This window comes from Stegastes partitus, unplaced genomic scaffold, assembly GCF_000690725.1.
Source record: "Stegastes partitus isolate 25-593 unplaced genomic scaffold, Stegastes_partitus-1.0.2 Scaffold741, whole genome shotgun sequence".
Taxonomy (NCBI): Eukaryota; Metazoa; Chordata; class Actinopteri; family Pomacentridae; genus Stegastes; species Stegastes partitus.
The window spans coordinates 178,129-319,306 of record NW_007578472.1 but is presented as its reverse complement, the minus strand read 5'-3'; the positions used below and the strand labels follow the sequence as shown (position 1 = coordinate 319,306).

At 41.5% G+C, this 141,178-nt stretch overlaps 8 protein-coding genes across 15 annotated transcripts; 2 read left to right on the top strand and 6 right to left on the bottom strand.

Moving 5' to 3' along the window:
• Positions 1-2,086: 2,086 nt before the first annotated feature.
• ptpn20 (protein tyrosine phosphatase non-receptor type 20) lies at positions 2,087-24,974 on the bottom strand. Its single transcript, XM_008291402.1, has 46 exons — positions 24,851-24,974; positions 24,497-24,660; positions 23,442-23,507; positions 23,166-23,345; positions 22,998-23,073; positions 22,361-22,441; positions 22,108-22,183; positions 21,692-21,845; positions 21,365-21,436; positions 20,984-21,158; positions 20,554-20,689; positions 20,300-20,438; positions 20,040-20,192; positions 19,041-19,226; positions 18,760-18,922; positions 18,383-18,653; positions 18,215-18,294; positions 17,677-17,754; positions 17,449-17,556; positions 17,197-17,313; positions 16,822-17,030; positions 15,823-15,924; positions 15,343-15,436; positions 14,559-14,644; positions 13,858-14,020; positions 13,217-13,428; positions 12,673-12,771; positions 12,054-12,595; positions 10,904-11,510; positions 10,157-10,327; positions 9,902-10,076; positions 9,600-9,810; positions 9,475-9,512; positions 9,112-9,198; positions 8,320-8,381; positions 7,842-8,003; positions 7,512-7,761; positions 6,464-6,570; positions 6,214-6,296; positions 5,709-5,815; positions 5,432-5,580; positions 5,057-5,147; positions 3,567-3,901; positions 3,249-3,464; positions 2,331-2,393; positions 2,087-2,235 (listed from the first exon to the last, which is right to left on the bottom strand). Exons 1-46 carry the CDS (start codon positions 24,972-24,974, stop codon positions 2,125-2,127), a joined length of 7,131 nt encoding a protein of 2,376 aa, XP_008289624.1. The 3' UTR covers positions 2,087-2,124.
• Positions 24,975-29,543: 4,569 nt separating this feature from the next.
• mapk8a (mitogen-activated protein kinase 8a) lies at positions 29,544-40,498 on the top strand. Of its 3 annotated transcripts, none has more exons than XM_008291396.1 (12): positions 29,544-29,691; positions 31,755-31,921; positions 32,190-32,319; positions 32,495-32,553; positions 32,655-32,793; positions 33,546-33,711; positions 34,441-34,512; positions 34,953-35,135; positions 35,245-35,369; positions 35,497-35,560; positions 36,682-36,759; positions 38,755-40,498. In XM_008291396.1, exons 1-12 carry the CDS (start codon positions 29,683-29,685, stop codon positions 38,928-38,930), a joined length of 1,368 nt encoding a protein of 455 aa, XP_008289618.1. In that variant the 5' UTR covers positions 29,544-29,682; the 3' UTR covers positions 38,931-40,498. The 3 variants fall into 3 exon arrangements, with proteins under 3 accessions (XP_008289618.1, XP_008289619.1, XP_008289620.1); XM_008291397.1 differs by lacking the exon at positions 34,441-34,512 and adding an exon at positions 33,980-34,051; XM_008291398.1 differs by having other exon boundaries at positions 38,750-38,846.
• Positions 40,048-54,551, bottom strand: arhgap22a (Rho GTPase activating protein 22a). Of its 2 annotated transcripts, XM_008291399.1 has the most exons (11): positions 54,390-54,551; positions 54,035-54,134; positions 47,311-47,507; positions 46,494-46,581; positions 43,844-43,972; positions 43,495-43,705; positions 43,264-43,396; positions 43,102-43,175; positions 42,626-42,747; positions 41,509-42,514; positions 40,048-41,417 (listed from the first exon to the last, which is right to left on the bottom strand). In XM_008291399.1, the coding sequence occupies exons 1-11, from the start codon at positions 54,390-54,392 to the stop codon at positions 41,198-41,200; spliced, it is 2,283 nt and encodes a 760-aa protein (XP_008289621.1). In that variant the 5' UTR covers positions 54,393-54,551; the 3' UTR covers positions 40,048-41,197. The 2 variants fall into 2 exon arrangements, with proteins under 2 accessions (XP_008289621.1, XP_008289623.1); XM_008291401.1 differs by lacking the exons at positions 54,035-54,134; positions 54,390-54,551 and adding an exon at positions 51,342-51,562.
• Positions 54,552-54,807: 256 nt separating this feature from the next.
• On the bottom strand, positions 54,808-61,788 carry LOC103364324 (putative ZDHHC-type palmitoyltransferase 6). 2 transcript variants are annotated; one of them, XM_008291394.1, is made up of 10 exons: positions 61,527-61,788; positions 60,801-60,936; positions 60,571-60,681; positions 60,350-60,482; positions 58,322-58,500; positions 58,077-58,150; positions 57,722-57,884; positions 57,536-57,618; positions 56,759-56,949; positions 54,808-56,418 (listed from the first exon to the last, which is right to left on the bottom strand). In XM_008291394.1, the coding sequence occupies exons 1-10, from the start codon at positions 61,639-61,641 to the stop codon at positions 55,930-55,932; spliced, it is 1,674 nt and encodes a 557-aa protein (XP_008289616.1). In that variant the 5' UTR covers positions 61,642-61,788; the 3' UTR covers positions 54,808-55,929. The 2 variants fall into 2 exon arrangements, with proteins under 2 accessions (XP_008289616.1, XP_008289617.1); XM_008291395.1 differs by having other exon boundaries at positions 60,801-61,248; positions 61,527-61,613.
• A 2,137-nt stretch (positions 61,789-63,925) lies between these two features.
• wdfy4 (WDFY family member 4) lies at positions 63,926-103,902 on the top strand. 4 transcript variants are annotated; one of them, XM_008291391.1, is made up of 65 exons: positions 63,926-64,129; positions 65,493-65,750; positions 67,647-67,758; positions 68,558-68,682; positions 69,051-69,179; positions 69,340-69,529; positions 70,104-70,293; positions 70,511-70,671; positions 71,829-72,061; positions 72,155-72,294; positions 72,567-72,697; positions 72,970-73,071; positions 73,185-73,375; positions 74,332-75,056; positions 75,204-75,297; positions 75,400-75,614; positions 75,713-75,816; positions 75,941-76,151; positions 76,255-76,331; positions 76,417-76,635; positions 76,816-76,994; positions 77,082-77,313; positions 77,785-77,936; positions 78,025-78,136; positions 78,226-78,416; positions 78,523-78,675; positions 78,797-78,870; positions 79,224-79,385; positions 79,474-79,568; positions 79,676-79,772; positions 79,905-80,104; positions 81,087-81,247; positions 81,328-81,447; positions 81,539-81,718; positions 81,803-81,961; positions 82,403-82,529; positions 82,621-82,766; positions 83,024-83,262; positions 83,344-83,447; positions 83,556-83,747; positions 83,851-83,960; positions 86,387-86,464; positions 86,570-86,761; positions 86,840-86,915; positions 87,002-87,216; positions 88,786-88,934; positions 89,055-89,169; positions 89,465-89,550; positions 89,637-89,699; positions 92,892-92,934; positions 93,129-93,248; positions 93,343-93,466; positions 93,559-93,665; positions 94,931-95,081; positions 96,642-96,733; positions 97,908-98,117; positions 98,249-98,369; positions 99,774-99,931; positions 100,954-101,112; positions 101,227-101,406; positions 101,638-101,820; positions 102,350-102,437; positions 103,141-103,270; positions 103,524-103,590; positions 103,688-103,902. In XM_008291391.1, exons 1-64 carry the CDS (start codon positions 64,109-64,111, stop codon positions 103,585-103,587), a joined length of 9,717 nt encoding a protein of 3,238 aa, XP_008289613.1. In that variant the 5' UTR covers positions 63,926-64,108; the 3' UTR covers positions 103,588-103,590; positions 103,688-103,902. The 4 variants fall into 4 exon arrangements, with proteins under 4 accessions (XP_008289613.1, XP_008289614.1, XP_008289615.1 ...); XM_008291392.1 differs by having other exon boundaries at positions 79,227-79,385; positions 103,524-103,902; XM_008291393.1 differs by having other exon boundaries at positions 81,539-81,709; positions 103,524-103,902.
• On the bottom strand, positions 89,706-92,371 carry lrrc18a (leucine rich repeat containing 18a). Its single transcript, XM_008291389.1, has one exon. The coding sequence runs from the start codon at positions 90,668-90,670 to the stop codon at positions 89,843-89,845; it is 828 nt and encodes a 275-aa protein (XP_008289611.1). The 5' UTR covers positions 90,671-92,371; the 3' UTR covers positions 89,706-89,842.
• Positions 103,903-105,673: 1,771 nt separating the features above from the next.
• vstm4a (V-set and transmembrane domain containing 4a) lies at positions 105,674-115,264 on the bottom strand. Its single transcript, XM_008291388.1, has 8 exons — positions 115,064-115,264; positions 113,305-113,757; positions 109,090-109,143; positions 108,878-108,985; positions 108,727-108,760; positions 108,053-108,201; positions 107,460-107,527; positions 105,674-106,692 (listed from the first exon to the last, which is right to left on the bottom strand). Exons 1-8 carry the CDS (start codon positions 115,110-115,112, stop codon positions 106,540-106,542), a joined length of 1,068 nt encoding a protein of 355 aa, XP_008289610.1. The 5' UTR covers positions 115,113-115,264; the 3' UTR covers positions 105,674-106,539.
• A 21,268-nt stretch (positions 115,265-136,532) lies between these two features.
• Positions 136,533-141,049, bottom strand: drgx (dorsal root ganglia homeobox). Its single transcript, XM_008291386.1, has 6 exons — positions 140,992-141,049; positions 140,032-140,132; positions 139,356-139,457; positions 137,523-137,695; positions 137,095-137,207; positions 136,533-136,906 (listed from the first exon to the last, which is right to left on the bottom strand). The coding sequence occupies exons 1-6, from the start codon at positions 141,047-141,049 to the stop codon at positions 136,533-136,535; spliced, it is 921 nt and encodes a 306-aa protein (XP_008289608.1).
• Between the last annotated feature and the right edge of the window lie 129 nt (positions 141,050-141,178).

Below are 141,178 nucleotides of genomic sequence, written 5' to 3'. Positions count from 1 at the left end.
TCTCTGTTCTGTGTGTGCCGTCAGGGAAAACCCTCTCTGCGAGCTCTTGTTCCGTTGTTCAAGTTGAATTATGTTGCGTTCGGAGTCAAGGGGTAAAATGTGTTGTATAACACACAAACAAGTTTCAGAATAGGTTTTAATTAAAGAGAGAGGTATTACATTGTTCTCAGTTATTGGTTACATAGTGGCTGGTACAGTGACAAGATATTAATTTAGCATAAATAAGCTGTTGTGCAATTAAGGGTTATTACATTTCACAATGCTACTGCATAAGCACTTGCTTGACTGTACAAGATGCATTTTCACAGATGAATGCAAAATGTGCTTTAGTTTGTTCTTTCAAGAATTATAATTTTCCAAGATCTGAGGAAGAAAAACATATCAACAGGATCTCAAAGAGAACATGAACTTGCACATAACAGAGGGTTAGCTGTCGCTGGAAACCAACTGACCAGCACTGAGTGAACAGATGTTGCATACACAGTACAGAGGCTGATGGCTCTGCATGGCCATCCACATGGCAAAGGTACAGTACAGCATATGTCTTACCAACATGCTCCAAACTGTTTGGAAGATGTTATCAGGTAAGAGAATGACATTCTGATCCCCTCTCCTCATGGAGAGTATTGCTTTGTTACATTCCACATTTTGATCAAGTCATTCGGTCAAACTCCAGGCTAAGACTTCTGTACTTTAAGAGTCTGCATGCAATAGGAGAGCTGGTGTGTGTTTGATAGCAGCTAAATGAACAAAGCTCACAAGCAGTGACATCCAAAGGTTGAGGTTCAAACCAGCAGCTATAAATCATCTTTGATCTGTAACTTGAAGATGTGTGCAGCTCTGTTGCTTTGTTCAGTTTTCTAAAGTGGCAAAATGGAAAGTTTGTAAACCTCATAATATTTTTTGCATTTTTGGCTGAGTTTGTATTAAAATAGCTATGGAATACAGATAAAGGATGTTGTCACATAACAAATTACACTTAAAAGCCCAGCGACTAATTAATTACATTACATTTAAATCAGTTTTGTACGTTTTACAAAAAAATCTGAACACTTAGTGTTAATGCCTAGTCCAAATTTTAGTAAAATAGTGAAAATTTATGAATTTATCCAAAACGTTTTTTTTTATTTATGTGGAATCATTCTTTATCTGTATTAGGATGTGCAAGTTGTGATTATGTGTAGTAAAACTTTCCTTGTGATAGTGTTTTGTATAAAATGAGCCCACAAACAAAAAAAGATTGACAGGCGGTGTGCAAACATCACACTGTTTCGAAGTTACAATTTACAGTAACTAACTAAAAGGTGAGATGTAATCCTCCTCTGGTTTGGATCAACCAAATGTCCACCTCAGACCACGAAGAGACTGAAAGCTGCACATTCAATCTAACCACCGTCAGGTGCTCTCAAATCAGTCTCTTGCTCTCCGTCCCTGACCGCTTGTGACAAGTGGCCTGGGGTCAATATGGAGCAAGTGGGGCGTGTCTTTCCAAGGCACTTGATTCTTTTCATTTCCTTAGATAATGAATTGAAAAATCAATAATGGTCTTTTGCCCCTTTCTCCAGGGTACAAATGCACTTAAATGAAATGATAACATAATGCTTAATCAATGCTAAACATGAAGGTTTTAAACGGACACTAACTTTGGTTTGATGATCTTGTACTTGTGCACTTTGACGACATCGCTGCCAGATAAAAGATGTGAATATTACCAGATTTTAGATTCCATGCAAATATGACTTAAAAATAAATGCAATTTGCAAATTAAAAGACATGGAGAAAAAATAAATGAGATACAATCAAATAGTGACACAAAATTTAAAAAAAAAAAAAGATGATTGAGACAGAAGGCAAATCACTAAACCTGAAAAGGCAAAACAACCTCAGTGATCTAAATTAAATTGACATAATCACAGCACCGAGAACACATACACAGACAAAAAAATTAAAGTTGAAGTCATTGTAGCAAAACAGAGAAGTACAGATTTCATATTATAGCAAACTAAACTAAGGACAGCCAAAGGAAAAGGTCTCACCAGTGGATCGCTATGCTGTGATAGACTGCACATGGTCAAACATACACAGCCTGTGCCTTACAGGTAGGTGAACTGGGGGTGGAAACATTCAAACAACTTTGTGGTCTCTGGGACTTTCTGGCTGCCATTGGTTGCCGTGAAGCTGTAAAATCCCCTGTAAAACTTCCAACCAGACTTTGTAGCAGAAGAGATACTGTTCCTGAAACGAGAGCGACAAAGAACACGTCTAGCTTTTGGGAACCGTCTCTGTTTAAAGCTTGAACTCTGAACTTAAACCTTTCCGTTGGCACTGACCTTGGTTTGAATCATCCCATGCCGCTGAAGTCTCATCTCTTTTACGATGTCGCTCACATTAATCTGAAGACAGAGACAGAAGGTAGTTAAGCACTACTCCAGCACGCATGTAATCTATGGCTATGTTTCACTTGTAATATCCATAATAAATTAACAAAACTGAGAGTCTATTGCCATGCTAGACACAGTGGTGTTTTGAGTTAAAAGCGACAGTATTCTGATGTTTATCAGGTATGTTTATCGTGGTCATCATCTTAATTTAGCGTGTCAACATACAACCATTTGCAAATAAGCAGTAAAGAAAGAATAGTACAGGCTATGCTTGAATTTTTTTTAGGTTTGATGACTGGACAAATTAAAAAGTGACCTGATGATGCCACGAGATAAAAAGTCAGGAGACACCAAAGTTATTACAATGCATCCTGAGTGGAATGTGAAGGTGATGTAAATATAAAAGCAATCTATTTAATAGTGATACGTGCATAAATATATGAAATATTGTTATTTTCCACAACCAGAAGATTTTTTTCTGTTCAATAACTGAATCTCCACACATGGAAGAGTCAGTACCTATGTCTAATTTTTATTTATTTCTGTTTTCTACTAATGTTCCCTGTGGGATTACTGTGGGATTAATAAAGGCATATCTTAAATCATCGTTGTCTGATATTTTACTAAGAATCTAGAATGTCAACCTGCTGGTGGTGTTCGAGGAAAAGTCAGAAGAACATTAACATCAGTAGGATTTATTCTATGTGACCTGGCTGTACAAAATCCATCTGATAAATGCTGAAACATTTCAGTCTGGACCAAAGTAGTGGAGGTCAACTGAAAGTACCATCTCTAGAACCACGGCTAAAACAAACAAAATGATTTGGTAAACTTATACGTAAACCCGTAAAACTGGTCTATACTCACAGGCAAATCTTTTTCAATGAGGCTAAGGATAATGTCGGTACAGATGAGAACTCCTGTGCGCCCGATGCCAGCACTGCAGTGCACGGTGACAGGCCCCTTGTGGTGCACCACCCTCAAGTAGCGGATGAAGCGAACCAGCTGCTCAGAGCAATGCGGCACGCCGTGGTCAGGCCAGTGTGTGAACTTCATGTGACGAACAAAGTGCGTCTCACCAGTCTGGAATGACAGAATTTCAGTAAAAGTCACATTTAAATTTTATAGTAAACCATAATATTGCATGTCATTAGAAAGGTAGGTGTTCCTGCTCCTCCGTCTCACCTCTGTCTCCACCATGCGGATGATCTTGATGTGGAAGTATTCCAGGTACTGTTGGTTGTCCAGGTGAAGCTGGTACCTGCCAGTGTTCATAGGCACACCCAGCCTCTCGGGCCAATACTTGTGACATTTGATCCTTCCCCGTTCCACTTCCTGGGTCATCATGGAAATGACGTCAGATTTGTTTTCCCAGATCATCTGCCAGAAGGCCTGCACTGTGGACGGCAGAGGGCCCTGGCAGGAGATGTAGAAGAACTCTTCAGCTCCGACTTGCATGCGGATGTAGCTGGCGTTGATGTAGTCCTGGTTCTCTCCGATAGCAACACGGGTTTTGTCATCTATGGGAGGAACGGGAAAAAATAACCTGGATTCTCTGCGTGTGAGTATACATCACATGAGTTCATAACTGAAATAAAAAGCTACACCTCTTTTAGTATCCTCCCACTAACTAATCAGCAGATATCCTTTATGTTTTCACATTTAATACATTTTTGTGAACAGCGAACAAGGCTATCTTGTATTGCCAAAAAGCGTGCAAACTAAGTGCACATTAAGTAAAGCCAAGCAAACATGTGTGAGGCAAACCAGAGCTGTGAAGATGTTTGTTGGTGATGAGAGGAGTGATAGACCAGAGTGAGGTAGGAATGTTTTCTGGGTTAGTCCTGCACCTCCTGCTTGTGAGGTTAAAAAAAGCCACAGACTGGAAATCTGGCTTTCTAAATAGAATAGTTAAAGGCTACAAGCTGTGGGATTGGATCGGTAAATAACTTTTTTCCGGGACTACTTGCACAAACAGCAGTTGTAACAAGCAACAAGGGATATGGTGAGGTGCAGTGCTATTCCATTGGGGGTCTCTGCTCTTTTCATCACCCTCATTCATCTCAACTCTGAGCTATTTCACCCCAGAACACCCGGCTTGAGAAGTAAATGCTTCTGTGCATGTTACACGTGTGCACATGTGTGTGCATGTTTTCCAGCTACTTTACATTAATTACATTCTTAGTATTAATCTCAGAGAGAATAGCACAAATACCTCCTGCCGCTCTGTATCTGCCAACTGAAATCCATAACGGTAATACAGCTGTAATATTATTACTCCTGATGCTGCTTCCTTTATTAAAAATATAAATCCTAGATAATTACAAGGATCTTCTTCATCTCTACTCTGCAGAAAATTACAAGTGTGCTACCAGTGAATTACTGGTGCTCATGAGGCGCATAATTTATTGAGCAGAAATTACTTAAGTGTTGTAAACAAATATCTCTTCTCCTTTCAGTAAAGACCTTAGATTCAGCTCAAACTAAGTGACGAAGGAAAGTGCCAACAAACAGACTCTCCTATAAATGCCAAGTCTGTGAGTATCCACCTTTTACAAGCTTTAGGCCGACCAATAAAAAAACTCAGAAAAGGGAACATAAAACGCACGGTTTGAACAAATGGAGAAAGTGAAAGTTTACATTCTAACCAGAGAAAGTAAAAGAAGTCATCTTACAAGGTAGGATGTCCCTGTAGCGGTTCTTGTCTCTGTTTTCAGGGGCTTTTCCCACCAGACAGTTGTCAGAGGGCTTCAGATGCTCCAGAGCCTGAAATGAACAACACGAACCCAATAACAAAAAGGACAAAAAGCTAAAATAGTTCATAAAAATAGCCTACGACTGCAAAGTTTAACGTTGATTGAGCGTCTGTGTATGTATTTTTGTTGCTTTTCTTTCAAGGTGTCTCAATGTCTTCTGTCAGGATCAGCTCAGGTGAAGTCAATGTCACATTAACTGGTCAATGTGTAATTTTACCCTTTGTTGAGGTAATATTTCAGCTATGCATTACACTGTTCGATAAATATGAATCTATTTTGTCCACATATACACACCATGAACTCTTTGACCAGTTCCTGCTGGTCCAATTGATGCTGCAGAATCTGGATGAGAGCTTTGACCCTGGAGCCTGAATACTGGCTGGTCTTTGCAGGAGTAATGAGAGCGAGACTGGCCAGCTCCTCCTCTGATACTATTGGTGGGCCTGAGGAGACAAAGGGACAAAAGTGTTGCTTTTATAGCTCTGCTCAGATAAAATCTTCACTCTGACACATCAACACAATAGAAGAGTAGAGGGATAGACACCTGTTTGGAGGGAGGTCAGTTCCTGACCTGCGGCGTCAAATACATCATCATCTTCTTCGCTGCTCCAGCCATCTGACTGGGTTTTCCGGATGTCTTTGCAGGACTGGTCCAAAAGTTTGGTCACAATTTGTTTCCTGGGGGAGTCAGGGGGCAGGGGTGAGACCAGACCATTTTTACTCTTCGGTAGGAGGGGATGAAATCATGCAAGGCTGAGCTTCCTTTCCCTGCGACTTTTCCACCTAAAATACAGTATAGACAAGAGGCTAAAATACCTTTTTACTGCTGCTGTACCTGTTGTTTTGAGGCTACAGGAAATGGTACTAAACACTTCCTAGCTGTTTCACTATTTTCTGTCTCATTGAAGTTCATAGCCCACAAGCCTTAATCCCAGAGTCTTGTTTTATTTATTGCTCTCTGCTGCCTCCTCATGGCTAAAAGTGGAACTCCAACAAAAGAAGAAGCAAGGAGGTGGACAAGGGTGAGAGGAAACACATAGACTATACAAAAGGTGAGTAGTTTGGGATGTTACTACCTGTCAGAAGCTCCATGCAACATGTCAGTGACATTGAGGGATGGGCAGCAAGCTTGATGAGAAGGGGTGCTGTTACAACTCTCCTGTTCCACAGACAAGCAGCCACAGGACGCAACAGACGGGAGGAGCAAGATGTTAGTAGTACATGTTAGTAAAGAGGTAAGTAGGGGTATGATTTCATTAAAAAAACATATATTCATGTTATAATTATTAAGCTGTGGTTAAAGAGTGAGTTAGTATCTATTATTACCTCTTTGATTGAAACCTCATCTGTTACAACAGTCAGTCGGTGAGGTGGAGGAGGTGGTGAAGTTAGGACAACATCTGCTTCATTAACCACAGGGTCTGAAGTTGCCTCTGAAACAGCAAATGAAGCACTGAATAAATACAAAGATTGAAAAAAAATAATCTAAATTTTATAAATGTTGCCCATGAAACCTCTAAACCCCAAAACCGGCCAGTAGGTTTGTAGATGTTCTTGTTTTTAAAAAAACTGTCAAAATGACACCATTTATCAGAGGCTGAAACTGTATAAACAGAAACAATCATTGGATGTTCAACTTTTCGGCGGTCATTGGACAATTCATAACGAGTAACGTGCCATTATACTGTGAAAATTAAACAAATCTAAACTTAAAACTGTGACATTTCATGAAAATCACATATTCTTCATGAGTCATTAAAAAAAAAAAAAAAGTAAAATTTGTGACAACAAGATTCTGTTAAAAACACAAAATTCCACACTACCTAGCACAACTAAGAAGCCATTAATGATTTAACTTGGATCAACAGTCATGTAACAAAAATTCAGGAACTTTTCAGCTGAACTGGGTTGAACTGCAGGCTGTACTTTCATAGATAAGAGACAAGTATGGGAACAAATTAAAAATATAAGTAGTCAAGTCTCTATAGTATGTACAGTCACCATTTTTCCAGTATTGGTAACACCTGTGGGCAGTTGGAAAAATGCTGTAAGGTTTTGTCAATTTTTGAAACATGTATACATAATTAAATAAATTAAATGTTTGCTTTTTTATGACACTATAACTTGTTTTGCTTCACAAAAGACATTTTTTTCGACTTCTCTCTACATCCAGCCATGGCTGTGTTGTTTTCATAAAGTTGCAGGTTTCTATATGGCAGTAAAAAATAAGGCCACAGTGAGAAACATGTGACATGAGAAAAAAAGAGAGCATTGTCTTACAAATGAAAAATTCCAAGTTTCACAGAATCTACAACACCATATTGACCTTCTACAAATGAATGAAAAATATAAAAACAGTTTTTAGAGATCGTACCAGGGGGGCATTCGACTGGCCTGTTCAGCATGACGTCTGGTGAGGTACAGGCATCTGGGCTGGATGCAGGAGCTGGCTGCTCAGCTAAGATAGCTTCAGTGTGGATGGACATGTTGGGTGGTGTCGGTGCCTCGGAGTAGGTCAGGGGCAGGATGTCTCTGCAGATGGTGAGCTGTACAGTGCCCTCAGCTTTACGCAGGATATCCACCACCTTGCTGTGGCTCAGTCCGGACACAATCACACCGTTCACCTAGCATACACACAGTGACAATCAAGGTCCTTCCCGCTGTGGAGGTAATAAAACAGTCAAGATGTATGATGTGTTGTTACCTCTAATAGAATATCTCCCACTCTCAGCCGACCGTCCTGCTCTGCTACTCCACCAGAGCATATTTCCTTCACTCTGAGCATGCTGCCATTTGTTCCCCCAATCAAAGCGAAGCCAAGGCCTCCTCCTTCTGGTTTAGTGAACTCCACCTGCATGATGCAACTCTAACGGGGTAAGAATTCAGAAATAGAGAATTAGGAGTGAGACAGGCAGTTGCTGTTATTTCTTTTTTTGTCAAAGTATTTACAGGATTATATTATCTTCACCAAACAAACTGCCATTATGCTTTGAATACACAAATCAGCTGTAGAGAACGCCTGGCAGGCACATGCATGCAGACATTAAACCCCCAGTAGAGAGTGCTTTCGCAGATTGACACGGAGTAGACTCATGTTACAGTGTTCATTTCAGCAGACAATTCAAAAGATCGTGTAGCTATAGAAACAGATACGGCAAAAACTAAAATGTTCAGAAACTTACATCCTGTTCTTGGGTGAGTGAGAGACATCTGAATTTTCCAGCAGTTCTACACACAGCTTCAACTGAAAAAAGAAGAGTTATTAATGAAGCAGCAGCCAAAAAAAAATCCAGTGATTGCACTCAGTGTTTTCAAAAAATATTAGTCGAGCCACTTAAAGCTAAATAAGTGGCGGCGTCTTGCCATAAGCTAACAGTGGAACTTCCTCTCTGTGCTAATTCTCATCCATGCGACCATTTCAGCCAATGAAATTTACAAAACAGACACACGGGGAAAAAAAGAACTACACACACCAACCTCCCACCTCTTCGGCCATTTTGAAAGAGAAGTGTTGATGGGTGCGTATCTTCTATGACAGGTGAACAAGGCTGATCTTTTCAGACTGACCCTCTCCACCGTCCCTTACCGCTGCACGTACTGTCACCAGGCAACTGAACTACCTGTCCTATAGACCACTGTCTGTATGGCTGCGACCGTGTGTGTGCGTGTACGTGATGCTTCTGGCCTTGCAGTCCAATACACCAGTGGAGGGCCAGAGGCTTGCTAATTATTAATCCTGCTGTGAGAGCCCAGGATCTGTCTGTCAGCATTCAGATCACACACACCCACACACACACACACACAGCTGCAAAGAGAACTATCTGTCAGCACCGAGCTCCGGCTTCACACACACAATGGGACAACAAGGAAAAGGGCGAAAGGGAACCAGTTATGGCTGCTGATAGAACATGCCGATGGAGAGGGCTCAGAAGAGATAGGCAGAGGAAAAAAAGATGAAAAAGAAAAAAACTCACCATCTTCAGTGGGAGATTCTTTCTCTGGAGAGACTGGCTCCTCAAAACGTGCAAAGAACTTTCTGTCTTTTTTCCAGTCAAACAGCCCTATTAAAGAAACACTTTAGAAATCATAGACTGCACAAGGAAATGATTCCTCTGCTTTACAAAAATGCAGAGACAAGTATTTTCCTTGTCTCACTTTAATGTATTCTGGTAATGATTGAACCAAAATCATCATTGTTTTGTTGAACACAAGCATATCTGGTTTCTAGGCAAGCCATCAGTGCATATAGTGCACAACAACCAAACTATGCTGCCTATGGGTCCTTGGATTTACTCAAGCAGGTGAAACCACATCATAAATCCTTCAGAAGCTCTTACCGTTCCACTTAGCCTTGGGGGTCACCGGCTGCTCTTCTCTGTGGCAAACACAAACAGTAGAGTCAATCACAAAAACAAACACCTAAACACCAATTTCAGCATCTATCTCTCTAAGTCTTTGATACCTGATGATTTTAAGCTTCACTTTACGAGGGGCGATCTCGCAGGCTTTGACTGCATCCTCCAGGGTCATTCCCAGGGTGCATCTGCCACTGATGTACAGGATCTTATCATTGGGTTGGACGCTGCCCTCCTCGCTGGCCGGGGAGCCTGGCACCACCTCCAGACAGTAGATGCCCTGCCATTTGCTGCCAATGCCACCCGTCAGCTTTATTCCTGCAGAGGACACACACACACAGATACTTTCAAATACTACTGACTGTTGTGTGACTGTTGTGTCGATGAAATGTGTGAAAATATGTCCCACCTAGTTGTCCTGAAGGTGTCTTGTAGAGAACGATATCAGGCAGACTGTCACAGGGAGGTGGAGCCACCAGGTTACTAACTGCCCTGCCCAGTGTCATACTCAGTCTTCTTGGAGATGACCTAAGAATCGTCATGGCAACATCATCTGCCACACTGGTAACATCATGCCCGTTTACCTGGAAGATAATGATAGAAAATAAAGTCCACACAAAGCAAGACTGTTTTTAAATGTTCAGGCGTGAGTGTTGGCGCTTACAGTGATGAGTCTGTCTCCTGCCCTGAGTCGTCCATCTGCCTTCGCTGGGTTGTCCAATATTTCCTGTATGTAGTAGCAGTTGTCGAGTTTGCTTCGAGTGATGGTAAACCCAAAGCTTCCGCTCCTGGACTTGGTCATAACTACTGTCAGCTCAAACTCTTTTACTTGTCCCTGTCAGACAAGAAACAATGGAAATTTGTCTGGCTCAAAGGTGCAAAAACTATACAAACTGATATGAATTAATACAAAAAAAATACCATTACATCAATTTTACATCACTTAATTTTCAAACTTAAACCACAGTGATAACAATTTTAATTCCTAAGCAACCTGTGTAGAATAACTGTGTTGTATAGTTTTATACAGTAAGTTGGGGAGTGAGAAGAAGAACAGTTCGGATGTGAATTCAAATACATGGAGACATCAGTATTAAAAATACATGCACATTAAATGACTTGTAAATGAAAACTGAAACTTTCATTGTATCTTTCACATAATATTTTGACTTTGCAGAACATACTGTACCCCTTTGATTTGACATTGATCTCAATCTGTGGTATTATCACTTTAAAGCAACATCATCTAATCACAGTTTCCTCGACACAAAGCCAAAACATTCGCCCAACTTCTTGACAATGTTTTCAATAATCATGTTATAAATGAGTAAACCTGCTGCGAACACACACTAATGATAATGTCTTTCTAAGCAAAGCTGAAAAAGTGAGGCTAAAACAGGAACTGACTTACCTTTCTTCGACTCTCTTCCTCCTCTTCATCCACGTCATCATCATCATCCTTGTATTCCTTTTCTTTCTTCTCCGGCTCTTCTCTGAGCTGTGTGTGGACCTGGGCAGGAGTGGGCAGCACTGTGGGGGGCAGCGTCAGGGCAGGTGGGCTGGTACAGGGAGGCACAGAGGAGATTATCTGAGCTGTGATGGGGGTCAGCGGTGGAGGCTGAGGAGGAGGCACCAGAGGTCGGACTTTCTTGGACATGGCTTTGTAGTGGCTCGGAAGAAGCCCCTGCTGGATGGGGTGGTGCTTGGTTTTCGGGGGCTGAGTGGTGAGCGGCTGAGACGGGTGGGCCAGGGAGCAAGTGGTTGGGCTGTCAGACGAGAGGTTGAGGGGCAAGACGGTGGGAGTGGAGACGTGAGAGCTGACGTTTGGATTCTGAAAGCTGCTGGGGGTTTGAGAGCCTTGTGCTGTGAGGTTGCTTGTTGGAGTGTTGTTGGTGGGAAGATTATGAGGAGGCTCCAGTGTGGAGCTGATAGTCAGGTACTCTTCATCTGCCACGATGGTCAGTCCGTTTCCCATGAGGCAGTAGGTCACACTGCCATCTGCCTCCTCTCTGACCCCACTGCGGATTAAAAAAAACACATCATATTGTAGATATTGCACTGAAAATAATACCTTACCCAAACTTTTAAAATGTCTAACCATAAAATTAAAGTGTCCTGATGAATGAGCAGCACACATGTTTGTATAAATCTACATCCATTTATAAGTACTTTTAAATGTATTTATTTGTTACACTGAATAATTTGATGGCACACTATAAAACTCTATGATCAAGCAGGACTCTGTTCCAGAGCTGTGGTACTAGTGAAGCAGTGCTGATGTGCTACTAAACACAAAGCTGAATTTGAGAGACTCAGATAATCATGCAGTAGTTGAGGAAGTTTTCATACACATTTTGCTATTCTTTTCTCTTGTTAAAGCAGTTCTGAAACCATGATGCACTTGCATGTTGCAGAGATGGCTACAACATTTATTGGCTCTTTTTTCTGTGAAACACTCAAACTTTGTTATTTGACACTCCCAGCTGTAAGAGAGGAATAATTGATGTCAATGATTGAGTAATGTAGTAATATATCATAGTTTTCTACATCTGGTACATTACCTGGCATATACAGAGCTTGAAGCAGTCTTAGGACAGACATCCATAAGCATCACAGTTGAGCTTGATGTCGTTGCCACCTCCTCTTCTCTGTCCTTGTTCTGCTTTTTTGCTTCTGCTTCTTTTAGTTCCTCTGGTATCCCAGCAGCTGGTTGTGGCTCTGTTGTTGCTGGTGGAGAGCCGGACACAGGTGATGCAGGCGAAGCGGGCGATGCGGGTGATGCGGGCGAGGCAGGTGAGGCTGGCGAGACCGGTGACGGAGGAGATGGAGGCGACGTGGGTGAGGGGGGTGAGCGAGGAGGAGACGGAGGAGCCTGGTTGGTCTGCGCTTTACCTTCCTGACTCTCTTGGTTTTCTGGGAATGGGGAAGCTGCAGGAGGTTCTGAGCTTTTCCCTGTTGTGTTGGTCAGATCTTCCTCCAGGTTGTGGGGCTGCTTCAGGATGCGTATGTTGTCATCATATTGAAACTTAAGGAGCTGGCTGTAGTCCTCTCCCAGTCGGATGTCCAGTGACCGAGATCGAACCTCACGGAACAGTGCAGGACTCTGCAGAGTCAGACAGAAAGTGAGGAAGTCTGTCTGGATCACTGACTGTACGGTGATTTATATAGACATTAGCTCACCAGCGTGTTATTATCTGCATCATACAGCACTCCGGGACCCGGTCGACAGATCAACAGATGAACTTCAGATGGAGCTCCACGTAGCAGAAACAAAACCCTCTGAGACAAAACGGAAAGGAGTGAGTCAGCAACAAAGTTTGGCCTGAACCTAGCTTTTCTCAAAATGTGCACATCTATCTGATTGTTTTCTGTTTAAATCCACCTGCGTTAATACAATTAAAACTCCTTGGCAGTACATAAAAGATTAAATGACACAGACACTATGACACAACCGGCTTGCTATTTTTGGTACCGTGAGCTTAAAGGATTAGTAAACCAATGACGCGTCCAAGTTCTTAAGAAAGAGCAGGGCCACTGGTGTTGCTCATACACTCAGCAGCCCATTCACAAGTATTTAACCAGGGACGAACTGACCTCATGTGCTGCCATTAGTGCACAGGTTTATATACTTTATTAGCAAACTACACCCACGTTTATATTCCCACATCAATTGAAAAAAATAAAAAATCAAACCAAACACTATTTTTGAAATTAAAAACCCTACCTGGTAGGAGAGATCCTTCACAGGCTCTTTGTTGACAGCCAGAATCACATCTCCCTCTCGCAGCAGGCCACTCTCTTGTGCCGGCTGACCCGGGAACAGACGTTTGATGCGAACCACGCTGCCTCTGTCTGGCCCCGAGTGCAGATGTGAGATGTAAAAGCTGAAGCCGAGGCCAGACAAACTCTTCTTCAGGACCACTTCATGTGTGTTTTCTAGGAAAAAGATGGGATGGAGGCAAATCTTGGAGCATTAATGCATGTTGTGTAATCTTTAATCTGCAAAGCAATTTTGTATATTGTGATCAAATCTTCCTAGAGGAAGTCTTGCAATATCACAAATGACAATCCCCTTTTATTGCTTTTTCTCTTACATTTACAGTAAAGAAAGGGAGGCTTTGTGCAGATGAGGAACTGTCCTTTTAGCTCAGCTCAGCCGCTGAACAGGCAGCTTCAAGGTTTCAGTGCATGCAGTCTCAGGGGACTGAGGCAGCATCAACCCTGGATGACTCTGACAGCAACCACAATGTAGCTGTCAGATGACTCACAGTCACCTCTGGGCCATGTGTGCAAGAGTGTGTGTGTGTGTTTGTGTGCCTTTTTTTTTTTTTGTGAGAGTAAACGCCCCTTCCTCTCCCCTCTCACCATCAGTTACAAAGCTGTAGTCCTTGGCTCGACCACTCAAGGTCGTTTCCATGGAGACCTCAGTCCTGGGGGGCTGTGTGTGTGATGTACTGTGGACCAAGGGAGAATCGGACTTGGGCTCCAAGATTACCGTGGGCTCCCTCTCCAACAGCAGGTTCACCACCTATGAGGAACAGATGGACACACATGCATCACGTGTATATGTTTAATAACATACACATTGGAGTTGGTGCAGGATCACAGTGAATACCTATAATCAGCTCTTGATAAAGTTAATTATGAAAGCTTTTCTAGATTACTGGAGATAAGGTGGAAAGGTCTTAAAGGTTCAGCAAGTCCTCATAGGTAAATGATGACATATTTAGGTTGTTTAGTCTCTCACCCCTTGATGGTTCAGTTTTGTTTTATGATATAACCAAGCATAGGTGACTGAAACTACTTCAGCAGGGTTAAGCAAGAGTTGTCAACATGCATCAAGAAGATCAGCATTTACTAATGTCAGGAAATAGGACTTGAAACCTTGAATCTGGTAAAAAAATAAAAAATAAAAATCCCTGTTATTATACTTCTTTAAAGCCATTATCTCTTTGTACTGTTTTTTTTTTTCTTATGGTTTTCATATCTCAGTTGTTTATTTGCGTGTGTGTAATTGTGTTTTACTGCATGTGTGCCTCCGTGTGTGAGCATGTCTGTATGTATACCTCCCCAGTCCTCTTCAGGCACTCGACAGCTTGTTGGTGAGTCACGCCCCTCAGGTTGGACCCATCAACCTCCAGCAGTCTGTCACCTGTCATATGCACAAACGCAAATCTCATCATCATTAGCAACATCAATACGTAAACGGTTTGTGCGAGTGTACATGCGTATGTGTACATGTATATGCGTGTACGTGTGTGTGCGTGTGTGTGTGTGTGCGGTTGACGGGCATGTCAACAAATCTAAGTTGTTCCTGTTCACTGAAGCAGAAACGAAGCAGAAACAGACACAGCACAGTGGCACCAGTGGCACACTCGTATACAAGCAACTGACAAAATAATAACACTAATACGAACAACAATTCTAACATTGTATCATATAGCAACTCAAAAACAGCTTTTCACATCATTTTCAGGTTTTACATTTTTCATATTAGAGGCCTGAGTAAGACTCTTCTTTCCACAGTCAATTATTTAATGTTTTGTAAAAGGAGGTAGAAGAATGTTGCACATTTGTGTGAGGTTTGTAATGAATGTGGCACATATTTTAGAGAATTTTCATCATATCATTTTAATTTTTAAAAAAATACTGATGCTAAGTTAATCGGACTGTCCTTCAAACTAACAAAAACCTCACAAATGAGTAATTGAAAATAAACTGTGGAATTTGCTAGTATTTGTCCTACTTACTCAGAAGCTGAATAAACACCCTCCACAAAATCAAACCTTTGCATAATATTTTGTGTTTTTGGCAGCTACATGATCTTGCAACAACAACCAAAAAGATTACCAGTCTGAATGCGTCTGTCCTGCTCAGCAGCCCCTCCAGGCACCAGACTCTTGATGTAAATGCCTCCATATCGCACGTTAGTGTTAATTCCTCCCTTTTGGCAAGAGAGATTGCAAAAAAAAACAAAAAAAAAACATTCATCAATGTCACCTTCCTCAAGTAACCAAAACAACTCACACTGAGTCAGCGTGTCGGGATCCTAGTTACGATGTAGAGTAGCTTGTTACATATTGACCTTTCCCATTAAGTCCTGTAAATCGGTTTGGCTGACAATACGGCAATGAGGTCACTAAGGTTTTGACACGACTTACTTGGATTTAACGGGGCGTAAAGCACAAGACTTTCTACTTAGACACAGTTGCACTTCTACGATTGCACCATTTGAAATGATTTAATGACAGCACTGAGTAAAGAAAATAAAATCTATGCTTCTTTAAAGTCAGAGAACATGCAAATACAGGGGAAAAGAAAGTCACTCACAGCAACACTGATACCCAGACTGCCACCACTTTTTTTCAGCTCCACAATAAACTGCTCCGCTGCTTTAAGGCTTAAGACAGAGGGTGACCTAGAACAAGCATCCTGAAGAAGAGAAACGTCTTAGATTGCAACCTGTAAGTTATTGCATAAATATTATATATATATGGGTAACCCAGAAAATGCTCGAAGAGAAGTTATTTGTGTTTAGAAGGAAAGTACACCCATTTTACCACTGATACAATACATATTGAATGATTAAACAAAGTTCCAGACAACTTAAACTTAACAACAGCAACAACAAAAAAAACTTTAGAACACTTAATGAACTTAAAATGGGAAAATTATGTTTTATTATTTTAACTAAATAATGTATTTTAGATTCATAGCTATAAAAGCACACTATTTTTTATTCCCCCCAGTATAATGTAAAATATCATTGAAAACAAGAAACCTTTTATATTGTGACTACACAATTTAAAAACAATAACTTTGCAAAACACTGCAATGACCCAAAGTTTGTTTTTTTTCTTATAAATGTAGCTACATTTCTTAATAAATGGTATTATAAATAATTTAATGTCAATATTAAGACTTGCATAGTGAAAATAGAATTGTAACCACTATTTTATACTTGCAGAGAAATTAACTTTAAGTTTTTCTGAAACATGAAACTTTTGTCTTCATTACCTGAATGTAGCACACTCACCAAGTCATTTAGTGACACCTCTACGAATAACCACTAAATAACAATAAATAATGGCACAATTACTTTCAGGCTATGATTTCAAGTTTCTAGCAAAAAACAGGTGAAGGTAGATTTGCATAATCAGAGAGGAGTAAATGTATAAAGGTGTATTTTCAGGACACTTCTTACGCTGTAGATGACAACATCTCATCTATGATCAGTATGCGCCGGTTAAACTCTTTCACCAACTTTGACAACATTGCTTCCATGGAAATAAAGTCACGTATCTGTAACCGTTGCCATGTAGCTCTCACCTGGGCGTCATGTATTCGCACAACAGGAATGTGAAGCTTCCTGCTCTGTTTCGGGGTTGCCATGCTGGACAGTGTGATGGCTTCCTCCAGCTCCTCCACAGCGGGACGATACTCGTTGCCACTCAGGGTGGTCTGTGACCCAAAGCTCCTCTCCAACGCCAAACCGAGAGTACTTTGACTCAAGGAACTGTTTCTGTCCTTCAGAGATTCTGATTGGAAAACAGCCAGATGGGATTAAAGACCTCCAGACACACATACATTCTATTAAAAGTCACTTTTAAACATAGTAATGGTCTGACAATGATTTACGAATATTTGCAGGATTGCACTTCTCAGACTGTGCATGCAGGGGAAGAAGCATTGAGCAGATCTTACGTTTAGGCTGCGACACGATGAGCTCGACCTCTTCAGGGCTGCTCTGCAGGATGGCAGCAGCATCACTGAATGTCACTCCTTCCAGACTGGTCTTGTTCAGGGAAATGAGGCGTCCACCTGGTAAAATCAATAAATCGTCAACAAATCCTTGATTAGGTTATCATGTGCAGTCTCAATTCGTCTCTCCCTCTAGCAATGTCATGTTGTACGTTAAACTGTCTGTTTCCAGGTTCCATTGTTGGTGCTTCATACCCGGTTTGATTCGTCCATCTTTGTCCGCAGGCCCATCAGGCACAATGGAAGCAATGAAGATCCCAAGGTCAAGTTTACCTGTATTGTCCTCTCCCACTATCACAAAGCCTGAAACAGGACCAGAGAGGATGTGAAGACAAAAGTCTCCTGCTAAAGAATCAGATAGGTGGCACTCTGCTCATTAATTATACATCAAGTTAACAGCTAAGTCCACCTTAATAAACTCACCAAAGCCCAGTTTGGAATCTTTCTTCAGGTTCACGCAGACTATCTCTCTCTCGGGTGGCGTCCGTGTTGGTGTATCAACTGCAAAGCACATGTTTTACATATAATAAAATGGTCACTGTAAATTTATATATATATATATCACATGTATTTGGACTGGGATATTCAACCCAATTCTCAAGACTCAACATAGAAAAGTCTCTGTAGGTGGGATGGTGGTCAAAATAAGGACAACTGTATTTGCAAGGGAAGCGTGTAAACCAGTGAACCACAGTGCAAACCCAATCCAAACATATAGATGGGTCACAAATGAAAAAAATTCAAATACAGATTATTCCGTATGGGAGTGAAGGGTACCCAGACAGGTTTGAGTATGAAAATGTGAGTAACTTCCATACCAAGGAGGATTAAAGCTGCTGAGGAGGAAAATGGTGACTGTTCACTTTACTCAACCACCTGATGTTTGTTTTTCCCTTTGATTTGACACCCATCTGCAGGTGTTTGCAAGAAAGAACTGAGTTTATAAAGTTGACATATTCACCTCGTATGGAGGATGAGGCGTCAGAATCCTGCTTCTGTAATGAGACGCTGGACATCATTCTGGGAATCGGCTCTGGAGTGCTACAACACAAGTGCACAGTTATGTTTATCCAAGTCAAAACAAGTTTACAGTGATTACAAGATGAATCTTATCATCATCAGTGGCTACCTCCAGCACTGTCGCTCTTTCCCTCCATCCCTGAAGTCTCCTGTTTCATTCAGCTCCCTGTTAAGCTCCCTGCTCATCTCCCTCCTCATCTCCCTCTGCTGCCGGAGCCGAGCCTCCAGCTTGGCAGTCAGGTCGTCACAGGACTTGGAGAGGGAGTCCGGGTGTCCGGGTGTCAGACCTACATGGTTCAACATGCTCTCCGAACAGGATATCCGCTTCAGGCTCAAGTTACGATTGCGGTAAGCAGACATGTACTTATCCATGTGTTCATCTGAAGAAATAGAGGAGAATCAGGAGTTTGTCAGATATTTTTATATGTGTAAGTATTGTTAAAGTCCAAAACAATACACTCTACACCATCACTAAAACTCTCCCACCTGGTATCATGGTGTGGTTCAGCTGTCTTGACGTCATCTCACTATGAAACTTGTGCTGTGCAGAGCAGAGGTTCAGGAGGTACTGTGCTATTTTTGAGCTTTCCGTGACAAAACTGTGCTTTTTCCCGCTGGGCCCACCGCACTCAATAATCAGCTTCCGCCGCTGAAAGACAGGCACAAGTCATTATATATTTACTCTGGGCTTCGTAATAATATGAGCTGCACAGAGCAATATCTCATACCGCATTGCACAATCTGACTGAAATGCCATTTATTTTTACCCCAGTGGATATGGAGTCAGTTTCCCTCCAGAGGAAGCGTCTAGTGACAGTACGAAGGTGGTTCTTCATCTCATACACGATGATTCCTTTGGCACAGACTCCTAAAACCAACTCTCCCACCACCGGCCTCTTCTCTCTCCCCACACGGTGGAACATAACCCCATACTCCGGTAGCTGCTGGGCAATCTGAGATGTAGACAAAACATTGTTTCTAAACCTAAATTTAGAAATGTAAGGATAAGGATATTTTGCTTCCATAACGTGTTCTCTTTCGGGTGTTTATGTTACTGTACTCTGTGTTTTTTTGTTTTTTTTTCTTATACTCTGAGCCAGAAATCTCCACTTCAGTATCCCTTAGATACGTCAAACATTTCAGTTTAATTCCTACCTATATCAAGGAGGTTTTGACAGAGCAGTCTGTATATATATCATTCCCAGCCTGATTTATAGAGCATTTTATTCCCAATATCATGGTGGAAATTGATTTTTTTTCTGGCTCTATTTTATGATTTATGGAGTGATAAAAAAAAAAAAAAAAGACATCCAAAATCCCCTCTGTGGCTCTAATGTGTCAACAAGATGAAACAAAACTTTGAAGCTGGCTTTATCTAATTTTCAGATTTCTGTTCAGGAAATGAATGCAAATTCTGGCATTTTTAGATATATAATACCTCATTTGCATGTTTAAAAATTACATATTTACCCTATTCACCTGTAGTGTCATCCCATAAAATTGTGACGGTGTTTGCGCGAGAGGGCATATGCATTAAATTTTATATTGCAGCAATTTATGTTAACACTTATTTAGACTTGCAGAAAGTACAACAGTAGAAGTATGATTAAATTTAAAGCAAATAGTAGTGACAACAATTCACAGTGCCTTATTATTTTAGCATATTGCAAGGTGAAAACAAATACAGAGCCAAAGAACAATGCGAGCTGCTGGATAACTGAGTCTGTGTTTTTGTGTGGGAGTGGATGCATTAGTAGTCTGGCTACCTTTAGGTATTCTGTTTCTGCCTCTTCTGGCAGCATCTGGGCGTGACTTGCATGTAGTCTTGGCAACTCCTCCTTGACACTGGGCAGGGCTAGCTTCTCCAGCATCCTCTTGGACACATAGTGCTCTGGCTGGTAATAATTCTTCCCATATAACTGAGAAGACAAAAAAAAGAACCAAATGCGCTGCTGTGACACACACTGACAGTGAATGCTTAGATTTAAAGGCATGATACAAATAGTTTTCTTTCACTCTACTGTACCTCTGGCATGTAATCACCAAACTCTGCCTGCAGAGCCAGAGCAGCCAAGAACAAGCCTGTCTCCTCATTACAGTAAAGTCTGTCCTCCATAATATCCTTACGTAGCTGTAAGTAGTACTGGTGACGAGTCAGTCTGTGCCTAGGAAGCAGGGGAAAAAATGGTTAACAAAAAAGCATCAGTGTTTCTCATCTATCCATTTCTACAGATGAGCTTCCTGCATATGGATAAATCATCAGACCACGGCTGCACTTACAGAACGAAGGAGATATCGTCAACAAAAAATTTGACTCGAAGAAACACCAAAAAGGAGAGTATCTGCCCTTTTTTCCAACTGTCAGGCGCAACTTTGGAGATTTTTGTTTCGTGATCCAAAAAGAAATATTCATCATCTGCAGAATGTCAAAGAAAAGCCTCTTTAGCCACAGACCACTGAAGTGACTAAAACAACAAAACATGCACAGAGGTGTAAATTCAACTTCATTTCAAGGTTTTTGTTTGAATAAACATTCAGACAAAAATTTTGTATTATCACAAGTTCAGCCATCAAGCCAATTGTGATGGAATGATATCACAAGTTGAACTATGGATGTTTTGAAATGAATTGTGTGTTTTGAATTTTTTTTTTTTTGTACAACAACTGCAGTCAAGACAGATTAGGTCCCATATATAATATGTCCGCTTACCATCTAGGAAGGCAAGACCAAAGTAAAAGTGTTCCACCAAGTTTGCGTGAGCCACCACCATGTCAAACACATCTCTTGCTCTGGACTTAATGTCACAGCGAACCACCACGTACTGTCCGTTAGGCAGCACTACAGTCACTTCTCTCTGAGACGAACATGAACGGCCCTTTCTGGACTGTGGTGCACACACACAAACACACAGACACACAAGGACATAAAAGAAAAACCTACAGACACACTCACGTACATAAATATAAAAAATACTGTACATGCGATTGTGCAAATAGACATAGTTCGGCATGCAAGAAAGGAAAAGAATGTGACAACAACGGAAATTTACATAGATATTGATCAGGAGGTGACCAGAAAGTATTGATTTACCACAATAGATCCTGGAAGCTCAAGAACAATGTGTTGCTCGTCCGGCATTCTGACGAATTCAGGACCCAATGCCTGAAAAAAAAGCATTTAGAAACAGTTTAAGCAGCAACACATGTGGTAGATTTTCTCTAAATGTCTGCTCTTAGAGTTCAATTTCACATGCACTAAACACTCCACATGATTCTCAAAAAGATAAGCATTCCTGTGAAGACATGGAGACTCTATTTCATGCACAGATTCCCACACAGAGCATGCACTTCTCCTTTATGTTCTGCAAAAACACTTCCCTTGCATTTATGTCACTGATGACAGATAAAATGATCCTACCTTTGCTTTTCTCTGGCTCAGGCTGAGCGAGGACTCACTAAAGGTGATGGAAGGACTGTGAGATCTGCCCGATGTCTTGGGAGAGATGTCATGGTGGGGGCTCCTACCAAGCCAACTGCAGTTGCTGTCCCTGTGACGAACCCCACGAGGGAGTCTGAGGAGAGAGAGAGAGAGAGAGAGAGCGGGTGTGGGTGGGGGAGGACGGATTGTGTAATAGTTGTGCAGACAAGTTGGAAAAGTCAAACAATGAGACAATGTCATGTCCCCTCAAAGTCAGTACGGACAATACGGGAGGTAAAAATGAGGAGTGGGCAGATTTATTTATGTTGACATGCATGCACATATGGCACATGAGTACTGGAGAATGTCCTTCTTCTACACTTCTATCAGTGTGCACCTATGCATATAATACATGCCTGTCCAGAGAAGACTGGTACAGCGGCGTAGGAGAGCTCCTCGGTCTTTGTCTCCAAGGTCTTTGAGGTAAACTCCCTATGAAAGAGAAATACAATATGCACTTCCACTGCAAAATACATTCAACAAAATTGATGACAAAGTTTCACCAGGTGGATGCACATGACAAATTATTTCAAAAGTAATTTAAATTTTTTCTTTACATCATCTTGTGTCTTTTTTGCAGTTGTGGCATCCTCTGCATCATTTGCGTACCTGACTTTGAATCCGAGTCCGTTGAGTATCTCCTCCCTTCAGCACTTCCTTCGCTCAAGTCTGAAAATGGCCCTCGCTTTCCTGTCAACCAGGTAAGAGATGGAAGATGACAGCAATGTTTGATTCCTGTCTGTCTCGGTTTCCCCCGGAGACGCTGATGTTTGGACAAAGCTGAGTCGGGTGGAGGGTTTAGCCTGGGGCATTCACATTCAGTATCTGATTATTGGCTCTCACAGAAGCCTAATCCTGGGCTTGCTTTAGGTTAAGATTTTAATCCTGTTGACCTGTATTCTGTCTTAAGTCAAAAGAATGATGACAGTATCTACTTTTTGTAAACATGTAGATGATAACTTGGATAAACTGCATATGTTGTGTCAAAATGAAGAGAAGCCTGATAGGAAACGTCTGAGCAAAAATATATATGTCAGGTTAATTTTATTAGGTTCCAAAATCCTCAGACTCAGAAATGAGAAATAATTCTGAATGTATTCCCCGCCCTCTGTCTTTTTGTTGCAAGGCATAGAAAGAAAAATATATATGCAAGATTTTGACTCAGCTTTCTCCTCTTTTATTGGCTGTTTCTTGCAGTAAAAAGCATTAAATAAAAGTTTATCAGGACTCTAACATGCATACTCACCATGAAGCCTCTCTCTGATCATCTGGCTCCTGCCACTCAAAGGGACGTTGCTGTCTGGCAGGGAGCCCTGGTCCATCTGATGTGAAAAATAAACCAACACATTTCCAACACATACAGAGAAGCTGAAATGCCAGCAGACAGGAACATACTGTATGTATCTGGACTCACTGATTCATGAAAAACCTCCTCCACCAGCTGTCTGATGACTTTGGCGGGGGGCAGCAAGATGGAGGCTTTGAGCTGAGATTCGCAGGCTTCCAGGATGGAGTTGAGATTTACCCTGCGGTGGGCCAGGTCCTCGCACATGCTGAGGAGGAGGCTGTTTAGATGGTCACTCAACTGGACTGGCTGAGGACCAGAGCGGAAAATAATTATTATCACCGAGATGTGGGACTATGCTGGTACTGAGGAAAGCAATTACAGCCATGTGTCGGCGGCGCCTACCTGATTTTGAGGTAGGCGAAAATCAACTGACCAGTAGAGAGTCATACCCAGTGAATACACCAGCATCTGGTTAAGGACAAGACAGACAGGATGTGTTGTTTTAATGAAACATTACCAACAAACTCTAAAACAAAATCAGGGGTACTTTTTCATGCACGAATAACTTGAGCTAAACAGTGGGTTGATGCTTTCCAAACAATAAATTATATTCAACCTTGAGCTGAGCATCAACAATATCATTATTGTTACAGCATGAGCAGAAATAATATGAGCTATGTGTGTAGTCATTTTAAGGTAATGTATGAGGCTGTGGGTTTAAAGTGTGGAAATATACTGACAGGAGAATTATGAATAAGACATCTAACAAACTGGGATGAAACTGACACAGTAGACTAATGATCAAAGCAAACTGCACAGATTGTATATAAAAACTAATGAAAAATATCATTCAAGCATGATTTAATAAATAACAATTACGTCAATTACTGTATGAACAGACTAGAAATGCCCTACACTTAAGTAATAGGCAGCAATGGTTGTGATTTCTATAAATGCATTGTCATTCATCAGGTGTTCATTTAAAGGCAAATTTCTTCAACATAGAGAACTATCCATGTATGTCTTATATACAGTAAACAGGAAATACTGTTATCAAGAATATACGGCACATGTCAACAAATGCCACTTAAAGGTTGTTTGTGAGACTAGTGCATACCTATCATAGCAAACTGACGTTCAAATATTTTTTTTAGGAGTTACTTTAGAGGTTTTTTTTAGCTTGTGTTTGTCAATTAGGAGCCTGAAGTGCAGGTTTCAGGGCAGTGGTTCCTTTGCTCAGCCACTAGATGGTGTTGTCACACCTTAGTCGACCTTCAGCTCCTCTCATCCTGAGATTTAGCACTCAAAGGAAAACAGACATCAATTTAGGACAGCAGTGATCAGCTCAATTCACTGCAGAGTAACTGATTAAAAGCAAAACTAAATGACTTCACACTGTGTAGTGTTCTGCCATCAGCTGTCATGTGATGCACTGGGACAGGTACGAGGATACTGACCCTCTCTGTGGCAGGTTTAGTTGAGCTGGCACGGCCCTGCAGCATCTCTGGAGCAGCGAAGGTGGATACCTCATCTGATAGGCCACAGTTCTTAAATGCTAAGGTACCAGTGGCTGACAGCAGCAAGGAGGTGGGGCTTATGATATTGCACATATTGTTGTGACCTGATAAAAAAAAGAGAGAGAGAGAGAGAGGAAGTCCATAATACACATGCTGCTACAGCTTTACTATAAAGTGGGTTTAGGTGACACAGTGCTTCTGCAAGGTATATTCAAATGTTTATGTAATATTCCAATAATATCATGGAGAGCATTAAGGCATGATGTGAGCCTACAGTGATCTGAAATGCTTTACCCTTATAAGAGACATCCACTAAAGATTCTGCAGTGCCCAGCAGCAGGGACCAGACCTCCTCCTCCAGCAGAGGTCCCCCTCGTGCCTCCAAGACTTCAGCTAATGTAACAAATGTGCTGCTCATTCTGCACACATTCCACGCACGCACCTGAGGACGTCACACATGGGAAACACATACAAACTTCAAAATACACACGGGCACAAAGCGTCACTCGTTAGAAGTTACATTCATGAAAATGGCATGAAGAGAAGTTCATTTTCCTGCACACAAATCAGACATATATGTGACTTTAACATTTCACCACACATGAAAACAATGTGCACTTTATATTGAGCTGTTCTTTGCTGAGTGCCAAACTTGTTGCCATCTGAATTCATCACCTCAGCTATACGTTTCTCCTTCATCTAGATCTCTTTGAGAAGATGTCACGGCCTGGGAACAGTATTTTGAGATGGGTATGAGGGATAATTCTGAGGAGCTTGGACTCTAATAAGGCTGTCGTAGTCCATTTGTCTGCCTCTTGCTTTCTCTGCTCCTCCCATTTAGTAACAGGCTTTCCTCTGACCTGAGGGCTTTTCCGAGGAAGCTGTGATTCTAACGCCAAAGGTGTCGTGATCCCATGTTTGTTGTTGCACAGTGTGCAGGTATTAACGCGACTATGCACAGCTTTCTTACCTTGGCTATTCTCTAAATGTTTGCTATGCATCAACTAAACAAGATCTATTTTACGCATTATAGAGCATATTATATATCCTGTTTTTTTTCTCCAATATGTATGTCAGATACTCAAATTGCACCCATTTAACCTTTAGACAGTCAGTTTTAATTAGGCAAATTTCTTGAGTTTGAGTGCAAACATACAAACTGAATCAATCACACAACAGAATGTCTATCTGGTTGAGATTAGTGCATCGTGTTCTCACTATTTTTTAAAGACTGTATGTTATTGAAAATCTGTGCAGATGTTTATTTTCTATCTAGATGAACATCCAGTTGGATTGTATCTGAAAATGCCATCATTTCTTTTAGTAGCTATCTCACAAGGGAACAATCACTGAAGCACAGTGATGTTGAACAAAATCTGAGAAATATTTGCCCATATGTCCAATTGATAATAAATAAAACTATAAGAATAATACTGTGATCACAAATGGACATGCTGTTTTGCCCCACGGGGCTAATAGTTTTGACTTTCTCACACAGTTACCAAGAGAAGACTCTTGACAACTGCTAAAGGCTGTGAAACCCAACAACCGTGTCTCTGTTTTTGTATTTGTATTGTGCCTCTCACAATCTGTCAGAGCAGTAGTATAATAGGCTTGTTCCCACTGATACAAACCAACCCAATTACTTCAGGCCTGATTAAATCCCTCTCTCAAACTGAACTTATCCTTGGCTTACAAGACTTGCAGTGTTGCAAAAAAAAGAAATGCGCCATTCAGATTGTGAGGTTTGAATCGCATAATTACACTGATAGGAAATATTAAATCATACACCGTAGCCTACATATTGGTTTGTTGTTATGATGTAGAAGAGATCGAAGAGGAAAGTACAGTAGGAAACCCGCCAGGTGCATCCACCCATCCAGTCCTGAGCAAAACTTTAGCAGCTGTGCTCCCTCAAAGTGGTCTGTCTACTAGTGTAAAGCTGCTGGAGTGAAGACATGCAGAGCTACAGGGACCAAAGCAAAGTATAGACACAACAAACTGTCATTTGTTGCAGAGCTGTGATTTAAAAAAGTGTGAAGGAGCTGCCTTGTACATGCAACAACATGACGCCTACATTTGGAAGTCTAACCTCTTCTGCTTTCTCTATCAAACTTTCAGTTTCGGTCACAGCATCTGCATTCTCTAAATGCACTCAATCTGCATTCTCTAAATGCAGATTGAGTGCTAATCATAGAGCACACAGAAATCCATTCAATCTCAGAGATGTCTAATGTGATTGCACGGTGTCTTTTGCTGTCTAGATCGAACTCTGTCTAGTGGCTAATAATCTGATAGCTTGTCCATTTTACTGCATAGGCAACACAATCTTTCCTCCTTGGCTCACATGAGTGCCTCTGTTCATTATGTTTGGACTAAAATGCACAATTTAATGAAACAGTCAACAACTATTTGTATTTTCCTGCTAGACAAAACCTTCTTGCTGATCCACGAAGCAGACAAGCACATGATGTGGAGCAGACAGTAAAGCTGTGATGTATTTTGGGGAATTGAGGACAACATGATTCTTCAGGATCTAGGTCTCTTACAGCCTCCTTTGTGACTATAAAGTGGCAATAAATCCACCATGTTTATGACACAAACAAGGTATGAGGCTACTATGAGTGTTTAGTTTATGTAGCTACAGCACAAGCAGCCTTTAACAGCTAGCAAATTTCACCAAGATTGTTTTTTTTTTTTTGCCCTCACAGGCCTGGACATGAAAGCTTTATTGTGCATTTTTATGATTCTTAAAGGTAAATCTCCACAATCCTGTGAATGTTCAGCTGAGTGCCAGCAAGTGAATCAGATTTCATCTCAAATCTCCAGCTGATAAACAAGAGCAAATGATGAAAACATGAAGACATCCGTTAGGATTCAGCAAGCTGTCAAACAGCACAGTAAAACGAAGATGATAGAGTTACCTGGTACCATACGTAGCGTGTGTCAGCGAGCTGATCCTTTGTATTATCTTCAGTGCTCCCAGCACGGATCCAAAGTAATCCTTGTGATCATCGCATTGCTGTTTTGATGTCCTCGCAGTAAAGGCTGCTCGGTTCTGGCAGGTAATTCATCAATGACATTAACTATACATGGTGCCCCATTCATTTGCTCTATTACCAGCAACCCCACGCTGAAGATCTGAAACTTTTTGCTGTAATTGGCGCTATTCTTAGCTTCTCGCCTTTAAACACTTGATTGGATTAGCCTCGCGGTTTGACAGCGACAGGTCAGAACCACCAATAGCGGGTGGCGTGAGATCAGCTACACCGATTTAACTAATCCGTCTGACGCCCAAAGGTGCGGTCGCTGGATCCACGGGGTAGGTGCGCTACAGAGAAGCCTGGGAAGGACGAAGGATCTCGGCCGAAGCGGTGGTGGTGGTGGTGGTGGACGGTCGCCTGCTGCTGTCGGGCTGCTCCCCAACGATGATCATCACACTGCGGGCTCTCTTCGAACAAGGGGTAAGAAACCGTAGTACCTCGCTGCGGGAGTCGGTGCTGGGACGTTCATCCATGCCTCCGTTTGCTGCTCAGGTCTTTTGCGCGCAGCTTGTCTCTGCAGGCCCCGGGGTATCTGCGCAGGGACAAGGATAAATAACAAGCATCCAGGGCTGCGAGGTGGGTGCAGGGAGAATTCAAAGCACTCAGCGCTAAGTTAACGTAATTTTACCTAATGTCCTCCTTTCAGTCACATGCCTTCGCAGAGCATGGCTCCGTGGACGCCGTTGTAGCGTAGATGAGCTGATGGATGAACTCTAGATGGTACCCTTACACTGTCTACTAGGCTGTGGGTTTCTGCAGAGCCTATGAAATGTCATCGTCCACAAATTATCCGATTGTATAATGGACGAGATCTACGGGCTTACAGGAGATGCCAAATATTCCTCCAGTCATGCAAATAGCAGCCCTCAGCTCTGTTACTAGTCTTTGTAATGCACTGCTGCATCACTGTTTACTGGAGAGACAGACAGAGCATCTAACTTTGAAATAAGAACTTACCTTATGAAAACCACACTGCACTGAAAATCACAAGTACACTGACACTTTAAGTAAGATTAAAAAAAACATTTTATCTATTTACAATATAGACCTGTGCTCACAGTAACGTAATGTAAGAACCCCCTTTAGGGAAAAAGAAAAGATCTAATACGCTTAATATCACTTAGATCTGGCTGTCTGATGTAAAATATATGTATTGTACTGTGTAGCTGGTTTTGTTTACAGTAACAATTAGGCAATCTCAAAGATATTCAGAAAATCTACTAGTAATCAAGCAGGCCAGACAAAGAAAGAATGACCACTATAACATATGAATTCCATATATACTTAACTATTTGGCTTGAAGCTGCTCCTGTGTCTTCCTTTATGGTCTCTATGTGGACATTCTCTCTGTGAATGAAGGATTTTGCAACAAGGACAGGTTGGGGAAATGGGGATCCAATGCATTTTGTTTCAGCTACAGTCAAAAATATGTGAATGTCTGTTTGTCCTGTGTGCCCAGTGATCCTTAAACCATACATCCTGACACTCCCCTTACTGTATTTGTCAAGAATGTATAGGAGTATATACATTTAAGATGTATGAAAAAGCAAGGTGTTGTTGGTAACTGGAGATTGCACCTACCCAGTGTTTAATGCGCATTTGGGTAGAAATGTGGCCATTATCTTTGTCTGTTCTCTGACTGATTTACATACAGCATATAGGCTCTTTGTTTCCACCAAGGCGAGGCCAGTGTCAGGCATTCACAATAAACGTACTGCAGGCATAAAGAACACGAAAATAAAATGCAATTTAACGAGTTTGAATCGGAAGTGGGCCAGTCCAAGTTTGTGCATCTATAGATAGACAGATAGAGAGAAAGGATGGATGGAGGAGGTGGTGGGTGTGTCTCTGTGGATGAGTGACGCGCTGCGCTGGGACGCATGCCCCGTGCGCACTGCGCGTCCTGGCCTGTCAGTAGCAGCCAGATGGAAACGTAGGCAATGAATTTGGTGAGGTCATGTATTTTTAAGCCCGCACAACGGAATAAATCATTCTTCGGCGGCGGAATAAACAAATAGTCCGCCGCTCCGGGACGTTTCACCGCCGATCGGACCGCCGGGAGATCGATAGTTTGATGTTTTGATGACGGAGGTAAGATGAGGATTCGCACCTCTGCTCCTCAAACGTGCTTATTGTTTGGTCGTGGGGGAGGGTCGCCGCCTGCATGCTGCTTCACCCGAAGGCGGTTGTTGTGTTACATTGTAGCCTCGGTTATCACCGACATGCTTCTTTTCTTTCCCCCCACGTCGGTGTAACGTTGTGGACGTTAGTTTGAGGCAGGAGCTGGTTTCAGCACCGACTGCGCACTGTGATCCACCAACAGGCCCTGCGATATCACGATATGGGTGTCATGATCACCGCGATAATGTCCGGCGTACACAAGCTGCTACTTTTTTTTTTATTTTAAAGCATGCAGGGAGGATTTGTGATGCAGCACCAGCTTGTACAGTGGTCTACCTGTCAGCTGCCTGTGCCATCGACAGGACAAGACGAGGGGTCGTGTGGCCAAGGTTATGGAGGGAGGATGAATAATGGGTCGATAGTGGTCCTTCACTCAGTCTCTGCTTGTATTAATCTGCTTTGGAGATGTTGCAAGGCCAATTTCTCTGTTTCTGTGCCAGCATGCGTGTGTGCACTTGAAAATAGGCACCTTGGATCCAAACATCTGAGAATATTGTGTGATTTAAAAAACTATCTGATCCATAACGCACCCCATAATAATAATAATATCTGTGGCTGAGATTGTATCTAATCTGGGAGAACATGAGGTGATCCCTCACCTATGGAAATGAGGTTTTTTTATGGTATGTTACAGATAAGAAATCTCCATAATTTCCTTTTTTGTTGTGTTAATGTGTGATTCCTGATATAACACATGTTGTCCTCTCTTGCCTCATTGTCCTTTTTAAGTATATGCTTCAGAAGTCATTCATTAACTCATTAGGCTGAGGCAGCTTCTCCAGAGAAAACAAAGGTGAGGTCATTAGAAGGCAATGCACTCCAGGAATGAAATCCTGCTGTGTTTGTGCGTTTGTAGGAAACTCAGAGCACCTTATCGCAGCTCCCCGCCTTCAGATCCGTCCACCAAATCCTGACCTCCTGAGTGCTGTGTGAGACTACTAATGTGTGAGCTGCATTCCTTGTAAATACCGCAGCTGATACATAACTGTGTGTAAGTGATTGAAAGGAATTTTTTGATGCAGCATTAATAGGCAAAAGAGAAATAAATAATGTAATAATGACCTCCATCCTCTGGGGTATTCACTGTATGTGCAACACATAACTGCACAGAGAGTACTACACACTGACAGCGATGTCATTCAAGCCGTCACTACTCAGACAAGGGCAGTCTTCTTCCTGTATGAAATATGAAAGGAAGCGGCATGTCTATTTTCATGTTGTGAGGGAGGTGGATGTTATGGACGTCTTTGTGACGTTGGAGGAACAGAAGGAGAGCTGAGTCATTTCATTCTGGCAATTATATCCCTCATATGGACTGTGTGTCGGGAGAGTGTAAGAATGGGGAGGGTGATTACGCTGTCTTATATAAGAAGTGAATAAAAGGAGAGGAAGCTGTTTGATTTTTTGCCCTTTTTTAGATTTTGGGTGGTTTTTGTTTAATGCAAAATGAAACGCGTAGGGGAACATCATGCCCACAAATTGGCATCTCTGTGTTGTGTCTTATCTGGGCTCACAGTCACTTGGTGCAACTTGACCCAGTTAACATGTGCCTGTGGAGGACCTGCTTGTAGAACTGAGCTGGAGTCCTGGGCCGGGGTCCAAACTCAGAGGAATTATCACCGTGCCTGGTTTTGCAGTGTGACAGAGTCACTCTGAGAGTTGGGTTTCATATGATGGAGTAGAGCTCCCCGTGGTCTGCTGTTTTGCCACCACGACTGATGATATCAACTCTTCCATCCTGGTGTGTTTGCTGAGTTGCTGAGATAAGGAACTGCAGTGCTCGCCTCAAGTGTGAAATTCAGCACTGTCTTTTCTCCTTTACTTCTAATCTGCGTTCTCGGAAGCAGGGATTTTCATCTGGCTCCTTTTTTTTTTCCTTCTCTCTGTCGGCCAGTCTGCTGAGCAGCTATTGTGATATCTGCGGTGTAGTTCTGGCTCTGCAAAAATATTTGAACGTGTCTCCGTCTCCACAGAGGACATTTTTGGATGCACAGAAAGCAGTAATTGAAGATTTCACCATGAACAAAAACAAGAGAGAAAGAGAGTTCTACAGCCTAGATGTTGGGGATTCGACGTTCACAGTACTGAAGCGATACCAGAATCTAAGACCTATCGGCTCAGGAGCACAGGGAATCGTCTGGTGAGTGTTTCTGCCTCATTTATATTCTTGGTGAAATATGGGTCACTGTTTCTTATATGCCACCAGAAAATACATGTGAACATCACAACATATGTCGAATGTCACCTTTTCTTGCTGGTGAAACTGGAATTAAAGATGTAAATTGTAAACCTTTCTGCTGACTACACAGGCACATACTCTCAGAATGTTTCTGTGGTCTCTGATAGCTATTAATGTTACATTTGTGACCATGTTGTGAACTTATCTGCTTACTCGTACTTCTCTTCAGCTCTGCTTACGACCAAATCCTTGAGCGAAATGTTGCCATCAAGAAGCTGAGTCGGCCGTTTCAAAATCAAACCCATGCCAAGAGGGCGTACAGAGAGCTAGTCCTAATGAAATGTGTCAATCACAAAAATGTAAGTGTGCAAATTTCTCAGATAGATTACATTTCACCAGTGGGAGACATGGTATTTTAGACTGGCAGAAGGTTAATGGTGTTTTCCAGTCTTACATGTGCATATAAATCACATTGTGCTTTAATGTGCGAATGTTAATGGCATCCTTTTTATTCGTTCATTTTTATACCCACAGATCATTGGCCTATTAAATGTATTTACACCGCAAAAATCATTAGAAGAGTTCCAAGATGTGTAAGTAACGAGATACACTTATAGTATGTATTTGTAATTAAACCTGGACTCCCTCTTGTTTGTTTGCTTCACTGACTCTGAAACGGTTTCTGCTCCGTCAGATACTTGGTGATGGAGCTGATGGATGCCAACCTGTGCCAAGTCATTCAGATGGAGCTGGACCATGAGAGGCTGTCCTATCTGCTCTATCAGATGTTGTGTGGTATCAAACACCTCCATGCCGCCGGCATCATTCACAGGGTGAGCATCAGATGGCCATCGTCTCGCAGACTCATGCAGGGGCAGTGTCCTGTTAAACCTGCTGAGCTACTTGACACTGAAGTGTAAGGGCAAACGGTGAACTGGCACGATATTAGGCGATGGATTTACTCTTTTAATTGGCTACAAACTGCCTCTAGAAAACACATACAAAATATAATGTGTAACTTTAGGAGTTTGGTGAAAGACAAGCAGAAAAAAGATTTCTGACCTCCACAAAGCTGGTGAAGGTATCGTTTTATTGTATGGATCAGGGATAAACAGGTGTAAAATCAGTCAGTATCTGAAACATGCAGCCAGGTGTGCATCGCATAGCAAACAAAATTATCACATAAACCTCATTACTGATAATAGATCGATAAAGGCTAATTACCGAGAAACAAATTAAGCCAAGATCTTTTGAAGGAATGTTACATATCCAAAGAAACATTATCCCTAGTTAGCACAAAGGAGCAGCCAACTCCGAGGGAGAAAAAAAAAAATCAATATTGTAAAATGCCGCTTCAGTAAGCAAGTCTGTACTGCAGAGTAACACGGAGGTGGAAACTGCAGACTATCAGCTGGGTTTTACTCATGACTGATAATGTAGAACTGTTATCAGTGGACACCCGGTCAATATGTTGTAATCTGGGCGTCTATTTTGTCTCTGAATGCCTTTTCAAAGATGCTTCCTCCAATGTCATTGCTTCATATTGACAAAATTAAATCACATTCACGTGTGTTTTCCTCTGCAGGACCTCAAGCCTAGCAATATAGTAGTCAAGTCTGATTGCACGCTGAAGATTTTGGACTTCGGCTTGGCTCGGACGGCCGCCACAGGCCTCCTGATGACACCGTATGTGGTTACGCGCTACTACAGGGCGCCAGAGGTTATCCTGGGCATGGGCTACCAAGCCAATGGTGAGGGACTGTCTTTGTACTGTATCTGCCACTCACCCGGTCTACAGTGTTAAGCTATTTTCTTTCTGAGGTTTTTGTGTTCAATGTAACATAATATAAACCTTGCTGCTAACACTCTGTAAGCTGCATGGTGTTTCTGTACATAATAGGAATTTATTGTAAAAAAAAAAAAAAAGCTCACTAACTAGCCTCTTACTTGTAACTAACCTGCTTTTGTGCATTTCCTTCACTTCGTATCGGCTTTGTTTATCGTGCTCCACTTCACTAGTGGACATATGGTCTGTGGGCTGCATACTGGCGGAAATGGTTCGCCATAAAATCCTCTTCCCAGGAAGGGACTGTATCCTTATGACTTTTAAATGTTTTGTCACAGTTCAACAGTCTTTGTGCTTCATGCTGTGCAGACAGCCACATTTTTCTCTTAGTGTAGTTTTAGGCCATGTTTTGTTCCATTTTTGTTTGTATAGCTCAGTGTAAGCCTCAAAGCCTCCTGGCACTGATAGACTCTACATTTTCATCGGCATGTCATTTATTGTTTTCATCTGTTCAACAATGCTCTCTTTCTCATACCTGGCTGTTGCTGCATGTTTTCCATTTTTACCATTACATCCATTCCCATTCTGTTTACATTCCTCTCACTTCACTTGTTGTTTTTTTGTGCTTTTTTCCCCCCTCTTCACCATTTTGTTTGCATGTCCACCTCCCCGTCATCAAAATGTCCACCTCCAGTGGATGTATGGTCAGTGGGCTGCATTGTGGCCGAGATGATCAGGGGAAGTGTGTTGTTCCCTGGCACTGATCGTATCCTTCCCCATCATTGATTGATCGCTGTGTCATCACTTCATTTCGTGTGAAGAGATCCACCACCATCCTGAGAGCTCCCCTCTGTCACTCTGTTATTCCACCCGACATACATGACTTCCATCATTGCTCTGCTGCTCGCATCTATTGTGAGAACTTCAAGGAGAAGCAGTTAATAAATGGCAGTAGTTGCTGAGAGAGTATGCGCAGTAGTTATGTGTTGACTGCATAGGAAGGGAGTGAGTGGCTGCATCATCGTAGATCATGTCACAGAGGTGTGTGTGTGTGTGTGTAGACTGCCTAAGTAGATCAGTTTGTGTGTGTGACAACCTCAAAGAAAGTTAAATGTCATGCTGCCCTTAAGGTGTGTTACAGGATTCGTGTCGGGGTGAATAGTGTGAAGGTGTGTGTCGTCTTTTTCCCTAACATTTACACTTCAGACATCGACCAGTGGAACAAGGTAATTGAGCAACTAGGCACTCCATCTCAGGATTTTCTAATGAAGCTAAACCAGTCAGTCAGAACGTACGTAGAAAACAGGCCACGCTATGCTGGATACAGTTTTGAGAAACTCTTCCCAGATGTGCTCTTTCCTGCCGACTCTGATCACAACAAACTGAAAGGTAGTGTTTGTTTCCTGTCTTATCATGTCATGACCTAGAATTTATCAAACCACATCCGTAGACTTGTGATTAGCATAGCATCTTATCTCCTTGTTGTTTCTCCCCTCAGCGAGCCAAGCTCGAGATCTCTTATCCAAGATGTTAGTGATTGATGCTTCCAAGCGCATCTCAGTAGATGAGGCCCTGCAGCACCCCTATATTAATGTTTGGTACGATCCAGCTGAAGTGGAAGCGGTAAGTGGATCGCTAACAGGCCTGCATGATCCTTAAACGTGTCACATGAGATTTTAATTACATCACTTGAAGTGGAAAGTTGGCATCGCTCTTGTATGTGCCATTTAAGCCATTTTCTCTTTCTCAGCCTCCTCCGAAGATCCCAGACAGACAGCTGGATGAAAGGGAGCACACCGTGGAGGAGTGGAAAGGTTAGACAGCACGCTGAGCTTCTTTACACTTCACACTTCACTTTAGGTGTATTATTTACTGACCTGGCTCATGAGGCAAGGCAGAAATTCACCGAAAATTGGCTGAAAGGCTTTCTTTAGTATTAAACTGAAACATAGTTTGGTGTCCAGATAGTGTTACCACTTCCAAACATCTGTCATAAGTTAAGAAATGAGCTTAGATTGCTGAAGTTTTGGTTTCAAGTTAACTACGGAACCAGCAAGAATATTTAGTAGAGCGTCTAATATGTGATTGCTAGTCATTATTAAATGTGTCCTCTGGAGTCGCTGCATTAAATCTCATGCAAATCAGTTTACAGTGCAGTCGAAATGATCAGATTTTCTGATGAGCATTTGATCTGTGGTGACACGATTGTTTTCTGTTCAGGGGTTCAGCTTTAACAACTCAACAACAACTGTTCTGTTATTTGTCAGCTAATTCATCAGCAACTACTTAAGAACAAAAAAAAAAAATCCTCTTCTTGATTTGGAAAGTTTTTCTGTTTCTTTACTGACATTAAGCTGAATATCTTTGGGTTTGAAGAAATTATCTTGGCCTTTGGGAAGCACTGATCGATATTTCTCACCATTTTCGCACATTTTGTAGACAAAGACATTTTATAGAACAACAATGGGAATAATCATTAGTTGCAGCCCCATTAAGGCGAAACACAGAAATAAACCGTATCTGAAGTATCCCAGTGGGATAGAAAGTGATTGTGTAGAATTGAAATCAGTTGCTTACAGTCACTGGAGCCTGAGGAGCTCTGGGTCTCTTGTAGCTGCCAGAGGATGTGTTGCTTGACTTGAAATTCCCTTTTAAAGCCTCGCAGTTCGGGTTTTCCACTCTGGGGAACCTGATTCTGTGAGGCAGGGGAGGAGATTAAGATTGTGAGTAAATATCACTTTCAGTTGTGCAACAGGATGAGCTCATGCTAACTCCTGCCAGGTGATAATGACCCCTCACTCATATTTAGAAGGGTCACACCAGCACGGAGTGTCCAAATTAGAAACGTGATGCTGTTTGGACTGTACAGTATGCAATACACACACACTTCGACTGTACAGAAAAGTCGATTTATTTTAATCTCATCTATTTGCAGAGCTTATTTATAAGGAAGTGAGCGAATGGGAGGAATGGACGAAGAATGGAGTGATAAGAGGGCAGCCACCTCCCTTAGGTGAGTGATCATTATAACTGGGTGATAGGAGGAGGTGGAAAAAATGAATCACTGCTGTTTTTGTTTGTCACAAGCACATGATGGGGCTTTATTAGAGGCTGGATATAAACTTGAAACTGTCTTTACATGGTTTAGTTTCACAAGGAACAAATTTAATGTTCTATTTTACATTACGTTTGCTGAATACACTGTACGAACAAATGTGATGTTTTACAGCTAGAAGTTGGATATGTGAGTAAAATCTAGGATACATTTGGTTGAAAAGTTTTTGATGCAACTCTTGTTTTACCAGGACTTTATTTAATGGCCATTCTCTCAGGTTTTGGGAGGAAAGATGAAACGTTTTCTCAGGATATCTCATGAATGCTTTAATTTCTCAGAAGAGGAAATAACACAAAAATGAAACCATAATAATTTTTAAAGTTAAATGAAATATTTGAGGATTTCAGTTTTACAGGACTCCTGTATATGTATCATTTCCAAATTCCCCACTTTTCCAGATTCTAATTTCCAGACCTTTTGGTAAATTTTTCAGATCATATTTGACATTTTGGTACAAACAGCAGAATCAATGGTTTTAAAATGTTAAATTCTAAATATGCATGCTGTCATTATTGCCAGAGGATTGTAGTTAAAGTTACTATACTTCTACATTAATAATGAAGAGCAACAACATCTTCGCCTAAAGTATTAATTTTTTTCCTATAGCATGTAATGTATCAATAAAAATAATAATCGTAATAGTAATATTTTTTTTAATTTTTAATCAATAAAAACCTTAAAAGCACAGCCTTGAATAGTCACTGTGTCCATGGAAACATAAAGCTATGGTTTCTTATTCAAGACAGATACTCTGTTTGTTCCTCTGATAACCAATCAGTGCACAACTCATAAATGTTCAGATAAGCCTAATATTTATTTTATTGTGTTACTCTTTATGTATGTCTTTTAAAGATATTGTTGAATTTTTTTCTCAAAATAATGTGGTTGCCGACATCCAGATTTGGTACAGTGATAAAGCATTTGGAGCAAAGCTGTGACGTGCAGAAGCAGAGCTGGCACTGTGTGGGAGTGTGCGTTCAGTCACACACCATACTTGTTGTGTTGCTTTCTCACACAGTGGTTAACATTTTGGCTGTGCTGGCAGCCTCCTCTAAATTTCAGTAAAAACAGCATACTCGTATGATCAATTTACTTTTGGAAATTCTCATATCTATATATACTCTCTATGTTTTAGAATGCAGAATAGGAGCAATAATCAAGAAACGCAATTATTTTTCCGTTTTCTCGTTTCCATTTTTCATACTTATCCAGACTTGGAAATGACTAAAATCCAGTTGCATAGTTGTCCATATTGCATAGAAACCCTGGTTTAAGACTTCAAGATTGCCAAATTAGCAACAAAGCAAAGGAGAGATGTGCATATCTACTAATTGGGAAAAGTAAAGCATGCTCATCCAGTTTAGCCAGTCCATTCATAACATACAATATTTTGCAGCTTTTATCTTTCATGAAATATTGCCTTTTATTTTCAAAATGTTTCCTCTATGTTCTCCTAATTTCAGATGTATTTTCAGTCAGTGAAGCTTTTGTGTTTCACAGATGATTCATATCGATGATGAATTTTGCAACATAAATGCAGTAGAATAAATGCAGTGAATAAAAGGAAGTAGAATGATGAAGTCAAGCTAAAGACGTTGATACTTGCTCTTTCCTAATGCTGTTAGCAGCCGGAACCTGTTTAACTGAACTGCTTCAATCCTGAAAGAACTCTAAACCTTTGTTTAAAAAACCTATTTTATTTATTTATTTATTTTTAGCAAGATTTAGGTCAGTTTTAACCAAGATATCGTCTGACTTGACCAAATCAGTGCTGACTGGTAATTTAAAGTTTGAGGTGCTGGATACGTGTGAATTCTAAGCTTCTCACGGAGTGGCAGTGTCTTGTGTCTTTCGATGAAACCTATGCGTTGACGTGTATTTTTCGCAGCACAGGTGCAGCAGTGATCGACAGCCCTCCTCAGCCCACGTCCTCCTCCTCCTCGGCCAACGACGTCTCATCCATGTCCACAGAGCCCACTGACCCCAGCAGTGACCCCACCATGACCTCTGAAACTGACAGCAGCTTGGACAGTCATACCTCTCTGGGTGCACTGGCCTGCTGCAGATAACGTACACATACAGTACTCACTAACACACACACACATGTACACAACAAAACAAACCTTTCCTCGTCAGTGTGCCTGATGGGAGATGGGTGTAGGCCAATGGAACTCATCATGTTAGTTTGTAGAGCTGCGCTTTCAATGTACAGTTTTTTTGTTATTTCCCCCTCCACCTATACTGCTGTAAATGATTGTGGTTTGAAATTGTATCATTATTACTGTATTTTTGCTGCAAAGAATCAGAGTATGTTTTGATGTGAAACTGTGATTGTATGTCATGAAAGAAAGGGATTCGAGTGTACTTTACACATTGCTGTTTTGTAGCTACATCGACAAAGTCAAATACCATACTGTTAGCACTGCAATATCATTTTGAGTATATTTTTGAATTGTTCATTTGGCATTTTTTTTGTATAGTTTTTGGGACATTTGAATGAATCTACACCAATTCTGTCTAACAGTAGACGATAGCACACTTCATTTTCAAGCCTAATGCAAATGGATGATTTTATTTTGATGTTGTTCCTCATCTTTCTTGTAGAAAGTGTCCCTTGGAGTATCCAAGTTAACGTATTTCTTTGTCTATTATGTCAACTCTGATTGTGCGCATCTTGACAAGCGTCCCTGACTCGATTTCTTTTTTTACTATAGCATACTGTAAACTGACTGTATTTTAACTTATTTAGTTAGACGTAATTTGTAGGTGACGGTCTGTTGGATGAGCAAGAACAGGGTGAATGTAAGTGAATAGAAATGTGGAATAGAAAGGAGCCAATGATTCCTGTTAGTGCTGTAACAAGTGAATATAGGCCACCCCACTGGCTAGAATGAGTGCTGTTTTTGGGGACAGTCACCAGAGACTTAAGTCTATATTGGTCACTTTATCCTTTTTGGCAGGTTGTTTCAGACATTATTCACAGCTGTCTGATATTTAAGATATTTAATTTAAGTGCCCTTACTCAGTTCAGTGGTTTTTCAGTCCTCTCTGTGGCAGATGCTCCTCTCTGCTGTGTCTTTCTGAGTTCTACCTCACACATGCACACACTCAGTCACACGTTTTTGAAGATACAGTATGTTTATCATGGCACACACCATTTGAAAGAAATGCGAACAAAAGGTCTAGTTTTTTTTCTGTACTGTTATTTATTTATTTATTTCAAGCTAGGAGACATCTAATGTATGTAATGTACATTTCATTCAGAAGTACTATTTATATGCATTTTGTTTCATTTTTTGTTTTCTGTGCAGTATAACTCATAGATTAGTATAGTCAGTGGTCGATCTGTACATTTTACTGTAGATGTATGTATGTTTTCTGAGAGTCAGGAAACAGGCATTTGCTACCTGCCATGGTAACCTTTGGATGTATTTGATGGCTCAAATTCCCAAACTGTCCCGTTGCCCTTTTCATGGTTGGGCACTCCAGGCAGTAACCCCTAGCATCAACTCCCAGAATGCACTTTGGGGATTGTGACGCATGTCCTGACCCTCTCTTGGCCACATCTCAACGGACTGTTGTGGCTTTCTTTTTTTTTTTTTTTTTTTTTTGTAGTTTTCCCCTCCTCCACCTCCTCAAAAATAGATAGAATAGACTACGCATGAGTTTTCTCTGAGCAAATCTGGTATTAGTGCAGGTACATTTAGGGGAAAGAGAGGAAAGCCATTCAGCACCACTGGGATGATGCTGCAGTCTTTTTTTTGGCCAAACACTGTCTGCAGAGAGTGACCCTTTTGTGGTGTGTTTTGGTAATGCCAGTTGCGTGAATTTTAGCCTTTGGAACTGAAATTGCCTCACTAACAGACCAATTATATACTTCAAAAATGGAAACTGTCTACCTTCAACTCCAGCAAATAAAAGAGTTGACTTTTAATGTCTCACATTGTTTTTTTTTCTTGTACTGTCAAATGAACACTTATTTCAAGACTAAGGGTACACTAACATTGCATGTATGGGAAGGCTACCTCATAAATAAGGCTTTTTCTGGTTTCTTACAAAGGAATTTAGTCAGTAAATAATTGGGTACATGACCTATGGTGTATAATAGTAAGGACTTTTATGGAATGACAAATGAGAGGCGCTTGGTCCAGAGGAGTTCTCGTTTGGCACCGGCACTGGTCAGTGTAGGCACAAGACAGCTGTACTAAAGAGGGCAAGATGGCAATTAGTACTGCACTAGAGGTATTTGGTCTTCAAAGCTTTGGGGCTGGTTGGTCTTCCCAGTAACAGAGCTCCTCCCCTGCTGATGGACCAGATGAAGGCAGGTTGGTCTGGTCTAGTTGGTCCGTGTTGCACCTGTTGTCAGGTCCCCAAGGGTCTTGAAGAATTCCTCCATCTCTTGTTGGAGAAGAATGTTTCGATTTTCTGCATCTTGATGCGCCCGCTCTGAGTTCCTGAGTCGGATCTCTAGCATGTGAAACTTCTTCTTCTCCTGGTCCAGTTCCTCCTCAAGGCGGTTTACTTGGGACTGGTACTTGGAACAGGACTCTTCCAACCTCAAAGGAGAGAAGAACAGATTATAAGTACCACCTTATGCTGATATTTAATTGATTATTTGAGAAGGAATGACAAGAAACTCATTCTTACTTGCGAATGCAGGTTTCATAGCTTGTCCTCTGTTTCTTCAGCTCCTGCTTGAGCTCGGTCAGCATGCCTGTGAAATCTTCGTTTGCTCCCGTGAGATCTTCTTCATTGCCGCTTGCACTGTGATCCACAGTGTTTGTACTGTCCCTCACCTCTGTGGGCCTCTCTTGGCCCTGTTCTAATTTCACTGCCTTATCGCTTCCCTCGGGCTCAGACAGTGAGATCTCAAAGGACGTCCAGATGGACGAAGTGTCCGCAGGCAGACTTAGACTAGAGGGGGCAACATTGTCATAGGCAGACAGTCTGTGGGACTGGAGGACTCTGTGAGACAGGGACGTTCGAGAGGAGTCTTCATCAGAGTCTCTTTGTGAGTCTTTGAGGGAAAGAGTGGTTTCTCTAAGGGAGAGGGTTGAATCCTTTAGAGACAGAGTAGAGTCTTTCAGTCTTTCGCCAGATGAGGTGGTGCGCCTGTGAGCTCGGAGGGACGACAGGCCATTCATCAGCCAGTTGCTCCCACCAGCTGCTGACACATCCCCTGCCGATCCCCCTATTTTTCCTCTCGGTCCTCCGGAGGTTGCAGTGCCCTTGAAGGAGCACCTCCAGGAGGGCAAAGCTTTAGACTGTTTACTCGGACTAACAGCCACTTCACTTCCACTTTTCCCTTCAGTTTTGCTATCTGCTTTTCCATCTGCCTTCTCCTCCGTCTTACTTTTGCTTTTCCCTTCACTTCGAACATCCTCACCCTTTTCCGATGTAACAGGGCTCGATGCAGCTGTCTTACTTTCTGTAGAAGGGGTGGAAGATTGGGGTGTTTCTGTCGGGGTTTTGGAGCCTGTGCCTGAGGAAGGCAGGTGGTCAGTGTCGTCTTGTGAAACCCATTCCACTTTGCACCGCTGGATGTCCTGTCTCTGTGGAGGAACCTTAGTTTCAGTTTTTGGTTCCTCACGTTGGTAAAGTCGGGAGTGTTCACTGATCAGCACAGTCATCAGGTGTTGCACCTGTGAGCTTCCTGTTTATAATGACAAACACACACAAGTGCTTAAGATGCCACAGTGTTGTAGGTAATAACTGGTAAGCAAGTTTTTGTCACAAATGAACATATGTGGATATAGTCTCTAACCCTCCATCATGGTAACTGGATCCTCCACTCTGGGCCGAAGGATATTAGGTCCGAATACAGTAGCCAGGTTCTGAACACTCATCTTATTCTCGTTGGAGTGAGATTGAACCTCATCCAGAAACCTAAGCAGTCGGAAACAAAAAGCAGAAATTACGTCCTAATAAGTAAAATCACTGATGTTGAATGCTCCACTTGAAATTGTTAGAAATCCCCCTTTTCATTCAGTAAATAGAAAACTATTGAAAAGAAGGACTGAGTCATGATTGTGGCTGGTGTGTGGGCTCAGCTTATGATGTTTTCATAGATGCAGAAGGCAAGGTGTCAGCGCTGACACTTCCTCTGATGACGAGGATGTGGGTGTAATGAATGGTTTGACAGGCTGACAAATCCTCAATTATAAAACAGTGTTTATAAAAACTGCAACAATGGAACCCATCAGTCACATCAGTAACAGCTACTAGAAGATAGTTACTTACTTGCAAATGTATTTAAGGATGTTGTAGTTAACCTGAGGAAGGGATTTCACCTGTTTGCCCAGCTCTATGATACCCTTGAACAAAAAAAAAAAAAGACACGCTTGTTGCCAAGACAAGACTATAAAAACGTGCCAGTGAAGTCTTTGGCAGACATTTAGGTACCATTTCTTTATCCTTGGTAAGTAGCTGAGCACAAGAGAGGAACTGTGTATATTTGGAGAATGGGATTATAGGCTCTGGCAGCTCTCGTATGTACAGCTTTAGCAGCGATGCCACTGTGTGGACGTCTGTGGAACTGTAAGAGAAAGACGGTGCACATTATAGAACACTATCCCACACAGATAATTTCTTGGCATGCTGCTGCAGATAAAATGTCCCCTCTGGTTGCCTCACCTGTCAAACACCGGCTTCTCACCACGGTCAAAGGCATCCTGCAGTTCTCGAACGTGATTGGTCTGTCCAGGGGCCCTGAAAAGGCCCTCCTCCTTGAGCCCATGTTCACGTATGAAGCCCACACACTGTTCGACCAGCACAGGAACCAGGCGCTGAGGACCACACTGGGCCTCATACAGCATGGTCTCCTCTAGGTGCTGCCCAAAGACCCCTGCAGCCACACAACACAGGAAATGAACACAACTCAAGCCACAAATCACAAAAAAAAACAACAAAAAAACTAATCTCTTTTCAATGCATGCAGATGCTCATTTGTAAGTAGGTTAATACACATGCTAAAGAATCACACCTCCACCTAGAGGAGCCCAGATCGCTCTACGTATGGCTCTGACCCACTCCTCCATGTCACTCTGAGAGTTGGCCATCAGCAGGAATGATTCATGGCTTATACCGGTTCGATCCTTCTCTCCAGTCCCTCCTGAAAACACAGCAATATTTTATGACTTTCTGGATCAATATGACAAAATGACTTAACACATCTCAAAAAGCACCACTGTGCTTTAAATATATGCAATACACCCATGCAGCAGATACCACTTCTGCAAATTACTTTTCAGAAGTAACTGCCAAACTGATTTTAGTTTACAGACGCTCTTTTATCTGTAAACAAGCTCTATTAACTAAATATATCAGTATCAATATTTCCAGTAACCTTATTAGCTCAAGCACCCCTGTCAAGTACAAAGACACAGCCACGAAGCCCTGGCTTTCCTTCCCCTGTGTGCACACAGCTTGACACCATCCGCTTTGACATTTTACCTTGACATTTATTTTATTTCAACTCCACTTTGATTAAACTATGTAAAATTCTCTCCCTTCATGTGCCTTTGTAAAAATTTGCTTTAGAAGATGTGGAAGCACTACTGAGTTTTAGATATAAAAGGATTCAAGAGGAAAAAAAAACATAGAACATTTTTTTTATATTTTGTACTGACCTTCGTTAAAAAAAAAAAAGCAGTCTAAAAATCAGTTTTTGAAAGTGGGTTGCACGTACCTCGCTCTGTAGGTTACATATTAGTACCTGCATTCACTGCTAAGTCCTGCACTGCGCTGCATAGTGTGTTGTGTGTGAGAGAAACGACCCAGAAAGAGTAGTGCTCCCCGGGGACACCAGCAACTGCACCGAGCCTCTCACTCAGCCTCTCCTCTTGTTCTGTCCAGGACCTTTTCCTCTGTATCTCTCTGTTATTTCAATAACATACTTTTTCTACCCTTGACTCTATCTCACATATTAAAAGAGGGCAGTGTCTTTGCACATGTTACCCCATCTATTATAATATACATTGGAATAATTTTGCATGACTGCCAACCATATTCCAAAACACATAAGTGTGGTATACATTTAGAATCACCATCCAGAAAATCACCAGAAGACAATTTGTGAGAATGATTGTCTGTATTTAGAATTTCTGTGCAACAACAAAGAAAAAAAGCAATGGCTTTATGTGAGGTGTTAAATGAGGGAAAATGATAATGAAAAAAGACAGTATTATAAAGAAGTTTAAGGCACTCTAGATGTTAAGATTCTTATCTGATTGTCCCAAGTTCATTCTCCAGGATGGCAGCGACTCAACATACAGCCAAAGTCACAAAGAACTATTTTCAGCAACAAGGAGAACAAGGAATCTTGCAACAGATGGTATGGCCCACACAGCGTCCTGATGTCAACATCACTGAGTCAGTCTGGGATTACATGAAGAGACAGAAGCTGAGACCGAGACAGCCTAAATCCACAGAAGGTCTGCTTCAAGTTCCCCAAGACACTTGAAACAACATACCTGCCAGGTACCTTGAAAATTCCACGCATGGAGAATTTGTGCTGTCGTAGAGGCAAAGGGGAATCACACCAGATATTGACTTAGTTTTTTCACCTTCACTTTGAAGGTACAGTAAATGTTAAATCAAAACTATTAATTCCATACATTTTGAAACCACTTTACTTTTAGTGCCCATGACATTCACACAGTACTGTAGCTATGTCAGACAACTATTCTGCACCCACTTTTGACAATCCTAGTAGTAACCAGAGATCTCAAACTACAGCTATGCAGACACTTTAAGAATTCTTTTATCTTTGTCAGTGTCATTCCATAGTTAATCAGATACGACTTGTGCAAATACTGGAATGATCCTTAAAGCAAAGATGCACACAACAACAAAAACACCTAAATAATATCTAATCATTAAATGCAAATATAAACACAAACGACAGCCATCAAATTTGCAGCAGCTGTCAAATATTTGGACATTCGTCTCATTGTAACTGAAAATGCATGTCTGAACATATGTTTCAGCAAGAGGGAATATATATTACTTTTTACAACCACATATCCAATAGATCACCAAACTGTCAGAATTACAAAGAAAATTTCCAAAATGTACCCTCCTCTTTCTTTCTTTCTTTCTTTCTTTCTTTCTTTCTTTCTTTTTTCCAAACAGGCCCTCTGATCTATGTGCTGTTCATAATACCCACTGTTCTGGCTATAATTATGCCAACCTCATGTGATCAACAGCAGAAATGAACAAAGTTGTTGTTGAGCCCTCAGGCTCATGGCTGTGGCAGTCACATCTTTTCTGCTGTTCTACATATTTCATGCATGCGCTAGGGCCTGTAACTCAAATGTAGCTATTGATTTTCTTCTGTTTTTTGCCATTACTCACTTTGATTCTGGGTCAACATGGGTTACACAAAAAAATGAGCTGCTGCATGTAAGTGTGATCCTGAGTCCCGCTTTGATCTTGATGTCTGTACTACAAAAAGATCTAACAATACCTCTGGGTTAAATGAAACATAACATTTTAGATAAAAGTCTAAAATGAGCTCTGTCTTGTTTTCTGTTTGGCACTCAGTACCAAACAGACTGTTCAGCATCACTTGAACAAGGCTTATTCACTTGCGTGCTTCCTTACACAACAGAGCTGCCAACATGCCAACTCACCTGGAACAATTTCAAAAAGGTGGCGGCCAGGCTCGTCCTGATTGGCAGGCACCTCATTGACCTGACTACCCTGAAGAGGAATACAACCCTGCAGGAGAAAGGAGAGAACAGTGAGAGACAGGTAGACTGACAGACAGGCAGTGGTTCTTGACTCGGACACGAAGTGCATGTTAAACATTGCGGAGTTCTGAGTACACTGGACTCTGGGCAAATGTCCAACAGAGGGAGGTAATGATGATGGAGGGAGGGATGACTCAGGGAAACATCTCTTCATCTACTTATCCCTCTAGTCCTTCCTGATGTACTTGCAATTCTGATTCCTCCAGCATGGAGAGGGTCAAAGGTCAACTACTAAGTGCTTCCAGCAGAACCATAGGGCGGCTAGTTACCACATTATCAGTGTGTGTGTCAGGGCAATAACAACGAATGATGTTTTTAATGGAGCATGTGGGGATGTCTTAATGGAGGATGGTTTTTGCGTAAAAGATGAATGGATATTTATCTACTCATTGTTTTTAAACACACATTATCATGTAGAACTTTAAAAATCATGGTCACATAACACTGAATACTGCTTCATTTTACTCGAGGGCTAGAAAATGTATTTTGTCACATGATTTAAGAGAATGAAAAAGCTATTATTAGAGTTGGAGAACGCATAATGGATTGGCTGGCCTTGGGTTATAGTACTAATCAGATAAATTCATGAAGCTTGAATATGTATCAGGATTTGGAGCGGAATGAATCCAAACGTGCAGCAGCGCAGCCGTACAACATTTGGCATAACTGTTTTTGTATTTGTGTTACTTTGTGGCACCTGTGCTTTGCTTTCATCCTGGTCCTTGTAGAAATACAGAGCTTCGGTCCTCAGGACAAACCAACGCAGCTGCCAGTTTTTCATGATGCTCCGCTGTCTCTTCAGCCAGCCCGCCTTCAGTGCTTTCTCTTGATCCAGGGGTGAACAGGGCCTGGAGACCCGAGACAACTCTCCAAGCACCATGCTCTTGGATCGCGCTGCACAGACACACACACACATTGAAATCAAGTGAAGAAAAGGAAGCTTGCAGGATTAAAGCACCAGAGAGAAGGTGACAGAGAAAGATAACAAAATGGAGAGTTGCACAACACAGAGGACACGTTATTTTGGGATTTTCCTTTTTTGTTGTTTTGCTATTTTTTACTGAAATTCACCAGGAGACGATTCACAATCATTATTCGCAGAAGTCTCCCTCGGGTACGACTAAGCCCACAGGCTTGACCATGCATCCAGATTTCCTCTTAAGTCAATCTACCAAGGCAAGGCCTCCATTTTGCAGCAAAGAGACTCTGCTGCTAGATGAAATCCATCTATCTATTCAGTACATTTTATTATGTGTTTCAGATATCAATAAGGGCTTATATTACTTGTATTTTCATTGCTGAGCAGAACAGAGTTTTGTTTTGGCTGAGGCCACGTTTTAACTGCTACAGACTGATTATAAGTATGGATTATATATTAGCATCTGTACGCCAAAGGTATAGAGCAAAAACAGCGACAGTAGAATGATCCCTGGGGAGTCAAGGAGAGAGAGAAAAGAAAGAGAGATAAACAGAAGGCATAGCGAGAGGATACAAGAGAGAGAGAGAAATCAATGGCGTCTTTTTTCCTGTTAATTGCATCTCTCTTTCTGCTGAGGACAGCAGGGAAGGTATCTGTGAGAGCCTGGACTAAAATCTCTTTCCCTTTCTCACTCCTGTTTCCCCTCTCTCTCTCTCCTGCTTATCAACTCTCTGTCTGGACGCCTCGTTTTATTTCTCCCCTTTCTGGATGTCCTTCCTTTGCAGTGTCATGATTGCTGGGAAGGGAGGGACCACGTGAAGCAGTTATTAACAAAGCAGTCAGGAGAATCAGGCTAAACAAGAACTATAAACTATAAAGATACTGCAGTAATGCCCACATCTTGTACATCTTTATAAAATAGATGAAATCTAAAGAAAAAAATAACATTTTGAATCTGCTATCAGCAGAAATAAACTGTTGTTGCACAAGGTTTAAATAGTTATCTTTTTGTTTTTTCAGGAAATAATATTGCTCAAAATGTCTCACATCACCTGATTAGTACTTGCACATCCTATAAAGAACATTTATGTCACTAATGAGCTGCTGTATGAGCTCACTGACAACAATCAGTACCCCAGTCCTACAATTTAAAAAATTCTTTATTAAGTAAAAGTTCTGCAAATCAAATTCTCAAAAGAGAGAGTTCCTAAATATTATCAAACGTAAAAGTTAATTCATGCATCAATATAAAAGCAGTGTAGTTGTAAAGCCAAATCACTCTGCCACTCATTTATATAGCACGTTCAAAATGAGAGGCACTTAGCCAAAGTGATTTTCAATGAGAAACAAGGTTAAATATAAAGTTAAGACCGTAAGATTGTTTATACTACAAAATTCATTTAAACATTTGGATTAAGACCGTACAATATCATTTACTATACAAATCTACCTGACATATTACTGCTGTAGTTGGGAAAGAGGGAGCTAATATGAAATAATATTTATGTTGGTTTAAAAACTGATCAGCTGCATTTTATGTAAAATCTTCATCTGTAAAGAAATGAGGAACTACAGTTGTTAAATGCATGTGGTAAAGTTAAAGTATATATATTTTAAAATTCTAATCTAATTTCCATCTATAAAGTACAGTGCCTGAAATATACACTTAAGCACAGTTTTAATAAGCAACCATGCATAAGTACATTCATCCACCGAAGTATCGAAAAGAAAAGTGCTCACTGTGTATGAAAAGTGGCCCCAGTCTGTGTTATAATACATTAGCATTATGTAAATTATTAATGATGCATTACTGTAGCATTGTGCCATTATGTTTAAATGCAGTGGAGCAGATTTAAGCTACTGTATTTATTGTTTAGTTTCCACATTACATATGAAGCTCATTATAAGTATTGTACATACATATAATAAAATGGTTATTAGATAATATCTATAAAACAACAATAACTGTCAAATCAAATGGAGTAAAAGGTTTTTTCATCTGAAGTATAGTGATGTATAGTGATCTATCTATCTATCATACAGTCCTGTAACTTATTTCATACCAGGATTAAATTATTATTATTTAATTTTATTTTATTAGACTGTTACAATTTATTTTATTTTATTTTTTATTGATGATTATGATTAACATTGTGCAGAATCTAAATTTCTATATTTTGGACTAAATCTCATCAGTAAAATCTTGAGGCAATGATAAAGACGGCATGAGATCTGTCTGGATTTTGCGTCTGTAGGATCTCAATATCAATATCTTGTCGAAGAAAGTCCGTAGTTATTCATTAAAAAGTTAGTATTTTGACACTTATTCAGTCATGCAGGTAATGGAGACGCCTCAACCACATCATGCTCAGAGTTTTACCGATGACATCCTGTACTCTACAACTGTTTAGGATTCGCGTCCGATATCTCAGCTTCTGAGGGCAGACCCAGCTCTGTGATGCTGTTTGAATTTGCCCTGAATGATGTTGCATAAAAGGGTCAGAGGAAAGCAGAGCTGGGAATCTAATCAAAGGAGAACACCATTACAGCAAATGAGAGATGGCAAGCGAATAAGACGTGGCAAGCAAACTGAAGTGGCTACTGCACTCTCCAACTGTGTTCGTGAAGAAGATGGAAGAGGCACTTCTCCTTCCCATCATCTTTTATGATCTTGTTTTTAAGGCTGGTCTCGAACAAGTCAACAACTGCCAGGGGAGAAATGAAGTAACATCGCTGCCTAAAGATGCGCAAATGTGAGGGTCCTTCGAGAGCCAATATTTCGCTCTGTTATGACCATTTTCATTCAATGTGAAATTAATTCGGAGATGAGAATATGAGAATGAGTTTTATGAGCAGTCAGCTGGAAATACATCTGAAACAGCAATCACGTTTTGTTTGAAAAAAAAAGAAAAAAGCCATTATCTTTGGATAAGGTGGTTACTGTCACAACTCCCCAAGCCACCTGAAACAGCATAAGCAGTTAACTAGCAACCACCTGCTACGAGAAGCACAGCAAGTATTTATACTCTGCATAGTAACCTCAGAGGCTGCTCCTGTGATTTACAGCTTCCATATTCATCTTCACACAGTCATGTGAGAGGCATGTATATGTGGTTTCCCAACTTCAGTGGTCACAAATGGATTTTAACCCGCATTAGAGTAACTATGTTTGACAGTCAGCTGTTGAGATTTACAGAAGTAGAGAGTCACGCATTCCTCACATCTCCAGTCTGTCACCTGCCCAAAACCACGTCCTAACAGCAGGGGTAAACCTTGAACAAACAGGGGTGCAGTCATGTGCTCAGGTGCGAACATGTCATGATGCAGACCATTGTTGGAGGGAGAATCTTTTTTCCAGCAGCCATGTTTACTACAACCCACAGAATCTCCAGAATCAAATTTTCCAGGAATGAGGATGGTATAGTCATTTCAGGGAGACATGATGCATTACATCACCCTGTAGTAGAGCCTGCTAACTCTCAATGACCACTGGCAGAACAGCAGAAAGGCTCCACACTTCAGATCATGCAGGAAAACTCTGTAACAATGGTCACTAGGATGCAGAAGGACACCGGTGTGCAGGATTTGACTCTAGCGTGGTACTGTTACACCTTTTTTTTTTTTTGGATGTCATTGTTAAGGAAAGCACTGACAAGAATATTGGTGGTACAAAGACAGCAGTACAGATGAAGCTCTGCAGTGACAGCGAGTGGAAGACTAGAAAGAAGCAAGAGAACAAGGAAAAAGACAGCAGAGAGAATTGAAGCACAGAGAAGGGATGGAGAAAAGGGAGGAGGGACAGCGCTTACCCCGGCGTGCCTGTTTTATCTTGGGGCTCAGCATGGTTACGGTTGCTGTGCTGCTCCCTCTCACAGAGACATGACTGCATCCCTCTGTTCACACACTATTACTCACACACACACACACACGCAGACACACACACACACACACTCCCAGCTCCTCTCGCTGCTGCCTCGCCCTGTTACTCCTCATCCTCCTCGAGCATCTCTCTCCCTGGCTCACAGTCTTGCACTTGGACTCCGTCTGATTTCACACTCACACACACTCACGAGCACTTAGCCACACACACTCTCCTCTTCCCTTTCGTCTGACTCCCCCCTCTCTGTCCCACTGGCCCGGCGTGCTGTTGTTCTCACATACCTAGAGCCCTGCCCACTCTCTCTCTCTCTCTCCCTTCTCTCTCATCTGTCTCTCTGCCTTCTGCTGCACACTCAGTATCAATTTCTCACCATCTATAAATATGTCTGGCTGTGTGTCCTCTGTCTTGTCCCCCAATTTCTTTATATCGGCTCCCCCTTATCGCACCACAGTCTTCACAATCCGCCCCCCAGCTGCTCATGGAGATTTGATTAAGGTCTCATCTGTACCTGCAGTAGAACCTCAGATCAATACATTTGATTTAACCGACACCATTCTCACCACTAAACGTTTGATGCAGAGCACGTGGACGCGGCGTTGTACTGCCTGTACCTGCAGCTGTATAAATAAGCTTGGGCAATTCAAATATTTTGTTAACAGATGTCCCATGCAGCAAACAGACATTAAAAGTAAATCTTTCAAATGTGAATACACTGAAGAGCAGAAACAAATATGAAACGGTAATGTTGAGCACCATTCTACGAGTAAAGTCTTACAATTTCATAACTAACAACTACATCAACAGTGCAATTGTCAATAGGATTTGTCAGCTGAATACAACTTGATAAATTCTTCAAATCTGTGGTGACACTCACTAAGTGCTGACTCCTCTGAGCATCTCAAAATGAAACTAATTGATGCCTACAAAGCAGGAGAAGGCTATGAAAAGATATCAAAGCACCTTCAGCTTGCAATTTTCACTGCCTAAAGTGCAATTAGGAAATGACAGTTGAAGGAAAGTCAAGACAAGACCAAAAAAACCTCCCACATGATTGCAAAGAACTTGCAGGAAGGCTTAGCTGACACATGAGCGGCGGTCAGTCATTTAACCATGCAGAATTGATGCACAAATAAGGTCTACATGAAGAGTCATCAGAAGGAAACTCTACCAGTGATGTCATCATAAGAGGCAGCAACATCTCGATAAGTTATTTTGGACAGCGCTGTAGACATATGAAGACGTTTGGAGGAGAAAAAAAGTAGCATTTGATGAAAAATACACATCAAACACAGGCGGGGAAATATTCTACTATGAGCTACGTAGGAAACTTTGCACAGATAAACGGCAAATACAATTCTACTCAATATCAGCACATTCTGTAAACGTCATGAAGTCAGTCAAGAAACTTAAACTGCAAAGAGACTTTTTTTCAACAGGATAATGATATAAAACAGATTTCAGATTCCACGATAAATTACTTCAAGCTCTTGGAATGACCCTCACAATCCCCTGACATAAACATCACTGAAAATGTCTTAAACATGTCGTGCATGCGAGACAGACAAGAAAAAAAAAAAAAAAACAGCTCAGAATTTGAAGTGATTTGTGAAACTTCCTTAAGTGAAAACAGACAGATTCTTAGCTGGCACCAGAAAACATTTGCAAAGTATAGTCAGTTACCCCAGGTAGCTATATCTGCCTGAGGGTGGCTACTAAATACTCTTGGTAGGATCCTAAACTTATGCCACAAAAATGCCACAATTACTTTTTTGTTGTTGTTGTTTGTTTTGTTTTTTTTAAATTCACAAAAAAATTACAGCACAATAACTTTTAAACAAATATCCAATTTAATGTCTTTTTGCTGCAGTGGTTTTATTTACTTTTTTTTTTTTTTTTTAAATCAACAAAATATATAGTTTCCTAAGGGTGTCTGGTCTTTTGCACACAGCTGTATAATACATTGCAGATGTTAAACATGTGATAATTTGTGAGGACATGTGTTCAAACTTGACAAAACAACACTGCGCTCCACTCATTTCCACTATCCTGACTCATTCTGGCTGAGATTTATAGACTGAGGGTAAATGCCACACTACTCAGTCACTCTGTAATCTGTCTGATAAAAGCCACAACACTCAGGGGTGCGATGTTCTTGTTCCTTCTCAGCCTGGTAGAGTTGCAGCGAACGTGATAAAGCCAATAAATGCTGCAGTTCAAGAGGCTGGATGAGACGAAAATGCAGTACAGAGACACTGCTGAAAGGGAGAGCTGACCATGGTTTCTCAGCTTACGCATAATAAGTAGTCAATTTTGAAAGACACTGTAGCCTGCTTTAATGAAGGCTTTATAGAAAAGTAGCAGTATATTAGCAATATATAAGTATGGCAGTATAATTGTCACGTTTTTGTAGATAATGCTTATACCCTTGCAGATAATGCAGGGCTTACACATCTACATATGACAGAGAGCCAAAAATCCTAAAAAAAAAATCAAGAATACCTTAAAATTTGAGATCAACATCACCACATAACCAGCCAGTTTGACAAACAGCAACAAAACAAACCATCACCTTGCTTCACACAGTCATCATCACAACAAAACAAACAAAAATCTGAGCTTTACCTGCCAGTTCCTTTGGTTTGTCACTGATCTGAAGAGTCCTGGATGGTTTCATGACACTGAACTCGTCTGTACAGTGCGTCCTTCTCCACTGGGGCCATTTCTACAGCCACAACACACACATACACATACACACACAGGCACATTCAGGGTCAAAACAATGACAACACTGACATCTCAGTTGTCGACCTAATAAACAATGCCCACGAAACAAATCAAATGACATTCGCATACCCACAGAGAAGGAACTACTATAGTTGCCATCATTAATACCAATGACGTCTGGCTGAGGAATGCTGATGTGAACAGACACTGATAGAAGGAAGGAAATAGAGACAGTCATGCGAGTATTACTTGCCATGTCATCTCGGACGGGCAGACCAGGCGACTCTCAGTCTGGAGCCAGACTCTCTGTGCAGCCCAAGACAGCATCACACAGTCCCAAGCAGCTGCTGCGATAGGTACTGCTTTACAGTGAAATAAAACACAGCTGCGATGCTCTTCCACCGTCCTCTTCTGAATTTTCAGTCTGTCTCTCAGTCAGGAAGTAAGCTGCCTTGATGGAGAAGTGAAAACTGCTGACTTCTGTGTGAACAATATTATGAGTTTCTCCTTTAAATGATTCTACTGTACATGTTCTGTTGTTCAAAATTTAGTGCCCTGCCCGCTGGTGCTTTGCCTATGTAAATCAAGAGGGAAGGTCATAAAGCTTTGGATTTGAAAAACCTGTTTCTCTCTCTTGCTATACAATGACAGAAAACATAAAGATCAGTATCTTTTTTATATATAAATGACAGACGTGTTTTTATTACACATATTTTTCTACAGCATAAAAAACATTATGGCACAAATGAGGTATCAGCTCGGAAATCGAAGGACACTGTGTCACCACAGATGAAATACTTTAGTACACATAAAATATACTGGGCTATCGACAAGTGGCAGTCAGCTGGATACATGAACACTGATTCGGGGACAGAGAAATACAGTAAAAGCACTCAGTTTCACAGGCTCGCATGTGCTCAACTTAATCACTCCATGTGCACAAAAGGCAGTACAGTAGACACTAAATTATATCACATGGCATAGCCACTCACACAGTCCAGACACACCAGCCTCTGAGGGGTGTGGGGAACATCATCTATAATCTAGAAATATGGTCCTGAGGGACACATAGGAAATGAGTGTGTGTAATTGAAGGCATGAAAAGAGCATGTCCCATTAGTGAGAGCAGAGGAAGTGTCATGGCACAAATGACTGGGAGCAGGTCGGAGAGGTAATGACATTATGTTAGGAACAAAGTCTTTCGGTGCACCTGCTATTAACCATTAGCACAAGCTAATCACAAGACTTGCTAATGTTAGGAGTACATAAACTTTGATCTACAGTGTGTTTTACACCACGACAAACCTTTATTTAAAGGAAAAATATTATTGACATTAAAAAAGTATACTGATATGTAATATAAAAACAGGTTTAAATGTGGGCCTTCATTTTATTAGAGGTGCTCTGTGCTAGAACAGTTTCTGAAATATCCAGTATTTCACACAATACTATGTAAACCAACAGGTGAGTTAAAACACTGTTCTGTTAAAAGTACTCAGTGTGGTCTCTAAAAACTAGGAAACTCTTAGTGGTAGTTATCCTGCAAGCAACTTTGTGGACAAATCTGCTGGAGAATCTGCTCTATAACCTATTTAATATTAAAATATAATATTAAGATATAACAAAATGTTACATTCAAGTACAAGATGTTATATGGCATTAGAGAAATACTGACTCTAAGGAAGATATTATCACAAAATTGACTGCACACCAAAGACTGTAAACCGAGAATTAATATTTTGAGTTGGGTAATGATGGATCAGTTTTTAAAACAACTGCACACAGTGTCAGTTTTAAATGTCTATGGCATTTTTGTCCTCCCTGGTTTGTCCGCTGCCCACCCGTCTCCGACCCTCCAGCAGAAACGACAGTACTAAAACCCAGCGCTGTCCGAGTGACCTCTGCCGCGCTGAACTTTCACACTGTCTGAAGTAGGTGGTCGTTCCCGTGGCGACGGCTTCAAACTGCTCAGTCAGAAGCCACACCTCCCAAAGGACCGTCAGAGCGTTCATAATCATCATGACCACCACCCAGAACTCCTCCCCAAACAACGCGAACCACGACGACAAGCTGTAACTGCTCGCAGACATCTTGCTGTACAGGTAACTTGTTGCTGTGGCAACAAAAAGAAGGTGTGCTGTAACCATGGAGAGGATGAAGTAGAGGAAGAGGCGGTGGTTACCCCGGCCGACGCAGCGGTTGAGGAAAAGGCAGTGATGGTCATAGTCTTTAATGCACACTTCGCACAGCTTGCAGTGTTTAGTGTAGTCAGGCTGAAACAACTGTGAGAAAAACAAAAACAGAGTAGAAAGAAGAGCAACATACCAGAGGGAAGTAATCCAACCAGTCCAACGTGGATCTTTAATTTCATATCAAACCTTACTCAAAAGGTTTCTTTCTCAATGGCATGAAGATTAACTCGCTATAAAATATTTTGCATTTATTTTCTGGTACGGACTACAAGGCTGTTGTGACATATGTGATCTTAGAAGGGGTGTGTCAAGACGTTTGCACACATACAAATAGGTCATCTCTAGATCTAGACAGAAAGACTGACAATTAAATGGGTGACAAGTTACACAGGCAAAATGCCATGCCTCTCTGAGCCACGTTCTGTCTTACCTCACAGTACGGACAGAATCTGTGGGGACTCTGGTTGTTCTCCACCAGGTCAGCGATACAGGAGAACCGAGGATCTGCATCTGCTCTGTCCAGCTCCCCTGGGTCCTGAGTCAGAACCTTACAGAACAAACCGAGGAGTATGGAGAAATGGACCAGGGACACCTGGGCCAGAGCACTGGTTGGCCACACACATTCATATTGTTAAGGATGAACCCATGTAATTTTAATAGAAAAAAATTCTAGTTAACATTTGTTTTACTGTGCATATTTAGAACCCGCCTACACAGCGCACTGACCAATAACAGTTATGAGTACAAAAAGCTTGTGGAGTGTCTGAAATGCAAAGCATTTATTCACTGGGGAGTTTGAAAGTCTTTAGCAAATACCATTGAAATGTGCTCATTCAATGAAAATTCAATGGGAAAAAACACTGACTTGATGGTGGAAAAGAGAAAGGACAGGGAGTAAACAAACATTAGGATTCATCGCCTGGGGTCCATGACTATCTCCTAAGAATACTGTGTCATAGATAAAAAATGTCAGTTGAACTGATGGTGATGCTATAATATTTGGGAATCATCTTGCAAGAGTCATTAATTTCAGTCCTAATTTGAAAGCAATCCAGTCTTTAGTTGAGCTCTCCCTCCCTGAACCAAAGTGTTAGACCACGACACCAATCAACATTTTAAGCTTCACATCACACTTTTAGCTGGGAAAAAAACAAAACAAAACAAAACAGCAAATCAAGAAAAATGAATACATGTCTATTAAGGATATTGGGCATCATTTTTCCATAGAAGCAGAGCAGGGAATGGAACAAACCAGCTAGGAGGGTTCCCAAGTAGATCGGGTTAGGTAACCTAGAAGGACAACAGATGCCATCTCAACAGGGATTTATAAAAGACAGTAAAGTATGATAACATACTGATGAGCATTACATATGTGCTTCACTGTAAGTCAAACCTTTGGTATGTGGTCATGCGATGGTACTGTGTGAAAATGCTTCTTGCCAACCAGGGAAATAGCAAACCGCAGGTTAGTCCCCCATAGCCTCCCAACATGGCTGCTATTAGCAGGATGGCAGCTCCACTCAGGGTCGGAAAAAACAGTGTCCAGTAGTATAAAACTGGTGACAAACAACACATCACAGAAATGTTCCAATGCATATGAGTGCATTCAGCAGATAAACACACACACAAAACATTTTCAGTGTCACAGATATATCATTATAATTACCTTTGTTATCAACATAATCATTATCCTTGTTTTTTTTTTTTTTATTGCAACTGAATGAGGAAAACTACAGAGTGATATTCACCGTGAGACTCTCTGGGCTTGTGGTGTATTGGCTCATTAATGTACCGACTCAGTAGTTTGGTGAGTTGCTGATGTCTGGAGAAAAATACAGCATAGTATTAATCAGCATCATACTCCCAAGAGAAAAATGTTATCTGGCAAAGCAAACCTACTGGATGTTTTAAAGGCACTACGGGATGTTACCACCCCATGCAGTGGCCCGCTAGTTAATGCCTTTCCAAATATCTGTAACGAGAGCAGAGTCACCTAAATGTTTTCCCCTGTTTGCTGAGATCCAGTGGTGTGAGGCCGCTGTGATTCTTCTGATGGAGCATCCTGCATCCTGCTCTCTGCAGCAGTGTCCAGCTCACCTCCACTCCGCCCCTCTCTGCTGCGACGTGAAGCGCTGTCGCTCCCTGCTGGTCAACTGCTTCCACAGCACACCTCTGAAACGCAGACAGAGGGCTGAGGGTGGACGGCTGCTTGAAGATGTTCCACATCCAGAAAAAACTGCGGTGGCCCTTGTTTCACAAAAGCATCTTGAAATTTAACTGATCTTTCCCTCATTCTAATGCATGTGGGATATGATTTTATTTGTAACAATAAGGATTCATTTTTAGTTAAGTACCTGGCCTCTCACTTTGAGTTTCCTCATTTTACCTTGAGATTTTGTTATGCTTTCCCTCAAAACCCTCCCTCTCTCTTCCCCAACACCCCCTGCTCCGCGTTCAGATCTTTGTGAAACAACCATGTCAAAGTTACCCAACCTATATAATACCAGGTATGACGTTGATCAATGAAAGTGTAACTGCCCCTCTGCAAGTATGCCTTTATCATTTAAATCTGAAGAAAGCAATAGCCCCATAAAATAAAATACAGCCTCAGATCTGGGTGATCCATGGTGGCGTGTGATCACCTGAAGTCCCTTAAACAGTAACCGCACATAAGGGATGATATAAAGAACGTAACTGACCTAATTTTCTCATCTTGCAATGCAAAGGGAAGCCAGTGTGTTATGTGGCTACTATTAAATGTAGCTATTATGTAAAAATACAGGCATTAGTAAAAGTATTAAGTCCTACAAGAAAACAAGTGAAGTTTATATAATAAGCCCTGTAGGACGGGAGTGAATTGATTTATTTACACAGTAACAAAATCATGGGTCAAAGCCATACCTGACACTCTGTTGGTTGTGGAAGTTTGACAGGTGTGTTTCACAAAGATCCAAGAGCAGGAGCACAAATCTGGGAGTAGAAGTTTCGCTTGTGTGCAGAAACAGTCTGATAGCACAGGACATTTGTGCAAGCAGACGTATATCTGAGTGTGAACAGGTTTGAGCAGCAGCAGAGCAGATTTGCATCTGAGCAGGGGTTAAATGAGAGAGTGGGCAGAGTTTGCAGAGAAAGCATTACAAAATCTGAATGTAAAATGAAGAAATTGTGCTTTTAAATTGAAGGCTCATGCTCTTGAATAAAGACAGTAGAGTGACTCTATGTTATAAAGAACATTTTGGACTCTGGATCCTGGTTACATTTATAAACTCGATCCTGCTGCATTAAACTATTTACGTGAACCACCCTGATAATCACACATACATTTTAAATATAACTTAATACAATTCAGCAGCACCACAGACCACATAGACCACATAGACCACTTTAACATTTGTAAAAATTAGCACCCAGCATCCAAATAAGAACAACTCCAAAAAAATTGTAAAACAAGACATCCCTCACATGTCTTTGACTTATTAAACTGTTAAGACATCATCAAGCCTTTTTATTCATCCAGCAGGCAAGAAAAACCTGTCAACATCACGTCTCAAAGGAGAAAGGTTTGTAAAAACCTTGTAAAGGTAACCTTTAGCTCAGGTTTAGGCTGCCAGTGATTGACACAATCTGGGCCTTTAGCTTGCTAAGTGCTTTGCTTTCCCAAATAACTTCAGTATTTCAGCTGTAAGTTACTTTGCATTGTGATGTATACAGTTATTTAGTTAATCTGAGTTTTCTTGCTGAAAATGGCCCCCGGTAGTTTACATGAATGGTTGGTGGGAGTGAGGCTTAACAACACAGCAAATGTGTGGGCTTTAGACACAACACAACAACCAAAAGGTGACTACAAGTTTAATAAAGTCACAGTACATTTTGGCATATTGATTCTTATTCTTTATGGCAGCAACATCTGCTGTGTTACATCATAAAACAAATAAATAAATAAATAGGATTATGCCCTGGTGTATTACTGCCAAATAAAACATGTGAATAAATGAGTGAGAGAGCAAAGACGATATCGTACCTGGTCTCTGAGCAGATATCGAACCATCTCTGTGTTTCCTGTGGATGCAGACAGATGAAGAGGCGTCACCTGGTACATGTCTGTGTCTGAGAACCGGAACATTCCTGTCTCCCACAAATAGTGCACCGCAACACTGGGAAAGATAACTACCAGTTAGCCACACAAACATAAGAGAAAAAAGAAAATAACCAGGTCTATGGTCCGATATTTTCTTCACTTACATGCTTCCCCCAGTGACTGCATGATGCAGGGATGTCTTTCCCTGCAAGTCTATGAGGCGCAAATCAGCTCCATACTGCATCATTTGATGTATGATGTAGATGTTCCCTTGCCTGATGGGAGTACAAACTGCAATTAGGCAGGATCAAGTATAGAACAAAAAGCATAACGCTCGCATCACATCGACACCTAGACAAACCAGGCACGACCTAAATGTGCAACTGCTGCTCACCTGCAGGCAAAATGAAAGGCTGTTTGTCCTGCATCACATGTCAGGTTCGGATCAGCTCCAGTACTAAGGAACAGGTCGACCAGGGCGCGGTTGCCATGGAGGGCTGCGTAGTGGAGCGGGGTGAAACCACCCCAACCTGCAAGGAAACAAACACATCACGGTCAGGACTGAGGATGTTGATCTTCAAACTGATCTGCCCTCTCTGTGACAAACAATATGAAGCTGACACAAATGCACGGTCTGTCAGCCTGTTGATTGTAAAGAAGAAGAAAAAAAAACCCTCTGGAGTTGGGGTTAGGCTTCCTTCAGCACAATGTGACTTTGTGCCGGGTTGTCACAGGATCTGTCCATCTGTCCATCACAGGATCTGTGCCAGACCATGTCACAGAGGAGCTGCAGGGAGGTTAGGTTTCTCCTTGGCATTGAGACAAAATCACATCAGGAGACACTGGAGATAGATCAAGTATGTAATAACACAGCGTAAAATTACAGCTGTACATGCTGTGGTATGTTTACATGAGCCTGGTTACACGAGAGTTCAGATGACAGGTATTGCACACACATAACATGAGTAAATAACGGTGCGTTCTCTCGGTAAACAGTTATAGTGACAAAATCAGGAAATACCATCAGAGAGGCTGAACCCAACAGGAAGCCTCCAGTTTAACAAATGTGCACGAATAAAAGACTGAACTTTAAGTTGCACTGTATTCTATTCTAGCTTACCTTTTTGCTTAAGGATTGATCGGTCATTCTGAACGAAGTGTATACACTGTTCAATATTTCCTCTCTGGATGCAGTCAAATATGTCTCCACCGCTGCCAGAGCACATCGGATGCATTCTGATTGACGCACAGAGGCGAACCTTCTACTGTTTCCACCGGCAGAAAAACTGCGAAGGAAACACAATCAGCTCAAGCAGCTACAACATCATAATGTAAAGTGAGCAGGGAGATCATCTGTCTCTGCAAAGCAACGGGGAGCTTTCATTGTGCTAAACTGATTGAGGCAGACCACGCCCTGGACACCTCATTGGAGGACGCCGGTCACATGACAGGTGATGTCAGCGCGTCAACAAAACACGTGGTCGCTATAAATACAGTGACATCTCCAAAGTGAGGCAAATTAAATGAAATTGTACAACAACAGAAAGCTAACCACGCTTTATTTGCAGAGATAATGTAGGCAACTAGTGAGAGTAAAAGAAATACCAACATGCAAGCACCTGAGAGACAGAAAACACTTTAAGCAATTTAAACAAAAAAAAAGTTCTGTTAAAAAGTATAGGAAAAATATCTTTCAGACTTCAATTTACCAATTACCACCAACAATACAAAATGATAACCACATTGACCAAATTATGTACAAAGAAAAATTTTAATCATATACGAAACTTACAGATAATAACCATAAAAAACAGACAGGCAATGAGATAACAAACAAGTTGCCACCAAAAACAACACTTTTTAGAGCAGAAAAAAAATTCTGGTAAAGTTACTTTCTTCATTTCTGATGTTTTTCATTCTTTAGTATTCTAATATGACTTAAACAGTTCAGTAGGACTTTAAGCTGCAGTGTTTAGAAATTGCACCATGCTTAAACACGCCTGAAATGCAACTCCAGCTTTTTTAAGCTCTGAGGGATAGCGCAAGTGTATAAGCAGTACCATTATGACACGAGTTTAGCCTGTCAAAGCACTTAATGTTATCGGCTGTAGGCAACAGTGAGCAGGCCTACAGAGGGAATAAGATGGTTTGAAAATACCCCGTGGAGCTCCTGAGTGAGGAGAGACAGAAAGAGAGAGGCTTTGACTTTGGAGATATGAGTTATCATCAGGAGCGTTTTTCTTTTTTCTTTTTAAAGTTCTGCAGACTCATTTTATTGTTGCCTTTTTACTTTTCATATGAGACAAATTTATTGCATTGTTCAGTCCCAGTGCCCAAATAAGCCAAACTGCCAGCTGGCTTAACTCACTGGCTTCACACATATATATATATATTTCCTTTCCCCAGTAAAAACCTATGATACTAGCTAATCAGGTTTTTAAAGCTGCATTTTGTAACTGAAAATTTCTCTCTGAGTATCAGACAGCACATTTCTGCATCATTAACACTCACCAGATGGCGCCGTTTAGCTATGTTAATTCTGATTTTACCTCTCATGTCAGGTAAATTGATTGGTCCTCAGTCACAAGATGTAACACAAAATCTGTTTTGTTGATGGCTTTGATGCTCTTTCTTATTGTGAAATTTGAGATAGATTTTAAAAATACGTTTTAAAAAAATCAATTTTTCTTTTGAAGCACACAGATTGCTGCTGATTCCTCTCAGGCCTCTCAGGTCATCCAACAAGGAGTTCCTAGTCTATGGTAAAGATTTGTGGTGACCACTCATATCATGTTCAGCCTCCTAAATTATAGGATATAGTCTCCATTTGGAGGCTGGATCAGCTGAGTGTTTTAAATCTCTTCTCAAACGAATTTAAACTATGTTTGCTTTCTTTGATTTGTTTGTACATCTAAGCTAATTTGATTTATATGTTTGTTTTGCTTTTGCTTTTTGTATTGTATTTGCATAATTTATCATTTTATCTTTTATATTTACTTCTTTGTATAGCACTTTGGTGTGTCTTGGAGTTTTAAAGTGCTTTATAAATAAAATTGGATTAGATTGGATATTGTGTTTGTTGATTGTGAGGCTCTTTAAAAAGTGCTCCATAAAATTTGAATATATTTAAACACTTTCAAACTGAGCAAAACAGGCCTGCCATTACAATTATTTACATTTTACACCTTAAAATTACTGTCAATGGACAAAATGCGATTTGGGTCTCACTGTTTCACCAGTAAGTTTAATCAGTCTATCCACATCAACCTGTAGTGACAAGCTGTCTGGGTCTGTGGAATTCTGTGGTGAATCATGCGATCCTGTCGCTGTGATTCATATCATTACAGTCTTACAGGACAGGTCTATAAAAAGAAAAGGGACTCTGTGAGCTGCAGTGGGAGGGCCCCATCCAACCAGCTAAACAACTGTTTCTCACTTCTGCTTCTCTAAGGAAGTCAGAAAGCACATGACCTGCACCAGCTGATATGAGTCGCTGTGCTTGTTCAAAGTTCAGTCTACTCACTGCAGATTAGTAAGGGGCGGGTTATTGTACAGAAGGGTCTGCACACTGTGCGCTGGTCATGCCTTAGCAGGCCTCTACTTGTCTTTTCCTCCTGAAATGGGAACAGACACAGGCCAGTCAATCAGTTGGAGTAAAACAGCAGAGATGACAACGTCCTCTTAGAGCCAGGAGACTCGCAGATGGAGCTTACGCAAGCACAGGTAGGAATTTCAGGTTTTAACTGTGTGTTGTTTGAATGCTTTTCCTCTTGAAAGGCTGATTAAAGGCAGAAAATGAGTTACTGTACCTGTGATCACATATGCAGTTTTCACTCTGGCATTCTGAGCTGTGTGAGTGAAAAACTCACAACAGGCACGTGTTGTTTTCACAAGTCAGGAGTGACTTTAGGTACTTTTGTGCTTGCTGTCAGTCTATCACTCACACGAACTGCACACAGAACGTTCTCGCATGGGAAAACATCAAAGTATTCATTAATTTCTATGGAATGTGAGCTGCCTTTGCCTTTACTTACCATCACAACTGACTTTTCTGCTCTGGCTCATCAATGTGTCTCTAAAAGTTTCCCCCATTGTTCATCATGAGTTCGCACCTCAAAATAGAAAGTGCCCAAAATAATATTGTGGTAATGAGGAAACAGTTCTTCAGTTAGGCTTCAGTCATGTCACTTAGTGTGACATAAAAGTATACTATGCCTATTCACAGCCTCCAGGGTGATGAAATTACCTCACAGTATACAAACTGGGGACAATGTTAAGTGATCCTCCACATCCTGGGGTTTTTTAAGGATAACATCAGTGTGAGTTTGGAAGTACAAATATCGTGATTTGCCATTTTTTAAAAATATGTGCACATTACTAATGGTCATAATGTCTTTTTTACACAAAAGATAATTGAATTCTCAAACTGCTGCATAATAAATGCTGGTGACTGATCACTACATTGGGAAATGGAACTATATGGCCTCTTTAAATGAAAAGATCAGTGTTAAGTGCTGGACATGAAGTGGTAGATTTGAAAAGAGTTTAAACTTTGAAAGCTGACATTTACTGGTATTATGTTTTCAAGTAACAGATGATAGATGTGAATGAAATTTTAACATCAGTTGCCAAGTGTTCACTCAAAGGGAACCACTGGATTCAGTGTTTTGTTTTGTATCGTGTGAATTTGTGAGATCTTTACCTTACTATCTGAAGTGCCCTAAGATGACTTAGCTCTGTATAAATACAACAACAAAAGATGATAATCAACCATAGCATACAGATCCACCACAGAGGTTAATAAGTGAGTGAGAAGGGCACATGACTGCCAGGGGGTCTGTTCTTCTGTCTGGTGATCTCTCAATGAAGACAGTGTGCTCAGGGAAGAAGGGCACAAGGTTTGATTTGAAACAAATTTATCCCAGCCCCGTGAAATACTTCTGGCTATGTGAGACTAATCTGAGGTAATATGTCAGACAGACGGAGCAAGTATGATTAAATTATATTCTGAAGATCATGGAGCATCTTGGTATCTAAAAAAAGATGGCGATATGACAGTCTGAAGATTTCTTGTTTTCCCCTCCAGGACCAGACGGTTAAAGGGGAGAGAATCAATAGGGAAACTGGAGAGTTGAGTGCTTCGGGGGAGTTATCTGTCTCTGTGGAGTTGAAGGAAGAGAAAGTGGAGGGCTCTTGTAGGAACCCTCAACTCCCACAAGTGCTCAGAGAGCAGCTACAGGAGTTGGGAATTGAAACATACTCGAGCACCGACCACAGAACTGACCATGTTCCTGTAGAGCGGCGAGAGGAGCAACTGATCAAAGTCCTGCCTCTCTACATACAGGTATGAACCACTAGAACAAGCATCTTATATTATCCATTGATTGTGTAGTTCATCAACGAAAGGAGTGAGTTAAATGTTTTTCTCAATGAAACAAACACAAATACACAGAGACATCATCTGGTGAAGCATTACTGGATCATGCCATGTAAAGCAGAGGCGTACTTCTAACTACAAGTCAGCTTTGAAAAGGTTATGGAGTTTCCTCAAAGCAATTTAGTTTCTGAAACGGTTCCAAACCACATGAACAAACTAGTACAACAACATCAGGTGGCTTTAGCTGATCCTATCACTATACGCCCCATGAATGTGTTATACGTTATTCTCTGTAATCCATGCAGTTCACTGAGCTGTAACATGAAATACAAAAGTGCTTCAGATCCATAGCTTCTGGCTGCACTTTGATTGATTGAAAAGAGCAGAATTTCTAATTTACTATGCCTTAGCTGTGTCACAGTTTCCGAGAAACTTTCCATTTTTTTCTCACCCGTGCGCACACTGTAAATTCCATCACTGATCTCTGACCGGACTTACAGACGTAATCACTTTTGGTCTGTGTGTGGTTCTGTGTGTGTCTGTGTGTCCGTGTGTGTGTCCTGGTGTATGTAAAAGCCTCATGACCAGAGATTTGACCAGAACATTGAGCCTCACTTAAGAACAGCAAACTCTGTGAAATGCGATATCCTCTTATGGAACTGGAAAGAGTGTACCGTATGCTCTGGCTTCTATTATTTATAGTGTAGTGCATTAGTAAAAGCAAAGATATGGTCTTGAACTTCACATGGAGCACTTTACAGATGAAAACATACAGTAGGTGGACCGATACCACCCAGTGAACAAACATTTTATTTGGTGGCATGAATTACATGTTACATTACTTTTACATTAACACTCAGTTACAAGGTTATGACCAGATATAGTCAGTCGAACCCTCTGACCCCCATCAGTTGCTGAGCATTTTTGCTCTTTTTGCATTTTTACTCACTGTGGGCTTATTTTTTATTGCAATACAAAGTCCTGCACCTCTATGGAAACAGCACAATAATGACTAAAAGAGTAGTGGAAAAAACTTTAAAATGTCTTATGTCCTGTATGACACAGTTTGGAAAGTTGAATTTCTTGATTATTTATTTCACAAACATTTCCAAAAGTGTATAATCAGCACGTATAACATGTTCATATTTCTTACTAATGTTGCGAGTTGACTACATACTATAGATGTGCTCCTACTTGTCTCCTGTCTGTTTTGCGTAAACACAGGCTGCACTTCAGCCGAAAAACCCATAACTTCTTGTCACATGACTAATGGTTGCAGCTGCATTACTCGTGGCTTCAGGGTTGCACAGAGGAGAGCAGAATTAATTATTTTGCAGAATTTGTTTTTGACGAAACATTAAACAAGACAGCGTAAAAGGCCACCACATAAACACACAATCATGAAAGATTAGATTTGGTTAAGTTTTCTGACTGAACAGCACATCACAGATGAGTAGCTCAAACAGTCGGAAAGTTGAAAATCTGATGATTCTTTGTTTTTTTCAGCATCGTTCTATAATAAATACTGATTGTTTTGAAGAGAACACACCTTTTAAAGCTGCTGCTGGGTTGGAGGGTTTAAAAAGGTTGAATCAACATGTCTATAATTAATCTTCATTTAAATTAAGCTTATAATTTTAAGTTTTTGTTGAAATTTTTACAGAAGTGGGGAAATAACACACTTTAGGGGTTGTAGTTTGTTGTGTTGTTAAAATGTGTTGTTTCATCATTAGGTACGTGTATATGCATTGGATGAAATTGCTAAAACTCAAATTTTCCAGTATACTGGGTATTGTACAGGTCAGTTGTTTTTTGTTGCTCTCCAGTCTCTTAGCATGATGACTTTCTTCTCTCTGATCCCAGGTCTGTGAGGATGGTGGCAGATTTGAAGGTGTGGACATTAAGGGGCTTGCAGCTTTTACTGCTGACACTGTCATCGATAACATCCACAACAGACTGTCAGAAAGGCCTGCAGGTATGAACGACTGCTTATATCGGGAAATACTACGCAGTTAAGCCCAGGCAGAGGGACTTTCCTTCTGCTATGTCTACTTCTGCTTTTTCTGTGTGTTGTTGTTGTTTTCCAGAGCATTTTTTCCTCATGCTGTAAATGCAATTTTATTGAAAAATGTCAAGCTAAAGCATATTCAGTCTGTTCACAAATTGTGGGAATACTTAGTAGCTCCTGTTTCTTTGTTTTTGCTTTGACAATGCTTTTCAGGCTTCTTTCCCTGTCTCCTTTCCCTGCCCCCTCAACAGAGGGGCCTCTTTTACTAGTTGTTTATATGAAACTTGTATTTTTCTGTTTGCAGGAAAAAGAAAGTAATTTAGGGAAGTAGATGCTTCTGGTTTTTGATGCAGCATTGACATTGGTTTTAACAAAGCCACTAACATGGTGCATGTAGAAGCTGATTGGTACTTCATAAAAGTGTAGCTTGTCCTTCTTGAGTTGAGGCTCAGGTTGTCTTTTCAGGTACACAATTCCTAAATAAGCTACTAGAAAGCATTTTAGAGTTAACAAATGTGATGTATTTGTACAGATGGAGACACAATGCAAATTTGGTTACTAGAAATAGAAACAAAACTTTTAATTTAATTTATTTTCTGTACACTGAATTTAGATTTAGGTTTTAATGATTACTATGGTGGTGGACAGTGAAACAAAGCAGCAATTATGTGTAAAAGTCTTGCTGTCTTTGATTTGTTATTTCTGACTCGTTTATGACCTGTTAGTGTGATGGTCATGGATCACAAAATCAGTTTTGCGTTTACAGAGGGGGCTCGTGAAGAGGTGGTGAACTTCTTCAAGAGGCCACATGAGGACACAAATGGTGAAGTTCAGCAAAGTTCAGGATGGCTGCTGTTAAAGTCCCTTTTGCTGCTCACAGCTGACAGCTCAGTGAGTGACAAGTCACAGTTTTCAAGTCAAGTAAATGTTCAATTTTAGGATTGTTCTTTTCAGTCAGTTAATATTGTTGGAATGGCAATCATTTTACTTTAAAAGGGAACATCTGATGTATGGAGTTACCCCTAATTCTGTAATTATGTATGTAAGAATGTAGTCATTTTGATAATTACCAATCATGACTCAACAATACATTAAAAAAAATCACAAAAAATTAAAAGCAATAATTCTCATTATCATTAATATAATAAACTCATTTAGAAAATAATGCCAAGATTTTTTTCACCTGAATTTCTCAATCTCTTAAAATGTCATCATTAAACTAAACATTGCTTTTTGTCTCTGTGTGTGTGTGTTTGTAGGATATATTGTCCTGTATAAACCCAGGACTCCCTGCTGCTTTGGTGAAATGTCTCTACCTGTTAGTATGCCTTCCAACTAAAAAGGAGAACAAGGCCGCAGAAGAAGACTTTCAGGAGCCACTAACACAGGTTAATAATAACTTGACTTTTTCCTTTAAGGCGATGGTCTTTATTTTATTTCTCTGATGAAGTCCTGGCATTTGGTTTGGCACAGCGTAGGCTCTGCAGTAAGTCTTGCTTCTCTCCTGCATTTTGGACTTAACATATACTTCTACCCTCCGCCTTTTAGGTTCTGCTTCAGCTCTGTAAACAACCAACCAATGTGGAGAGACTAGTGGAGACTCAGGAGCTGCAGTGTCTTATCATTGGCCTCACATCACTGTGGGATCAGACCAGTGCCTCTTGGAGGCACCAGGCCTCTCGTGTCCTCAAAGCTATCTCTGCTGTAGCAACAAGCAACACCGTCCCAAGCTTGTTAGGTGAGATAACTCAAAACTAATGGGTAAATAAAGTAAAATAAAGTAGCACCTGTGTTAAACTTGAAGGCATTCAATTGTTTTGCACCAGTGAGACTGAACACATAAGCAAAAGTTAAACACATCCAAAAACCGGCTGCAGAGAAAGTGAATGATTAGATTTTACTTGGGAAAGGTATGTGTGCAGACAAATGTTTCATTCCAGTAATGACTTAACTATATATAGAAAGACATGACCACACAGAGACACATACTGCAAGCATGTCTCACATGATACCTACCAGCACAGATAATTCACTCAAATGTTCCAGTACACAGGTTTGCTTGGATTAGTTTGGGATACCAGGAAGTTATTAGTATTTCTCTGCATATTGTTTTGCTGTCTTGACTGTACAGCTCTGTTCATGGAACTATCATTCACCAGCACTCATTAAACCTGGCTGAAGACAGGCTAGGAGTATAGGATGTTATTCTACCTCTGAAACATTGAGTGTGCACATGCTATTGCGTTGATGGATTGAATTTTGCTCAGTGACTACTGTGTTACGAATCAAGAACACTATTTTTTCCTTATTAGGCAAGAACTGTGTGCGTATCTGCATCCAGAACTTGTTGCAAATCAGTGCGGATGTCTCAGGATCACTGCTAGCTGAGGTTGCTGTGGCTGTGTTTAGCTTCATTAGAGACACCTATCACCTCAATCCAGCCCTCTTCATCGAGTTTGATACCAACAACGGCTACAAGGCACTTGAGGAAATCCTGAAACGGTAGGTTCATAGGTAATGAACTTCCTTGTCTTTTTGAAGGCAAGAGCGAATATGCATTCTTGGAAATTAGTAGAATTTCATGGCAGATAGCCGCTTCAAAGGATACAGGAATTCATAGTAATTTGATTTGTCGGCTCTTGGAGTCAGTACAGAGAGAGCTTTATTCATCTTTGCTATTCATGTAACTTGCATTTTTTTTGTATTTTATCATTGCAAGCTGTGAGGAGGGCGTGTCCGAGGATCAGTTTCAGCCTGTGGAGGAGTTGCTGGCTCTCATTGCGTCTTTCACCCTGCTTGGAAAAACTGAGCTGAAAGTGGCTCTTTGTGTCACCAACCCCCAGCCGCCGGGCTTTAAGTTCGACCCACCACTCACCAAAGGTAGGTCAAGTCTTCACAATAAGTTCTGTGTTGCTATTCTCTGGCCACCTCTCCCTAATTATGTCTTAACAGCTGATTGTACCTTGAGGATAATCTCTGAACCATCCCTTCCTAATGCACACTCCCAACCATCTAATTATTAGCACTTGCACGGCTCAGCAAAGATAAACTCAGGGAGGAGAATGCCTGTGTCCAAAAGGACCACACAGTTCATCCCTCCTATGCACTTTTACCCTCATATAACCCACCCAACCGCACCACCCCCCTTTCCCTGATTTCCCACACACCCTGACTTCCCACTCCCCACACTGCTACCCCGCCGCAGTGCACAACACCCCTCAGGTTAACAGGAAGCTGAGGTGATTATGTCTGGGATGATGAAGTGGAGGCTCCCCCTTTAACTCTGTTAGGATGCCCCACATCCATTCACCACTGGCCTACAGCAACCAGTCATCTATCATAGATGCACACACACCTCTATCCAACACTCATAAATAGAGTGTCCACAATAAACACACACGTAGTCATCCAAACATACACACGGACACACACACTGAACAGCCATCTATCACATCAAGGAGCAGATCTGTTTCCAGCAGTGGGACCAGGGACTGTTTTATGCTGACCTTATTTGGTTCTGATACAATTTTGATTAAGCGTGAAAATGAATCCTATTACTAACCAGCTTTTATGTTTATTCACAACAAACATATGTGTGTTTTGGCACCCAAATCTAAGACCTCCTCTAAATATTTTGACAATGCAGTGAACAAACTCCATCAAGGCAGATTACGCTTCTTTACTTTTGCATTCATGCATGTGATGTTGTTTGTTTTCTGTCTGTCTGTGTATGTAACTCAATTGGCTTGTGAGATTCAGCATGTGCTCTGTGGTAAAGCTCGTTTGTAATTTGTTCATTTTTCTATAATATTGACTGTTTCACCTTGCCAGTGCAAAATCTAATGAATCTACTTTTAAATTCATCTTTTGTCAAAATTGACCTCAAGCTGATATTGTCTTGCAGTGTTGTGTATCATTGTACAACAATATATTATCTCCCAATCTCTTCACCATTTTCACAATGATCAACTTTAAAGGGCTGATGCCTTATTTGAAAAGTTAAATCTATTGACACTAGTTTTCCTACACGTTTCTAGGTTTAGCTGTAAAGAACCTGCCGGCCTTCCACCTGCTGCAGGCCTCCCTGCTGCGTTCCCAGGATTCTCTGCTGTGCTACCAGCTTCTTCGAACCCTACAAACAATATGGGAGAAGGACCCCGCCAATTTTTTCCTCTTGGAGTGGACTGTCCAGTCGCTGGCCCAGCTGGCCGCCTGTGTGTGGCAAAAACCGCCGCCTGTCCAAAAGCTATTTTTTTCACTGCTAGAGATGGTATGATTTGTAATGTTAAGTCCCAGTGCATGCTTTTTAAAAAAAAAATACAACATGCATTTAAGGTTTGATTTAGCGTTTCATTTCCTAAAGGTTGTATTTAAGCTGAACTACATCCCCCATGAGACCTTGCGGGCACTGCTGGGTGTGCTGAAGCAGAACTGGGCAGGGTCGCTGACTGGTGGAGTGGCAGGGACAGAATTTGGAGTGGTGGCTCTCAAGTGTTTTCACAGGTTAGCAGTGCTACTTGATAAGAGTGTTTCTTCAATGTTCAGGCTGCTTCTGCTGAAAAAAACTTTACTGTGACTTTATCCTCTGATTTTAGTCAGCGTTTTTCCTCCTTCAAGGCTTGTTTTGATGAGAAAGAGCTCAAAACATTACTCTTTTCTGCAGCATGACAGGGCAGGTGAGGCAGGGTAAAGTTGCCATTTAAAGTTGCTATGAGTGGTAACTGCGTTATTACCTTGATGCAGGTGGAATAAAATCTCTGTCCTACTCTCTGTAGGATGACTGTGCACAGTGGTATGCTGACTGAGGTGCTAAGTGACTGGAATCTGCTGGAGTTGCTACTTGGTGAACTTCGCAGGAGAGCAAAGATCCTCAGGAAGGCTGGAGTTGTATCTTCCCCTAAAATAGGTATGCATCAGTGTAACTTCCTCAACTTGTGATGTAATCCTAATTGTTCAACTATTAAGTCCAGACAGAGAGTCATTGTTTGACATCACACGCATCATTACAGCAAACTTGGGATTGAGTAACACATTAGGCCATGATTCAGTACTTCAGCTTACAAAGTGACCCATTGTGAAATACAACTGACATGACTCTTTGCACTTGGGCCTGCAGCGGTTGAATTTAACACGGAAAAGTCCTCATGCTGAATGTGCACTCTGTAATTTGAATTCTAGATTCCCAGCAGCTACCAAGTGTGGCGGACAAAGAGAAGCTGCTCACTACCTGTATGCTTCAGGTTGTGTCCACCCTTACTTTACGCTCAATCAAAAACACAGGTACATGCAGTCTTTTTTTTTTTTTTTAAATTTCCATCTCTAATCATTTTGTTTTTATTTCACTTACAGTATATTCTATTGTTGCATGAATATTTTTTACATATGCGTTCCAGTTTCAGTGCGAGACCTTGGCATGGTTCCCTATATAAAGATCTTCCTGGATGAGGATCAGTATCGAGGTCCCACTCTGAGCATCTTGGAGCAGCTAGCTGAGATAAACCCAGAGGAATTCATGAGCACAGCCATCGGAGCCCTCTGCTCCTCTACACAGCATGAACTTGGGTTAAAGCAGGACCTTTTGCAGGTGCTTACACTTTACATGCACTCACAGTTCCATACAGCAGGACCTACACATCCAGAAACACTCAGATATGTGGTGATCTCAGCTGAACTGTGAATGTAGTCTTGCTCTACATTGAATCATAACAAACTGTAATGCACTTAAAACATAATAAGCTGGTGAATTTATTTTCTTAGCATGTGGGACTCTGATTGCATTACAGACAAATGCAGATTGATTTGCTAAAACCGGTTTAGCTGTTAACTCTGGACCGATTTGATTAGGCCGGCAGCCTTGTGCTGTGGCTCTGTGAAGATTACCACCTCTATCAGATCAGTGAATGGGACAGAGATCTGATTAAGCCTAACTAAGTTACACACCTACTGTATGTGTCCATTTTTATAGATGGCAGCAAGAAGAGCACTTACTTGCTGATATTGTGTGCACTCAGTGTGAGTGAGTGTGTACACTTGTGCTTATTGGTGCACGCATGCAAGATCTTGTGTGTGTGTGTGTGTGTGTGTGTGTGTGTGTTCTTTGTGCTAACGTGGTTATAGCAGGTGGCAATCAGATTGGGTACGACCTAGGTTGGCAAGTGTTGAGAGCCATTGTGATTACTCCAGTTTCAGCTAATCACATTTCCCTCTGCGTTCTGTCTCACACATTACCTACCTGATGGATTAGCTCTCTAAATTGAATAAAGCTAATGTGATTTTGTTCACCTCCAAAAACTAGTTACTAGAAATGATTTATGATTTATCTATATGTTTCATCTATTTTTCATGACACTGTTTTAATTGACCAGGAAGATCTTTTAAAAGCCAAGACTTTGAGCAAAGCTTGGCGTCTCTCAAAATATGTTCTCTTTCAGATACAGTAAGCAGAATCTGCTTTGTGACATGTAATACTGGGCTTAAGTGTGCTTTGTGAGTTCACATGCTCACTATCCAAATATCTCACTCCTGTTTTTGGTGTTTCAGTCTGTGCTGAGGGTGCTGGAGAGCCCCAACAGCTGGGACGCCTTCAGGAGGGCTGGAGGCTTCACTGGTCTGCTGTCTCTGGTGATAGACATGGAGGGAGCCCTGTCCGACCCTCCGCAGGGAGAAGTGTGGAAATCTCTGGGCCATCAACCGCTGCTTGACCTCCTTCTCCTCACTCTTCACATCTTGGCCTTGGCTGTGCATCTTCACACAGTAAATGCTCACCATTTTGAGACTGGTGGCTTTTACGAAAGGCTGGCAGAGGCTTTTCTCCAGCTGGGCTGCTTCCACATTGAAGGCCCTGAGAGGGCTAGGCAGGAAGTAGACAAGTACTCCTGTCCCAAGATTGCAGAGCGCAACCACTCTCCTCAACCTCCTGGAAAGAGCTTCCACCAGTTTGTTAAGTTGGCAGAAGCCCCTGTAGCTCCAAACTCTCCCTCCACCACACCACAACCTGATCTGCCTGTGACTCTTCGGACATGTATAAGGCTGCTGTCCTACCTCGACCAGTTTGCCACAGGGACCTACTCTCCTCAGGAGTCGAATTTGGAAAAAGAGCCACAAGATAAGTGTGATGGAGATAAAGAGAAACTAAATGGACCAGCATGGTATGAAGAATCGCCGAATGTCCGCTCGGGATCAGACCCACAGTCCATGGAGGACAAACAGAGTTCCAGAAGCACAACATCCAGTAGTCCCTCAGCCTGCACAGAGTCTCAGTACAGGTAGATATCTTTAACCTTTTGGAGGCAGTGGAATTCCTGTGATTCCAATGAATCAGCTGCATTCATTTCTTAATTGTAGTGATGGATGGGCTGATGAGGATCTATTTGGGATGCTACTCATATTTTCTTTTTTTTGTGTTCTTGTAGTAGGTTCACCTGTGATCAGATAATTCTTCATCCAGGAGCAATCCGAGTTATTATGGCTCTTCTTCCATCACTATTCACTCCGAAGGACCCGGAGGTATCTTTCTTGACTAGACATGCTACAGCCCCTAATGCTACATGCTATGCGATGTGTGAAAAGCTTCAGTATGAGATCAATTTTTCCCCCCCTGTTTTCCAGCTCTCTATGGAGGTCCAATTCTCAGTGGCACACCATGTCCAAGCCATGGTCAAATCTGAACGAAACCGCCAGATCATGTGTGAGGGGGGGCTGGTCTCCACACTCTTGACCCACTGTCAGAACATGTTGCTCAATCCAAACCATCCATTACATCTACCTGTTACACGGATCCTGGAGAAGCTCTCCTCTCAGGCCATCACACATTCAGACTTTAGGTCAGACTTTGAGGTTTACACTCATGCATTTCTTTATAATACTGAAAATGGAGAGGTTTTTGTACATTTTACTTGCGTTTTTTCTTTTTCCTCATCAGAAAGTTCCTGTGCTTAGGAGACCCTCTCATGTGCGTGGTGGACAGAAAAGCCAAGCAAGTGCAGCTGGACTGTAACCCACAAGACAAAGCACCTGTTTCAAATGGTAAATATCTGTTTTTTCTTTCTCACCTATTCTTTGTGTCTTCGTATTTCAGTTCAGTATTGTTGAGACTTGATTTGCATGAAGCAGGTCACATGTTTGATTAATTTTTTTTCATGTAAACCAGGCGACAGTACAGAGGCAGATGTTGGATCTTCAGTAAAGACACTGAAGCGGGCTTTCAGCTTGTTGCAATCAACAACTTCTTGCGGTTCTGCAATCCCTGTCCACCAGATCATTAGTCTGGTGTCCATGACAGCACCACGCTCCTTTAGACCACACAGAGTCTCCTCCTCGCCTGCCTTTGTAGAGTTTGACATGACCGAGAGTGGATATGGGTGAGTCCTTGTTTTTGTGATCTTCTGTGTCGGCCTTACCTTAATGAGATTTGCCTCGTGGATACATAAAACAACATTCATTCACTAGATTCTTGCTTTGCAGCTGTCTTTTTCTGCCGTCCCTGGCTACAGTGAAAGGTGTGACTGCTGATTCAATCTCAACAGGTGGAATTGGTGGAGGTAAGTGATAAGTCCAAGCATTTAATACTCACATATTTGTGAATAACTGAATAAAATGTCTGATCATATCCCTCTTGTGTTTTAGACTGTCGAGGTTTTCCACCCACAGCTGGTCTGTCGTTTGCCTGCTGGTTCCAGATCAACAGGTTCAGTTCAGCCTGTGATTCTCACCCAATCCGCCTGCTGACGGTGGTTCGCCACATGTCCCGGACTGAACAACAGTACATCTGTTTGTCAATCTCCTTCTCCGCCTATGACGGCTGTCTGGTCATCTCCACTGAGGAGGAAGCGTTCACATATCTAGGTAGGGGTGATAAGAGTTTGGTGAACTTTATTGTGACATTTTGATTACACATTAGAGGAACTTATTTAGCTTTCAGAACTGTCAGCTGTTTCCTATCAGTCGTGTCTAGAGCAGGACTGCATAATAGTTACATCATCAGATTGTACAACAGATTCTCTTCCTCTGTGTCTGCTTTAACAGATATGATGGAGCCAGAAGTTTGCACTCCCACTGCTTTGCCTACATCACTGAGGTTTCGCTGCTCCAGCGTGCTGGTTCCAGGTCAGTGGCACCATCTGGCTGTGGTTATGGCCAAAGACGTGAAGAAGAGCTGTCTGACCTCAGCCTACTTCAACGGCAAAGCAGTGGGGACAGGAAAGGTATGACGACTTAGGAGTTGCTTATTAAACTGATTCTAATGTAGTATTTATAAATGGATGTATCATAGCTTCTCCATTTTCTGCCAGATGAAGTATATTCAGCCGTTCCCTGGTCAGTATATCTCCATGGACCCCACAGCTGTGATTGATGTGTATGGACTGATAGGCACACCAGCTCCCTGGAAGGAACACGCTGCTCTAGTGTGGCGAGTGGGTCCTTCTTACCTTTTTGAAGAGGCTTTGAGCCCTGAAGCTGTCAGTGCTGTATACACACAGGGCACTGCATACCTGGGAAACTTCCTGGCTTTGCGCAACACAGGTGAGCCACAAGATCAACACAAAATTTCTAAAGTATGTCCTCTGTTTACTCTCAGTAAATCTCTCAGGACGTGGGTTTCAGATGCATTGTGATTCAGTAGGTGTAGTTTGTTGTGGTTTTTTCAGTAATATAGAGTAATGAAGTGATGTATTTTTTAAGGTGTTTTTTTGCTGTCTTCTCTGTGATGTTTATGCGTTCTTTTTTCATGTTGTAGCATGCAGGAAATTATGTTGCCAGGAAACTCATTCCATGTATGCACAATTTTTTTGTTTGAGGACCAGATGATGCACTTTGATACAATAGCAACTTACATACTATTGCAGAACAATTAGAGCACACTTTGTGTAGCATGCAACAATTATAGATTTTGTCATAATATATGGTGATAATTATGGTGGTGCATTAAGCATATCTTGTCTAGCTTCACTCTTTGTAGTGAAGCTCTTTACCTGTCTTTCTCTCACCTCTCAGGCCATGATCCAGATGCTGAGTCGCTCCCCCACAGGCTGGTTCCTGAGGAGAGGATCTCATTTGGCATCAACCCAGCAATTTCTACGTTAACAACTGTTGTGCAGATCCGAGAGGATTACAATGAGGTGGATTGTAGACTAATTGCTAAAGAGGTAAGCGAAAGGTGAGTCCTTGTTTAACCTGTGTGTGCATGTGTGTGTGGTTTTCCTATAAAGCAGCAATCACTGTGTCTAATTACAGATGGGAATAACATCTCGGGACCACTCCACCCCCGTGTTTCTTGCACACAACATCAGCCAGCACCTGAGTGGTACAGCTCGCACCATAGGAGCAGCCCTGATTGGACATTTTGGTAAACACAGCATTATTTTGGACTGTTTCTTCGTGCAGCAGCGCCCTCTTACAGGCACATGTGATGAACTCTTGGCCTCCTTTTTCTAGGTGTGCGTACGTTCACCCCCAGGACTGCATCCAATGGCTTCCTGTACGTCGGTGGGCCTGCAGTTGTTCTCAGCCTAGTTGCAATGGCGCCAGATGATAGCTCTTTGTACGCGGCAGTTAAAGTTCTTCTTTCTGTGCTGGAGACCAACTCTACAATGCAGCAGGAAATGAACCGCATCGATGGATACAAGGTATGTTGCTAGAGCAGTACTGCGTGATGTAGAAACAGACATCCAAATCAGCTACCTTACAGTTGTGATCTGCTCTTACACTATATGTAATTTGCTCTCCTTGCAGCTGCTAGCTTTCCTGCTGAAGATGAAGAACAGTCTGGTCAGCCACCGAACCTTTCAGCTGGTTCTGTATCTCTCGAGTTCATTGGAGCTGAGCTGTGGGTCTAGCTGCATACAGAACATTCCTGCTTTCCAGGCTCTGCTGTGTGACCTGGATGTAAGCATCTCAATTTTATAAGGTTACCAGGTGTAGAGAATGGATCATTTTTATGCACACACAGATTTTATGTAGTAAATTAGCGTAAGCTTAGTTGTGAAATGTTGTTGCTGTTTTTCAGGTGTGGCGGAACACATCAGACAATCTGGACCTTTCAGTTCTGAACTACTTTGCTGAAACATTGAACTCCACAAGGTGATTCCCACAGTTCTTAGCATGTGACCAGACCGCACAAAATATGTAGTAGTTCTAATCTAATTTATTTTCACCTCACATGGCCAACAAGTTATGTCACACAATAAAGAGGCTCTTGTTCAGGATTGACAATAAACTTTTATCGGCTGTTCTGTCAACATCTGCGGGAGCCTGTCATCAATATCACGGAATTTAAAAACAGAAGTAGTCGAGGGAGTGTTCAACAGAATCAGTCACAAAGACTGAAGAGGAGGCTGAATGTGTGCATGAATGGCGGAATTAGATTTTCTGCCTGTGGGAAGAGATTGTGATTGATATTTACGCTGTGTCTGTTTCCTGTGCTGTCTCCTCAGCAGTGACAGCAGGAATGCAGAGGTCATGCTCTCTGTGGGGCTGCTACCAAAGCTGCTGTTTGAGTTGTCTGATCCTGCTGTGACCGTGCAGAAGGTTAACATTATTTGTTGTGTCATCGCATCCCTGCTAAAGGCTCACTTCAGCTCTGTGGACATAAGCAGGTAAAATCAGAACATAGGATATCAGATCAGTTAAGTTTTGAGAAGCACATGCTGTATGTTTTCTTAATGCATTCTTTTACTTGATCAGACTTGGACTCTTCCTGGTCTACACACTTCCCCCTTCCAGTAGCATGACTGAAAGCAGTGAGATATCTGATGGCAATCTTTCTCACGATGCGCCAGGTACACGATACAACACAAAACCACATCTCCTACAGTGCATTAAACGTCTCACGGTTGTCACAAGTTTTTACTGGTACTGACCCAGACTTGTCCCGTCTGTGCTGTAGCTCAGAGTTCTGGTCCAGCCAGTCTCATCTGGATTCGCAACCAGACGCTGCTTGTGCTTTGTGAAATCCTAAACTCAGACAGCCTTCTCATCAAAGAGTAAGTGCCATCTGTTACCTTTTAGCTAAACCGAAATAAGGGCCGAAACATATTTACCCAGTACTTCACGTGCCATAATATAATGGCAGAAACATTAACTGAATTTGTTTGTCGTGTTTGTTTCCCCACCAGTCAGCAGAAGGCATTCGATTCCCTGGGCAGTGATTGGTTCCTGCTCTTCCTTCAGCCCCATCTTCACCCTTCCACTTTGAAACTGGGTCTCGTCCTGCTCATGCACTTTCTGTCGAGTCCCAGCCAGCAGAGCAGCTTCAGAGAGGGAGTGCTTCCAGGAACGCTCATAGAGGGCATGGAGGAACCCTTTTCTATCATGGGTGCATAAAGTTGAATAATTTCTCACTGTGAAGCAGGAAAATAATTCACTGCTGTCATTTTAAATCTCTCACTGGAACCATATTGTGACATAAAATCATTTTGATACACAATTCTGATTAACCTTCTGAAACCCAAAACCCATTGGCAGATCTGAAAGGCATGTCATTTTATTTTTTTTTAATAGATTTTAATAAAAAATTTTCATCCATACATTTTAAAGAAAAAAAAAATGATTTAAAGCTTTGGATAGATTTGAAACAGCATGTCATAAATTATTAGTTTCAGGACTGTTGAAAAGGTAAACATCCAATGATTCTGTTTTTACAGTTTGCAGTTATAAAAAAAAAAGGTTTCATATAGTGGCTTTTAATTTTTTTTTCTTTTTAAAGTAAACCATTAGCAGTAACCAGATTTGTAAAATTAAAAACATTAATTTTTTGCTCTTCCTCACAACTGAGATGCTATTGTGATTCACACAGAGCAACTAGGAGGCAAGTACAGATGCACATTAAAGATGTAAGTAGTAAAATATCTGTAGTATGTGAAGCCACTATTTTTTTTCTATCATATATTGGTCACACTTATAAGCAACTGAAAAGATCTATTTTAATTAAAAATATATCTATTTTTTCTGTTTTTGTAAAACTGAATAATAATAAGAAAGGTTTTGTTTTTGTTTATTTTACATGATTTCTGACATTATACATTTAAAACTGGGCAGAAGACAATGTTCAGTTCTCTTGACTTTAGCTGTGGTTGTACTGTTTGCATTGGGGTGTGGGATTTTATATTGTAGTTAAAAATGAGACCATTGTAAGTAAAAATGTGACAGGAGCCAAAATGCAAATAAACCACTTGGGGATCAGATAGTTAAATGTGAATAAGTTATATTAAATTGTATTTAAACACTGATGCAAGAGCCCTATACTGCAGTTCAGCATAGTGAACAACACTCTGAATGATTTTTTTGCATTGTTACAGACAACCTTCGAGCCCATTCTTGGTCTTATGAGTGCCTCAGCACCACATGTCCAGGCTTTGATGTCCTGCGGGGGTTGCTCGTCAAACTCTCCCACCTTCCTCAGGTGTATGAAGCTCTGGCTGCTCTGCTGCTGGGGAGGAAGAGCAGTGCAGAGGGAAAGGTTGGTCATTTTTTTTTTATTTAGTAAATGATATTATTTATCATCCTTGTCATAACGCTGTCATTATGCGTCATGTATAGGCACCTTTGGATGATGTCCTGCAGTCACTGATTGACAGCCAGGCAGACGCTCCTGCTCAGCAGCTCTGTGTTGAAGCTGCTACAATACTGATGGATTTAGTCAAAGTCATCATCACTCAAGTAAGAATACAGCAAGCTTAGATCTTCCCAAATTTTTCCACAGGAATGGTATGTATGTGTATAATGTATATAAATATTTGTGTTTTCACAGCCTGTTTCCACAACTCAGCACTTGTCAAACGCTGATACTTCATGGGAGTTGCAGCTCCCAGCAAGTGTGATGCAATTCTTTTGTCTCCTCCATAACCACCGACCGAGAGACCCACTGTGGGCATCACCCGCGTTCCTGCATGCGCTCGCTGGTGTTGTGTACCCTCTGGAGGTATCACAGGTTTGTGTGTTAATCCTGTTCTGCAAAGGTCTTAGCACTTCTCATCTGTGTGGTCTTATTCTCTGGTTTGCTCACTTCTTTCAGGGTGTCGGCGAGCCTTGTGTAACGAGTGAAGGTGAGGACACATTCAGCATTCATCCAACCAGGAAGCCAGTGTTAGACTTCATCCGTATTCTGCTGATGGACAGTCTTCTCAATGTGCCTGCCAACACCAGCACACATCCTCTGATTCTGCTGCTGGAGGTGAATTCCCTCACATCAGTACAGTCAGTTATTTGCTGTATTTGGCTAGTTCACAGATCACAATAAAATGCACATAAATTGCTGCCAAATTCCCTGAAAAAGGTTCTTCAGTGTGCTACAGCACTGCAAAACTCTTCTTTCTCCAGAAGGTGCCACTCTATGCTCAGTAACTAAACAAGGCAGAGTCAGGGTACTGTTGATGAAACTGTTCACCACTAGGAGAGAGAGAACGCCAAGAGGGCCGAAGAACCGCAGTTTTATGTACATGTGTTTTCAGCTAGACAAGCTAAACCTACATGCACACACTCGCCCGCAAACATCTGCACATTAGACAAGATGTTTCCCTCACTGTCAGGCTTAATAGAACAAAGATTCATCACATATTAAAATCCATTTATTGTCTATCAGTATCAATATTTTTAAAACTAGTAAATATTGCAGTTTTGCCCCGATGGTGCATCGCTGGAACGGAGGCAGAGTTTTCAGACTGAGCTGCTGGAGCTGATCATGAACATCATCCACATGCTCAGCAATGAGGAGGACAACAACACTCATCTAAATTCACAAGGTAGATTTAGAACGTATGCTTTTCACATAGCTCGAATTGTCTGTGCAAAACAGAATCACCTAAATTTGCCGTGTTTTTATTTTCATCTCAGAGAATCCGAGGCCTGAAGGACAGATGGGTGTGCTGATGGAGAACGTGGTGCTTTTCAGCAAGACTTTGCTGCAAAAACTTTACGGTGGAACATTTTTGGGAGACTCTGAGAGTTTGCTCAACTTCCTCGCAGATCAGATTGTGGTGGTGAGATGAACACACACACACACACACACACACACACACACACACACACATATAAATAGAGTAGTATTAACACACCTCAAAGAGAAAAACTAGGTATTTTAAATTTATAGAGTTGCAAATTTAATGAAAAATAATCTGCTGATTGACATTTTTTTTTAATTTACTGGGAGCTACAGATTTTGAAAGAGTACAACCTGACGGACATTTTATGAATTCTTTTGCTAACTGATGACAAACACACTGCTGTATACTTCTAGGCTCTGGAGAAAGGTCAAGCTCAGAAAGAAAAGATGGTGTCAGCCCTCTACTCGTGCACCAATAAAGTCCTGCTTTATTTCTTGTCTCAACCGCGACATTCCCAAGAAGAAAAGGAAGTGGTCATCAGGGCATTACAGACCTTCATGGAACGCTGGGACTTTGTCATGGCAACTTACAATGGAAATGCAAACTTCATTACTTGCCTTCTCCATTGTCTGTTACTGATACGGTCTGGCAGGTAATAGTGAAACCAAAACGCTTTAAGTTGAAACCTGGATTCACTGATAATTAATAAAATTATACTTTTTTTTTTTTGTAGCTACCCTGAAGGTTTTGGATGTGGGGCACAAAAGGTGCTCAAGAGGAACACAACCAAAACAACACATTCGGCATCCTTCAGCAATGGAGTGGACATTACTACAGGTATGTGCATATCTATACGTATTAATCTCTTTATCGTGGAGTTTTTATTAATGTCCTACATCTACAAAGTTTTACTGGGTAGTAGACAAATGTGTGTGTGTGTTCCAGGTGACACACAAATGGTGTCCTTAGCAGAGGCCTGCTGGTCTAAGGTCATGTCAGAGAGGCAACACGTGCTCGAGGAAACCTTTAAGATAGAGATCTCAGCGAGCCCAACAGCGGAGACGAGGCCTGTCAGCATGACTGACATCAGCCCTCTGTGGGAGGAGATGGCCCACAAAGCCTGGCAGCTACACACAGGTCAGCTCTCACTGGGCTAATAACTGTAGAAGGAAAGGCTGCTTGACTATTAGTGCAATGATCTTGATTTTTTACATTTTTTGTGTACAAATCATCTTCCCAGAGTCTCAGAAGAAGAAGATGGCCAGCAGCTCTCAGAAGAAGTTTGACATGATCACCAGTGCGTTTCGCTCAGCTTTGGGCAAACAGGGTCAAGAGTCAGTGACAGTAGAGGTAAATACAAAATCCCTCAGTGATTGGTGCTTTTACACAGAACAGGATAGAGAGTTGTGTGTATGCTTGTGTCCCCTCAGAGGAGTGTTGGGTTGTTACCTTTTCCCAGGTGCATCCCAGTGCGCTGTGCCAAACACTCCTCCCAAAGTCACCACTGTGCTTGTGCTGTGGGCCGTCCAGCCCTGCGGGGGTGTTTGATTATTTCTTTAAATAGATTTGGATTATCACAGCTGATTGCCCCTGAGTGGGCATTGTAATTGATATCTGTTAGGCCTATCCATGGGAACACTCACTACAACACACTGTTTGCTGCTGAAGGTTAAAGACGCGTTTATTGTTGTTTTTCCCCCCGAAACACGTGGCCCACATCATTAGTTCCCCCACAACGCTTAAGACGTCGAGCCATCTGGAGCAGGGAGCAGGGACATATTACTCAGGCACACAGGCATGAAATTACCGCGTCTGTGTGTCTGTCTCACACCCACAAAATGTGTGTGTTCTTGTTTGTGCACCTCTCTTGCCCACAGAAATCGGGTTGGCAATTACAGTGGTACCAATCTGATGAAAGCATTATTCATTTGATGTTATTCTTTATCATATCAGTCTTTGACAGGCTATCAGAGAGGGTGATGAATTGTTTTTTTTTTCCGTCTGAGATGCAGGGAAGACGAGGGAGGGATGTTTTCTTTCTTCCTCTCTGCAGTGTGTTGCAACTCTTCAAATTGGTTGCTGTATGCAGCGAGTATTGAAAAAATGTTATTCAAATCGTCAGCTATGGTCAGCCAGTCTGCTCATTTTTCCATCCATCCTCATGAAGAAACAAGTGAGTCTTTAATTAATTTCCGGATCATCAACTTATGACCTTTATTGGGCAAGTCATGAGCTTATGGGGAGTCTCTTTTCAATCACTGGATCCATAGTAATGCATTTCTACAGAGCACTGAGCGTAGTTTCTGGGTCTCAGATATCTACTTTTATTGAACGAAGAAAAAAAAAAAGAGAGTTTTAAAGCCTACTGTAGGTAATGAATGAGAATATAGAGAAAGATAGGCAGACTGTGTCCTCAGTCAAGCTTCAGTGCAATCCTCCCAGAGATTTATTTCATCAGCGAATGCAGTTTCCATAATCATATCTGTGTCCTCATATTAGAAAGATAATTAACAGCACTAATGATCACGTTAAGTTCATTACACATTCACTGCCAGCTCAGAATGAAGTTGACATTATGTTGCCTTATCATCAAAGGTGGCGTATTGTTGGGAAGTCATTAAAATGGAAATGAGTGTGATGTTCTGATGTTAATTGCAGAGGGAAGAGATGAGTTATGTATTTAATGCAGCATTTAAAAAGCCAATGAGGTTCCTATCTGCTAAATAGGGTAATTAATGCTATATATTACTTATGTTTGTCCAAATGAAGGAATGAAATTAGGAGATGATGACGCCGACTTGCTGTTTATCTGTCACAACACGGCTCTAGTTCGCAAACTTCATTATTACTCGCTTTTCTGTCTGTAATATTTATATAATCTCCCCTCAAATTACTCCTTTATTTCTTTTTCTGCACAACTTCTCATTTGGATAGGCAGTCAGTCATTCAGAGAAACAGTTTTCATTCTCCGGAGGGCTTGTCGAAGTTTGTTGTCAACTTTTTACGCATGGGTTTATTCTGAAATTATCTCAAATTTTTGCATCTCTTGTAATACAGAAGCCGTTGTTGTCTTTTTTTATTGTACTTGAAATCAATTATTCCATTCAGGGGGTTTATACTGCAAAACACAGAATTAGCATCTGTAAATAAGACTCGATATAAAGAGTTACTGCATGTTCATTCAGTCAATTAAATGGCTTTCCTGGGTCAGCTGTGAGGATGGACACATGTTGTTTCACTAGTCTCTCAGCGAGCACTGCTGTGATGATGGGCTTAATGAAGCAGTTAACAGTCAGAATATGATCCCAGAGTGTCTGCTGAACATGAGCATCCTGCAGTGTCAACACGATTCTGTTTTGGGTTTTTCTATTTTTTCATTTCTTTTCTCTTTTAATTGACAAATAAACACTGAGCCGCACACAGTAAAAGCATAGACGCACACTTACCTTGCCCTTGACTGTGGTGTGGCTCAGTGATATTAATGTTTATGTTAATTAGATCACACCAACAAATGATTACATTTCCAGACAGGGTTATTGTAAGACTGTAGCCACTAGCTTATTTTGCCCAGTGAATGCAATTTAGAACAGATGTAATTGTATGAATGTATTGTAATTGCATGAGGAAACAACAATACCATTATGCATATACAATTTTTGTGAACATGATGTGTGTTGTGTGTGTACAATATGAGCTCGGGGAAAGAGCGATTGTGCTGCTCCTCTTTTCATTTGCACCCATCAGGTTGCTCTTGTTTTTTTTGTTTTTTTTTGTAGGAGTTTCTGTCCTGCATGGAGTCACATCGACAAAGAGGCCACAGCATGTATGAGAATATGAGGACAAACCACTTACAGGTTTGATGGAAATTTTTACATGAATACACTAAAATAAATGTTATTAAAAAGTCAAAATGGGATCTGTAATAATGTCATCTATTCCGGTTTGTTTCTGTGTTCCAGTTACGAGCCAGTGAGTGGGAGCGTGTGAGCTCCAAGTGGCTGCATGTGGAGGCCGAGCTGCTGAGAGAGAGAGCCGTGTTCGGCCCAGGCCCAGGGGTGCTGCTGAGTCAAGACTGGGTGCAAGACGCAGCTGAAGGACCCAATCGCACCAGATCACGCATCCGCAGAAAGGCTCTGAAAAGATCCAAACGGGTAAAGCATTTCAGTTTAGTGTAAGATCTGTGCAGCAAGGTCCTTTAGCTTATCCTTTAACATGTGTTTTTAAAACAGGTGTTTGGAACACTGTGTCTCGGTTTAAGATCTGGCGTATCTGAAGAGAACAAAAGCAGAATAGAAGTGGACACAGGTAAAGAAAGTGGTTTCCTGTTGATTTGTTGGATTTTACTTGTATCAGAAATGGGTTGTTGGATAAAATAACTTTCTTTATAACAGAGCCCAAGATCTTGTGTGAGGTCGGTGCAGAGGTTAAAGAGGATGAAGAGGATGGAGGTCAGCATTGTGACCGTCTCACTTTCTTCCCTGCTCTGAGTGAAACACCTGCTGTCACTGAGGGTGTACCCGACCCCTCCACTCCTGAACCCTGCTCCCACACACAAGACTGCCCCGACATACGCATCATCCTGCAAGAGCTGCACCCTGGAGAAGAGGTACTGTTTCATCGCAGTGTGTGTTGGTATGCTGGGCTGAAAACGAAATGCCTAAATAAGAAGCGCAGCTCCTTCCCACCCTACTAATATTCACAATCATAATTATCTGATGTAGACTAAGGGATTCCAATAGCCCAGCGCTGCTATCAGAATTTCATCTTTCCTCATTAGTATAATGTTTTAATGTTGAGGCCCAGCACAGCTCTTCTCATTCTTACAGTGAGTTAGAAACCAGTGCACATGTTGACAGGGACTCTCATCGCTCCGGCAACCAGCCGCGGCTTTTAATGTTTCTGACAGAAGTATTAATAAAAACAGTAGGAGGTGATGCAAGCTGTCTTACATCCGCTTAGCAAGTGTGTGATGTGTGCAAGTGTGTCCTGTTGTCTTGCAGTGGTTCAGTGCATGAGTCCTGCTGAGCTTCCTGTCAAGTGAACACAGTCATTAGCTCTGAAAAATGCACACACACGCACAAGGCTAGCACAAACACACATGCAGTAACACACAAAGGGAGACTCACTCATAATTAGCTTGCCAGCGCCAATAGTGTGATTATGACAATAATGTGTGTGGGGAGAAATCAATGGTCTGACATTAGGCTCTCAGTCAATAAAAGTCCTCCTTTTCTCTCCTTCTTCCCATCATCAGCTAAATCACCCTCAGACTGATAACGCGTATCTGTCCACAGCACAGTAAGAAGATAAGGAAACAAGTTTATTGTTGCGTATTTAATCTTTGATAACAATAAATTCAACTAGTTTTTTTCTGAAATCTAGTCATTATTAGGGACAATAGGCCTGATGCCAGTTTGTATTCACTGAAGGAAACTGGCAAAATCTGACCATGATATTGCTCAATGTAAGATTTCTGTAGCATGTAGCTGAGAGTCATTCACCTTGACTCTTCAGAAACACTTTCACATGACGAGTGATATTATCCTTCATAGCATGACTCTGTGTGCATTCACACAAGAGGTTCTGATCACTTATCAGGTTTCCTATTGTGTGTGTGGCAGTGATTAATTCCTCTAATAATGGTCAGGCAGGACCTCCTCCTCCACCCAGTGTGTGACTCTGTGTCTGGGGCGAAGGGAGTCTGATTTGATTAGTATAAATTGTGAGGGGCCTGCGGTGATGTTGGGGCCCCATATGGTTTTTGGGCGCTGTGTCCCAGAGGGCCTGCAGAGGGGCCAGCACGGGGAGACAGCCAGGTGCACACACTCATTGTGAAATGAGGGGAGACAATAGAATTATCCACGCATTATCACAATGCAGTTAGCATTAGCTACAATCAGCGCTGAAAGCAGCATGTGGGTTCACTTTGGCACTGGATGAAGCGATGCTGAATAAAGGGGGAGTGTTCCTACTCCTCCCCATCAATCAGCTCTGATAATGAAGTGTTCAACTGTGTCTTTTTAATAATGATTAAAATATGTGATTAAAATGATCAATCAAGTAAAGCCTGAAGTGCCTGTGTTGCTGCCATGTCATGTCCTGAGAGAGAAACGTGCTGATGTGTATTGCTCGTCTCACATGGGGCTTAATGCATCTCTCTTCTCTCTCTCTGTAGGTAAAAGCTAAGATGTGTGTAGTGACAGCGAGTGGCCTCAGAGTCACAGAAGGTTTGCTGCTGTTTGGGAAGGAGAGCCTGCTCTTGTGTGAGGGATTTACTCTCAGTCCGACTGGAGATGTTTGTTGCAGGAAGCACCACCCCAGCAGGTACGACTGTGTGCGTGTGTGCGCTGTACAGCTGTTTGCAGTTACTGCAGCACTGAAAAGCATAGTTCCTCAGCTCTGTCAGTCAGTCATTCATCATCCTCTATGTCCCTTTTCTGCCAGCGTGAGAGATTCCTTTATTTCCACCATGCTGAGTAAAGAGCCGCCATCAGCCAGCTGCAGATGCTGGCTCTATGAGGATATCAAGGAGGCTCGCTTCATGCGTTTCCTCTTAGAGGTCAGACACTGAAATGCTCCCACAGACGCCTTGAGTCAACATGCATCTTAAATTTTCACTTTTAGTTGGAATACTGCCACATTTGATGTGCACACATATAAATTTGATTTGTTTAGCATTTTATTGGATCTTGCATATCCATTACTTGATTAAGCGTGTGAAATAAAGAAAAATATTAAAGATTCATATTAAGTTCAGATTTAAAAAGAATCTGATGTGCCAAAATATAAACTGGAAACAAATGTCATTGCATCTAAGTTGCTAAAAAGACACTGTGCCCCTGTCTTCCTTTAAGGACAATGCTATCGAGATCTTCATGAAAAATGGGCATTCAGCCTTCCTGGTATTCCTGAATAAAGACCACGTCTCTGCATACAAAAGGTACCACACTTATACGTACTTGATGTCGAAAGGTTTTTATTTCAGGCGTCCTAACCCTGATCTTTCCCCTCTCTCTCTCCATGCAGGTTGAGCACTGTAGTACCGGCATTAAAAGGCAGAGGGGTTGCTGAGGTCATTGCTAATGCCAAGTAAGTGTCAGTTTGTTACAGTCTTGTAGAAATATGTGGAGAAATCCTTTGTTTCATTTCATCAGTTCAAGTATGATATATATATATAAATCAAATTGTACCAATTGTTGGTACTTCATATGATGACATTAGCAGCTGCCTGGTCATTTGATTTTCTTGTATTCCACCTTTTGTCTTATTCTCCACACATCCTGACTGACTTTGGCTACTGAGTTTGGTGCCATCAGTCCAGAATAACTTCTTATCCTTTTCTCCTCAAAAATGTCACCACTACAACGTCCTCTTCCTCTCCTTCCTTCTGTCATAAGACTCTCCCTCTCTGCTTTACATCTCTTAAGGCATGTGGTACACAGGTTGCTCTCATGAACCAGGTACACTCCTTCCTTTGGCTCTGCTTTTTTCTTCAGCATCCGCTCATCATCCCCCTGAGCATACGCTAGAGGATTTTGCTTTATATTCACCTTGGTGAGGTTGTGTAGGACTTTCACAAACTCTGGCATCTTGATGAAGTTGTTATCAAAGAGGCCTAACTCTCGGAGGCCGTCTAAGGCCGCCAAAGTTGGAGGCAGAGTGTCCAACTGGTTCATTCCTAGATTGAGACTCTTCAGGTTGGTGAGGGAGCCCAGTGTGGAGGGTACACCTGCAGAGGTTAGGCGGTTGTTGCAGAGGTTGAGGTGGGTCAGTCCCACCAGATTGCCGATGGATTCGGGCACAGACTCCAGCTTGTTGCTGTGTAGATCCAACCATCTGAGCGACAAGAAGTTCCCAATGTTATCTGGGAGTTTCTGTAGGAGGTTGCAGCTGAGGTCTAACTCATCAACGTTGGCCAGTTTGAGGAGGCATTTTGGGAAGACTGTTAAACCCATGTTGCGAAGGGTGAGTCTGTACAGTCCATCTGGGGTCATCCGTATTGCCTTTTTGGCAATCTTTAGGGTCACCTTTGTGCCTTTGGCTCCTCTTCTTTTGGGCATGGTACTGCAACGCACAGAGAATTACCAAATAGTTCAGTTTAAAAGCTTCCTTTTTGACACTTTCCCCAAGAGGCTGATTTACAATAATTTATCTAATCTACACCACGCACAGCGCTATAGCAAATAAATGTGTTGTGTATATGTTCATGTGTAAGTATGTGTGTGCAAGGCTGATGTGATTTATTCAGATACAAGGTCTTATGTATGGCCTGGGGCAGTGGGGAAAGCATGCTCTCTGAGGAATGAGAGCCTGAGCAGCGTGTGTGTCTCCATGTGTGTGCGTGCGTGTGTGTCGCAGTGTTGTGTCTGCACTAGTGCATGCTCACCCAGTGTTGCCCATGGGGGTATTTAAGAGCACGACTCTCTAATTAAGGCTAATGCAGGGGAACAATAGGAGAGAGGCGACACTGGGTAATACAGCAAAAACAAATGAGTGCTGATGCTCCCTCAGCATTCAACTGATTGAGTTGTTTGGCTCTTTTCAGGCAAGAGAGGTGTGTGTGTGTGTGTGTGTGTTTTTGTGTGTGGGACGTTCACATGCAAGTGTGTTGACAGACATGGATGTACTGTACTACAGTACGTGTGTGCGCACAAGGAGTCAAATCAGGACTTTGATAAATGATAGTTGGGGAGTGTTGGGAGTGTAATGAGGGCTTCGCTCTTCTCCCCTCCCTGTCTAAAAGAGCAAGGTGTGTGTCTGTTTGTGTCTGTGTTACACCCCAAGGCCCTCTCTCGCCTCATTCATCATCCTCAGGATGAGAGAGGTTATCCACTAGTGCTTGTTCCCATTATAACCTCCTATAGAAAACTATTGCATGAAATTATTGCCTGCAATTAGATAACACATACTGGGCCAAATGCAATGATTGATTTAGTGTAGTTTTACAAAATAATTTGGTCAGGAGTTATCGGTGTTAGAAACTGGATTCACTTCAAGTAGCCCCTCATCCTTTAAACCCATTTGCTATATGTGTCCTTACTTCATCTTAATATATAGTATATTCTTTTATCCAGATTTTGAACATGGAAAAAGTTATGTACTCACCATATTTTATCCCCTTTATTCTGGATTGATGGATGAGTTTGTCTTCAGTTTTTGAGACACGAGAGCAGCTTTAGCGCCTGTAAAACTGGCCGTTCATCTCAAAGGCTCTCACCCCTGTACAAAAAGAAAGAAAGAAAGAAAACATGTTAAAAATACATTTACAATTTGTTTAGAATGTAAAAGCTGTAGTACCTGGTGGTCCTTTCAAATGTAGTGGTGAAGGCAAGAGAAAAGATGAGGAGTGCACCGTTTGTGTATATCAACATTTGACTAGCCTCCCGTCACCATGTAGGGACAGTCAAGGTTCCTCTTGTTTAATAGCGTTACTTAGCAACTGAGGTGCTTGGCGCCAGGACTTTATTGCCGTGTTACTGGCCCACAGAGGGAAAGGAGATTTCAGAAGCAGTTGATCACTTTCCTCATTTAGATTAAACATGTTTCATGTGTTCCACGAGTAAAATGCTTACTGGAGTGTTCAGCAACGCTGTTCTTTAGTGTGGATGTTTTGTTCGGTTAGTCACTAGATTGGTAGATTTCTGATAGACTGATTGGAAAGAAGGTATTTTGATTTAGCGGTTTTTGCTCTCACTGGTTTGTCATGTATGCCTCTATTTGAATGAATGTTTATATGAACAAACACCTAACCAAATGAAAAACACAGCTAGTACCAAGTTAGATATTAAACTCTTGATTGTCTATGAAGCAGGAAATCTCACAGAAATGTAACAATATGCTCCTGTTCCTGTTTAACCAGTAATCATTAACCTCTGTTGTGAGAATCAATGCCACATGTCAAAACAGGCCCTTTCAAAACATCACTGCACAAAGAAATATCTTGCTCCCTTTTCCAAACACCTCGGTCTGTAGACTACTACGACAACTTGCAGTCAACTGTTTTTCCTCACAGCCTACAGATGGCACCACGTGCTGCATCCTCCACATATCTACTCACTGTTTCTGCTGCATACTGAAGCTCACCTCAATCCCATAACTGCTCCTACAGCTGTGTACACACGCTTTCTGTTTCCTGAGTCACTCACTCACCTCCACACTGCTGTTACAGTTCAACTTTGGTTGCCAGGCAACAGTGCAAGCACAAAACTTTGTGTTGGTGAGCTGTGCTCAGTGATGAAACTCTGCAGCTAATTCAAGGTGTTTACTCTCATTGTGCTTTAGGAAGACTCCTGTGGTTGAAAAGACGGCCCTTGTTAAATGGCAGGTAAAGCAATAAAAGCAGCTCTTTGCCGTGTCCTTTTGTTTGAGTTGTTTGTGCTCACAGATTCAGTTCTCCCTCCTTTGATATCAGTAATAAATCACTACATGATAGTAATCAAGTTCTAGATTTGTTCATAACTATATCGCTGTATTAAAGAGGCCTTTATCTGCTTCATATTCTCCTTGTCTCTCCTCTAGAAAGGGGAGATAAGTAACTTTGAGTACTTGATGCATCTCAACACAATCGCTGGGAGGACGTACAATGACTTGATGCAATATCCAGTTTTCCCCTGGGTCCTGGCTGACTATCAGTCAGAGGTACACTCTCACCCATGACATCTTTGTGTTGAACATTCATGTTGCACAGACTGGAGTAAAGTGTTACAGGTTTGAATATCTCTTTCTCTGATAGACGCTTGATCTGTCGAATCCTGCGAGTTTTCGTGATTTGTCGAAGCCAATGGGAGCTCAGACAGAAAAAAGGAAGCAGATGTTCATCCAGAGATATGAAGAAGTGGAGAACAATGAAGATGAAGGTATCTGTTCAGCCCTATTTTTAGTTTCATCATCTGTGCTTATGACTGTACTTTTTATTGGTTGCTCTGCTAAATGGCTCACTCTGTAACAGACTTGTCAGCACGATGCCACTACTGTACCCACTACTCCTCAGCCATCATTGTGGCTTCCTTCCTCGTCAGGATGGAACCATTTTCACACACCTTCCAGGCACTGCAGGTAAGCCCTGGACACCAGGAAATGTAACAAACATCCTTTGATTAAACTGGCTATGAGGGGGGAAAAAAACAGGCCTGAACTGTTGCTGACCTACTTCCAGAGAAAAGAAAAATTAAGAAACAAAGTTCTTCTTTAGAATAGAGCAGTGATGGAGGAATCTCTGTGTAAATGATTCACCATTACATGCCAAAGTTTAACACTAAACAGATGAGTTCTGGTAAACAGACATAATCCTGCCTATTGGGCTGCATAACTTCATGCATAAATCACAACAAACATTTTGAGCATCAGCAGTGCTCATAACAAAGCTGAGCATGATCAGAATTATTAAGTTACTGAGTGATGACAGGATGAACGTCTGGGAGCTGCAGCACCTTGCAGAAGATGGTCAGTGCCATTATTTTTCCTTTTCTGGTTTCTTCTTATAAGCTGAAGATCTGAAGATTCCTTCACTGGCCCATACAAAAATTAGGAATGATGAAGGTGTAATGTGTATCATGTTCTACAAGTTTTCCCTTGATTTTTTTTTCTGAAGATGTTGAAAAAAGTTTGTTGTGCATCAGTCTTTTTTCACTCACCCACAGGCCCTTGCGCAGACCCAGTGCTCCAGGGCACAATGACATTCATCACTTTCATTTTTTTATTTTCAAATATAATCTTGCTAATAATATGAATCTAATATGAGCTATTTTCAACACTCCTGTTTCGGTGCTGTTTTTGGTATGAAAGCAGATTACAGGGAGATTTTAATATATATGCAAATAATTACAGAAAGCATCTAAAAGAAGCCAATGCAAATAGCCACATGTTACCAATTTACAATACAGCATCCAGTTGATTATAATGAAAAGGCATGCATATTTGATAGTCAGAATAAAGCAATAAAGATGTTAGTCTGGTGAATTAGGATGCCTTTTGTCTTCTGAAGCACATAACGGGTGTGTAGTAATATCCATAACTGGATTTACATCTCTAACCGAGTTTACCAGTATATATGCTATTTTCATTCATTGAGGTAATTGTTTTACTCTAAATTACATTCTCTCTCATGAGATTTCCATCAAAATTATGGAATTTTACAGAAAGATGAAAAGCTTCCTTCTAATAGTAGCAAATATTTCTTGCTTACATAATACAATGAAGAATGTAAAATATGGTTCCCTACACTGGATCAGGCAGACTACTTTATTAATATGCCTTTTTGCAAAGTTTGCTTTAACAGTGTGCTGGGTGTCTGACAGTGTTGTTGTCTGGTCTCCTCGCAGGGAGGGTTTGATATCCCAGAGCGGATGTTTTACAGCTTAAAGAAAGAGTGGGAGTCTGCCTCCAGAGACAACATGGGAGACGTCAGAGAGCTGATCCCAGAGTTCTTCTACCTGCCTGACTTTCTGCTCAACTCCAACCACATCCAGTTTGGTCAGCCACTACAATTCTATATTTAGCTCATACAATCATGTTTGTTAGTTGAGTACTTAAAGGAAAGGATATCATTGTTCTATATTTTCCTTATTGTCAACAATTACCATGAAAAGTCAACACTATGTTTGACTTCTTTACCCTGTCTGTTTCTCTCACTCCCATGTCTGTTTGCTTCTAGAAGATGTAAATTTGGTCCCAGGCATACACTGTTTAGCCACAACGTTAAAACCACCACCAGGGTTGTGTTGTGAGGTCTGGCACCAGGATGTTGGCAGTGGCAGGCAGTATGTGTCAAAATAAAGATCTGCACGAATGCCAGGACCTAAGATTTTCCAGCAGAACATTGCATTGATCAGTGTTTCCACTTCACCTGCCAGTGGTTTTAATGTTGTGGCTATTTTTATATAGTAAATTTATGATATATCGTGTATGTTCTGCCATTATGGTACATGGTATGTGCTACGTTTTGTTGTCTTGCTGGAATTTGATGTGACTCTGTAGACACATTCTTGTAAACACAACAACCCAGGAATGATGCGTAGTTAAGCCTTAACACTTAAATGTCACATAAACTCCATGTGGAGCACATGATCTGATTAGATTTTGAAGCATCTTCTTGCAGAAATTTGCACATGAGGGAACACTGATTTCCCAGACTTTGCAATAACTCCTTAAAGGTTCTGGCTAATTGGTCCATATTTATACCAGATATGCTGCATGCAAAGGCAAGCACGCTGGTGTAAAAACCTTAACTAACCTAACTTAATTAATACGTTCTTTAATTAGTATGCTTATTACCTTAATTAGCAGGAAACACATTTTTAAATGAAGAACAATGCAGAAGCAACATCACACTTACACCACAGTTCATCTGATTAAATCTTGGCATTCACTGCTGCATAAATTTGCTCATGTTCATGGTAATGAGGGAACATCAGATTGTTACATTGTGGTGTGTTTGATGAGTGATCAGTGGAGGTGCATGGTAGAGGAAAAGGCCTGTTTTCTTTAAACAGTATTTGGTGATAAACATATACAATATCATCATCCATATGCTTTAAAGGCTAGATTTTCTTTTAAAGACCAATATGGTTACATTCTGTGATTTTTATTTCTTTATATTAATTAATTAATTTTTAAGAAGGAAAACATATTATTTATCTGTGCGGCCTTAAAAACATGCTAAATGAATTTTCTTCCTCATAAAACATTGTCAAAGTCAGCATTGGAAAAAACCCCAAAACAACTTGTACTGTTCGCATGGGCTAGCTTCTTCTTTCCTGCTTTTTGCTCGTGTGTTCTGCCTCTTGGCACATTTCCACCAGCAACTGTCATTCAGTGTTATCATGTGAAGCTGTTGGCAGGGATGTGAATGTCATCACTCAGGTTCTAATGTATGTGCATGAGCTTGTCGAGCACACAGATGACACCACTCATCAAAACGTTGCTCCATAGTGCCTCCAGTGGCAAAAGACTCCACGGTGTATCTTTAAACTACACAAAGTGATGTGATGTGATGCAGCAGACTGTATTTATTGTGTATCTGTATCGCTTTAGGTTGTATGGAGGATGGTACAGCTCTGGGAGATGTCGAGCTGCCTCTGTGGGCGAAAGGTGACCCCCAGGAGTTCATTAGAATCCATCGAGAGGTCAGTGACTCCTGACCTCACCGAGCCCGTCTGTTCCTGTTGGCCAGCCTGCCCTGTTACATACAGGGACTTTTCCCATAAGACCTAATAATGTTTGTCAATACTAGCTGATGTATGTATACAGAAGACGCACTGTTTTATTATCTCCAAACAAATATCTGCTGTATGAGTGTCACTGTAATTGGTTTGTCTTCATTGTCTCCACCACAGTATAACAGACAGATGATATTCACAACGGTCACATTCACAGGATTCTCTAAAGGCCGTTTTGTCTCACTCAGTTTGGTTCAGTTGCATTCTTTTGGTACTAACTGTTTTCAGATATAATGACCCGTTGTTTCCCTTATCAAGAAAATGCATGAAAAGGCATGCATCTGAAGTTTAGATGACAGAAACTGAAGGACAACAAGCCCATTTAACGCGATCCAGGGCAGGCACAAGACTTTCTCTTTTTTTTCATAATGCCATTATTTCTGCCAGCTCTTTTACGGGTTGAATATTCTCTCTCTTCTCTTTTCTCAGCTTCCCTGTGTGGGGTTATTGTATGTCTCTCTTCACTCTGTTGGTTGAGTGTGACCCTCCCTTTTTCCATTCCTGGGGCATCTATGATGGTTATCACTCTGTAATCTACTGAACCACTCATATTGCCTACCATTCTCATAAAATTAGTGACTTTAGAAGATTGTTTTTTTCTTCCACAGACAAATTAACTCAGGACAATATATCCTTGTTATGATGTTTTTTTTTCAGCTTTCTGTTCTTCCCAGATGGGTTTATTAAGATTTGGTGCAAGGATATAGCTGGTCATAATGCCCACTTTTCCTTATTAACTCTTCAAAACCAATCTCTGGCTAATTCTACCCAAATCATTCTTTAATTCTAACATGAAGAAATGCTCATAACACAGCTGTTCAGCTTCCTGCTGTTCTGGACTTCTAAATTGACTTTTGGAAGAAATCATACAGTACCTGAATAATTTGATTGGCTGTGCAGTCTCACAGAAGTTTTGTGTGTTTTAAACTCTCATATTAACAGTTTGACTGATGGTTTTGGGCCCACTATAATAACCAAAGCTGCACACTGCTGTTTTTTTTTAAGAATGCACATTGCATGTTTAAAAGTTTTGTGGTATTACTTGACGAGATGGTTTTAGTTTGTGCTCTGTTTTCTTTAGGCCCTGGAAAGCGACTACGTGAGTTCCCACATCCACCTGTGGATCGACCTGATTTTCGGATATCGGCAACAAGGTCCAGCTGCTGTCGAAAGCTTGAACACTTTCCACCCTTATTTCTACGCCAGGAGAGGCCGGCAGGATGCTAAGGACCCTGTCATCAAGAGCACAATCCTGGGATACGTCAGCAACTTTGGCCAGGTTCCCAAACAGGTAAAAAGAAAAGAGACATAGTGTGAGCAGCGGAGAAAGTGCATTTTTTTTTTTGTTTTTTATTGTTTTTTTTTTGTTGTTTTTTTTAACTATTATAACGTGGTTGTGAATCATCTGTGTGTTTCTTACAGCTCTTTACCAAACCTCACCCACCTCGCAATGGCTCGAAGAAAGAAGGCTCATCACCATCACATCCAACTCCATTTTTTTTCAAACTGGATAAACTAAAGACGACTGCACAGCCATTCAGAGGTACAGTTATGAAGTGAGAGAGGAGCTTAGACAGGACATAACGTGTGATTCCTAAATAGACTGCTTGACCTTTTGAGAAATATGCTTTTGTGCGAAAAGTTAAATGAAAAGATTAATACCATTCTCATGTCCGTGTGCTAAATATGAAGCCCCGCAGCTCATGGTCAGTAAGTGCAGCTTAGTAAAAACACTAAAGGTGGGGGAACACAGTTAAACTGGCTATCTCTAATGGTTAAAAAAGTAGGGCTTCCAGCGCTTCTTAACTTGTTTTTATAGTGTTTTTTAGACATTTTTTTCTTTCTTCGGACAGCCAGGTTAGCTATTACCCCCCATTTCCAGTCTTTAATATAAACCAAGCTTATTTGCTGAAGGCCGTTCTTATATATTTCATGTACTTGCGGCCAAAATGTGAAACTTTTTCTTTAAATGAAGGTGTGAAATTAAAACAAACCATAATGCAGCCTTATAAATGATATCTATTCCCAAACAACTGAATGAATATTGCAATTTTCTGCTGAGTAATCCAAATGTAATCAATTACAGTCATCAGCGTTTGACACTGTTTTGTGTTGTTCCTCTATTATTTTATTTCGTACCATTTGATGTCTGTTATTATACACAAGATGTACCGAGCTCTCAAGGGAATCGTTGAAATGGAGTGAGAATGTCCATAGATTAATTTACACTACAGAAGGGTGGAAGGAGCTATCTGTTAGAGCTACAATATGGAGATGACTCTTCCGCTGAGCCCTACTTAATAATCTGAATATCCCTACAGGCCCACTGAGGGAGAGGAGATGAATCTGCAAATGCTCAGGGAGAGATTCCTGCATATTACATTTCATATTAAATCTTAGAGTGTCTGATCTGATCAATAAGCAGATAGAGATGAATAGGAGGAGGAACGCTAAGACTAATGCGGACAGAACTTCTTTCTGGGGATTTTAGAAGCAGAACTGGCAATGGGCTGTAATGATTCCTGCCTGTTCCTGCATGAGTAGGTCAATTTTAAGTACAATTACAGCCTCGCTCTCACTACCCTCACACACAAACACACACACACACGCACACACATACAATTTATACTGTCCAGGATGCAGGTGTCCCCCTAGGACCACGCTTCGGTTTATTGTAACCTGGGAATTTCTGTTTTAATTGCCCAGTTTTCTGTGGTCAGTTTAATGAAATTCTTTGCAAGTTTACTGAGCTACCAAACTCTTTAATGTGATGTTTTTGAAGAGCTATTATTGCTATGTGGCCAGGCAAGTTCATTCAGGTACACAAAATGCAGAATGAGGTCACCTGTTCTTTTTCGTATGTTTCCTTTTCTGCATATGGTTTGACTGACATTTTTATTTAATCACCCACATCTTGCTGATGGTGCCACTCCAAACCTCCCTGCAGAGCTGCCGAGAGGCCCGGTAGGTCAGATACTGTGTCTGGAAAAAGAGGTTGTGGTCCTGGAGAGAAACCGGCTCCTCCTTTCACCCCTGCTGAGCTGCTTCTTCAGCTGGGGATTTCCCGACAATAGCTGCGCCTTCGGAAACTACACCGCAGACAAGGTCTGTATGGCGAGATATACAGCGGATGAGTTTTATGTGTCTTGCGTTATTGCACAGCCGTCTAGCTCTGTGTAGTTGCATAAATCAAATTGAAATTAATTGTATGCAGGCCAGTGATGCACTAATTGTCTACGGACTTTTATTAAAATGTGAGAAAAAGGTTGGAAAAGCAATGAAATTTCAATAACAGTGTTTAATGTTTATTTACTCAGTTTAATAGAAAGTGAATTTTACCCAGTTTAATCACATACTTGACCTTTAGAGACTCTTTATGTTCTGCTAAACACGCACAATACTGTATGAGATGAGAAAAGTGATTTCCTGACAACTGCTATGACTATCACCTAGGCAGAACCATTAAAGAACATATTAGTTTTTTATAAATTGCCATACAGTCATCCCTTGGCTTTCACACTTAGTGCATACCTCATTTAAGTGAAATGTGCTCTCAGTAGCTTTTGGGCATTTACGTTACTCCCTCAGTATAAAATCTAGCTTGTTTCTTTGTGCAGTAAAACAGTGAAGTAGATGTAAAGTTTTAAGTCAATGTCACAAAATTCTAGTTTTCATTTACCGTCACAGTTTAAAAACTACATTATTCATCAAATGGTGCTATTCAAACTGGAATCCACATTTTTACGAGAAAAAGACTAATTTAGTCAGTTTCCACATAATGACAGCACATTCTGCTGTACTTCAATTTGTCTTAATCTTATTTTGTACATTAAGAATGCTTGATGAAGGCGACAATCATATTTTCATTAAAGGAATGAAACACATTTGTGTGTGTTCCTGTTGATACAAATGTGTGAGTAGGAATAAACTGTATGTGTGTGTGTTTTATGGGTGGCTGAATGGTTATTTTATTTCTCTGGAGTATTTATTTATCATCTTTATTTTATGTTTTATAGAAAAGCACTTGTGTTCCTGTGTCAGAAATGTGCTCTAAAATTGAAATGGACTTGATTTGACAGGATACTCATAGACACGTCTGCTATTTGTGTCTGTTTGTCCATCTTTAGACGTTTGCAGTTTGTGAGAGTTTGTGTGACTGGGGCGAGACGCTGTGCTCCGCCTGTCCCAACCCGACAACCGTCATCACTGCAGGAACCAGCGCTGTAGTCTGTGTGTGGGACGTGGCCGTCACCAAGGACAAACTCACTCACATGAAGCTCAGACAGGTTGGTCCGTTTGTATGTTTATCTGCTCTAGAGATTCAACAGTCGTATCCACAGTGTATTTGCACACATACTGTACACGCTCTGACACTAATACTCCCCTGCTGTTCTTCGTAGCCATTGTATGGTCACACAGATGCAGTGACGTGCCTGGCAGTGTCTGAGATCCACAGCATCATAGTGAGCGGCTCCCGTGACCTCACCTGTATCCTGTGGGACATGGAAGAACTAAGTTACATCACCCAGTTAGCAGGACACACAACCAGTGTCTCTGCTCTGGCTATCAATGAACTCACAGTAAGTCCACCTTCATGATCTCCTTCAAATTCTCTTCTCTGTTTTTTCTGTCTCCCTTCTATCCTTTTGAATTATTCACCTCACCGTCATCATGCTGTTCCCGTCCACTCACAGCACGAGGAAGGGAGGATTCTCACTGTTGACAGCGTGCATCCTCTCTTTTTTTTTTTGTGCATCCCTGTGTATATCTGTGCACACATGAGCTTCAGCACCGTGTTACTCTGTCCAAAGGGTGAGATCCTGTCATGTGCGGGACCTCAGCTCTACCTGTGGACTATGAAGGGCCAGCTGCTGACGTGCACTGAAGCTTCCTGCGGGCCTCAGGCAGACATCCTGTGTGTCAGCTTCACGCAGAGACACGAGTGGGATGTCAGGAACGTCATCGTCACAGGCTGTGCAGATGGCATTATACGGGTGAGTTTTTTTATGAGCAGGTAATAATTTGATAGTTATTAGCTGAGTGCGTGACAGAAACAGAGAATGCCTTTCCTAAAGTTATTTTAGGGCAGCTCATTGTAGGTACAAATGGATCAGTTGGAGAGTTTCAGTATTGTTTTTCTACAGTGGACTGTACTCTATTCAACTGTAGCAGTTATTACTTTGGTATTAGCCTCGCAGGTACCAGCTTGGATGTCCATCAAGATATTAATAACAGCATATGGGTTGTATATATGGTGTGTGACTGTTTTGCTTAGAATTAATACAAGCATATGCTGCCTCTCTGCAATCAAAGCTGCAAACTCTAAATTGTGCTTCACTTGGGAGTGGGTGCCCCTGCCACGTGCACAACACACACACACACACACGCACACACACAAATGGTATCATTACTTTATTATTACATTGAGTGTGTGGCGTGTGCGCCGGCGCGTATGCGAGTGTGTTTGTTATTATGTTGAATTATGTCTCTGATTTTGCTACTCGTTATGTGTCTCTCATACAGATATGGAGGACAGAGTACACCAGAACACAATTACCTGGCCCTCCAGAAGAGCCCGTGTCCCCGGGGCAAGATCGAGCAGAGAGAGATGGTAATGTTACTGGCAGTAGGATAGGATATACATGTAGGTGTTGTATTTATAACAGCAGAGACGATGAGGGTGGCTGACAGTCGCAGAGCTATGAAACCATCGGAAATGCAACTGCACAAAAACGTCTTGATCCTTGTTTTTAATGCTTCAAAAAAAAAAACAAACAAACAAAAAAAAACATTGCTATCTAATTAGATAAATCCTTAAGTGTGAGATGATTATTTTTAACCGCTCATCTCAGAGCTAGACAGCGTAGTTTCCAGATGAGAGCTTGTAATGCTTACCCTATCCCTCACTAGCATTAGGGCTAGCAGGAATTATGTTGTTATAAAGTTATTAAACATAGAGGCAGTAAACACTGATGAGTAATTCTGCTGACGTGTGTGTGCGTGTATAATTTAGAAAGCAATAATACCCAGATCCAATTTGGCATACGTTGGTTACAGCCTCGCGTCACCTCATAGGAGTATTATGCTTTCCAATTACATTGAGACAAGTCTTTACGTAACACTGAAGCATTTATATTTGAGGGATTTTTCTCCGTTTTACAGCCTGCCGACTGCAGATGGACATTGTGTTAATGTACAGTTTAATTTTTTCCTGACGACCATTGAGGTCAGGCTTTCAGACAGGGTGGACAAGTGCAGTGTAATTCAATAGTAAGTGGATGTTGATGTACTGTATCCTCATGATGAATCTACAGTGAGCAGCTCATGCCAGGTTAAAGGCTGGGAGAGACATCTGGTGTTATGTCAAGAGCTGAACAGAAGTTCGACTGTGTCTCAACGCCGCTACAAAAATAGTCCAGCCATCACAGCACTGGCCATGTCCAGGTACAGTAAATATCATGCACTCATTCCCAGCAAAGAGAGTTAGTTTAAGTTTCATTACTTTAAACTAAATTTAATTCTGAAACATGTATTTTTTAAGTTTAAGTGCAAAGCATTGTAATAGTAATACCATGCAGTTCAGGGCCAAACTGAACTGGAACTGAGTTCTCACTCAGTCTGACACATGTACTGCATTGTATGTATATTATTACATGCTTTAGAACGTAATACATTTGCATTACTCTCTCCTGTGTAGGAGTCATGCTACTCTGTTGGCAGGCGATGCCTGGGGCAGAGTTTTCACCTGGACCTGCGAGTGAAAGGTGGTAATGTTGAAGCACAATTATGTCTCCAACCACCATTTCTGCACACCCTTTTTTCTTTCGAGAGACTCTGACAGAAAATTCATCACTATTTCAGATGTAACAGCAGCTGAGCAGCAGGAGCTGATATATTTCAGCTGTCTTGTGTGTGCATTCATGGAGAACAATGTTACAAGATTTTATACATTTATGTTTCAGATAAAATTGAGTATTTTCCTCCTACATGAATATTTAATTCTTTATTTTTCTCTGTAAATACTGAGTTTCGATAAATTTGAATAAAAATGTTGACAAACATTTGCCTAAATCCTCTCCTGTGACTCTTTTTGATTCTGATTATGACTGATATATTAGTATTTCAGGATTGTATTTTATTTTATTGGGGGTTTCTAAAGGTGAAAGCAGAAAGACACCGACAAACATTTTTTCAGAACTGCATGAATTTGAATAAGGGAAAATGTATTTATACTTGCTCACTGCTTTCGCAGAGCTTACAAGGGGACAGTAGAAGCCTGCAGTTGAACTGAGCAGCTTTAAGCAGAATGCGAGAGGAATTGTGAATGATGAACAGCAGCGTGCATGTATGCTGTGCCAACATTCCCTGAGAAATGCTGCTTTTTAACTGTATTATAGAGCTGGAGCAGTTCATTTCTCAGGAACTGTAAATCAAACATCTACTGTTATAAAAAGTATGGCATGCACACAAGTCAGCGTTTTTATGCTGCGAGGGTTGCACTGATTTGCTTTGGTGAATGTCTGTGGCATGAACGATTCAGGATGTTTAGTTAGATGTGAATAGTTTACTGGTCTTACTTTGTTGTTTTTTTGCAATGTGTTTTCAATTTGCTTTGTAATGTGGCATTTATGAGTTTTTGACTGCTTTTCTTTTTTTTTTTTTTTGTCCCATTACTCTCCAAAAGTTTATTGTGACCGTGTTAAGTATGTGTGTGTTGTGGGTGATGTGAAATGTGTTGTGGGTTTTGTTGAGGTATTGTTTCTGCTTGTCACAGCTTTTTGTGTGTCCCTTTATGATTACCCAAGGACAGATATGTCTTTTTAGTCACAAAAGAGTGTTCAATCTCTGTAATCACTGCAGGGCCTTGACAACACACATGGGTAAATCTGACCCATTTGAAGAAAGGCAGTGTGAAGTTTAACCCTTTATAAACATTGATCCTAATCTGGCAGAGGAAAAGTAAAATAATGAGACTCTTACATCAGTGCACATATATTCCAATAATGTTAGACTGCTGAGATTGTGAAGGCTTGTTTGCTTTCTTTCTCCCGGCTACACTCTCATGCACACGAACCACTCCTCTCTATCATAAAGGAAGAGGTCTCTCTCTTTAACCTTTATGTGTGTGGCTAATTGTGCTAAGTGGAGTAGCTTAATAGAGTGGAAAATAGTCCTCATAATTTTCCCAGAGAGCGAGCAATGACCTTCTCTAAAGACAACGGCCATCTCCATTCTCTCTACACCGCTGGTTTTATGATATGAAATGTCAAACCATTGGGTTCCTCAGAATAATTAAATCAAATAAATTATTGCACCTAGGCAGAACCATCTTGTAGCCTAACCCAATTATAATGCACTGTAAAGCTAATTATTAACCATGATTACAATTAGTCTAATTTGAATAAATGTAGTCATTAGCGGGTTCATCCTAGTCAGTGAGTTTGAACTGTGGGGGGATGATGGTCTCTCTCTCAATCTCTCCCACTCACCAAAGAGAAAGGTGTGGATGTGCATCATTCTCTTCCAGGCACCTCCATCTTCATCCCATTTTTCACACAGTGACCTTCACAAAATGGCCTACACCCTTCACCCTACCTGTAATGTTGACTGCTTCCAGGATTTATATTTGCTGTTTACACCTGTGCCACACTGATCAGGCTTTGAAACTCGAAGCAAAAGACTCTTTGTGTCTTGTGGTGTTTTATAAGAAAATTGAAATTAAGATAACGGAAAAATTCCTATATTCACTTCTTTGCCGAGAGTTTGTTGAGACAACTGATACGACTGTTACATCTGCCTGTCTGAAGATAACAAGATGCTGCTAACATCAACTCATAAGTCAAAATGTTCCTTACAAAGTGTTTAATCCATATAAAAGCAAAATGGAATGTGCACATATTGCCTCACAGCCTATGATGACAAGACTTTAGGAAGTTACTTCTCCCAACAGGATGCCCTCAACCCCCTAAAACTGCAACTGGTGGTTTTTAAACGTTTGTGTTTGTTAATAGTGAACTTTAGAAAAGCTAAAAAACAGATTTTGTCCCCTTCAGACATAGCCAGACTAACTATCTCCTGTTTTTGTTTTCATGCAAAGCTATGCTATGTGAATGGTTTCAATCTCACACATCTGCCACAAAACAGAGGAGCAAATCTCCAGACTGTTGCTCTGACAGATTATTGAAAACATTCGTTTCCCATTAGTCGTTCAGCAAATTACAGACGAATCTAACAAAGTGTAATCCAAAGATATAATTTAAACTGTACTTATGTAAATCAGAGACTACACTCTTTGAATGTCAGACCCAGGCATATTTATTAATATGATGTATTAGTACTGTAATTGGGCTACAAAATGCATTTAAAAAGCTGAGTGTTACAGCGCCTTATGGCACTGCGGTAAGAGAGCCTGGACAACAGTTTCTTTCCACACAGTCTCCTGAGTTTATACAAAATAGTTAACGGTAAGAGCATTCTATAAACATCTGGCTCACAGGCCAGTGATGCCAGCAAACAAAACAACAGAATTAAAAGACCCCAAAACTGCTGTGCTGGAATGGAACTGCACGGAGCGAACACAAAACCCTCATTTACCAACAGATGTGGCACGCTCGCATCCAAAAAAACAATGCTAAATGTCATACTGATAGTTCATAAATATAGTCCTTTGGATGCCACTCAGTTCAGTCTCTGGCCTCACCCAGCTGCCATGGTTACAGCTGTTTCTCCTGGAAGAGGATCTGTGCGTACACAGTGTCCGAGTTGCAGGGTGTGGGGTCAGGGGTGGATGAGGCTGGGGGCTCCAGCCTCGGTCTGACGAGCTCCAGCTCCGCGTACGTCAGGCTGTCTTCATGTGATGCTCGAGGCTGGTGAAGGGAGGGAACGGGTTAGAGGCACCGAAGGAATTCATTTGGCAGATAAGGACAAAGAGAAAGTGTTGCACATACTGAACATAGACAGATGTAGATTTTACTATAAAAAAAAAAGATGCATAGAAAGAATGTGTGTTGTCTGCATTTAATCCTCTTTAGCAAATATTTTTATTCCCCTCTCCGTGCTAAGCATTCCTTATGTGCTTCTCAGCTGCAGACAGTATGTGTTTACAGGGTTTGCAGGAACATTCAGTTTCCTCAAAAAACATTTGGTACAATCGCAGGCCTGTCCAATATCGTCAGATCGCCCTGGCTACACTAATCCAATCAGTATGTTTGTGCAAAAAAAAAAAAAAAGAATCACAAGAACGGCATCAGTAGAAATACTGATGATCCTTAGTTTGACTAGTTTTCTTTCGTGTATACTTGTTTGACATTTTTATCGTAGATATAAAACCAATGAAGCACTCTAAATAAATAATTGTGTTTCAGAAGCAATAAAGCTAAATAGAATTATCAAGCTCATAACTGAATGAAGAGATGGCAATAAACTCCTGTAGACAATCATGCAGTCATGAAACAAATTCCCTCTTGCATGTATCTCAATAACAACCCTGCTCATGGAAAAGAAAGCATATTTTCACAAAATTAATAAATACATTGTAAAGATTTTAAGGGGTTTATGTTTCATTAATGATTTCTGTAGTACTACTGGACAGAGGTCGTGGGCTTTTCTGCAGGGTGGGAACGAGGAGACTTACAGCAGCAGATCTCCTTGGCTGAGTCTTCGACCTTCTGGGCTTCTGAGGTCTCTTTGCAGCAACTGGCGCTGAAAAACAGAGACAACCTTAATTGATTCAAAACCGCAGCCAGGAGGAATAAACTCGCAAATATGACTGTGTGGTTGAAGTCAAAATTATCCTCCAGAAGCGCTTTATAATAAACCTAATCAAGGTGTTGTTTAGAACAGAAAGAAGAGCTCTATTCAGCTATTTTCCGTGTCAGTTTTGATTTTGCCTCTGACAATAAACTCAGCAGGGTTGTTACATTCTCAGACTGTTTTCTCCTGGTCTCCTAGTCTCTCTCAAGCTATGCTGTTTTTGTCACACAAGTTGAATGAAGCTGGAGGTATCGTTTTCTGCTTTTGTTCTCGCTGATCATTTACTGTTCCTTCTTTTCTTGGAGCTGGGGCCTCTGTTAGCCCCCTCACTCTAATACGTTCAGTGTGTTTGGAGTTTAAAAGACAAGGGCTGGGAATGGAACCAGACTGTGAACATTTTTTGCATGTTCGAAATCCAATAAAAGCCGCTGGCATAGTTATCCTTCAGAGAATTAAACACAACCGGCTCTTTACCTTTGGTTAATATGTGCAGCGGTGGCTGTTCAGGTAGTTTAGGCGGTGTCACTGTTACTCTTCTTTCAGTTTTCCGTCTTGATTCTTTCCTTTGTGTCCTTGGAGAGGAACTGGAGGAGCTGCTGGAGCTGGTTACAGTCTCTCCTGAGCTGTATGGAGTAGAAGAGATTACATTTTAATTAGGGCTGCAACTAACAGCCGTCTCCATTATGAATTCATCTATTGTTTTTTTTTCTTCATGCTTGAGCAAAATATATAAAAAATATTTTAAAAATGCAGAAATAACGCATAGTCAAGTGTCAGAAATGTATGGTTTCATTAATAGATGGTCTGATATTAATTCTGTGATCTATAAATTAATAGGTTTATATTTATTGCAATGTAAAATAAAGCATCCATCAGAACTTTTCAAAGCCTGTGTGTGTGTGCGTGTGTGTGTGTGTGTGTGTGTGTGTGTGTGTGTGTGTGTGCGTGTGTATAACTGGTTTTTAAATAACCAGCAATGCAAAACCAAAGATGTTCAATTTTTTGCTACATAAGCTAATCACTTTGGCACATTGGCACCTTTACTCAATACATTTCTAATTATTCATTATTTTTGCATGGACTGAGAATTTAAACGTGGTTGCTTAATTATTTCAATACTATTTATTAAATAAACAACATACTAGTACCTGCTTTCTGGGCATTTGACCAGAAGATAACTGGCTGTGGAGAAAGCAGCAGAAAAAAAAAAGACGACTTAAATAAAGTTTGGTTCAAATCAACAACCAGAAACAAAGTTATAAATGTGAGTTTCTGTAGGAGGACAAATGATGGTTTCACCTTTGAGCCTGTGTCTTCTGTGGAAGTACTGGCAGGTTAGGACGAGCGTGAACAGGAAGATGGACAGCAGGCCCAGCGAGCAGATCAGCACAGCACACAGATACACATCTAAAGACACAGGCAGAAAAAGGCCTCAGGACAGCTGAATTATCAAAGTAAGATGTGTATATAATAAAGCGATACAGAAGTAGGGCTGGAGATTAAAACAGTACCTGCAAATAAAAGCCACAGTCCTTCACTGCTTCCATCCTCAGGGGTAAAGTGCACTGGAGAAACAATTGTTTGAGAAAGTCAGCAAAAACAGCACATAAAGGACAGAAAACTGTGCCCAGACTAAGTATCTTTGTAAATTGCTGATGTCTGAGGACGCTGTCCCAATACAGCCGACAGCCTCAGTGGTTTCCTGAAATATCCAAACCACTGTCATGAAGGGAGAGTCTGCTGCCGCATCGGCCAAACCCACCACACACACACACACGCGCGTGCACACACACACGTACACACAGGCTTCACTGTATTCCTGTTCTTGGACAGTGTTTAGGGGGTTCCCCATCGTTCTGCACATCAACTTCCTTTTGTCTGTCACTTCACTTTCCATGTTTTCAGTTTTCTTTGTGTCCTTAGAAAAAGACAACAGAGGGGGAAGTTGTTGTGGGTTGGGTGTATAGGTCAGGGGTATTTAGCACGAGGTTGAGGAGAGTGAACAGAGGCTGTGTACATAAATTACTTTGTCTTGGCTCCCCATAATGAGATTTTAATATGTCTTTTACACACAGGTTGATACGTATTAATAAGAAATGATAAGATATTAACTCTAATTGACTTCTAGCCTGTTTCCAGACCACTGAACTGCCTACAAAATTGTCAAATGTGTCTTGGCTGTTCCATCTAAGTACCACGTAATTAATGTGGGATGCAGTGGGAGCAACACAATGACTTTAGTTGTGGCCAAACATAAAACAGAGTCTAAAAATACCAAAACTGTCTCATGTGTATTACTTCAATTTGACATTTTTTTCCCCCCAAAATATGCATGAAGTCCAAGAAACAAGCCATAATGACAATGATTTTATAATAATGCAGTGCAGTACGAGAGCTCTGCAATATGCTATCTTTATCCTAAATCTTGCCATTTTTGTTGAGACGGTCATAAACATGTAATTCAGTGCTATGAAAATTAGTCAAGGGAAGGCAAATCTATCATGTTATTTGTGCCTGCATCAAATTGTATGTCATTTTGTCCACCCACTGTTGAGCACACAATATAAAGTAATGACAACCTAAGATAAAGGCACGCAAACTGTAGCATGGTCTTACTCATCTCACGGCATGACAGCTACATTTAGCAGGCATCTCTTGACAATTTGCGCAGCTAACGTTTAGGCTAATGCAAGTAAACCACATCTCACACTGTGGTTAACCACAAGCTAAACCCCACATCTGATCAGTGCAAGCAGCCCGAGGTCAACAGGTTGGCTGGTTAGGGAGCTATTAAATGTACATACGCTCCGCAGATGTGTCGACGCAATACCAACAGTGTACCAAAAGTTCCACAGTTATGCATTAAAACATATATGCAGCCAAGCACCATCAGGTACAGATTTAAGCTCATCTGCTTTCCCCCAGCTGTGGAGAGAGGACGTGGAAAAACGAAGCGTCTGCTGAAACTAGTAGGGTTGTAAATCTAAAGCCAAAGCAGAGTGTCTGATACTGATTTAATTTAACAGTAATTGTGTAATCATTTTGCCACTTTATAAAAGCAGCAAAAAGCACGAGGCATTTAGGTTTGAAGTTGGGATTCAGAGAGGTCAGGCTGTGTCTCCATTATGCAAAGTCTGTTGAATAAAAGTAGTCCACTGACCTCAGTGGGGTGTAGCCTTTGCTCTAGGATCTGCAAATCTGAAATCTGCAGACTGAGGGGTTCCCTGGATTACAACTTTTTTTCTCTTTGTTTACCCTTATAATGTCAGCTCTTGTGTTTCTGGTTCTGCGGTCAATGCATGTCGGAGATGCCTGAGGTTGTGTGGCTTCCTTAGCGGGCCCTGAATATAGGGCAGGGCGTTGTCAGATGGCTCTGTCTGACTTCGACCTCTTTTCTGGCGAAAAAGTCGTGAAAGGTAAACTGTGGAACTAAGGCACATGGAGCCACACCAAAGCATGGAATAGAAGCATCAGAAATGTTGAGTAAAGCCCTTTATCTGGTGCATCCACCACAGAATCAATCTGGCTAAAATCAAATAAGGATAATTCTGATATAAAAGAATTTATTCATTTATTACTGCATAAGATTTAAATTAATCCTCATCCATATTTATTAACTTTGCTTATTGTTGAATTCTGCAGGAACCTTGGCACAAACTAAGTAAGTTGCAATTGAATTCTCCAGTAAATTTTCTCCTGAGGCTTGCATAAAAGTAAACCCAGAATGCTGACGTCATGTGTTTCAGAGTTTTTCAACGTTGCCAACTCAGCAACACTCTACCTTTTACTCCGTACACTCATACACACAGAGTGATATTGTTGAGTGTGGTTTGGCTGTGTGAGCTCATTGTTTTGAGATGGAAATGCCAGAGGAGAGGGGTCACGCTCAAGCACATGGGTACCACTTACTGCAAATAGTGCAAGCAGAATCAGAGAAAACATGGTAAAAAATTTCTATTTGATCCTTGTTCTTTCATGAAATGTGTTGCCCATCCTTTATTTGATTGTTTTCACTGCCAGACAACACATGCAGCATACCTCAGTTAAAGAGATGTGGCTCTGAGGAAATTCTCTGGAAAGGAGTATTCCATGGAACATGGAAAATTTTGAAATCAGACCAGAAATCCCCTTTGTGCTTGCTCATGCTTGTCAGTGATTGTTGTTGTGCAAAAATCTAAAAAAGTACAAAGATGAACAGCTCACTTCACGTCTTGGGAAATGATGTCCAGCACGATGTATGGGTTTACTGTTGCCAAATTCTTTATTTCTATGCGTGAACCAAGGTTAAACTGATATTGAATTCTTTGTTTAGTTGTTGATTTAATCCTCAAAAACTTATTTCAATATATTAAACATACATATTTAGATGTTTTATAAAATAATCCCTTACTGTTTTAAAATGACTTAGCTGTAGCTCTAACCCATGTCTTCTTCTAGAATGTGCAGATCTACGTAGTCTTCTCCACCCACCCCTCCTCACTCAAGGTAGCTCGAGCACACCAGCTCACTTATAACTCTGCTCAGACACTGTAAAACTACGTTATGCGACAAACTGTACTATTGAAGTAATACAGCCATGCATGGTTGAGCTGGAAACCCATTCTGAAGAAAAATAATGACACAGAAAGCTCCATCCTGAAAGCTGACATGATTGGGTCCTCAGGTTTGTTACATATGAAACCCTGGAAGCCTGAATCTGTTATTTTTTTTGATGTGTCATGCTGAAATGTTTAGCCATGTTGCACATGATTGCACATTTTGCACATGTTTTTTTTCTAGCATCTAAAAAAAATACCTCCAAATGGACACATTTACATGGCAAAAAACTTGATTTTCACTGAAGTAGGTCTTAAATAAATTCCCAACGTGATAAAAGGTAAAAAATGTAATGGAATCTGACTTTGACAATTTTGGTCGTAACAGTGCAACACTTGCATTTTTCACTGCCTTATTCACTTGTGCTTTTCTCTTCACCAGGAGTCGCTTCCTTAACCCTAGTCTGCCTCTGATGTAGATTGCAGATATAAGCCTGCGACTTTCATTATATGCGGGTTTCCTCCCCTTCCGCCATCTACATGTTCCTCCCCTTCAACGACAACAACCTCAGAGCAGCAACCTATGCACAGGTTTGGATCATGCAATTAAACAACCCTGTTTCTTTTTTGTTGTTTTTTTTTTTTAATGTAGTATGCATTTTAATGGCAGTGCTCACCTCCCTACAAGCAAATGTTCCACCAGAACAATTCCCAGATCTTTATTTTGAGTAAACACCATCAGTGCATCCTATTCATAGGTCTGTGCAAGATGACTGTGATTGTTTTGAAGTAATCTAAGTACACCAGAGCTTTTATTTCACCCATAATAGTAAAAATGATGATGTGCAATAAAACCAGTCAGCACTAGAGAATGGTCTGGCTATGTGGGACTACTACTACTACTACTACTACTACTGCTACTACTACTACTACTACTACTACTACTGCTGCTACTACTACTACTACTACTGCTACTACTACTACTACTACTACTACTACTACTACTACTACTACTACTAACAGTCCCAAGACAGGGAGGATACTGGTTTGGTGAAGCTTAATTTTAAATCTGACAGCTAACAAGTGAAAAAAAATGTCTGTCAACATTCACCCCATTGTAAGCCAAATGGGTCTTCTCGCAGACACATCTGACATGAAGAGCTGAAGCAATTAATATACACCTTTAGTTACCTGTCAGCTGTGTGGTGCCGGTACCATTGGAGGATGCTCTCCATGTGTCTCTGTGTTTCCGGATCTCCTGAACCTTACAGGTATAAAAACCCTGGTCCATCCCCATCACGCGGAAAATCCGCAACCGGTACACCTCTCCCTCCGTTTCCTCGTGCAGACGAAACTTTGGTTGGGGGAAACGACGGGTGTAGTTCCCATACATCTTCAGTTTCTTTATGCCCATCTTCACAATCAGAAATTGAGCAGGCTCGAGGGCAGGAGGGGAGGTGGGTGGAAAGGAGGGAGGAGGCCCCAGTGTAGGAGCAGTAAGAGGAGAGAAGAACCAGCGAAGAATGAGGACACTGTTGCTTCTCTTCCTTTGAGATACGAGGCAGGACAGTGTCAGGTTGTCTTTCTCTGGTACTAAGACAACAGGCCCAGGGGTGACTGTCACATTCAGGGCGTGACATACTTCTGGTGAGAGAAGACACAAACACTACAGGTTATATACAGAGCTGTCAAACTTTATGTACATTTTAAAATATATTTGTAGTTTTGCAGACACATAAAACATATTAATATGTGAAACCTATACTATGCATTGCTAATATTACTTTGAAACAATGGTATTAATTTCTCATAAACACCCCCCAAAAAAATCGTATCCAAACATTAGCAGATTTACAGAATTCTATGATATAGTAGCTTGCGTGACTCCTCCCTGCTTTCTAAATTAGTAATTAACTAGAGTTGGTAATGTGCCTCACATGGAAAAGTCTGAGTTCATTTTTACAAGATGTTTGATTTCCTGCCAATTAGACATAATTGTAGCATCCAGACAAAGTACGTTTCAACGCACACCCACAGTGGCTTGTTAGATTTAAATGCTGTCACAGCTCAAACAATCCCTGTTTCTACTTATATGTATCATTCCTTCACTGGATGATTGATAGTCTGCAATAGCCAAAAAGCACTAACGGACTACGCATGAAAAAAAAAACTACAGCATACTTTGTGTGCCCCTGTTTTGCTTCCCTGGAAGAACTCGTGTTTTATTCTGATGCCAGCTAGGTCAAGTCTGTTTAGAGGAGACACAGAGTCTGGACACAATATGTGTGATCAGACAGGCAAAGAGAAGCTACAGGTGGGAAACATTCATCCTCAGTATGGTAAAACCCGATCCAGGCAAAGAGAAACAGGGCAAGATAACAGGGACCATCTGGTCTCCCATGCTGCTTGCTGTTTTTTTGTTGTTGTGTCAGATGGGGAATCTCCCTCAGGGTCTCTGGGGTCTCTCCCGTACTATCTAATGTGACAACAGATGCAGCAAAAGTGACTCTAACCAACTTCATACACAACTGAACATAACATAAAGATTATAGGGCAGAAAAAAAAAATCGTTCTACATCCACTCTTTGACAGTTTACATATAGAGAAAAAATTATACTGAGGTTTCTCTCTGATTACAGAGAAAGAACTTGTTTGATTCCACAGCTGGTTTGATTTAATTCAAAACCAAGTTTGCAAAAACCCTTTCGCAACATCAAAATTTCCAATAATGTAACAATTAATGCTCTGGCAAATTTTGATTGTTGTGGAGACGATAACTGTTTGATGATGATTGTTTTTGTAAGTTTGATATTACTAAACCAAAGTTCCACAATAAACCAAAACTTTATAGTTTCATGATGACAGATCAAGTTACTACTTCAGACAAATGTTCTTTCTTTCTTGCTCGCTTTCTTCCTGGTTTATACTGCTGTAAACAAGGTAAACTTACCTGTGACCAGAGCCTTAGTCAGGACAAGGACCGCTATAGAGAAGTACATTTTCCACAGTCAGCGAATCCATAAACCCAGACAACTGCACAGCACTTACACAAGCAGCTACATTCAAAACAGAGCCTGACTGCACAACCCACCAGAGCCCTTACCCACCATTAACTCTTCTCCTCTTTCTCCTCTTTTCTGTGTAATATGAAACAGTAAAGGCTCTGTTCCCACTTAGAAACTCCCACTCTCTCCCAGTACTCTCTCTCTCTCTCTCTCTCTCTCCCTCTGACTGTCTCTCTCCCTCGCTCTTTCTCTGTGTGTCCTGCAAAACGTAGGAAATGTCATTTCCTGTGTTCCTGTGAGGGTCTTGGACCGTGGCCCAAAACCCCAGAACTCTAAAGTGATGGTCAGGTCTCGCGGTTTGTGCGTGTGCATGTGCTTGTCGCGCTGTGTGCAGTTTTGAGAAGCATATACAGTAAAATGCTGAACATGCATTTCCATCACCCTAGTTTCTCTCAACGTGTAGGGATGGCGCTCATCTTGCATCTCCCAGTAAAGCTAACAAAAGAGCAAATGCTGATGCTAACTATGTATTTTTGTGTCTGTATGTGTGTGTTCCTGCCTGTATGTAGATGAGCATGTGTCTCTGTGTGTGTGTGCTGGGACCTCTCCCTGCCTAGCTGCTGGACAGAGTGGCATGGGCTTGTCTCTGGCTGCGGTTGTCAGACTGTCCCAGCGGTATGAAGCCTGCTGCTTTATTGGGCAGCCTAAACTGCTGAGGCAGGGCTTCTGCTGGCGCTTTGAGCTCTGCCAAAGCCAAATGGAATTACACAACAGATTTAACCCTTCAACTTATACGTAGGATTCTTTTGAAAAGTATGGATTCAGTGGAAAATGTGCTGGCTGGGTTTGTAAGGTGGTTTAATCCTTTCTAACCAGGACATTTTTTTTAAAATTTGGTTTTGAGAAGACAGCTTAAGTTTCAGTTGTAGTACAAGTTTTATGAATTCAGGGTCATGTGTAAATGTGCTACAATAATAGTTCTGGTGACTGTGGAGAAATATTATGTCTTCTTAACTACATCTTTTACTTGGGGTTTCCCTCAAGTTTTCCTCTTACCTTGGTCTTAAAGTTCAAATCTTTGCTCCAGTGGAGGAATCGCTCTGCTCTGCCCCACAGTGGTCACAGCAGGTTACTGCTTCTCAGGGGGATCAACGAGACTTGAGGTTACTATCATGAAACTGGGTAGTATATACAAGCATTCTCACCGCAGCAGTGTGCATTTAATATGAGTTGGTGAATCAAGGGAAATCAAAGAAAAGAATTCTCACACTGTATTATTTCTATCATTGCATCCCATAGGTGTAGTAGGCAAAGACTTAAGCATTTGAATTGTTTCATACAGCAAAAAAGGACACGAACACAAAAGTCATCATCAAAATGTTATTTTTTCTTTTTGTGTTTTTAAAATCTCCCAGGATATATTATTGCATTTTGTAATCTTGTTATGTAATCAGTGAAAAGACTCTTCATTTTGAGTCATTTAGACCCAGATACAGAACAGGATGCCAGTGATGGTAATATTATATTGTTATTACAGTTGTCTTAGTCATAAAAATGACTGTTACAGATATCTTCTTATTTCCTTTTTGTTCATTTATACCCTTAACAGCGTGATTTGAACGGTAGTCATCGTGCTGAGAACATATTTAGTTGAATGAAGTGTGTTTTTATTGTCTGCATAAGCCCATGTCACACTACTCTGTTTCACAGCAACACAGAAACATTCTCATAAACTTCCAGTTTAAAAAATAGACTACTGTATGAAATTAAACCTTAAAAACAGCAACAATCTCAACACCTTGTGTTCACTTTGACACAGTGGCTGATTACACAAACTAAGCTTTACACCATCTGAAAAAAGAATTTGATTGACTCTTTGGGTTTCACAATATTTCATGCATCACAAAATGCCAAAAGTAGGATTTCACAAGCAAGAAAAAGGAAAACTTAAGCAGGCCTGCCGATGTTCAAAACGAACGCTTTTGACACACTGTTGCTGTTGATGTATGATAACATAAGTTTAAGAGGCAGCGGGATACCGATGATACTGTTTACACAAGTAATATATCTTAGCTTCTCACATTCAAAAGTCAAATGGAATGGTGAACTCTGTAAAACAATAAATAGATCATCAATGAATCCCCAAAATCAGCAGCAGCAATTTAACAGCATGTCACAGGGACTTCTAAAAACTACAAACCAAAAACATTCGGAGACTATTTTCACTTGTAAAAGTCATTTACAAACGTTCAAATACTGCATGTTATGATCCATTCATTTTGTGCTCTTTGTTTTATCAAATACGTAATACCAGTCTTTGTTCTCACCAATCAGACATATCCATAAAGTCCTCCAGTTCACTCATGGTTATTATATCACGAGGCTGACACCGTGAGGGGGCTGAGTTATCATTTTCACAAATGGAGCTTCCTGCAAGCTGGCTGTTTGTGTCACACTCTGGGAATGACTCATATGAGCCATGTGTGTTGTAAACTCTGTTATATGTTTTGTCTTTATCATTAACCGTGTCCATATATGGAGTCTTCTCTGGACTGTAGCGATTTCCTTCAGAATTCTGCCCTGTTTCAGAAGCTGGGTATCCATAGTTGTGGCTGTCTCTGACAGGATGTTGTTCTTGGTGGAGAGTCGCTGGGGCTGATGACCTCTGAGAGTGTGCAGAGTTGACTGCTGCATGTTGGTAGCCTTGTGGATAACCATGATAGCCTTGATAAAACCCAAAGGGCTTGTCAGCCGGAGAGGTCTGGGGGAGTGGCTGTTGCTGTGGCGTGATCTGCATTTGGGGTTGGAGCTGAGGCTGTGGGCATGATTGCTGGGTCTGAGGTTGCGAGATGCTTTGTCCAGATTCACGCACATTGAGTTGAACATACTTTCCCGTCTCTGGGTCGAAGAAAGTCTTAGTTTTCACTGGAACAGGAACATCCACCACGAAATACTGACCAGAACCGAGATCTTGCAGCACCTTGCGTTGGGTCAGGGGGTAGGACTGTGGATAGCTTGACTCTACTTGGTACTGTGTCACTGGAGCTGGGTGTTTTGCACGATGGAGAGTGGGAGAAGAAGGAACGTGAGCAACTGTCTTAGGAGTAATAGGTTGGGAAGCAGGAACAGTAGCATGAGGAGACACAGTAGGGAGGGAAACAGCAGCAGTAGCGTGAGGCGAGGAAACTGGGAGGGAGACAGGACCGGTGGCATGAGGCGAAGCGTGGAAAGAGCGGTGAGAAGATTGGTGCTCTGTATGGGAAGAAGGCAAGCTAGAGCCCAGTGCTGGAGCATGAGCAAGGGAGACAGGTGCAGAAAAATGGGGAGAAGCTACAGAATGGCGGCTGGAGGAGCGTACCTCAAATGAGGAGGAAGACGGAATACTGGAGACCTCTTTCTCAACTCCAGCAGGGTTGTCTGCTGCAGGTTTGGACAACTCTTTATTTATTCTTCGAGAAGTCAACCTTTTAGCCCTGCGTAAGGCTTTCTCACTCTTTGGAGGAACAGCTGGAGGCTTGCCCAAAGAGCGGGACACATCGCTGCTGAAGCTACAGGCTGATTCTGGCCTCTCAGAGTCATACAGGCCTCGTATGTCTGCCAGGTCTGTTGCACTGGTGGCATAACTCTCCACATCCTCTGACATGTTGCTGATGACAGAGCGGGAGTCGTCCTCATCCATAGCGATGCTTCTCCTGGAATAGGGCCTATGATGAGGGATGTGGGCTGAGTAATCCAGCGATGAAGACGAGGACTGGAAAGTTGAAGATTCATTGATAGCAGCAAGTCTGTTGAATCCCGGGTCAGGATAGACTGGAGTTCCAGCACTGCGTCTCACTATCTCCTGCTCTTCCTCTCCTTTCTCTGACCCCACTGGTGAACCCATCCAGAAATCCTCCCCAAAGTTCTTATGGAAGCGTGGTTTGACTGACTTGGTGAAAGAGGAACCTCTGATGGTGTTATCTTTTACTCTGAACATTGAGGGCTTGGCTCCTAAAGCAGGAGAGGAAGCGTTGGAACGGGGCAGAGATGGAGCTGGAGATGCAGGGGCATGCGGTCGATAAGGCCTGATGTGGGAGTCATCAGCTGACTCAAGTCCTGAGGGATTGCTTCTTTGCTGGGGAGGTAGAGGGGATAATATTTGTCTTTCTCTGGATGCCCTCTCTGATTCTGTTGAGGTGATGGCATAGTACTGGAGACTATCCATCTGTGTTGCTCTATTTTGATTCTCCATCTGAGCAGCTCTCACCTTTTCTTTGTGAGCTCCCAAATTTTCTTTTTCTTCCCTCTTTTTAGCCTGGATCTCATCCTCTGTCTGAGCTAGCATCCCTTCTTGTGCTACTCTCTTCCCCTCTTTCAGCTCTTCTTGGCTTTCCTCAAGAACTCTGGCCCTCTCCTCTTTGACTTGCTTTTCTTCTCTTTGTTTTATGACTTTGTCTTGTTCCACAGCTTTCTTCTCCTCCTCCGATCTTTGAGCTCTCATCCATTCCTCTTTTTTCTGTTGTTCTCTCCTTTGCGCTTCAATCTGCTGCTCTGCTTTCTTCTGTGCCTCAATGTGTTTAAGCCTTTCAGCTTCTGAAATAAAAGCATTTTTCTCTTCTTTTCTTATCTTTTCATCAGTCATTAGTTTAGCTCGCCTTTGCTCCTCAACCAGAGAGGCTTGTCTTTGCTGTTCCTCTTGTGCAGCTCTTCTCTGTTGCTCTTCCAGTGCAGCTCGCCTCTTTTGCTCTTTGTGAACTCTCCTTTGTTGCTCTTCTTGTGCTGCTCTCCTTTGTTGTTCCTCCTGTGCAGCTCTTCTTTGCTGCTCTTCCAGTGCAGCTCGTCTGTTTTGCTCTTCTTGAATTCTCCTTTGCTGTTCTTCCTGCGCAGCTCTTCTTTGCTGCTCTTCTTCTGCAGCTCTCCTTTGTTGCTCTTCTTGTGCTGCTCTTCTTTGCTGCTCTTCCAGTGCAGCTCGCCTCGTTTGCTCTTCTTGAGTTCTCCTTTGCTGTTCTTCTTCTGCAGCTCTCCTTTGTTGCTCCTCCTGTGCAGCTCTTCTTTGCTGCTCTTCCAGTGCAGCTCGCCTCTTTTGCTCCTCTTGAGCTTTCCTTTGTTGCTCCTCTTCGGCTGCTCTCCTCTGCTGTTCCTCTTGTGCAGCTCTTCTCTGCTGCTCTTCCCGTGCAGCTCTCATTTGCTGCTCTTTTTGAGCAGCCCTCCTTCTTTGCTCTTCTTGTGCAGCTCTCTCCTCCTCTTCCTTTTTCGCCCTCCTCCTCTCCTCATCCTCTCTTTTCTTCTCTTCCTCCTCTCTCAGTTTTGCCTGTCTCGCCTCAGTTTCTTTGATCCTCATTTCTTCTTCCCTTTGCTTTGCTCTCATCTCCTCCTCTTTTTGAGCAGCTTTCTCTCTTTCCTTGTGTTTTGCTTTTCGTTCTTCCTCAGCTCTTCTCTCTGCTTCTCTTTGTTTATCCCTCCTCTCCTTGATCTTAAGAGCTATGGCCTCACGTTCTCGAGCTCTCCTGTCCTCCTCCCTCTGAATGGCTCTCCTCTCTTCTTCAGCCAGAGAGGCTCTACTCTCCTCTAGTATGTGTTTTATTCTCATGTCTTCTTCTCTTTTCTCCTCTTTGCTCCTATACACTCGCTCTTCTTCCACTTGTTTTATTCTAGCCTGTGGTTTTGCTTTGGTTTCTTCATGCTGAGTTGCAGGCCTTTCATTTTTGAGTTTGTCTGACCTCCCATCCTCAGTCTTAGCCCCTGTGTTTTTGTCTTGTTCAGTCCTCTTATCTTTACTTAAAGTTGTCGTGTTTTCATGTGGATAAGAATTTTGATCTAAATATGTCAACCCTTCTGCAGTATGTCTTGGCCTGTTGACTGCAGAAGGTAAAGCTGTTGCTTGCAGAAGATGACTGTTTGGCTGATGAACACTCAGATCTTGACCTACTCTTTTGATGCCAGCTGCCTCCATTTCTGTCTGAGCTACTGGTGACTTGATTCTCTCTTTATGATGTGCATCTTTTGCTGCGTTGTCTAACGCACCTTCATTCACTTTGGCATCTATCAGCATCTTCTCTTGTCTTTCTTTGTCTCCCAGTTTGAACATCCCCGTCCTTTGGTGTTCTTTCTCTGTAATGGGATATACTAGCGCTTTGGGCTCTTTGTTCACTTTGGCGCTCATCTCTGTCTTACTTGGCAAATTTTTCTCTTTCACAGAGAGGTCTTGTGGGTCAGCGGTGAACACAGGACGTCTGCTATGACGAGTCTGTATTAGTGGAAAGAATCCTTCCTTTTTGTTGGGTGGGAATTCCTGAACTGTGTTCCCCTCTCTGTCCTCTGACACAATCACTTTTAACCTGGCATAGTCTGCAAGGGCTGATATCTCAGGTATTGTGGATGATCTTTCTTTTGGTTTTGGTTTAGCTTCAGGGGTTTCTTTCGGTGTGCTTTCCTTTGTTGTGTGTGAATTTCTTGAACTCTGTCTTTCCACTGATGATAAACGGGACTGGTTTTCTGTGTGATGTTTTCTTATGAGATTAGTTTGAACTGCCTCCGTCACTGCATTATTACTCCATCTCTCCATGGAACCATCAGTCTGTTTTGAAGCAAGCTTATCTTCCCTTTCCCATTTTTTCTTTTTTACGCTCTCATCTTGAATGCTTACTGAACTTGATTCCACTGCTTTCCTTTTATCTGGATCCACACTGAACACAAAGACTTCAGTTTTTCCCTCCTTGGATGATTTATTGCTGACAGCTGTCGTGTTTTGTTGTAGCCCTGAAAGTTCTCTTCCCTTTGATGCATCTCCAACAGTTACATTATTGTTATGTGGCTCATTGTTTGATACCCCTTGTACTTGAAAGTAGTCTCCCATTGGTTGTATATTGGATTCATCTACCAAGTTCTGACTTTTCACTAGTTTTTCAGGCTTTTCATTTTCAGCTTGGGTAGTCCCAGTATTTGTGTTGGTGCTCTTCTGTTTATTGCTACTTTTCAGTGAATCAGACAGTTTTCTAACACTGGACAAGACGTCTTGAACTCTTTTTTTGTCATCCAAACTGTCCTGCATCGTCTTCTCGCTGCTTGCTTGAGTGAAGTCTTTGCTTTGGTCTTTACTGTTTAAAGGATTTGCTTTTTGGTTAAAACTAGATGATGTAACTTGTTTATGTTCATTACCCAGCGCCGCATCAGAAGGAGAAGTTGGGATGTGATGCTTTCCCACCATTGCCACACTGTCCTTCTCAGTTACTGCTGGCACAACTCTGATGGCAATGCAGTCAATGTGCACATTATCATCCTCTTGATTACTTTCTCCAATGTGTGTCTCGTTATTTTGACGTCTGATTTCATTCTCAGTTAAATTGCTAGAAGGACTGACTTTGTTGGAGGTTTTTGGTGGTGCTGAGTCAGTCAGTCTCTTTTCCTCTGGTAGCTTTGCGCTCTTGTCATCAATGCTACTGCTTTTGGACTGATTTATAACACTTGTCATATCTTCTTTCACTGATGGCTGGATGCCATGTGTTGTTAGAGGTTCTGCATCGTGCTTGTTGATTCCTGTGTTCAACTTTTTAGCAGTGAAGTTCTCGCTGGTGACTGCTGCTTCTGGTTTTTGAGGGTTTTTCTCTGTGGTTTTAGTCTTTACTTCATCTGTGCTTACACTTTTTGCTGATTTTTCATTTGGCAATTTAGCTGCATGGCCTTTGTTTTCTTTAGCTATTGTGTCCTGTTTGTGCAGATGGGGTTGAGTTTCAGGCAACACTTTATTTTTAGCAGGTACAGTGACTGTGAAGGGCACACCTTTTTCAGCCTGTGGTTCTGGTTGCATTTCCCTTTGGGGTTTGGCACTTTTAGAAGACACCTCCTGCTGGAGATTTGTCCTTTTCTCTGTGACATTCTCAGTCACATTATGCTGTCTTGTCTCGTAAGGAACATTTTCTTGCACAGTTTCAGGCTGATTTTTTGTACCAACTTTAGTCTGATCTTTTGTTTCCTGTACGTCCTTTGTCTTTGCTGTGCTAACTTCCTTTGAAGATGAATTTCTTTGTATTACTTCTAAGCCTGAGTTGGGATGGCACTTATCTGGCTCTGAATTATCAAACTTTTTCTCAGTTTTTGTTTCGGTGGTGTTATTCCTTTCATCAATACTGACAGATGGTTTTCTTTCTCGTACAGTTACCATTATTCCCATAATCTGTAAACTCTCATCAGCCACGGCGGCCGTGTTCTGACCTAATACCAGACTTATCGAAGGTTCTGAGTCTTCCTGAGCAGCTTCTTTACTTTCAACCTTTTCTGTCGTCACAGGTCTTGAGCTTGCAGCTTGCGATGGAGTTTCTTTATTTTTGTTGACATTCTCTGTATTAATAGCTGGATTATCTTTAAATTCCTCTTTCTGCTTTCCAGCAGTTTCTCCAGAATTTACTTGTTGTTTTCCATGATCAATCTTTGGCGTCTGCTCTTTATTTTGCACCGGTGACGTAATACCACGTTGATTCTTTTGCTTTTGGTTCAGGTCCTCAGTTGTGCTCATATTATAGCTTTCTGTCTGGTTTGTTTTTCTGGGTGGTTCTGGCACGTTGCTGTTGCCTTTCAACGGTTTCCTTGTTTCTTGTTTCTGTAAATGATCTGCTAACTGAGTGGTTGCTGCTGCAGATTTAGCTGGTATTGTAGTTGAGCTTGGAGGTGAAGCAGACTTGACTGGTTCCATCTGTCCTCCTAAAGGCTCCGTCTGGTGCTTCGGTGTAATATTACTGGAGCTTTCATGCTTTTTAGATCCTTCCTGTGATGGTGGCCTCTGTCGTATATTAACACTATGACTGCCTCCTAACTGCTTGACAGAGTTTTTGCTTGAAAACCCATCTCGTGTAGCAAAACCCTCTTTAATCGCTGAAATCTCTTTTTCAGCGTGAGCTTTTATCTTGGAAGTCAGAATCTCCTGCTTGGTCTGAGCTCTCTCTTTATGGGACAATGCTTTGGGAGGGGTAAAATGCAGATCTTTACCCTGGCCTGTATGGTGCTCAGTTGACTTAGGTTTCCTTTCAAGGGGAGGCGGTTTAGTCAAATCAGAATCTCTTTGCAGTGAAACATCAGCGTCTTTTACAGGGTCACACTTTTTCAACTTTTCAACACTATCATCCTTAACTTTATCAGCAACACTTTCACCATTTGCTTTTATATCTAGATTGGATAGTTTGAATTCTTTGGATGACTCACTGTAAACATACTGACTTTCTGTCACTTCACTAGATTTAAAGCTTCCTCCTTCCTCTTTGTTTTCTGTCTTAGCTGTTGTAAATCCATTTGCAGGACTGCATACATCTTTTGATTTATCTGTATTTAATGTCTCAGCTTTATCAAGAGGTAAAACCTGTGTTTCGTCAGCATCATTTAAAGAGGCATTTCCTGTCGTCGACGCTTTGTTTTTGTTGGTAGAAACTGCATTTGTAAAACCGTATTTTTCTCTAAGACGGATATAATCATCAGCCCCTCTAAAAGCTTGACTGCTGCTACTTATGACAGCTGAGGCTTCTTTCTGTTGATGCATTTCAGCTGCCTGATCATGCTTTTCATGATCCTCATTTTTACTGATTCTGACACTTAAAGGAACATTGTTCTTAGCAATGTCATCCTCTTTCAGGGTGACTGTATTTTTGACTTTCTCTTTTTGCTCACCTCTCATTTTCTCCTTTATTTTTGCTAACTCTGCTTTGGCTTTAGCTAACTCTGTCTTAACTTGCTCAACTCTGTCTGGTTCACTTTTAAACAGTTGTGATGCTGTAAGTTTTGCTGCGAGTTTAGCTGACCTTTCCTGCATGTTTTCTGTTTTTGGTAACTCTGCTTTAGCTTGCTCCATTTTGGTTCGTTCCACCTTTGCCTGTTCTGCTTTTCTCTTTTCAGGTTTTGCATCTTTGGCTGTACCTTTTGAGGTTGTAGGTTCCTCTGCTTGAATTAAATCTGCTTTCGCTTGTGTAATACCCTCAACTTTGATGTGGTCTATTTTGACCTTTTCCACTTCATCTTCCTTTGTCTTCATGTGTTCTGCTTTGGTTTCTTGGTCTTTTCCCTGCTCTGTTTTTGTTTGTTCTCCTTTTCTACGTTCTGCTTCAGCCTGTTCTGCGTTAACCTTTTCTGTTCTGATTGGTTCTGCCTCCCTCTGCTCTCTTTCAACCTGTTCTGTGCTTACCTTTTCTTGCTTAACTTGTTCTGCATTGACTCCTTTTCCAGCGGCCTGTTCAGTTTTAGTTTGCTTTAGTCTTTCCTGGCCAGTCTGCTCAGTGTTTGCCAGTTCAATTTTTATGAGTTCTTCTCTTGACCTCTCTGCTTCAGCTTGTTCTGCTTTGACCTGCTTACCCTGCTCGTCTCTCTTGTTCTCGGCCGCTGTTTCCTCTGTAATATTTCTTGGCTCGTCCGTTACTTTCTGTGCTCTTATTTGTTCAGCCTTTGTCTGCTCCTCTCTGGCACACTCTGGTTGTTTTTCTCTGGACTTTTCTGTCTGGCCTCCTTTTCTTATCTCCTTTTTAATATGTTCGTCGTTGGCTTGTTTTACACTCTCCTGCTTAGATAGTTCTGATTTGGCCTGTTCTGTTTTGACTTTCTCTGAACCAGTCTGCCCTGCTAAAATTAACTTGGCCGAGTCTGCTTTGGGCTGCTCCACTTGAGCCCATTGCTGAGCTGTTGCCAGCTCTGCTTGGGCGTGTTGCACTTTTACATGTTCTGGCATGACCTGTTCAGCTTTGACCTCAGCAAACTGTCTGTTTTTCATCTGCTTTGCCATTATGGGGGCAGATATATTGTCAGGGTTAGATAATGAATGTTTCTGTGTATTATATTCAAACTGTGGTTTAGCTTCTAATGGCTGGAGACTTTGCATTTCATGGCCCTTTTGATATGACATATGTTTCATCTGACCTGTTTCTTGCACGGCCACAGGCTTCTCTTTAGTAGAGTATAACGCATGTTGACGTATGTATTCTTGATCAGTGTATCTGTTGTAATTCTGTGTCGAATAATTTTGTTTTGCTTCATTTTCCTCACTGTGTCCAGAATACTGTTGAAGTACATTTGCTTCCTTGAATGCAAAAGGCTGCTGTTGTCCATAATATGCAGGGTTTTCTACAGTGTTATTACTGAAAGATGATTGTGGCAGCAGGTTTGAAATGTTAGTGTTGACCAAATCAGCTTTTTTATGAGAAGGTGCTCCAACTCCCAAGTTCTCCCTTAGTGCCGTTTTCTTAAGTTCTTCATTTATATTTGGCTGATTTTCTTGTCTTGTCTTTTCCATCAGAGCCTCTTGTTTCCATGGAGATGTTGCTGCTCTCAGACTCAGCTTTTCGATGTCTTGGCTGTTTGTCTGTCTCCACATATCCTGTGAGGACACATTATTGTAATCATGTTTGTTGTCCTCCAACTGCTCATATCTATCCACCTTTGTGAATACCCTTCCCACTGTTTCATTAAAAGGTTGTTCAATATTTGCCTTGCTTGTTAAATAGTCTTTGTTTTGATTGTTGTCAACATTTAACCTAGATGTTTCAGCGTAAGATGCTTTAAGTCTGTATACATCCCCCGCAAAATTCCCTACATTATCTATCACTCCTTGCTTATAGGGAACAAATGATGCTAAATCTTCATTGAGATTCTGTCCATTAGCCAGCTGATTGCTGGTGTAATTTTCAGGTATGAAGCCAGTGAACCCAGAGTGATGAACCATCTGACCTTGCATCTGAGCTGTCTGATAATCACTGAACGTGTACTCTGGGTAGTGGCCTGTATGTGCTGCTGTAGGTTGAGAATGTAGCATTGTAAGAGGCAATCCAGGGCTGTGGTACTGGTTTAAAGCAGCATTTGTCCTGCTTGATTCTTCCAACTGGAGAAATTGACCGTCTGGCTCTGGAAAATCAGGCATATCTATCACAGTCTCTCGAGGCTCTTGGATATAGGGCTGTTTGTTTTTATCCAGTGTCTCCAAGCCTTTAAATTTGGGAGGACTGTAGGTGCTTTTCACTCTTTTCCTGTTGTCTTTGAGATTGAAGAGTAGGCTCGTGGCTCGGGATTTGTAGCTGGACATCCTAATGTCAGGAGTGGCTCCTCTGCTTTCAGCTCGTACTGGAGCGTGTTCCACAGGTAGAGGAGAAACTCCATACTGCTGGAAGTCTGATGTCACTGCTTCTTGATGTGCATGAACTAAAGGTGTGAGCAGCTGGCTGATGTTAAAGGGAGTAGTGCTTGTGTTAACATTTGGTGCCACTGCTACTGGATTGTTGCCAAAGGGAATCAAATTATCATGGCTGCAGAGTACTCCTTGTTGATTTTCTATCACCCCTGCTGTGATATTTTGCTCTGACATCATTTTGATTTTTTGCTGGAGGGCTTTGACCGAGCTGATGGTGTCCCGGACGCGTCGAGACATCTCAATGGTAGGGGATGCCGTTGATGGGCGCTGGGCCGGAAGTCTGTTGGCTCCTAGACTCTGGCTTCTCTTCCTGTGCGGATAATGACCTGCCAACTCTGACTCGCAGCGTTTCTCCACAGCTGAAGCTTTCTGCAACATTGTAGATGTCGAGGTGGAGCGTGGAGGGTTTGGAGGAAGCACAGGTGCCATGTTACTCCTCGGGTGTCTGATACCTCGATAAGGACCCTGCGGTTGATCGTGGAGGGAGAGCTCATTGTACATTGGTGTTTCATACCATTTAGGGAACTCAGAGCAGTGCATAAATCCTGAGACTTCCCCTTGTTGGAAGGGAAACCTATTATGGTTCCTCCATACCTTGAAGGGACTAAACTCACTGTGTATAAAGAAGTTAGAGTTACAGTTGACCTGAGCAGACATGCTGTGTTTACTATGGGAAGATCTCATAAAAGAAGATGCAGAATTGTGAGACATGTGAGTCACTGCTGCTACTTCAGAGGAATAGAAGTCGGCATCTCTGGACGAGAATGGGCCAGCAGAGGGGAAGTGACCACTATGAAAATTTTGCTGGTATGATGTAGAGAATTCAGAAAGTTCCTGTTGGATACTCATCAGAGCAGATTTATCCCAGCTTGTCTCATCATTCCAATCTCTAAGTTTATCATCCATTCCCGTCACATCCCTGTGACCATCAGAGTTAAAAGCTCTGATTAGAGAAGAAACTCTGGAGCGGCTTCTGCGTTGCTGTGAATTCAACTCTGTGGCTCCATTGCTGAGGAAGGAGAGCTGTTCTTCCCTCAGAGACTTTTCCTGTTGAGAGGTTTCCACAAAGGAGTGCTGGAATGTAGCAGAAACCCTCCCCTGTGTCCTTTCCCCATAAACCTCCCACTGTGGATCTCTGTGGATCTCTGCGCTATACATTCCTCCATGGATCCAGTCCTGACCATACTGCTGCATCCGGAGGCTGAAGTTTTCATGTGCAGCTCTCTTAAGTTCCTCCCTCTCTCTGTCCCCTCCGCCTCTGTCTTGACCACCATGACTAAAGGCCATCTGTCTGTCTCTCTGGGTGCAGGGCGAGGACAAACTGAGGTCCGAGTCATTATAAACGGCTTCATCTCCGATGCAGAGACTCCTGAATGCTCTATCTGTCAGATTGCTGACCTCGCGGTCATTCTCATCCAGGAAGGACCCACCACTGGAGGTGTCGCTGTACCCTCCATCGCTGTGCTTTCGATGTCCGCCGCTCTTTCGGCCTGAGCGGCGCTTCTCAACTGAGGTCATGATGCAGACTTGCTAACAGATAACTCTGTCTTCAGTTGTTCAGTCATTCATGCAAATATAGACTTCAAAATTATACACTCTGCCTGCTGCTGGAACTGCAGTTTGGGGCCCCCGTTCAGGATTTTGTAAAACCAGTAGCTCTTAAGGCATTGTGCGTTTTAGCTGGCCTCTTTCCAAAGCAATCCTGGAATATGTCATTTTCCTAAAGAAGAAAAGAAGGGAGAATCAGTCTGGACCTGACCATACAGTCACATACTGTTTCATAAGTGGTGTAGTAAGGGTATATGCAGGTATACAGCATATACCTCCTTATTGTTCAGCTGGCATTGCACATACCCACATCTAAAGCCCCTCTAATATGCATCAATCAGTATTGACCTACAAGTCTTATTGGCTGGTACTTGTTGCTTTTGTTGGTAGGGTTAAGCATGGAAGAGAACCAGGGAGGGGGTTTAAATGTACACTCAGTACTCTGTTAGCAGGACTTGAGCGATCTTTGCTTCCCTAAAGTTAGCGTGTAAACATGCATTGACGACTGACGAATTCAATTTTGATATATTTTATTTTAAAATATCCACTGCATCACTCTGAAGGTTTCTTAAAAACATTCACTGACTGAAATGTCATGTTTGAATAAATCCATGCCTTGGCCTTGTGTTGCAGTGAGTAATGTTCAAACTGCTGCTTTACACATGTTGTGAATTTGATAAAGTTGCACAGAACTTTGCTCTATCTGTTGCAAATCAGCTCTTCTAACTTCACAAAAATATTTAAATGTGGATGGACAAAGAAAAAAGCAACACTTCTTATAAAATGCACAATTATGTTGCTATCTCACCTGTAGACTGTGGGACATTATCATTTGCAAAATCTGCTGCTCCTCTTGGGCTAATGTTAATGTCATAATGAGTCTTCCTCCATGACGTCAAACAGCAGAAGTTTAGTGACAATGTGCAAATACTACTGGTCCATTTATAGGTGGACTAAATATGCAAGAGTTGTCTTACATGTCACTGTTTATAACAGACGGCGTTAATCCTTTGCTGGATGGGCCACTCCAAAAAAAAAATTGGCCATAAATTAAGCTTAACTTCTTCAGGCGCGACTACGCCACTACCCCTAACCTTAAACCATTTTATAGCAGTGACAACAGTTTTAGCTTGATACGTTTGATGTATTTTAACCTTGATCTAAAACCTAAAATAGACATCATGCTTTCTTTTATGTGAGATTATTTTAAAAGCTGCAACTTACTTGTTGGGGTGCTTAATTTACGATAGATGGCCTTAGTAACAAACACTTTTCCTTTGCATTAAGCAGCAATGTACTGTATGTGGTTCTGAAAACAGCTCCGTAAATCCTTCCACTCAATCACTGTGACCTTCAGAGCCATGTTGTGAATAAAACTACACTGTTGCTAGGCACAGCAATGACAGCTTCACGTGAGTTATTTTGGGTAATCAAGATGCATCCATACAAATTTAGATGAGCTCACACACACACATGCAAACATACAGACACTCTCTGTCTATGATTAATAGCCAGATATGGACGGGAATTTAATAATAATCAGAGGTTGGAATTCACATATAATGTCAGATTTTCAATTTGTTAATATTAATACGAGGTTATATGAGTTAGACTAGCAGCTTAGATTTTCTCAAGCTGTTTCTCTTTGAGTGAAACAGTGAAAATGTCTGGTTAAGACCAGTCAAGTGCGGCATATTGAAAGCTAATCTTGTAGTAAAACCCCTTTGGTTTTACTAGAGTAAAGAGAGAGCAGGTGGAAAGCAAGCTAAAATTACCTTAAGTAGAGGAGCTGCTAATTTGAGATTTTAGGGGTAAAATTAGAAAGTTTACCATAGGTGAAGTATATAATCTGTCACCTAAAGGGTTTCAGTGTGACATTCAAGTCACTCAAAACAAACTGTATTTGAATTAGAATACTTGGAAAATAAAATAACACTAGACATCAAGCATGCTTTTAAAAATTTTTTTTTTTTTAGAAATCTTCTGGTTTGCAGATGTTAAACAGCCAAGGCCACAGGTGTGGCTACAACATATTTACATCTGTTGACACAATGGCTTTTTCTCGCCTTGTTCTCACTCATCACCAGTAAGCTGCTTGTTGTGCACTGCTTGTGATGAACCTTCAAAACTGCACTAAGCTGGATTAAAAATGCATAACTTGTATTGTACAAAACATGAAAACTGAGCGAATGATTAAGATATTGCTCAGCAGTAGTAACACATTATTTTCCTTTTAAACCCTGAGAGATAGCATTCTTATCACTAACTCCCTCTGTTGAACTGTATTTTAAATACAACGCCTGTAGATTTAGAGGCAACTAGGTGGGTATGTTCTGGTTAAATACACTGTAACTGCCAGGCAGCCGTCACCTTGCTCAGAATATCCAGTGGTGCATTAATATCGTCTGACCTGGAGGCAATCCATCTCATAAGCATCTACAGAACAGCTCTGCACCACACTGCTGCACAAAAGTCAGCATCTAACAAAGCTCAGTGGTGCAGAAATAAAAGGTTCAAAAATGTCATGCAACACTTTTCTCCTTAAGCAGAAAATAACAGCAACTTTGAAAAGGACTTTACATTGCCATTACGCTCATTGCACCGTCTTCTTTTAATTCATTGTAAGAAGCTTTAAGAGAAGTCGTTGAACTCTGTCTTTTAAGTTATGTATCCCTCTATTTCTAACCTGAACAACATATTCAACTTAACAGAGAATAAAGAACGTACATAGATCAGAAATAAGCAATAAAAACATCCACAGTTGTGGTAGCTGTCCCTAATTAGAGTCCCCTTTCTGCAATAATAATCCCATGTCAAACTGTCACGGTGATTTCTGTTCATTCTTGCATGTGACTGGTTTATTTTTGTCCAGTGACGGGCCTCCAACTCTAAAACCTGACACCGAAGTGGACTCATATTCAGAGGGACTCAGGTCCAAAGGAAGACTTAACAGCAGCATATCTGTCACTTCTGAAAGCAGAAATGATACTTCGAAATGTCTGTAAATGTCAACGACTGTCAGTGCAATAAAATAAAATTCTATCACTGGAGTTAAACACTGCACAGCGCCTTCAGTGAGTGAATGTGAGTTTTGTTTTGGAGATGAAAGCAGAGAATCTTGGCATATTTTTTTGCGTTAATTTATCTGTAAGAAAATTCCCACTATTAAAATTAAACTCCACGAAACTGCATGCTTGTATAGAAGTATATCTGCTGTTTTTTCATGTATTATTTGAAAGTTTTCCTCTTAGAATATGTGCAAGAATGTACAACAAGCTCTCATCTTACCTTCCAGTTTTATAATCCATGATTTTTATTGTAAACTCCTCAGAAGGCTCCGTCTCCTCAAAAAGGCCTTGCTGATCTGATCCTACGCTGTCACCTCACACAAGCCCTCTCTGGCAGCTCCGGCTCCTTCTATTGACAGCAGTCCAAAGCAATAACCTCTACATAGTCCACAGTCAGGTCTTTGAGTCTCTGACCAGCGGCGGACGGCAGGACTCGGGGCTGGAGACCAGACAGAAATAGAGGAGTTGTCCCAGAGAGAGTGTCCACCATGGGGGACAGAGTGAGGGCTCGAGCTAGCATGCGGGTCTGCGAGATCCTTTGGTGTCGAGTGTCAGATGGATGAAACAAACAGCCTCGCAACTATTTATAAATCTGGACGGCTACTGTTGGGCATTAGCAGCTACAGCTAAGCGTCTGTGAACTGGGGAAATGTTGCAGCTGGGTGAGGAGGGCTGTGGTGTCTGAAGCAGGAGAAAAATCTAATTTCCTGAAGATGTGTTATTATTGTGGGTGTTGGAGGGTGGGTGGATGAGTGGGTGGGTGGGGGGGGAGGTGGGGGTAAGCGTAGTTTGGGTGCCCTTCTGAGAGACATAAATAACTCAATTGCCTCACGCTGGAGTGCCACCCTCTTTGCCGAACAGAGCTGACAAGGACTATAAGGAGTGTCAACAAGTGGCTCTTGGTCACCACCCACAACATCACAATGGTCTTGAATGAAGCTTTGTGTTGACTGTGAGACCAAAGTGTTTCAGCAGCGTTGTCGTGTGTTAAACTTTTCATCTAATGCGACATATCCGAGAGGTTCGCTTCAACATGAATTTAACTTCATGAAGCCATGGATGTCTAATCTCCCTGACTACAGCCTCACTCGCCCCCCAAGCAGAAAAGGCCATGAGGCAAAGGAAGGGGAGGAACTGTACCTCCCCCTTCCCTGCCCCCCCTCCATCTCCCTCCCCTCCTGCGGCCCGCTGCTATAATAGGAGATTGCTGCAGCAGATAGTTTCCTGGGATTCTTGGCGGGTGCAGGGTTGGCCTGGCGGGATGATGGACACACACACATGGGCCTTAATGGAGACGTACTCCTCCACACATGCCCACACTAACGCGCACACACACACACACACACAGATGGTTTTACATGCAGCTCACTAAACTTTAGGAAAGGCTGAGGTAATCTGTTTTTTAACTGATCTTTTCCCTCCCTTCTAAACAACCTCCACCCACACACACACACCCTTCTTATCCACCATTTTCCTCTCCACGCTGGACTCCCGTCAATCACTAACATCCAGCTCTAGATTTCTTCCATGTAGATCAGATAATCAGTTTGCAGAATTTGCAACTTGCTGCTGTATTGTCTTGTTTTGCTACCTATTTTGGGGGGCTTTCGGTACTGAGCAATTCCTAAAAATGTTTTTGATTGATAAACGGCATTTGCAAAAACTAAATAAAGCAAAAATAATCAGTGCATGTTTATCCAAATGCTCAATTCCTCCAGTGAGGTTTGAAATGAAGCCCCTCCTGGAGAGTGTGGACAAGTTTCCTGCTCACTGAGCCCCTCTAGTGGACAAACTAAGAACAGTCATCCGGTCCCACTTGCGCTGTACAGCAATTTTGATTTTTTTGATACATACCTCTCAGGTTTTTGCACAATGCAACTCTTCAACTTTGTTTCAACATAGTTTTATTGTGACACTACTGAGGACTGTAGTCATTGATCACAAACGCTGAGGATGCTCTTCCCTGTGCTGAGTAAGGAGCAGCAGAGCTGTGGTTATGTGGCAGACAGCAGACAGGCACATTACTTGCTGCATTAAGATATGCTTTGTTTGTATAATCTCCATTCAGAGATGAGCTTAATTGATTCTAATTGATTGGGTTATTGATCAGCTCTGTTGCAGGAATTAAAAGCAGAGTTGATACTTGAGTGTTTCGGCCCTTCAGTGGACCAGGCCTGAATGCACTTTATGACTTTGGAAGCTGGGTCTGCAAATAGTAAAATTTGGGTGTTGCACCTAATGTCAAGCGAAAGAATTGTATGTATGGCCGAGTCTTTCTTGAGCGTACTGTCTCTGTCTGTGTCTTACATTGTCTGTGTGTGTTTGTGGATGGGTTCATGTGCACAACGTCTCCCTGTTTCAGGACATATTTCCCCACATCCCTGCAAAAATATTTCATTACTGCAACAAAAGAAGCCCATTAACTGCACTGTAAGAACAGAGTTCAACTGCTGTCCCCCATATTCACCATGTTTGTCTGCTTTTCTGGCCGCTCTCCAGCTAATTTGATATAACAATGCTCCACAAAACCGCCTCGGGACTTTTTTTAGGTGACAGAAAATTATCAATGATGCCACATGCACAGCTGAATGTCAACACCAACTTGACTTGTTTATGAAATATTAAAGCAGTGAATTATGGGCACCATGCAGAACTTAATGATGATCGGAGTCATTATAACTTCAGCATCCTTTGTTTTGGCTAATGATTAAATTCCACAACTACTGTATTCAATTTTGGGGAGATTGAATGTGTTTTTCACGCCTTTTGTATGAGTTGGCTGGATTCCGTTGTCCAAACTGGTACATTTTGGAGAAGGAGATGATTTGTATAAGGATATTGTGTTATCATTAGCTGCCATGTCACTGGGCTCAACATCTTTGCTCTGGAGCTCTCTCATGCACTTAAAGCAGAAATCATTTTATTAGGACATGATGTTTTGAGTAATATTATTTAGGGTATGAATAGATCCAGCAGAGTACCTGCTACATACCAGGCCTGTGCAGTGTTATGAGACTAAAAAAAAAACCTTAAAATAAGCATCTAATTTTGAAACTTTGTCATTTCTGAATTTTGACATTTTGTCTCAAATGTGTGAATAAATTATGTGTGTTTTGCAATGAAATATGGCGCTCAAATAAAATATAAATCCTGCCAAATCTGAAGAAGTCTTAAACTCACAGTCCGTAAAAGCATCACTTTATTGGTATAGATGTAAGATATTTACAACATGCGCACACAATGGTGTTTTTAAAAAAAAGAGAGAAAAAAAAAGAGGATGTGAGTGCTGTGTACTCTGTGTACAACCTGGCACGACTTCTGACATTATCTCCCTCTTCTGTGTCACCAGGGTGTCGCCTCATCAATTATTGAACCAGTACTTCATGGTAATACATAATTTCTTATCAATTATTCATGATAATGTGTGTGTAGTTTACTTAATTGTGTTATTGACTATCAAAAGTAATTTCCTGAAAATCCTCAAGGACGCAAATTGAATCAGCCCAACTACTGGTTGTGTGCTCTGCGGTTAAGTATTCTCAATCTGATCAGCTGATCCTTTATTCAAGAGTCATTCTAGTGAGGAGAGATCTTTAGGAATAATGAATCAACGACTATATTGCCCGTGATAAAACTGCGTTGTGAAGAGCCCTGAGGTGATGAGAGATGATTTTAGAAAAAAATGTAAATTCAACATTAATAAATAGCATATATCACATTTAATGAGGTTTATTAAAAAATACTCGTAGAGAGGAGGAGAGAGGGTGAGCGCTCCTAAAAGTAAATAAATAATAAGAGTCAAGATTGCTCTCCTCTCCCGGCTTTAAGGGAAGCTGATAAATAATGTAACAGAACAGATGGCTGGAGCGAGAGGCAACAGGAGAGGAACATGAGCGACTACATCTTTAATTGTTTTAAAGAACATGTCACAACAGGACTGGTGTGTTCCCTGTCTGCTGGCGCTACAGATGTGCTAACAGAGTGGAAGGGACAACTGCCGCTCCGTCACTGAGTCTGCTTCGGCCTGCCTGGGGTTCACACATGGACATACTGTATTCTGGCACATGTACACATTTACACTGAAAATGGCTGATTAATATTAAAGTGCACTTTCACTTTAAAATCAATAGAATGAGAGACGATTGTTTGAGCCCATTACTGACCTGATGGCAAAAACATCATATTGCCAAAATCCTGCAAAAATCCCCGCCGTCCTGCCATCGATTCTACACTTACAGTTTACATGCAGTAACATTCACAACGTAAGCATCTGTCCCCTTTATGAAAACAAGAGGAGCTGAATCAGGATTACTTAAATTCACATTATCAAATACGTCTTTGTTGCACACACGTTGTACCTATGTTAGTCCATCAAATAGAGTCCAAGAGTGCATGAAGACAGATATAGATCCAAAACCACAGTTGTGCTTTTATGGGGGGGTAACAAGGCCCCAGTTATTGAGCATTTCTCACAAAGATAATTTACTGTCAAATAAATATTTTAATGTTTGCATCCATACATTGTGATTTCAGTCTGTTCCAGGCTGTTTCTGGAGTCAGCCAGTAGTTGTGCTTAGTTGCTCATAGGAGCAGTGTAGAGTGGTAATAACAGGCACGATCACACAGATTTAGAGTATCAGTACATCCGCATTTGTGTCCAGCGTCTCACTTTTTGTCCATCGGTTCCTTGGAGCAGTGAGGGTGTTTGTCAGGACTGCTGCCCAGAACTGGGACCTTGGTGGCCGAACTGGGACTGTCTCCTCCTCTTCCAACAGCGCCGGGCACCTCGATGGCGGGACCCACCGCGGGCCTCACCACCCCGGCCGCGCTCACGCCGACTCCAGACAGGACTCCCACGCCGGCACCGGATCCGGTTGCTGCACCGAGCAGGTTGGCAGACTGCAGCACAGCCTCCGAGTGCTCGCGGGCCTTCATGCGCAGGGCGGCCACGCTGGCTGTGCGGTTGCCCTGACAACCGTAGGGTGGCAGGAAGGACAGGCCCATGGGGTCAGAAACACAGCAGGAGCACAAACCGTTACCTGAGGAATAACAAAAGTTGGATGTGTGGTGAGAATACTGTAAACCAGATCTTTGTCACCTTTAGTTTACCAGGAAGGTAAAGCATAAAAAATGTATTTTACATCAGAGAACTGGCGAAGGTAGCAGCCGCACAAACTCACATCATATGAACCATCTCTATTTACCAGTTAATGAGAGTAATATTTACCTTTCAGTGTGGCGACCTGTGAGAGGGCCTGGGCGTAGGTGGCAGAGTTGAGGAGTGTTCCTGGTATACAAGAAGGGAAGAATGGACCACCAGGACCCACTGTCCTGTTGATACTGCAAAAAACAAACATACAATATCTAATTAATGAGTGAAAATCTGACAATTCATTTTATTAATACACATGCGTATCTAGACGTATCGACAACTATTTTCTGATACGCTTTGAATGCTTTACAATCAAATTAACTGAAAGAGCTCGTTAAGGAAACAGCGTAATCTGCAGATGTCACCGAGATGGTTATCAGAGGCTTTTTATTTATTTCCATCACGCAGGTTTACCAGTCTGCAAATCAGGACCAGCAATCCTCCTTTCACAAACTCCCCCTGTCAGCAGCAGCTACAGCAATCATCTGTCTGTCTTTTCTCACCTTTGCTGCATCTCCAGCGGTTCTTTCTGTTTTCTGCCCTGGTCCACCGGAGACTGAGAGTTGATGCTGCGAGATGGAGGAGTCCCCTCACTCATCTGGTCTTTGCCTCCTTCCGGGTCTGAGCTCCCTCGCTCCGTCTTCCTCCACTTTGCTCTGCGGTTCTGAAACCAAACCTGCATTTGAAAAAAAAGAAAAAAAACAGATGACAAAAAGCAAAACAAATGAATGAAATCACTTAATTAAAACTGACATACAAGCAGCTTTAATCAATTTATTCAGATTCACTGAATGCTGCTGTGTATCCTTGCCAATTTTTTTTTTTGCCTATCGAGTTTTAATTTTGCCTGCTCTTTCTTTTGGCTCATCACAGACAAAAACTTGTCATGAGTTTTCTGTCTTGTGGCAAATGCTCTGCTTCTGTCATGTATATCAAGAGGTGTTTGAATCTGTCACACCAGCGCTCTAATTTCCCACAGTCCCTGACTTCTCCCCAAAACTTCACCATCCACACAGCTGAGAAACATATAGCCAAGTTCTGCTATCTTAATCGAATGAAGGTCACTGCCTATAACAACATTTAATTGAGCAATTTTTCATTATCATATTTTAATGACTTCCCACTGACAGTTGTGCTGCCCGAGAGAGAGGCAGCTATGATGAAGTCGTTTATTTCCCTATTTAGTGATTGTTTGACAACATCAGATTCGATTAGGACTTGGTTCTAGCAGGCATTAATCATGATGTGTGAATGGAGGTTAGAGTCGGTGTGCATGTGCTCTGCATCTCCTCCTATTGTACCGGGGGTATAAATGATGTCAACAGCCAAACAAAACACATGCATTCATTCGGCATAAAGAAAAGGACAACATTTTGGTGGCAGGACAACAATGCAACCAATGGACTTATCTCACCCCTGCACCTTCCAGCTAGAAGTCGCGCCCCCCCACACACACCCATCTCTGAATGGGCTATAATTGCTCCATTAATCTCAATTTGCTGCGTGCTCTTAATGCGGGGGAGGCCCATTGACACTTTACAAAAAGGGGGGCAACAACACTACAAGAGAAAGGAAATTTATTTTCTAATAATAATGTAAGTTTAATATCCCCTGCATACTGCGGTGGATTCATGTTCAGATTTAATAATAGGAATGTGGTAATCGGATTAGGAGGGGAATAATTTGTTTACAATCCCTAATTTACAGCGCTGGATTCCATTATCAACCCCGCCATTGGGTTTAAGCGATAGTAAGATGACCCTGGGGAACAAAAGGCAAACTATTATATTTCCCACAATTAGATCTGCGCGCACAACAAAACCCAAAAGCAAATCTGGAATGCAGGAAATTACATACAGGACACATAACTTAATTACATCTGGCCAAGTTTATAACCGCGCATATGTGCAGGGCAGGAGCGGAATATAAATTGCCAAATTTAAGGTGCGTGTGTGTTTTTTAAAAGTGTGTAAGTGTGTGTGTGTGTGTGTCGGAGAGGTAGAGAGAGAGAGAGAGAGTTTTGAGGCGATACAGACTTTGCCTCTTTTTTTTTAAGTACAAAAACACACACACACACACACACATCGCTTTCTGTGTGCGTAACGCGAAAGGGATCTGCATGGATGATGTATTCCTACCTCTGAGACGCGGACAAATTAGTGAAGAACATTATCGCTGGTTAATTATGAATGACCGATTAATCAAGCTAATCTAATATTCACCATTATGTTGATGTTATTAAAGTGCATCGCCGGAATGACAGAGTGGCTTAATTTACCCTCTCTTGCATGGTCAAACGTGCCCATGGAAGGACACGATACATCGCTGCAGCCTACCTGCACCCTGGCCTCGGTCAGGTTGATCTTCATGGCCAGCTCCTCCCGGGTGAACACGTCCGGGTAGTGAGTCTGGGCGAACACAGCCTCCAAAGCCTCCAACTGCATGGACACGAAGAAACACCACATGATTTGCAATTGATTGATTTATTTGCGTATTTCAATTTGCTGACTTTCTCTTTCTTTCTTTCTTTCTTTCTTTCTTTCTTTCTTTCTTTCTTTCTTTCTTTCTTTCTTTCTTTCCCTTAATGTTAACACTATTAGATGAAAAAACATTAAAATAATCCACAATAAAGCTCAAAACTGGTTTAATATCAAATTACCTGCAGTGCGTAATGAGAGCAATTTTCATCCATGCCCACGCACAACCTTCTACTGTTTATTTTTTTTTAAAGAGAAGATTTTCTAGTCTTATATTTGTATTGTCATATATTTGAAGCATTGCCTTTTTGGTTAATATCAAATTACTGACACAGGCCTTAATTTCTTTCTTTTATTTTTAGTTACTATCTGAAAGGCACAGCTCTCTGACCAAGGTGATAAATGTTGAAAACTTGGCCAACTTTTTATTCAATAAAGCAGCTCCCCACGTGTGTTTTTCTTCCACTGAAGTTTAGGATAGGCCCATTTCTTGTTCCCCTTGTTTTTTATGATTGTTGTCCTGGAAAATAATTACCTGTTGCAAAGTAAATGTGGTTCTGTTTCTGCGCTGTTTCCTACGTAGAAATCCATCATCAAAATCAGTCGGGGCGTGGCTGCCAAAGCCGCCTGAATTCACTGAAAAGGAAAATAAAAACAACAACAAGAAAAGAAGAAGTTTATTATAGAGAGGTTGTTTGATCTGATTATAAAAAAAATATTTCAGGTTAATAATTTATATTTAGTATAAATGTGAAAAGAAAACTTGGATTTCTTGGAGGTCTTTAAAAACAGTAAAAAATCTAAACACTGGCAAAGGGAGACACATTTTGTGTTTCCATTAGCTGCATGAAACATTGATGTTGGGTGTCTGAGGGGAACCATGACGGACTAAGAGCCATGACACCCAACATCTGTGCCCGGGACAAAACGCCCCCTCTGCCCCGGGGCCAAACCACCAGCGCTCCTCACCAAAAAACTGCCAGCAGACTGACACAACAGAGGGAAGAGCACACTTAAGCCTGTACATCCAGTTTGTAAATTAATAGGAAAAGCAAAACACGCGTTGCTTTAGACTGATGGAAATTTTTGTGGAGATGCGTTCGTTGATCAACCAACCCAGTCAAGTAAAAAAAATAAATTAAAAAAATGATCAAGAAGCGAAAACGTCTGTTTTTATAGTGTTGTTATGTAGATTAAAGACTGTGGATTACAGCGTGACGCGCTATTAATTTACAAAAGGGTAATTTTGCTTTTATAGGCCTATTATTTTAGTTGTAAAATAAAAATAATCGTAAAATATCTTTGGAGAAAAAAAAGAAGACATCCAGTCAGGCCTGTTCTCGGGTCTCCAACAACAACAACACACACACACACTTGGTGCGCACAAACCTCGCTCTCTAAACATCACCAAACTTTTCAGCTTTAGGAAATCAGAAAACTGAATTAAATCAAATGGAAAGGAGGGTGTAAATAAAAGCCAAGACAGAAAACTCACATGTGTTGGAGCGACAGCACTCTCCGTCCAGCTGAGGCGGACAGTGAAAGTAGAACATGCTGGCGCGTCTCGGAGCTGCGAAGCTGAAACCTGGAACACAGACAAAAGTTTAAACCCAAAGATTAAGATCGGCTGCGGCAGCGACGGTGTGACTCGGATCTGTGATGTAAAAAATAATAATAAAACA

Excerpts from the sequence above, each read along its gene's own strand:
- ptpn20 (XM_008291402.1), bottom strand. The coding sequence starts at position 24,974 with ATGAGCAGCACATTTGTTACATTAGCTGAAGTCTTGGAGGCACGAGGG. Across the intron at positions 17,031-17,196 it reads CATCGTGTCGCAGCCTAAAC|AATCTCTGAAGGACAGAAAC; the intron begins GTAAGATCTGCT and ends TTTTCCAATCAG. Across the intron at positions 14,645-15,342 it reads GGACAGACGCATTCAGACTG|GTGACAGACTGCTGGAGGTT; the intron begins GTAATCTTTTTG and ends TGCATATGACAG.
- mapk8a (XM_008291396.1), top strand. Across the intron at positions 31,922-32,189 it reads GGAGCACAGGGAATCGTCTG|CTCTGCTTACGACCAAATCC; the intron begins GTGAGTGTTTCT and ends ACTTCTCTTCAG. Across the intron at positions 35,561-36,681 it reads CACCGTGGAGGAGTGGAAAG|AGCTTATTTATAAGGAAGTG; the intron begins GTTAGACAGCAC and ends ATCTATTTGCAG.
- arhgap22a (XM_008291399.1), bottom strand. Across the intron at positions 47,508-54,034 it reads CAAACCAAAGGAACTGGCAG|CGCGATCCAAGAGCATGGTG; the intron begins GTAAAGCTCAGA and ends GTGTCTGTGCAG. Across the intron at positions 43,706-43,843 it reads CTGGGCTCCTCTAGGTGGAG|GGGTCTTTGGGCAGCACCTA; the intron begins GTGTGATTCTTT and ends GTGTGGCTGCAG.
- LOC103364324 (XM_008291394.1), bottom strand. The coding sequence starts at position 61,641 with ATGCATCCGATGTGCTCTGGCAGCGGTGGAGACATATTTGACTGCATC. Across the intron at positions 60,937-61,526 it reads ATCAATCCTTAAGCAAAAAG|GTTGGGGTGGTTTCACCCCG; the intron begins GTAAGCTAGAAT and ends GTTTCCTTGCAG. Across the intron at positions 57,885-58,076 it reads CAAGCCCAGAGAGTCTCACG|TTTTATACTACTGGACACTG; the intron begins GTGAATATCACT and ends GTTTGTCACCAG.
- wdfy4 (XM_008291391.1), top strand. The coding sequence starts at position 64,109 with ATGGAGCTTACGCAAGCACAG. Across the intron at positions 73,376-74,331 it reads TAAAGCAGGACCTTTTGCAG|TCTGTGCTGAGGGTGCTGGA; the intron begins GTGCTTACACTT and ends TTGGTGTTTCAG. Across the intron at positions 89,700-92,891 it reads GAGGTCATTGCTAATGCCAA|GAAGACTCCTGTGGTTGAAA; the intron begins GTAAGTGTCAGT and ends ATTGTGCTTTAG.
- lrrc18a (XM_008291389.1), bottom strand. The coding sequence starts at position 90,670 with ATGCCCAAAAGAAGAGGAGCCAAAGGCACAAAGGTGACCCTAAAGATT.
- vstm4a (XM_008291388.1), bottom strand. The coding sequence starts at position 115,112 with ATGTACTTCTCTATAGCGGTCCTTGTCCTGACTAAGGCTCTGGTCACA. Across the intron at positions 108,986-109,089 it reads ACTGTGGCTTTTATTTGCAG|ATGTGTATCTGTGTGCTGTG; the intron begins GTACTGTTTTAA and ends CTGTGTCTTTAG. Across the intron at positions 107,528-108,052 it reads GCTGCACATATTAACCAAAG|CGCCAGTTGCTGCAAAGAGA; the intron begins GTAAAGAGCCGG and ends TCTGTTTTTCAG.
- drgx (XM_008291386.1), bottom strand. The coding sequence starts at position 141,049 with ATGTTCTACTTTCACTGTCCGCCTCAGCTGGACGGAGAGTGCTGTCGC. Across the intron at positions 140,133-140,991 it reads GTGCTGTCGCTCCAACACAT|TGAATTCAGGCGGCTTTGGC; the intron begins GTGAGTTTTCTG and ends TTTCCTTTTCAG. Across the intron at positions 136,907-137,094 it reads ACAGGTCGCCACACTGAAAG|GTAACGGTTTGTGCTCCTGC; the intron begins GTAAATATTACT and ends GTTATTCCTCAG.